General features: G+C 40.9%; 1 protein-coding gene and 1 long non-coding RNA gene across 2 annotated transcripts; both read left to right on the top strand.

Moving 5' to 3' along the window:
- The first annotated feature begins 93,784 nt into the window (after positions 1 to 93,784).
- PAPOLG (poly(A) polymerase gamma) lies at positions 93,785 to 126,416 on the top strand. The gene is made up of 22 exons (XM_070573863.1): positions 93,785 to 94,087; positions 97,019 to 97,180; positions 98,655 to 98,721; positions 102,618 to 102,699; positions 102,934 to 103,043; positions 104,121 to 104,174; positions 106,069 to 106,180; positions 108,357 to 108,446; positions 110,788 to 110,926; positions 111,590 to 111,662; positions 112,419 to 112,539; positions 112,832 to 112,916; positions 113,548 to 113,601; positions 115,498 to 115,617; positions 116,047 to 116,156; positions 118,316 to 118,437; positions 118,681 to 118,856; positions 119,259 to 119,347; positions 119,429 to 119,649; positions 120,193 to 120,258; positions 120,450 to 120,506; positions 122,317 to 126,416. Exons 1-22 carry the CDS (start codon positions 94,071 to 94,073, stop codon positions 122,413 to 122,415), a joined length of 2,226 nt encoding a protein of 741 aa, XP_070429964.1. The 5' UTR covers positions 93,785 to 94,070; the 3' UTR covers positions 122,416 to 126,416.
- Positions 126,417 to 130,842: 4,426 nt separating this feature from the next.
- LOC139075557 (uncharacterized) lies at positions 130,843 to 139,523 on the top strand. The gene is made up of 2 exons (XR_011526068.1): positions 130,843 to 131,030; positions 137,974 to 139,523. It is a non-coding gene; the product is annotated as an uncharacterized lncRNA (long non-coding RNA).
- Positions 139,524 to 144,179: the final 4,656 nt, after the last annotated feature.

Below are 144,179 nucleotides of genomic sequence, written 5' to 3'. Positions count from 1 at the left end.
TAAATCAGAAGGACTTAATTATTTCTTTTGACTGTTGGGTGAAACCCATTCGAAGATACCAAAATGCTGAGTCTGAGCATAGTGAGATTTTTAAGGCAGTGTAATAGTTTCCGAATGGGACCTGGGGAAGGCTTGAGAAGAGGTCAACAGAGCAGGCTTAAAAACTGTCTCCGCCTCACCACGTCCTGGGTGTGGAGCACGTGCTCTGTGAATACTTATTAAATGAAGACTCCTCAAATCTAAGAAAGGTGGGCAAGCCTGCTTTCCGTTGCCCCGAGGGCGGAGCAAGAATAGAGAAAGGAAACTTGTTTTCAGCCTCAGTTTTCTTTTCTCTAAAATGAGACTATTGCCCCAATTTTGAGGATTACATGGGACAATGTGAAAATAGTTTTTAATTAAGAGGACTATACATGTAAAAAATCATTTTTATTAATAGGTTAGATATCTGTTTAAATGTTTCAACTTACTAAGGGTGAGAGTGGAATACTTTAAAAGATGTTCTTTTAAAGATAGATAGATAGATATATTCAAAATTCACCTGACTCTTACTCACCCAGGTATTTAAATGAAGTTTAAGGAGGAGAAAGGCCGGAGAGGTCTTAGGGTCACCGTTCATGCCAGTTTGCCCAAGATTGAGGGGTTTCCCTGGAGGCAGGACTTTCAGTGCTAAAACCAGGGCAGATCCAGGAAAACTGGGGTGAGCTGTTCAGCCCAGGCCTTAATTCCATGACCTCTAATTTTAATCTTCACATTTCTGAAAGCGTTTTAATCAACCTATGAAAATAAGGGCAATATCCTTTAAGTGAGTGGCAGAAAGCTGTCCCTGTGGTTCTCGGTGAGATTTTAGGAGCGCCTGGGAGCAGAAGGGAGAATATTCTGTTTATTCTCCCAGCCTCCTGTTATCCATCTTTGAAAAGCGCTGTGAGTTAAACAATGCACACCCAACACTGCCCACCTGAAATCCGTCACCGTGCGACTGCTGCGCTCCTCCCACCTCAAATACGCAAGAGTAATGTTTCCAGACTGTCAGAGGATAACGTAAGTCCTACTGAGTGCAAACTTAGAAGGCAAGTAATCAAGGTGTCACCTGATGGATGAAGAGAGGGGAGAAGGCAGTATTATTGCAAATATATCTAGCATTTTCCCATTAAGCCACAAAACTTGCAGGTATTAATCACCAAAATAAACACGCCCTGCCCTTAGGTGCATGTAGCCTCACACGAGAGAAACCACCAGCACAGCGCTTCCTTTCAACAAATTACCAAAGATGAAATGAATTTTGAAACAATATCCCAGGTGAATTAGACATTTAGCTACTTTACAAGAGGCTTTGCTAGGACCCTCGTTTATTAGTTTGAGAAGTTAAGCCAGCTCCTGCCAATAATTCAGTACTGTCCTGTTCACATCTCCGTCATTTCACCAGTAGGAGATTCCGTGGCTAATGGTCAGGCGCTATTGTATCTTGAGTTTGGCGTTGGAAATGGTTCTAAGAGCTCCCCACTGAGCCAAGAGTCAAGTTAGAGATCTCCTGTGCAGAAAGGGTGGGCATTCCATTATTCTGCAATAGAGCAGAGTAAAATAAGGAGGATTTCATTGAAGCTGTGTTTCTCTTTTAGATTAAGTTAAATGGCCACGATGCTAAAAGCCTCCTATCTCATACCAATCGAGTGCCTCTGTCTGCTGATTCTGACTATTCTGGCTGCAAGTCATATTCTGAAAAGCTTTTGATAAGCGTCTTAGTGTAAGGAGACATCTCATGTGTCTTGCTAAGAACAGGCACATTTTCATATCGAAAAGGTACTACTGCTTCTCTAAGGGTCTTTCTTCCTTAAGGGGTATTTTAAAGGCAAGATTGAGAGTATTAAACCAAATTGTAAATTTGTGTTTCAAACGTTAGTCCCCAGTTTTGGGGGAAAAGAAAAATATTTAGAGGACAAGTCAGAATATCAATATTTCAGAGTGTACCCCCCTAAAAAGATACTTGTTTAGGAAAGGAGCTTTTGAAAAACAGAGAAAGCTCATTTTCCACTTAAAAAAAAAAAGGCACAATGTGGAAAAAGAAAAAGCAGTATTGGTCTCCTTGCTACCCAATCTCCCTCTACCCGTCTCTGGTCTGACCTCGCCCACCGTGGACTGCCCTCCTCTCTGTTCAAGGCCCTGAGGGAAGGTCCCTCTGGCAGCAGAAAAATCCTCTTCCCCCCACTGTTTGATGCTTAAAATTCTACTATTAGTTTCAGCTTTGATCCCAGTTAAAATGCAAATACCTCTGGGTGGGGTAACACTTTTAAACTGTTATCAGCCCTTTACAGTCCACTGAGAAGGAAAGAGCCAGGCGAATTTCACTGGGTGAGAGGATGAGATCTGGGGGCCAAAGAGGGATGGAGGATGAAGGATGAGTGGAGCAGGAGGGTTCCCAGGGCCAGAAGACAACCCGCCTCTCCCAAACGCCAGCTCAGGACAGCATCTGAAAACAGGAATCTTGTCCTGACCCATCAGGACCCCAGAAACTTATGTTGAAATCCCTCCACCCAAGAATCTGAGAAAAGCTTTAGCTGAACAATGGGACAAGCTACCATTCTACTAAAAGATAATTCAAATGTTGGGGCCCATTCTGCGAGAAAATATAATGGCTAATCCTCAGGGTTCTGCCTTTCTGTTCTAACTTTAACTAAGGAAAAAAGTTTAGCCTTGTTAAAGCTATTATCTGTTCCTAAATTGCATAGTATATAAAATGTAAATGTGATCACACCACTCTTAAATTATTATAACAATACGCCATTCTGTTTTCTTCCCCTTGACATTTACAAAATTCATTTGGAAGAGTGGGATCTACCTCACAGAGATTAGTGATAAATCATGTATTTTTAATGAATATCAATAGGAGAAACCCCATGACATAGCCCACCATCTAATTTGATTAAACTGTGCTTAAGGCAACACTACCTCTCTGGCTAGGGAATAGCTCCATAATGACTTTGTGAGCATTATTGCAGGCTGTTTTAATGATTTAATGAACTGCCTCTATATTTAGTTCAATAGCCTTAAAATGATTAGTGTTTAAGAAAAATTAGCTCACTTTGATTTGATTCTATTTGATGGTAAGTTTAAATAACCTAACCCTTCAAAACACAGTGGAAAAAAAATCCTAGAATCACAGCCAGCTAACTGCTAGAAAACATTATGACCATCATTAATAACCGTTCATTTATGTTTAGCTACAGTATCCAGGCTGACATGCTCATCCGAGGAGCTGGGCTGTAGGAACAAGGGCTAATGCTGCATTTCATCTTCCCTTTCTGCGATTGGAAAGGGGAGGGAGAGGGGAGGAGATGGGAGAAGCAAGAAAGTCTTCGATTTCATATGCTGGGCTATAAGGAATTTTCTCTGGTTCAGGTCCAAAGTGGGTTTCTGTCTACACTTGGGAGAAGTTCCAGGTTTCTAAAGGAGGAGGAGGGGAAAATTGGTGTGAGGTTTGGAGCCAGCCCCTCCTGCTGTGATGTGGGCAGCCATCATGGCTAGGTTCGGAGCAGCGTGGTCAGGAAGCTCCCTGGGACCCCCTGCCAGGAGTCGAGGAGGCTTTCTGCAGAGGACCAAGGCAGATGGCATTTTTTAACAAGGGTAAGTGATCTGAGAGTTGGTGCGACACAGCAGGGACCAGAGCCAGCTCCCTACTCCAAAATAAAGAGGGTCACAGCACACAAATAGAAGTCTGTTCTGTAATATCCCCGTGGGTCACCACTGCATGTCCATACCCCAAAACATGGAAAAAATTGCAGGATTGGGGAACTGAGTATTGCACTTCATCTGAAGCATCTGGTCCAATCGTCTTCTGATTGTGTAGAACATGATGTTAGGAAACTGTCTTAGAGGAAAGTCATAAACTGGAAAGTCCATTTCGCTTTGGGCTTTGGAATAATCATAGGGAACGTTTATTGAGTACTCACTAAATGCCAGGCACTGTTCACTCTTCACATAAACTCTGAGAGGTAGATATGGTTATCCCCACCATCAGCAAAGAGGCCAAAGCTCAGAGATACTAAGCAGCTTGCCTATGGTCACATAGCTAAGGGTTGGGGGAGTGTGGGGCAGACTTGAACCCAGGTCTGTTTGACTGCAGGTCTCAGGTTCTTATCCATTCTGCCACGTTGCCTTTCACTTCCCCATCTGTGCCACGTGATGTGCTAAGCGTCTTTTGAATTAGAAAAAAGGACAGATTTAAAGAAAATGGATGTCAGAGGAGGGTTGGTGAGTGTCCAATGATGCACTAAATGAGGCCACTTGCCCCAGTCTTCATTACTCAGAGCTGTCGCTGTGGCTTCCTGGGCCTTGGGGGCAAGATTGCAATCCACTAACCATCACCACCCCTTGTCCTTGGGAAAGGAGGGGAAATATTTCTAAATGAACCGTTGTCCTCTGATGACAAAGCCCTGTATTTCTTGGCGTGTATTGTATACTCCCAAGATGCTTCTCTTCTCCTCTCTGTCTCTCTGCTAATGTCCACCCTTCATCCACTCCCCTAACCTGCCTCTTCCCACACTCAGATACGTGCATAAATGCACACAACATGCATGCACATGCACACACACATGCACGTGCACATGCACACAAGTTCAAGTACACCTTTCCGTCTCATTTCAAGGCCATTTACTGAGCCCCTAGTATGGACTCTGTGACACAGACATGAACGAAACGGGGCCTCTGCTCATGGCTCTGTACTTGAGAGAAAACACAGTCTCCCGGGGAGAAGGGCCTGGTGCAAATAATCATGCACAATGTCCCATGGCCATAACCTCCTTGTTGGCATAATCCCAGAAAACCCAATACTTTTTTAGAGTTGTCTTTGCAAAGGGGTCAGCCTCCCTTCTGGTAGCACATTCCTGAGGTCTCAGAGCCTCTCTTTACCTTTCCGACCCTTATTCCAGACCTTGATCTTCCTTCCCCATCACCTCACCAAAAAACCTACCCCATAACACATGGCTCATTTTCTCAAGGCCAACTGTTCCGACCCACGCCTTCTAGACCTACATGTAAATAACTGAGGATGACTTGTGTCTTTTCCCCTCCAAAGGAGGCTATGAGTATCTATCTTATGCTGTTGAAGAGCATCAGGCCATTTGTGTAGGATATTGTTTGACGGCGGAGGGGCACATTCTTACATAGAGCAGCAAATAATGAATAAAGTAAGCCATATGGGAACTGGAGAACTGGAGATCCACGTCCGCTCCAAAGAGGGCAGCAGTACTCAGCGACAGCCGGTTGTTAGCCATGTTGCCAGAGTACCCGAGTTTTCAAGAAAAACACAAAATCCTAATTTTTGTATGAAACATTCTAATTTTTTTTAAGTTGGCTCATTAAAAAGAAAAATAGGTGCAGGCTAAACAAGACACACCTGCAGTCCAAACACAGCCCACAGCTACCAGTTTACAACCTTGGCCCACAGTAACACAGCAGCATCGACAGACCCAGCTGTATGAGGACCAACACAGGCAGGAATTGTAACGCGGCGGCCACGGCTCAGCGTGGAGGGGTGCTTCCCCAGAGGTTCACCAACACCACTGGACACTAAAATAAGCACACAGCGTCAGATGAGGCTGACATGTGCCTCTTGAGGTGAACCAAAGACTCTAGATGTTGCTGCTGCTAACTTTTCCTGTAACCCACCCAAATCTCTAACTCGATGGAAAGAAAAAAAAAGCTCCCGGCTGTGCATATGCAATATCCAATCAGAATTTAAAATTGCTTGACCTACATTTAGATCTTCTGACTCTGGTTTTGAGTATTGTGCTCTTGAAACAGCTGCTGTGGAGTTGAGGATTCTAACCTTCCTCGTTATTTGCTTCTGTCTTGCCTCTGAGAGCTTCCTGTAATCATAAATCCAGTTGTTTTAATAGGAAATCTGAAGTTTCATGCAGAAGACAGGTCTTGAAATTTAGAAAGCTGTGTAGGAAAGTGGGAGTCCATGGTTTCCCATAAATTTCCCACTTTAAATTCCATCCTTTTCTGGCAAGTGGAAAACTTACCCTGAAAACTGGAATAAAGGGATGGATCAGTGATTTTGGACCCAAAAGGGAAAATCTCAACAGGTTTCCGGTATGTGCAAAGCCACTTGAAATTGAGTATGTGTCAACACAGATTTAATTAACTCCCAGCCAGGACATATTGGAAATGATCCCAGAAAGTTGGGACAAAGGAGAAGGTGTTAATTTCTCAGCAGGAGAGAAAGTGCCTTTTAACTGCATTGGATTATGGCTCAGGGCTGGGTGAATTTTCAGATGATCCATTTCAGGTGGGTTGAGAACAGGTGCAACAAAAATCAACAAGTCAGTCCCTACCGGTAAGGCTGGAAGGCATAGGACAGGGTCCAGCGATCAACACCACAAACCGTATTCAATTATTTGATGTACAGGTAGTCCCAGAATCCCTGATTCTGGAAGAGATAACAGCGAGGTGTCCTCAAGAACTTAAAGTCAGGTTTCTCAGCAAGAGTTAAACCAGTTAAAACCATGTTTTAAAGTTGCACACATTGGATGTGATTTCTCGTCTGTGGGAGAAAGCCAAGAGACTGAGAAGTTTGGGAGTCTCAAACCCCAATTGATCATGGGAGCCCCTACGTCAGGATCTTCCCTCGCATCCCCCAAAAGCCACAGAGTTCCCCAAGGAGCAGAAATAAAGCACACAGAAGCCCTTCCATCAGCATAACTAGGAGACCAAGAACGCTAGGAATTTCAAATTACCTCTTGATAATGACAGATAGATGACAGATAGATGGATAGATAGAGAGATAGATGGATAGGTAGATAGATGATAGAGAAGCAAGCACCTATTGAGATGATAAAGTAATCAGAGTATAATCTTGGTGCTATGGACTGAATGTGTCCCCCGCTAAATTTTTGTATTGAAGACTTAACTCCCCCATGTGATAGTATTATGAGGTGGGGCCTTTAGGAGGTAATTAGGTTTAAACGAGGTCCTGAGGGTGGAGCCCCCATGATGGGATTCATGTCCTTATAAGAAGAGAAAGAGACCCCAGAGTGCGCACGCTCTCTCTGCACCATATGAGGACACAGCAAGGAGATTGTCTGTAACCCTGGAAGAGAGCTCTCACCAGGAACCAAACTGGCACCTTGATCTTGGCCTCCCCAACCTCCAGAACTATGAGGAATAAATTTCTGTGAAGCCACCCAATCTGTGGTATTTTGTTGAAGCAGCCTGAGCTAAGACACCTAGGGAAGGAGAATTGCATATGATTGTAATTTAATAAGCAGACACACAATCAATTGTATTGTACCCTGTTAGGAGAAAGCCTGGAACGTAGAAGGGGAAGTCTGCAGAGTAGGAAGTTGACCCTGTTTATTCATTGACGTTCAAGTGAGAGAGGTGCTAAGTCCACAGAATGTGAACTTTCTGTTCCCTGGAGAAGTGGGCTGCTGTGGGCCAGAGGTAACTCAAGACACCACATGGTAGAGAAGATTGAATATTCCTCAAAACGGTCCGCTGCTCCACACCATGGTTCCAGGCTCACCAAGCAAGCTTCTCAGTACAAATCTGGCTTCCCAGGCATGCAGGTGCCAGGAAGGGGTTAGGCAGGAAGCATGAGCATTTTAGTGATCAGAAAGTGGTTCCCTACTCTAAACTTACAGGTTATATCTGGCTGCTGTACATCAGTCTTCCATGGGCTTGTCTGATTTGACTCTGCCTCCCCAAGTCCAACCAGCTCTTTACAGCAATACGGCAAAGAGCTAAACCTAAGGCAATAGCACTTTTTTTTCCTTCTCCCCAAAGCCCCAGTACATAATTGTACGTCCTACTAGTTCTTCTGTGTAGGATGCCAACACAGCACGACTTGATGAGCAGTGTGTAGGTCCACACCAAGGATCTGAACCAGCAAACCCCAGGCTGCCAAAGCAGAGTGCTCGAACTTAACCACTATGCCACCGGGCTGGCCCCAAGGCAACAGTACTCTTGCCAACAAATGATCTTTTATTGGATAGCAGCTCTGACTCCCTCTATGCCCCCTTTTATACCTAAAATGCTTTCTCTATGCCCAGCCCTGTTCTCGGTGTTCAGAGGTTATAAAACATGGTCCTTGCCTTCTAGGACCTGCCAATCTACTCAGAAAAATAAAATTTGATGCGCAAAACAAGTAGAGAACAATATACAACAGCAGGTGACTGAGTATCTGTGGGGCTCATCAGATGTCATTTAAGTTAAAAGAGGAGCACAACCCTTGGGGATTAGGGCTGTGAATCTAGTATTCATAATATGTTTAATTTTATCACACTTTGTCATCCGTCAAGGAATTACACATATTTTATCTAATTTAATCCTCTGGCTAACTAGTTGAAGCAAGTGCTATCATCCTCTCATTACAGATAAAAGTCCTGAAGCCCAGGGAGCCTAAGTTACTTGGTCAAAGTCATGTCTAGTTGGAAGTTGAGCCAGGCCAGACTCCAGGAATTCTGCTTCCAAGGCCAGTGCTCCTTCCAATACCCAGCTGAGAACAGAAAAGGAAATGAAGTGAGTCCTAAGGAACTTTCGAGGGGCAGAAAAAGACACAAGCTGGTTCCTGATGCGCAGGGAAGGCTTCCTGAAAGAGACAAGATTTGGGGGAAATCCTGCAGGGTGAATGGGAGTAAGACAGAGGGGACTAGGATGTCTTCAGGCACAAGGTCAGACCCTCCCACCTGAGATGTCCTGAGGTGTCCCTGAGTCATGTCCTTGCAAGTCAAGACAAAAACTGCAGTCTGTGCCATCACTGGATCCAGGATTTGTGGAGTCTAAAGTTTGCAACATTGAAGAAAAAGAATATAAATTACAAATACAAAATGCCCTCAGGCCCCTGGGATAGTTCCCTACAAATCTTTAGCATCACATAAACGCACCTCTGGTCAGTCACTGTGATATTCGTAAGCCCCCAGACTCTATTCAGGACCCAGCTTCAAAGCTGTGAAAGGCCTGCCATTCCCCAGGCCCTGATTAATAGGAAGGATCTGTACTAGTTAGGATTAGGTTCAGCTGCCAGGAGTGGCAACAATAACAGCAACAGCAAAACGGTGGTATAAACGAAAGAGAAGGTTGTTTCTCCCAATATTAGTGTAGACAGTTTGAGGTTTACATGGCAACTTAATGGTCATCAGGGACCCAAGCTCCTTCTATCTTGTTTGTCCACCATCCTTAACACATGGCTTCTACCTCTTGGTCCAAGATGGCAGCTTGAGTCCGGCAATCATCTGTATTTCAGCCAACATAAAGGAGACATTGCTGGAAGACATGCATACTTTTCTCTTTAGAGACACTGCCTGGGAGTTGCACACACCTCTTATACTTGCATCACATTGGTTAGAATTTAGATACATGGCCACACCAAGAAATACAGTCTTTGGGGCCAGCCTGGTGGCGCAACAGTTAAGTTTGCATGTTCCACTTTGGCAGCCTGGGGTTCGCCAGTTTGGATCCCGGGTGCAGACCTACACACCACTTGTCAAGCTATGTTGTGGCAGGCGTCCCACATACAAAGTAGAGGAAGATGGGCACGGATGTTAGCTCAGCACCAGTCTTCCTTAGCAAAAAAAAAAGGAGGATTGGCAGCAGATGTTAGCTCAGGGCTAATCTTCCTCCAAAAAAAAAAGAAAAAAGAAATATGGCCTTCATTCTGGATAACCATGTAAACAGCTAAACATGAAGCATTCTATTACTAAGGAAGAAGGAGAAATGTATATTAAGAAACAACTAGTCACAGAACTCAAGCTCCTTTGAGAAGACTGTGGAGCTCCCAATGAGGTCACTAAAAATGGACAAGATAATGATTACACTACAATTTGAAGCAAGAAGATCACACCCAGGCAAGAAACAGTCCATTTTATGCACCTACTTCTGGCCCTAACGAAAACCACTGGGGAGGAATGCTGAACATGTGCAGCTCTCACGGCCATTAGTATATTCAGGGGCCTTGAAGGACCTCGCTCAGGCTCCTTGGGCAAACCTGGGTTCAACTCCCAGCTCCACCACTTACCAGATATGTGACATCAAGCAGCTTCTTTAATCTCTGCATCATTCAGAACTCTTCTGGTTGCAAGTGATGGCAGCCCAACTCAAATGAGCTTAAATTACAAAGGGAATTTACTGTCCCCTGCCCTAAACCAGAAGTTTAAGATGTCCACCCGCTTCAAGAATGACTGCATGCAACCACATGGCTAGGTCTCAGTCTTGACTCTGCTTCCCTCTGGAGTTGGCATCATTCTCAGGTAGGTTCTCTTGTCAGGTGGCAGCAAGCCCACCAGCAGGGCTTGCAGTCTCCCTTTTTAGCAACTCCAGAAGGAGAGCCTCTTTTCTGATTATCCCAACCGTAGACCCAGAGTTAACTCTGAACAGCTCAATATAGGTGATTTGCACATCTCTGAGCCAATCACGGTGTCTCTAACTGGCTGAGAGCTGGGTAGGTTGTCCTCACCTGGGTTGGCCTCACTCACAAGGGCTGAGAGTGAAGGAGGAGTGGTTTCCCGAAGGAAACTCAGGGTGCTATTAGCAGAAATAGGGGGAATTATGCTGGTTAGGCAGAAGCAACAGAAGCTCATTTTCTTATCTCTTCGGATTACTAACCTCATCAGATCATTATGAGGATTAAATGAGATAACATGTATGAAGGCATGTAGTGTAAGGCCAGGCACATAGCAGAAGCCTTTTTGATACATTTGATCCATTATAAGGAGTTATAACAGAGTTGGGAACCAGGACAGAAATTTCAGAGCAGAGGCCAGGAAAGTAGGTGATGGCCTGGAACAGGCATAACCGGGAGAAGAAGAGACAGATTGAAATGTGTGGCAGGACAGAGGAAAGAAGTCTCCGAACAAGATTGTGGGTGCTCCCCGCGGGGGACCAGCAGCCAGGAGCAAGCTAAGAGCTTCAGCAGATCAGGGTTCTGACCAGGAGGTAACACAGCTGTGGAGGAAGAGGCAAGGATCGAGACCTCAGGCAGGGCCCTGGAGGGAATCAGAACCCCCTAGAAGGGTTTGACGGAAGAGTTTAATGAAGGGGCTATTTACAGAGGTGTCGTTAGGGTTTAGTGATCCCTGGAGGGTGTGGAGGCCCCAGGGAGCAGCAAGAGAGGACAGCAGTTTCACCCCTCAGCTTGAGGGACCAGGGAAGCCAGTGAGAGCTGGAGTTCCCCGTGAGGAGGGCCTGCCCAACAGGAACTGACATCACAGCGGGACACAGCCCCTACCAGAACCAGAGCTCTCTCCCCCTGCCCTCAGACCTCCTGCTGGTGCCTCTTCTTGGCCAACCCAGAGCACAAGGGAGCTGGGGTGATCAGTCTGCCAAGGTCCGCCTCCCAGGACACAGATGAGGGCAGAGATCTGGAGGAACGAAGAGGATATCTAACCCAGCCATATGGATGGCTCCTGGAAGGGACCCTAACTCTATGCCCCGACACAGAGCTGCTGGGAAAAGAGTGATGCTGATTTTTCCTGCTACTCATGATCTCCCAGCAGTGGAAGAATGATATGGCCTCCAGACGCTCAAGAAGGCAGGGAAGCCCAGGAAGTCTGGGCAACGCTAATTTCTCATGGGCAGAAAGCTGTCCCTGTCTTTCCCAGTGTGACCAGCTGACCTTACCAAGACCTTCACCTCACAGGCTCTGCCCCAAGCCCTGAGTTAACGAGACAGTGGTTGGCAGTGGGTGTGGGGGCAGTCCATGCCTTGCTTCTGGAGGGAGCTTCTGAGGACCTACCTGCATGTCCACGGAGCCATGACCTCCCACAACCGTCTCCCATCTCCTAGGCCTAAACCATACGGTTGAGCTTCTGCTTCTACTCTTAGTTTGTCCCCTAGTTCCCGTCTACTGACCTAAACTCCACCTGTTTGGCCTGATACTCTGAAGGCCCTCTTCCCAGCATGGTCCTGGTCCCTGGTACAACGGTGCTTACTGAAGGTTTTTGAGAGAGGCTACAGTGTAGAGGGTTAAAGTCTAAACCCTGAAGCCAGTGGCCCCACCACTTACTGTGTGCCCCTGGGTAAGTTACTTGACCTCTCTTTTCCCTTGTTTTCTTTTCCATAAAATGGGGATGATAATAGTACTTACCTCATAAAGTTGTTGTGAGGATTAAATTAATTAACAGATGTAGAGTGCTTAGAACACACTTGGCACATAGGAACCAATAACTCTTATCTAGTACTACTATGTTTTGAATGAACAAACATTGAGCCAGTTGTGGCAGAAACAAGGGCTGAATTCAAGAAGCTGGTCTAGAATTATTAAGCCCCTCCTCCACAGGTGAGAAAATGACCAATGTGTCTTCTCAATTATATTCTGCATGGGTTTAGGGGGAATCCCCCTGACGCAAATCCATGCTCCACGTGCTTTTGTGATTATGCTCATTAAGAGGATGAGGACTGAAGTTATTTTTGGTGTATTTGGAGACAAGTCAGAAAGTCCATAAAAACTAAAATTAGGGGCTTCACCGTGGCCAAGTGGTTAAGTTCCCATGCTCTGCTTTGGTGGCCCACGGTTTCACCAGTTCAAATCCTGGGCACGGACCTACCACTGCTCATCGAGCCATGCTGAGGCGGCGTCCCACATAGCAGAGCCAGAAGGACCTACAACTAGAATATACAACTATGTACTGGGGGGATTTGGGGAGAAGAAGAAGAAGAAGGAGAAAAAAAGATTGGCAACAGATGTTAGCTCAGGTGCCAATCTAAAAAAAGAAAAAAAAAGAATCTTTCAAAAGTATCCTTTGGCGATTAGTGCGTGTTTACACAAACTCTTTGAGCACAATGAAGGCACAGTATGGGTTGCACGCTCTGCTGGAACCAGCTTTCTGGAGGCTGAGGGATGTGTAGAGAACTTGCCGAAATAGCTATTTTCACCCATACAATAAGCAATGCGCTCCCTGTTCCTCCCTCCATGCTCCACCCTCACTGACGGTACACATGGATGGCTTGGCCCTGAGATTGCAGTCACGGAAGCCAAGGATGGGTGAAATTCAGCCTACTTCATGATGAATGAATATAGAAAGTGAAGAATGAAATCAATCACCTCTCCTTCTGATCATGGTGAAATTCTGTAATGATATTTAATTTATAAAAATAATTCACCCTCTAGAGCCCCACCATCTCTATTTTACTTTAAAAAACAAAGCAACACAGATTCATTTAAAGTTGTGAGTACGCTTCTCCAGTTCCTCTCTTGTTGCTTCCCGCTCCCACGTTTAGGCCTCTTCGCCATCAGAAGTAGTGTAGGGTTTCCCCGCCTTGGGTTTCTTCATAGCCGTGTCAGGTTCTGAGAGTCTCTCCCATGGTTTCCCTCTGTCTCTAGATGTCTAACACCAGAGCTGCAGCCCCAGAGTCCCTCCTCACATTCATCTATCCAACTGGGGGTAAAAGCTGAGTCCTGGAAGTGTTGGATCTAGAAGGAATGTTACGTAACATCTAGAACCATCACTTCAACTTATTCATAAGGAAGCTGTGGTCCAGAGAGGAGACAGGACTTAGATAGGATTATATAGCTAACATCTCAAATCCAAGTTTGTAATTAGGGTCTCAAGACTTTCAGGTATGCATGCATGCATTCATTCTCCAACTGGGGTATCCAACAAATATTTTTTGCATATCTATGATGTGCCAAGCAATAGATAAGTGAGATAGGCAGAATCCTGCCCTCACAGAGCTTTTATTCTCTCAGGGGACATAGGCAGTAAACGGCCCATTTCTGCCTAGATTTATAGCCCAGAGCTCTTTCCCCTAAACCTCACAGCCAATATTTGGACAAAGAATCTGACTCTCCTCATCTATAGAAGATGGTAATCTTCAGTTGAGATACACATCACTGACAGTCATTCTGACAAGAATGCCAATAGCACCACATCACTTACTTTAATCCCTCTGATTGGTGATGACAAAGACAAAAACGAAAATTCACACATCAGAACACCATCCTTCCCCAGAAAGATTGTGTGCATAAAGAAAGAGCATGGAGATAGGAATCAGAAAGACCTGGATTCAAAACTCTGATCTACTGTTAGTATTTACTGGTTGTGTGATGCTGCAAAGTGACTTTGCCTCTCTGGGCCTCAGTCATCTATAAAAGGTTTCCTCATCTATAAAAAGGAGGTGATAATGCTGTTTCATGGGGCTATACAGGATTAAATGAGATAATGGATGCAATGCACTCAACATGGTGCCTGACACATGACAGTGTTCAAAACACACCAGCAACTCTTCTTTCTCTACCACTCCCTCTTCTGTAGTTAGCACTGGCGGTTCCATGGCTGGTACCTTTGAAGAAATCGTGGCATTCGGGAGACTTAGTAAAATGAGGCACCTGAGGGGATGATCTGATCATAAACAAAACCTCCGACCACTTTTCCTTGTATTTCCTGGGATTTTTTTTCCTTAAAAGCTACTTTCTTTGCACATTAATTAATCAGTGTTACAGTCTGGCCCCTAGTGGTCATGACACACAATGCCAGTTTTGCTAATAATTCAGCAGCCAAAACCTTTCCCCCATCTGTGTTTGATGACCCTTCAGTGGTGCCTTTTGGCCTAGTGACAACAGAAAGATTAATCAGGAACAACGGTGACAAAAGTTAATAAGACTGATTTTTTAACATAGAGGTTAATCCTGGCTGCACGTTCAAATCACACACACACAAATACAATATCAATACCTGGGCCCCACCCCAAACCAGTCGAATCTGAACTTCTGGGAAAAGGGTCTGAGCACAGAGAGTCTCTAAAGCTCCCTAGGTGATTCTGAGGAGAAGCCAGAATTCAGAATCAGAACTTTCAAAACTCTATTGGAACTTAACGAATAACCGCAAAGACTGTCGCCTTGAAGGCAGCCCTCCCAGAAGCCTCCTTGCTCTGTGGAGATGCAGTCTGTGCTCAGAATGGTTTCAGTCTCATCTTGGGGAGCTGCTTTCAGATGACATGGTGTATATTTTGGGACAATCTCAATACCAGCAAATTTTTGACAAAATGGCAATCTTTTGACAGTAGATTTCAGTTTGAATAAAAATCCTAAAGTGGTTCTAACATCAAGCCAGCTGAATATGCAGGATAAGCCGGGTAAGACCATTTTTGGTCAAAAACAGCATATGGCCAAGGAGATGGGTTTGTCTCGTGCGCCTCATAATCGACACAAAAAGCAATTCCAAAAGAGGGCCACAAACATTTTTATTAGTAACAGCTGTATCGGAGCCCACATGCTGCTCCCGAAAGTACCGTCTTTAAAAGACGATGTTCATCTGGACGTGTGAGGGCTGATGGGACTATTACAAATCTGCCTCATTACTTAAGGGTCAAACCCACATTTAGAATTGAAAGGGGGAAAACTGGTGGGAAGAGTTAGAACCGGTCTTCTGGAACTCTGTCCATCATCCACCACTGTCAGAATCAAATCTGCCACATCTAAGGGGACCCAGTTCCAGGCTGGCAGAATAATGGCCAAGGGAACTGGCGAGGGTCTCTGTTGAGGAGCACTGGGGCTCTCCTTCTCAGGAACCTCCGCAGCCAGGTGAGACAACTAAATCTTGCATCATGACTTTTGTTTGCCCTCTAAACCCTCACAATGAAACTCTCTAACATGTATCAGATAAATCCTAACTGGGGAGAACACAGATGCTAGTAAGCCCTATGGTAATTGTTAATCATAAATCAACTGGACTTTATTTCCAACTCCAATTTTTGCAGTTATTTTCTTTCCCAGGTGAGATTTTATTCCTCTCATACCTCCTGAATCCAATGTGAACATTAACCACTGGGTCCTCCCGTCTGGAATCTCCTGTCTCTAAGGCAGTGTTTCCCAACGTGTATTCCAAGGAACACTGGTTTCGTAGTCTCCCTTCTTTCTCTCATTTATTCAGTAATGATTTGTGGGATGCCTCGTGTGTTCCAGGCAGGGGCAGATCCAGGTTTTGCGGGGTCTGAAGCTTCTAACAATCATGGAGGTCTTCTTCCAGGGAAAGAACACAAAATCGTGAATAGAAAGCAAGGCACAGGGCCTTGGAAGGTGAACTCAGGAAGCTGGAGCTCCATTTCTTCACGGTGCTTTGTGAACACTTCCAGGCACCATTCAGGCCTGGGGGCTACAGTCAAGAATAAAACAGACGAAGACCTGCCCTTGTGAAGCTGATGTTCTAAAGGGACAGAAATAGGAGCTGGAGCTTAATAGAATTTAGAGGGAAAAAAATCCATGGTTACATGTTTGGGAACTAAGGAGCTAGACAAAATCAAATAGGTTTCTTCATTTAAGGGCCTCTCAGAGCCATGAAAATGACTCTTGACTTTCTCCAAGAGGGGAACCCTGTTTGCATCATCCCGAGCTTTGTTCATCAGAGAATGTTTCTTTGTGAGGTGTCCCTGTAGACCAGGTTCTGCGAAACCCACTTCGGGGAAACCCTGTTCTGTAACGTATGGAAGCTCAGCATGTGACATCATCTGTCTGTCATCTGCCATGAAACTGGGTCGCCTTCTTGTCCCGGAAAGGCATTTGGTTCCTGCACTAATGAAATAATTTAAATCATTTCTCATTCTTGTAGTTTTAGACATTTGGAACACTTATCTCCTCCGCTTCCAACATTTCAGACTATAAATCTCAAAATATACATTTCAAGCCTTTCCAGTCGGGCCTTTGATTTTCCATAGCACGGGTTCCGCTTAAAGTAACGAGCATTCACCTTATGAGGGATTCTCAAATTTAGAAATGCAAAATACCAAGACACCTCGTGGCTTAAAAATCATCTGTTATCCTCAAGAATCACAGAAGAGTCAGCATTTGGGGTCATAAATCTGCCTTCACACCTCCCTTCAACCCCTCCCCCAGGGTGAGAAGGCTCTTGTGTGGGGCCTAGCTTTCCAGTGGTAAGAATTATATTTGTCTCGGGTGCTGGTTCCAGAGACATCTGTGATGGCAGCGTATCCAGCCCTGTTCTCGGGGAGCTAACTTTAGCAGCAGATTCTGCATCTGCTGGCGGAGTTTGACACGGCATATGTTTTCCGAAGCAGCCCTTCCTGATAGCTGACTCCCTGCTCATGTGAGGACATTTAATATATCCTGAGAACTAATCATCTCCCCCTCTTCCCAAACATTTGAGCTATTTTTAATTTCATACAATTTAACAAGCACTCATGTCTGGAGCCCATCTTTTGATTTCAAAATAAATAAAAAAGAATTTCTCTGATTCACAGCAGAATTCACCTCTGGGCTGGCCAGCGAGTTTATCCACACCTTTCTCCAGACAAAGTCCTCCTCTCCTGCGCATCCTGACACTCTTGTTAACCCTTTAACCTCTTGAGGGGATTAAATACAAGTGAACCACCATTGTGGTGGTTTTAAAATATGTCCACAATTTCTTTGACGTTTCTCTCTTCAAAAGGTAGAGCTTAACCTCCCTCCCCTTGAGTGTGGGCTAAAGTTAGACACGCTTCCAACAAAGAGAAAACAGCGAAGTGGCACTGTGTGACTTCCAAGGCTGGGTTATAAAAGGCACTGTGGCCTCTTTGTTTTTTCTTGGATCGCTTGCTCTGGGGAAAACCAGCAGCTACAACACGAAGACATTCAGGCAGGTCTACGGAGAGATCGACATGGTGAGGAACTGAGGCTTCGTGCCAACAGTCAGTCAGGAACTGTGGGTTTTGCCCACAGCCTTGTGAGGAAGCCATCTTGGAAGTGGATCCTCCAGCCCCAGTCAAGCCTTCCAAAGACTGCAGCCTCAGCCGGCTTCTTGACTTGGACCACATGAGAGACTCTGAGACAGAATCACCCCGCTAAGCTGCTCCCAATTCCTGACCTACCGTGTGAGATAATAAATGTTTCTTATTGTTTTAAGCCATTAAGGTTTGGGGTAATTCGTTACATGGTAACAGATAACAAACACAACCATCATATGGGAACTTGTATGTTGTGCCAACTACACTCCCTGTGGTGCTTGTCTCCTCTGTCTGAAACAGTTGGGCTGGATTGGCCAGAAGTGTAATTACTCGAGTAATGGAAAGGATGTCCATGGACTTCACCCCATGGGTAGAGTTAAGTCCTAGTAATATGGCGGAGCCAGCTTCTGTTAGCCCCAAGACCTGCTTTCATAATGCCCAGCCCCTTGATGGAGGGAGGAGTGCCCACAGCACCCCCAGTTTAATCCTGTTTCCCACATGCCATACAGCTGCTACTGCTCATCTCCAAGGCCATCTTCATGCTTCTCCAGGCCACTGCCCAAGCAACTGTCATTGTCCACTTCTTGGTTACTGAGTCACATTCTCTGAGGCCCTGTCCTTGTCCCAGTTCACCGTATGCAGGACTATCTAACAGCTGTCCTTCCCTCTGCTGGTAACTTAGAGGTGTCCCAAAGCAGTGTTAGAGTTCCTTGAACTTTACACACACAGCCTTCCTTCTGCAGGGACGCTGCCACGACGAGGGTGCTGCATGCAGGTAGCAGCCAGCACACCAGAGAAGGACCTCTGCTCCCTTGTGACCCCCAGAGCCCTGTTGTTGAATCTGGCCAATCATGCCTAACATTTTTGTTTTTTAGAGTAGATTCTCTCCCAGACCCAACAGGCCCCTCCTTGCATTTTTTCCTAAGACTTTATTTTTTTAGAGCAGTTTTAGGTTCACAGCAAAATTGAAGGGAAAGTATAGAGATTTCCCACATATCACCTGCCTCATTATTAGCATCCCTCACCAATGGGGTATATTTGTTACAATCAATGAACCTACAGTGACACAGCATTATCACCCAAAGTCCATAGTTTACATTAGGGTTCACTCTGGATGTTGTACACTCTGTTGGTTTGGACAAATGTATAATGACATGTGTCAATCACTATAGTATCATACAGAGTATTTTCACCACCCTAAAAATCTTCTGTGCATCTCCTATTCATCGCTACCCCCATCCCCAACCCCTGGAAACCATTGATCTTTTTACTGCCTCCATAATTCTGCCTTTTTCAGAATGTTATATAGTTGGAATCATACAGTATGTAGCCTTTTCAGATTGGCTTCTTTCACTTAGTAATATGCATTTAAGATTCCTCTATGTCTTTGTTGAAAGGAATCAAAGAAGACACAAAGAAATGGATTCGAAGAAGTAACATAATTAAAATGCCCATATTACCTAAAACAATCTACAGATTCAATGCAATCCCTATCAGAATCCCAATGACATTCTTCATGGAAATAGAACAAAGAATCCTAAAATTTATATGGAACAACAAAAGATGTCGAATAGCCAAAGCAATCCTGAGAAAAAAGAACAAAGCTGGGGGTATCACACTCCCTCATTTCAAAATATACTTCAAACTTTAGTAATCAAAACAGCATAGTACTGGCAGAAAAACAGACCCACAGGTCAAAGGAACAGAACTGAGAGCCCAGAAATAAACCCACACATTTCTGAACAACTAATTTTCAACAAAGGAGCCAAAAACATTCTATAGAGTAGTGGGAGAAAGGAAAATCTCTTCAATAAATGGTGTTGGGAAAAAATAAAAAGTAGACCATTATCTTAAACCACACACTAAAATTAACTCAAAATGGACTAAAGGCTTGAATGTAAGACTTGAAAACACAAAACTCGCAGAAGAAAACTTAGGCACTATGCTCTTTGACATTGGTCTTAGCAGTCTCTTTTTTAATATGTCTCCTCTCAGGCAAGGGAAACAAAAGAAAAAATAAACGAATGAGACTACGTCTAACTAAAAAGCTTCTGCACGGCAAGGGAAACCATAAACAACTTACCAACTGGGAGAAGATATTTGCAAATCATCTACTTGTCAAGGGGTTAATATCAAAATATATAAAGAACTCATGCAATTCAACAATAACAAAAAACTCAATTGAAAAATTGGCAGAGGATCTGAACAGACATTTTTCCAAAGATATACAGATGACCAACAGGCACATGAAAAGATGTTCAGTATCACTAATTACTAGGAAAATGCAAATCAAAACCACAATGAGATATCATCTCACACCCACTAGAACGGCTATTATTAAAAAGACAAGAAATAACAAGTGTTGGAGAGGATGTGGAGAAAAGGGAACACTTGTACACTGCTGATGGGAGTGTAAACTGATGCAGCCACTATGGAAAACAGTATGAAGATTCCTCAAAAAATTAAAAATAGAGCTGCCATATGATCTAGCTATTCCACTTCTGGGTATTTAGCCAAAGAACACGAAACCACTAATTCGAAAAGATATATACACCCATATATTCATTGCAGCATTATTCACAATAGCCAAGACTTGGAAACAACCTAAGTGCTCATCAATGGATGAACGGATAAAGAAGATGTGGTATACATATATATATATATATGGAATACTACTCAGTCATAAAAAAAGATGAAATCTTGCCTTTTGCAACAACGTGGACAAACCTTGAAGTTATTACGCTAAGCAAAATAAGTCAGGCAGAGAAACACAAATACCATACGATTCCACTCATACATGGAAGATAAACAAACAAACAGACAAACACAAGGGTACAGAGAACAGATTGGTGGTTACCAGAGGGGAAGGGGGTGGGGGATAGCGCAAAAAGAATAAAGGGGAGCTTTTGTACAGTGACAGATGGCAACTAGACTTTTGGTGGTGAACACAATATAGCCTATACAGAAGTTAAAACATAATGATGTACACCTGAAGTTTATATAATGTTATAAACCAATATTACCTCAATAAAAAGAATTCCTCTATTTCTTTTCATAGCTTGATAGCTCATTTCATTTTAGCGCTGAATAATATTCCTTTGTCTGGATGTACCACACTTTATTTATCCATTCACCTACTGAAGGACATCTTGGTTGCTTCCAGATTTTGGCAATTATGAATAAAGCTGCTATGAACACCCATGCGCCGGTTTTTGTGTGGACGTAAGTTTTCCACTCTTGGGTAAATATCAATTGCTAGATTATATGGTAAGAGTAGGTTTAGTTTGTAAGAAACTGCCAAACTGTCTTCCAAAGTGGCTGTGCCATTTTGCATTCCCACCAGCAATGAATGAGAGTTCCTGTTGTTCCACATTCCTGCTACCAATTGCTGTTGTCACTGTTCCAGATTTTGGCCATTCTAACAGGTGTACGGTGGTATCTTGTTTTAATTCACATTTCCTTGACGACATATCATGTGGAACATCTTTTCATATGCTTATTTGCCATCTGTATATCTCATTAGTGAGATGTCTCTTAAGGTCTTTGGCCCATTTTTCAATTGAGTTGTGTGTTTTCTTATTGTTGAGCTTTAAGAGTTCTTTGTATATTTTGGATACCAGCCCTTTATACCTTCCTTGCATTTTTAGTAACTCCCACTATCAGCAGACACAAATAAGTCCATCAAACATTCCTGCACAAATAGGAATCCTAGTCATTTATCTCATTTATTTTCCTAAAAAGTTCCTTGGCTCCCAGAACAGTGAAATAACTCTTTCTACACATGGAGAAGCTCTCAATTTTTTATCTTAACAGCCCTATTGAAAAAAAATCATTTCTAAGACAAGTGTATATGTTGGTGAGGGGAGGGGGCTGCTGAGCAATGATTGGCCTCTTAATGGTTTCTTTCTTGAAAGAATGATGGTTATATTTATAAATCACCAAAACCTCAGTTTTTCAAAATTCTCCAAAATACATTGTGCAGCATACTAGCTCTGCAGTGTGTTGGGGTGGGTGGGATTCTGTGATTGCCTTTGGGAAATGCCAGAGTGAAGGTGCTTCTCTGCCATGGGACTCCTTGGAGCCTTTAATATGCTAATATTCATCATGTGTGGCACAAAAATAAGGGTTTCAATCAGGTGTGCAATGTTTCCCAAACTGACTTCTCCACAAAGCATTTCATGGAACTAGTGTTACATGGAACACTCTTTGTAGAATGCTAGCTGAGACCTAGCCCCAGAGAAGATGGGATGTAGCAAAATCAAATATTCTTTAAGGCGCTACCTGTCCTGGATCATTCAGGTCACCCCAGCTTTGATCTGCTCCCAGCAAGTCTTTAGAATGTGTAAGGAAAATCATTCCTTAAAGACATAGATCTGAGGTCCAAAGACTCTTTAAAGCAAAATAAGCTTTTTAGCTTGTTTTCTCCCCAAAGACAGAAACAATACAAGAGTGCTCAGTAGATATTTGCTGGCAAGTCAAACTCAAATTTGCTCTCAGTCATTAAACTGGGACTAAGATCTCCCACCTCATGCCCCAAACTGACAGCCAAGGATCGTAGTCAAAGCCCGTATCCCATCCCTCCCTTTCAAACACCTCCGGAAAGAAGGTGGGAGGTAGGGGAGGGGGAGAGAGAAAAAAACTTTATTCTTTCAACATTGACCCATTTTGTTCAGGTCTAACAACTCAAAAGCAGCAGAGTCATTGAAACACGATTGTAAAACTATAACACTCCTCAATTACTTCTTGTTGGCCAGACAAGCAAACCTATTATTTGACAATGCATCATGCTCCGAGATAGTAAACTTTATCATACAGAGGTCATGAGAAAAAGACCACGGGTACAGTTTGCTAACCTCCACTAGATAATTTTTCACAGTTATCATCCAAGCACTGTAAAAGCACAAAAGATATGTTATCTTCGGGCTCAGTTTATAATAACGTGTGGGTGAAACTCCCCATAAAACCACTTACTAGGTAACTGTTGCACATTCTCCTGCACCGAAAGTCAAATCAGTAAAACATCTTTTTGACAGTGTCTTTTTAAGTGTCAGGAATGAAAGGACATGCTCTTAAAGGAGAGGTAGCACACTGTTTATCATCCCCCTCACTGTCCCCCATGTACACACGCAGATTCCCATCGCCTCTCTGCATGCCAGCGACACTCAAAAGAATCCTTCTCAGTAGTCTCACTTCTTTTACGGCTGAGTATTTCACGGCAGAATTGTTCCTGGAGAAAGCTGCAAGTAACATCAACTCAAAATACTCTAGGTGCCAGCATTTCCAGTACTACTCATGGTATTTTTTTCCCCTAGAGTCGTAATATTGAGTAAGACCCGGGAAATACAAAATAAAAGGATGATGGATTCCTTCAGCAAATGCTCTCAAGAGTCTCAGATTTAATATTAGAGCCTAAGAGAGGTCATCTAACTTTAGCTTGAAACTTGGATTTTTAAAAGAGCTTACCTCTCTCCCACAATAATGTCTTCATGGTCCTGGGGGACACTTTGTGGGGGGAAGGGGGGGACAAGTCTTAGATGATTAAACCCCAGGATGTATAATGACATCCCAGGAAACTCAGGGTTCACAATCCTATCCCCAAAAGGGAAGACAAGTTAAAGAGTGTGAGATGGGGAATTCCTCCCAGAATGCAATTCTCTTTAGAATTCACTTCTTCCAGTGCTCCAAGTCTAAGAGCTTCATCATCCATTCAAGGGAAGAAAGGAGCTTTCTACACTGGTATGCACAAAAACCAAACTGACAGGAAATGTGGGGGATTAGTTATATCTCCCCACAAAAATCTGCTGCATAAATATGGAGGGCTTATATGTTCCCAACACAAATAGGCACTGGGAGAGAATCAAAAGAGAAAGAATATGTAGTCCCATGCTTGAAAAGTTCATAATTTTGTTGAAGAGATAAGCCTTCACACAAAGAACAACTAGCAAAATGCTAAATTGATCGTCTTCTAGTTAAAGCATTGCTTCATTATCAAAATATGCTTGAGGGTCAATGACAGGGTGTGTATAGTATTCCTTTACCTGGAGCCGAGCTCTAAAATCAACTCAAAGAAACTGAAATACAGCTGGGATCTTTAATGGCTAAGCAAAGCCTCACTTCCCAATTCTTTTCCAATATTCAGCCATGTCAAAAGGACTTTGAGATCTTTCTAGCGAGTTCCTCATATATTCACCATTCAGTCATTCAACGAACATTTATGGAGCACTCTTTATGGGCTGGGTGCATGGAATTCAGGAGTAAAAGACCCAGTCCATGCCTTCCCAGGGCCACAGAGGTGGACATGGGGTCTATTCTGAGCCTAGGGTAATCATACATTGGGATGTCTAAGCCAGATCAAGTGGATCACAGAAAATTTATAAAAAGAAAGTGACATCTGAGTTGAGTTATGAAGGTTCATGAGAGTTAGCCAGTTGGGATAGACTGAAGGAAAAACATGCAGCATGCACGAGGGCCAAGAGCTTTGGGAAAGCTTGGTGTGGTCACAGAGCTGCAAATCATTTGGTTTGATTGGAGAAGAAGAGGTAAGAAGAGTTCAGAGAAAAGCAAAGATAATTTTTGGCTAAGGAATCTGGGAAGGCCTCAAGGAGAGGGTGAAGTTTGGAGCTTAGCCTTGGAAAACAGGTAGCATTTCAGTCAGATGAAGTAAGAAGATAGGGAGGGGGTGAAGTTCCAGTATTCCCGAGTTTCCTACACATTGCCTGGCATGAATAGGTGCTCAAAAAACATTATTTAATGTTGAAAAAGTAAACCAAGTTACCAAGGCAGAAAAGAGAGCTCAAGGTGTGTTTGGACCAGTGAATAGTCTTGTTTGTTGGAGGCATAGAATCCTTATGAAGAAGGCACAGGAGACAAGGCAGGAAAGGTAAATTGAGGCCAGATTAAAGGAGTCTTATCTCTCTGTTAAGGCATGTGGGGAAAGGCTTTGAGCAATAGAGAGCCATCAATGAATTTTCAGCAAGATGGTAGCAAGACAAAAATGCACTAAAGAGATCATTTGGTAGGATGGAAGAAGAGGGCACCAAAGTCCAGAGGCCAGTTAAGATGCTAAGGGTGCAATCCGGAGCGAGATATTAGGTACCCAGCTAGGTGGGCGCAGGAGGAAGGTAAGAGACTTGTGCACTAATTGGTTAGAGGTGGAGAAGAGGGCACTGAGGAGAGAGGAGTTACAGTGCTCCGAAGACTCTAGGCTCCATGATATCTAACGCTGTATAAAAAACCACCCCAAAACTTAGTGGCTTAAAACAATAACAATTTATTTTGTTTATAAATATGCAATTTGGGCAGGGCTCAGTGGGGAAGGCTCGTCTGTGCTCCACGCAGCACCGGTTGGGGTGGCTGACTGAGGGATGGAGGACCTTCTTCCCAGATGGCTCCCCCTTCCAGCTGGCAGCTTGGTGCTGGCGGTTGCTGAGACCTCAGCTGAGGCTGACAAGTGGTTTTTCTCCACGTGGTCCCCTCCATGTGCCTGGGCTTCCTCACAGCACAGTGGCTCATTCCAAGGGCGAACATCACAAGAGAAAGAGGCAGGCAGAATCTGTATGTCTTTTATGACGTAGCCTTGGAAGTCACACAGCATCACTTCTGCCGTTCTTTGTTAACCGAAGCCATCACAAAGACCCACCCAGTTCAAGGGCAGGGGGCATAGACTTCACCTCTTAATGGAAGAGTGGCAAGGTTCTGGAAGTGCATATGGGATAGGAAAGACCACTGTAGCCTGTACTGGGTTAAACGGAGCCACCCATCCCCCGCCCCAAAATTCATGTCTCCCCAGGCCTCACAATGTGACCTTATTTGGAAAAAGGGTCTTTGCAGATGTAATTAAGATAAGGCCATATTTAGGGTTGGCCCTAAATCCAACCACTGATGTCCTTTTACAAAAAGAGGAGATGACGCAGAGACACACAGAGAAGAAGGCCATGTAAAGACGGAGGCAGCAACTGGAGTTCTGCAGCCACGAGCCAAGGAATGCCAGGAGCCACCAGAAGCTGGAAGAGACAAGGAAGAATCCTCCCCTAGAGGCTTCAGAGGGAGCACGGCCCTGCGGACACCTTGATTTTGGACTTCTGGCTTCCAGAACTGTGAGAGAATACATTTCTGTAGTTTGAAGTCACCGAGTTTGTGATAATTTGTTAGGGCAGCCCTAGGAAACTAGGCCGGTTTTGGAGAGTACCATGTGCCATGCTCGGTGGCTTGAAGACTGGAGGTACAGTTTTGAAACATAGCATCAGGAGGTAGAGCTGGCCTAGAGGGGTAGGCTCTAGTTCCGGGATTCGCTCGGGGGAGCTTGCCTGGTGCAGCAAATGCCAAGATGGTGCTAGTTTGAAATGTGGGGCCATTGCTTAGAGCACCAGGCTGAGACTAGAGACGCAGTTTTAAAATCCTGGCCATCAGCGAGGAGCTCAGTACAAAGTCAGACGTCCTCCACATGACACTTCCTCATGGGGCTGAATCAGGTGACCGCACAAGTTCCTACATTTTAATTATTTATAGTGCACGGTCTAAAGTGGTGTTCAACCAGCCTAATGACTCGGGGTGATTGAATCAAAGAGGAAGGAGATTCAAGCTCTACATGGAGAGTTTCTAATAGACTTCTCTAGAGTTTACAGCTGAAGGGAAGAGCCGCTCCCTCTGCTTTCTAATAGACTAACAAACCTCTCTAAATCTTCTTCCGAGACCCCAAAGGTACCCGCCAGTTGCTCTTTCATTCGAGAGCCAAAATGAGTACAATAAGTTTTGTGGCTGACATAGATGAAATTAGGAATTTGTTAGTGAAATGTTCTATACGCTGATTTTCCTGACAACTCTCTCATGGTCGTAGATAGCAGTCCCTGATCAACCAGCTGCCAATTAAAAGGAAGCAGCCGTTTCACTCATCCAAATATTTCCACTTTGCTCGAAATGGATTCCAAACAGGCCTGGGGTTCTCAGGGATGCTTTAAATCCTTTTTTCTAGCTAGACGGCATTTTAGGTTTTCTGTTTAAGACTCTCACCCTTCATGGCAAAGCTCAAAAAGAAATTATATCTCAGTTTGGTTGGCCTCCCCGCCCCCACCTCTTGGTAGAGCATTTATTAACGTAGATTACCTGGGAACTCGGGTCCCTCCTGCCTGGGGCTGGTAAGGAAATCCCATTAAAGATAATGAATTTTTTCCCTCAACTTTTTGGGCTGATTGTTTTCCTGAAAGGTGCAGAGGGACAGAATTTTTTTTTGCAAGGCACTAAGCCGAGACCATTGTGGATGAGTCCTGGGAGGACTCTTTGGGGATGAAGAGAAGAAGATAGAGGAACCAGAAGGGGCTCCCTGGGAAGCAAAATGGGAGGTGGGGGCAGCCAAGGATGAGGGAGAGAAAATGATGAAGGGGGGAAGACACGAAGATCCCTTGCTGCCGCAAGACCATTGAAGACCTTTCTACAAGTGTTCCACAGGTTTTGAGAGTAGAGAAGCCAGAAAGCTGCTCACAGTAGGGCACTTGATGGCCGGGGGGCATCCGATTCCAGACACCAGGACAGAAGCAGATCATGGGCCAGCCTCAGCGAGGCTTGCTACAGAACCCCCAGGAACTCCTGTCCTCATCCTCTCAAGTGAGGGCAACCTTCTCACTGGAACTCGGGGTACACGGGGGAAGAAGGGGTTTGCTACCTTTCTTATCAGTCTCTAAACAAACACTAAATATTTTTTGGTGGGGGAAGTGGTTTGCTGGTTATCTTTGTAATAGAAATTTAAGCCCATAGTCTTTCCAAGTTATAGAGAATAATAAAATTAATAATAATACAGTTAATATTTAGTATTTACTGTATACCAAGAATTGTAAGTAGTTTATGCACATTAGGTTATTTAAATCTCGTAAGTTCTCTATGAGATTGGTACTATTATTAGAAGAGAACTAAGGCATAGACAGGTTACAAAATTTGCCCAAGGTTACCTAGAGCCAGGATTTGAACTAGGCAGTCCAAGACCAGAGCCACCCTTTTAACACTGGCTCTCTACCAGACCGTTGTGTGGGCTATTGTAACAAACTTTAGGAGGCTTAATACACTGAATAAAGTGACCTAACTCTGAGATTCTTCACTGAGGGCCTCTGCATGTTGTGGAGCAGAGGTTACAGGATCCTATTAGAAGCTGGAAGGACTTTGGCAATCTTTAGTCTCAGTTGAGGAAACTGAGGCAATAGGGACGACTTGCCCAAGGGCACACAATTACTTTGTGGCCCAGCTGGGTTGGAATCTGAGGCTCCTAACTCCTGGCTTGCTGCAAGCATGACTCATGTGTCAACATTGCTCATCTCCCAGAATTGACCAATGGTCCCATCAACCCAGCAGACGCGTTGGAACCATCCAGGTTGCGGCCCCAGAGGGAGGAGGAGTCCACAAGAAAGAGCTGGTCACAGAGGCCAGCAGAGGAGACACTGGAGAGAGAGAGCGTCTTTGCTTTCCCTCACCTTCTCTGAACATAGACCCAAACCCCAGGTCTGTCACTGGGAACACAGAAGGGAAGGCGGTGTTGATCAACCGACCCTCCAGGGGCTGGAAAGTTTACCTGAACAAATGGTAAAGGAATTAGAGCTGCAAAGACAGCCAAGCTGCAGAAGGGCTTCTTATTTGTGTTAACAAAATAATCAAACCTTTCCTTAGATCCCTTTATGGCAGATTAAGAAGGCTTCAGGGGATCCACATACCTGTCGCAGAGTATTTGCATTTCACACTGCAAAAACCCTTTAGATTAATGACTTCCCTATCTGCAAGATATTCTTGTCTTAATAGTCGAGTTATGGATAATACCAATCCCACCAAGATTAAAGAGGAAAGAATTTCTGGTACGAAACTTTGCTAACGACTGACTAAGACATAAAATCTTGCTGCAATAAATTAACACGTGTCTTCTAATATGGACCTACTGATTTACTTGAGGCAAAATTGCTCCGGAACCACACACCTGGGCATCATCTGGCCCATCCTTAGAAATGGTGGGTTTGATATTTATGCTCAGCTCAGTGAACCCTGAGGACAGCCATCTGGCACTGCAAATACCAATAGCACCGAAGTGGCGAGTGGCAGTTCTGTGACGCCACAGTCAGTAATCCTGCAGGCAGGGTGCGGTGGAGAGAGAAAAGGACACCTCCGTGGGCCCATCACTACCACCCAGGCACCCCACACTCCTCTTTACTGCCCTCCATGTACTAGATGTTTTTACTCAATTTGTGAGTATTACCTGCCTTGAAGAACTGTGCCAGATTCTTTGAGTGCCCTGTCCTGGTTGTGTAAGACAGTGTAGCTTGGCGGGAGGCCAGAATAGCCTGGCCCCTAAGCACGAGGACTCTGACCCTATACTGACTTGGTTCAAATCCCAGTTCTGCCACTTAATCATGTGGCCTCAAACAATTGACTCTCTATGCCTTAGTTTCCCCATCTGTAATAAGGGATAACCACACCCACATGCATCCCTCAGAATAGTTCCTGGTAGATAGCAAGACATTAGAGGACACGCACAGAGCTGGGCTTCTTCTTTCTTCCAATTTTTCAGCCCAGGCCTCCATGCAGAAAAAAAAAGCTGACCCTCCACGCTCACCTATAACAAACGTAGCACTCTCCATGAGTGACTCTGAAGGCCACGAGCTGTGCAAGCCACCACCCTCCGGAGGCATTTATTCAAGTCTTGAGCGCTGCAAGGAGGATGTTCCATGTCACCAAGTGAGCCTTGCCACCTGCCAAGCGTCCAGGTGTCCACAAAACTCAGAGGCTGTCCCCAACAACAGGAATCTCCACTGCGCCACCATTTTGTAAGTTTCCAGGTACAGGTGGTTTAAGTTCCCACGGGCTCCGGGCTTTCAGAATTTTGCTGCTCTTTTGGTTCTATCAAGACCTTTTTCCAATGCTGATGGCATTCAGTAGCTGCAAACGGAAGTCTGTGCATCAGCTTTGTGAACGTGAGTTTAACTGGTTTAATCCACAGCACGGACTGTGGCCGCCAGGAACAGGAGTTTCAGATGCTGGGACCTCAAATGTGCTTAACCAGAAGCCCAAGTCTCTCTATCTGGATTTATCTAGTTGGTCCCAGTGATTACAAGGATTCCTGCTCCCCTCGCCACCCCTCTCCCCTGCTCAAGTCTGGCTGAGCAGGGCATCCCTTCAGAACTGGAAGGCCCCGGACAACCTACTTCCATTTTCCCTTCATTTTGTGGTGATGGGGCATAACTTAGTAGCTTGGGATTTGTGAGATAAAATGCAGTCCTACGTAAGATGGTGACCTACACTCCCGAAGCTTCCACAGCGTCGCTTCACTGATCTATCCAGAAGAACCTCTGGTAGGTAAGAGGGGAGCAGGTCTGGGATAGAGCTGGCTCCCCTATCAGTTTCATATGCAACTTTTCATATGCAACGTGGTGAATGTCAGTCCTTTAAGAGTGAGTGTGGAGATTAAAGGTGGACACCCCTATCTTGAGCAATGAAGGTTAAACTAAACTTTCCCTATATCTGCCCATCACCCTGACTCCTGCACATGTCTGCATGGCCCCAGAAACTACACTCTATCCTGACCATCCTCTGCTGGGAGCTCACCCCTGAAGTACTTCTCAGTGGAGCCCTGGGCATTGCCAGTGGTCTTTGAACTGGATGGTCCCTCAGGACTAATCTGGTAGTCTTAGATAAAGAGCTCGCCGGGCTCCAGCAGAAAGAACCGGAATCCTGTCCCCACCCGAACTCTGCCACACTCCCCTTCCTCTACTGCCCCCTCAACCTGGGACTTTAACTAAGGGGGTGGCCCAGTGATATGGTTCCTGAAGATTCTCATTCTGCTGTTCAAACGTTTGTAATTGCTAGCACCAGAACATTCGCATCAGCATGCATTGTGTTTACTGTATTCTCATTAAAGAACTCAAGTGACTCTAAGGCTCACAATAAACATGCTCTTTCTAGTTGTTTTGGTTTATCTCATCGTGGTAGGCAGAATTCTAAGATTTCTGCCCCCTGGCATACATGTCCCATACACCCCCGCCCCTTGAGTGTCGGCAGGACCTATGAATAGGATGGCGTTTCACTCCTGTGAATATGCTGCATTATATGGCACAAGAGATTTTGCAAGTGTAATTAAGGTCCCTAATCATTTGACTTTGTCTTTGAGTTAATCAAAAGGGAGATTATCTTGGATAGGCCTGACCTAATCAGCTGAGCCCCGGAAAGAGACAGGAAGCAGCAACAGACACTCTCCTGTTGGTCTGGTAGAATGCAAACAGCCATGTTGTGAACTGCCTATGGAGTGGGCCATGTAGCCCACACCTAGAGCAGCCTTAGGAACTGAGAGCAGCCCCTACCAATAGGCAGCAAGAAAACAGGGTTCAGTCCTGCAACCACAAGGAGCTGAATTCTGCCAACAACCTAAATGAGAGTGGAAGAGAACTCGGAGCTCCAGATGAGAATGCAGCCCTGCCAACACCTTGATTTCAGCTTTGAGGGGACCCCGAGCAGAGGACCCAGTTATTCTGTGCCCAGACGTCTAACCTACAGAATCGGTGAGACAATTGTTGGGTGTTGTTTTAAGCCACAAAGTTGTGGGTGATTTGTTATGCAGCAACAAAAAACTGATGCACTCCCTCTGGGGCTTCTTCATATCACCCCAATTTTAAGGTAGGGCCCAATTTAAGCCTGTTTCTCTCTAGCTTGGTCATCTTTAGCCTTTTCCCCAAATACTTCTCACACATCTCTCCATTTTTGGCTTTGAGCTCCCTTTCTCTTTTTACCAATATGTTCTCGAGTCAGCTCATTATCCTGCTTTGAAACAATTGCTAAATACTCAGCCCGTCCAGAAATCCTCAGCATCCCACGCCACTGCAACCCGTGAAGTTCTCTGTCTGAAAGCCAGCATCCGCATCTGCCTCTCCGCACAGCTTTGTTTCTCTCCACTTGTCTTCATCTCCACGATACTCCCCAAGCAGCACTATTCTGGAGTTCTCAAATTTGGAGATTGCAGAGTTCTCTTGGCTACATCCCATGAGGATATCCAGGGGCCAGTGTGCCTCGCAGTCTCGCTCGGGATACAATTGGCAGAAACAGTAACTGGTATTCTCAATTAAAGTGAAGTATTCAAGTGAGCGACCCAAACATGAATAGAGTGAAAGTCCTCTAATAAACGAGTGGAATCAGCATAAAGGAGGTGTTACTGTATTTGATTTCTGTTGCAGAAAGCTTCCCCACAACTGCCACAAGAGAGTGATTAATAGTTTGTAAATGAATGAATGTATGAATGAATGAACGAAACATGTACTCAAGCAGCAATAGGATTAAGGGCCAGTAAGAATCGTACCTAATTAAACATCAGCATTCACAGTTCTTTACCTCTTGACCAAATTGTGTGTCACCCATTTATATACAATTGTCAGTATTATTTGTTACTGTTTATGTTTAGTTGTTTTAATGAAAATTCTCTATTTTTTAATCCCATTTATTTGAAGGGGAGGATATGCTAACTTCTTTCTGCATATGCCTGTAGGGAGAAGAGCTAGCCAGCCCGCAAGATCATAACTACAACCCTGGAGAACAGACACATCCATGGGGAGGGCAAAGCCCCGTAGAGAAAGTAATTGGCTGCCTGGATATTGTTTCTGCAAAATTCCCATCTACAGAGTAATAACAAGCAATTTGAAATTTCTTTATAAATATTTTATCATTCTCAAAAATTGGAAACAATCTAAATATCTACAAATACAGGATGAGTTAAATAAGTTATGGTACATCCAACTGAAGTAGTATGCAGTCATTAAAAATAATGGTGAAATCTATATTTATTGACAGGAAAGGATTTCATGACATATTGTTCAACAAAGGAAAAGCAGGTTAGAAAATCGAAGACTATGTAAAACAAAAGTGCTTACCATGGCCATCTTTTTGTTTTCTTTAAAGATTGGCACCTGAGCTAACAACTGTTGCCAATCTTCTGTTTTTTTCTGCTTTTTCTCCCCAAGGCCCCCCAGTACATAGTTGTATATTTTTCGTTGTGGGTCCTTCTAGTTGTGACATGTGGGACGCCACCTCACTGTGGCCTGATGAGCGGCACGATGTCCGTGCCCAAGAGCCAAACCAGCAAAACCCTGGGCCGCCAAAGTGGAGCGCACAAACTTAACCACTCGGCCGTGGGGCCAGCCCCAACCATGGCCATCTTTGGGGAGGGGAATTTATTGCTGGGGTGACCATATTTCCTGGTTTGTCTGGGACAGCCTAACTATAAGAGCACTTCTGTTCACTCTCAAAAGTGTTCCTGTTTATATGATAAATTATATGGTCACCCAAGCTATTGGTAGTTTTACTTTACTCTTGTATTTTTGCATTTTAGCATGCCTTTCTTCTTATCATTAAGAAAGTAGCTATTTTCATTTTTAGGGGGAAAAAGCATTTTATAATGTTCATTTCTCAGTCATTTAACCTGATCATCCCCAGGTTAATCCAAAGTGCATGTTTTGGCTCGATGCAGTGATGCTCTGAAGCACCAGGCACTGTGATAGGCACAGGCAATCCAAGAATGGATTCAGTGGTCTCTGTTCACCAAGCTGCAGAGCTTGGAGCCATTGACCACTGTTTATGGATCAGGCTAAGCACATTATGTGCATTATCTCCTTGAACCCTCACAACAACCCTATGAGGTAAGCACTGTTGTTAGTGTCCTTGTATAAGTGAGGAAGTATCAGAAAGGTTGAGCCACTTGCTCAAGGTTGCACAGCCAGAATTTAAAGCTGAGCAGTCTGCTCCAGAGCCCATACTCCTAATTACCAGCTGGAGTATTATGGTCTGGGGGCAGGCAGCAGACAGCAATAGGTAAACATAATACCGCGTGAAAAGTCCTATGATAAAGGTATGCAGAGTCCTAACAGCACAGAGGCTGGGCAGATGAGCCAGCCTGGGATGCGGGTATTTAGGGTTTCTGAAAGGATAAGTAGACCGAGGTGGAGAAGGTGTGAGGGGACTTTGCAGGCAGAGGCAATAGAATGAGTATTTGGTACTGTTGGAGCATTAGGAGAGTGACATGTAAAGTGGAGCTGACGGTGTGATGTGAAAGGGGAAGGGGCAGGCCTGGGTCGGCCTGCGGAAGGGCTGCTGTGCCCACTAGCGAGCTTCACCTGCGCCCAGGGGCCAACAGCTGCTTGAGAAGGATGGGGACAGGGCCCTCCTGCAGACTGTGCTGGAGGCCCTCTGGCATGTGAAGTGGAGGGGTGAGGACCCCGGGGGGATCAGTGAGGCCCCACCTCACGCCGGCAGGAGGATTCACTGGGGAGCAATTGGAAGTGAAGCTTCAGGACCCCCTACCCCGGGGCCGAGGCCCCTTCCCAGGCCTGTTTCTAACTTCATATTCATAATTTTGTAGTCTTTCTCCTATAAAGCCCCCTCCCAGTACTGTTTAAGCTTCTGGCCCCCAAAACCTACATCTGCCCCTTATGAATAATAATTGTTTTCTTGTGCCAGCTTCCAATTCCCAGCCCTTTAGTAAAATTCACCTTCTTTAAATTCCTCTTTTGACTTTAGTTTCTCTTCCTCTTTTTTTAAAAAGAAATACCTTGTTTTTCTTAATATCCTAATCTATTCTTATCTTCTTGTTTTCATGTTGCTGCCTAGTTATATTTGTTCCTGTCAAACTTCTGCTGCATTTCATGCCGCTCCTCTCTCTCTCTGCTGTACCTCATAATATTTGAAAGTGTAAACGACAACAGAGTCTGGTGACATGGAAATAGAAGAATGCTGTACAGCCTCATCCATCACGGGGCAGGGCCTTCTGCTGGCCAAGAGCCCCTGCGAGGCGCCCTCTGCCCCTTGTTGCCCAACCTCTGACCAGCTTCTCCTCTCTGGTTTCTCCGTTCCCTTTACCTTCTAGCCCCAAATTTTCTGCTAATTTACTTTCCCTCTAACTCTTGTCTCTATGCCTCTGATAGACCTAAAATCACCACCCCCGTGTCCTGTCTTGCCTCCAAAATCAACCTTTGTCTTCTTCTCAATGAGGCACCCATTATGCAAGTCAGGGATTACTACAGGGTTGCCAAAATACAGGATCCTTTGCGGGTGCCTTAAGACGGGTGGTGGAGAAGGAAGCGGAAAGATGTCCATGTGCGATATGTACACGCATTTTCACTCACATGCGAGTCAATATGCAAATCTCACCCCTAGATTCGGGTGCTCAGGCTTGCTCTGGGTGCTCATCCTCAGTGAGGAAGCACACGAATTTTATCACTATCTGTGTCCTTTCCACCCTCCCCAGACCCATACCTCTGAACTTTCTGGCAGCATCCTGACTTAAATATTTAGCACCAATAACCATGTGTCCAACACTGCAACGAATTAGGTGTCCCCATTAGCAGATTAGTTAATATGGTCACCTTACCCACATGTCAGAATATAAACTCCTTGAGAGAAGGGGCTAGTCTGTCTTCTTTGCTGTCTAGTACTGGAACTAAGTATTTGTTGTATAAATGAAAACCCCCAACGAGACAGTACGACCTCAAAATGTGCCTTTCGTTGTCCTTGCTCACACAAATCAGCCCTCTTCCAGGATGGTCCGCCTATCTCCCTCTCCATCGCTGGCGTGGAGAACATGCCTTCCCGTGTCTGCTGCTCCATGCTCTCAGCAGCCAAAAAAGCAGGGCAGAGAGCACAAGAGACAGGCACAAAATTGCCTTAGTAACAAGTTCTAGGCCATTGAGTCTCCCAGCAGGGTCAAACACTGTTCCATTTCTGAGTGCATTTTTCACCCTCCCAAGTCAAAGCAGCCAAACAAATGACCACAGGTCTACACTCACAATGTCAGATCAGTCAATAGCAATTAAGGGTCTCACTTAAAAACTGGCTGGTGGGTCCACAGAACTGGCAGGATCCTTGCTCGGGCTACTGAAGATCAATGTCCGCACATGTATCATGATGCCACATCAGTTATAGTTAGAAAAATGTGTGAGCAGGAAGGTCATGGGTGTCATCCAGGGAAAGTCAGCTACTGGACCTTCAAGAGACCTCATGGCTCGGATGGTCTTCATGAATATATCACTGTCCAGCATCAGACTCTCAACCTGAAGTATTTGAAAGTGGACTCGATCAACAAACCTAGAGTTGTTCAGGCTTTCAGTGGTAAACTCCACCTAACTAAACTCACAAGAGACTGAAATATAAATCAGAACACCAATTTATTCTTATTACATGGGTTATGTCTTTCCAGAAGCCAGAAAGTTCTAGAGCCCCAACCAAAGGTCCATCCTTTCCCTGTGTCATGCTGAATTAGTAATCTGAGGTTGCTTGGTGAGACAGAAGCAGAGCTGAGTTAAATGGTAACTTTATGTTTGACTTGTTGAGGAACTGCCAGTCTGTCTTCCCAAGTGGCTTCACCATTTTACATTCCCACCAGCAGCGTGTGAGAGTTCCAATTCCTCCGCATCCTTGCCAATACTTGTTATTAGCTGACTTTCCGACTGTAGCCATCCTGCTGAGTAGGAAGCAGAATCTCATGATTTCAGTTTGCATTTGCCTGATATTGTGCATCTTCTCATGCACTTATTGGCTGTTTGCATATCTTCTTTGAAGAAATGTCTATTCAGACTATTTTTTAGTTGGGTCGTGTCTTCCTCACTGAGTTGTAAGAGTTCTTGTTTTCACATGTGTTAATGGCACTGACTAAAGTATTAAGACATTCCGTCTCCCCCCCTTGCACTGTATTTCCTTGGTTCTAAAACTCAAGAATGTTTTCTACTTTAACGTTTCTGACATTGAAGTAATTTTGTAAACCACGTGTGTATGTGTTTCTTTTCTCTCCATACTCAAAAGCTGGAATTAAGGCAATGATGTATCCCATAGTCGATGATGACTTGTTAAAGGGCATCTCGAGGCAGTAACCTGGGTAGTTATGGTTTCGTAGACAGAAGAGGGAAGAACCGACGGGAAGAATAGAAAACTAAAAGAGGTAATCACCATCTTCAGATGTGGACTAGGGACTGTTGGAAGTGGAGTGTGGGAAATATCTTTGTAAATATTTCTTGATGTAGAAAAAATAGTCTAAATGCTTTTCTTTGGCTGGCACAAAGTAGCCCCTAATGAGGTACCCAACCGCCAAGTGTCCACCAAAGACATCAGTGGCCCTTGTAGTCCTAATTGACCAGAACTCAAACCACAAGGTGTTAACGAGAAACTAGAGGCTCTAGGCTTTGTCTCAACAACTTCTTCTGCACCGGAAGAGGACAGAGGAGGTTGCTTGTAAACCAAAATGATGGATTTGCCAAGCCACAGTAAAGAGCGATTTTTATAACACAAGAGGGGCTCTCATCTTGTCAAGGCTCTTCCGGGTGTTAGGAATAGAAACTCCCACCCCTAAGCTGGCTCGGATACAAAACAGTGGGATGGCCGTAACCATACAGAGAAGCTGTGAAACTGCTGACCACCAGCACTCGTGGGGCCTCAGCAGTCCTGGGGTCAAGGGTGACCAGTCTCCATCATATGCTCTTATGAAGCCATGGGTATAAGGCTTGTAATCATCAAAATACAGAGCGTTTATTGGGGGCTGGCTACGTGTAAGGCACTGTTCTAATCACGTTATGTGTAATTAATCCTCACGACAAGCTATGAAGCAGAGACTTTTATGATGTTCCTTTTAGAGATGAGAAAACCAAGGCACTGAGAGGTTAAGTAACTTGCCCCAGGTCACACAGCTGGGAAGCGGTGCAGCAAGGATTCAGACAGAAACAATTTGGTTCCAGAGTCCATGCTCTTAACCACTGGGCTTCGTTTCACTTTATTTCAGGGTCACCAACTGAACCCGAAGTTCCAGACAGCTGCATAAAAGTACACATGAAGAGGGACTGGGGGGAAATGTAAATGAATCTATATTTGTCCTTGTCTTAGAGTCTTAAAGCTGAGCAGGACCTTCAAGATGATCTGGTCCACTGGTTCTCAAAGTGAAGTCCACAGACCCCTGGGTGGGCCCCAAGACCTATTCAGGGGCATCTTAGAGGTCAAAGCTGATTTCAGAATAATACTAGGGTATTATTTGTCTTTTGCACTGTGACAAGATCTGTACTAACAATTCAAAAGCAACGGTGGATAAACCTGCTGGTGCCTTAGCACAAATCAAAGCAGTGGCAGCAAACTGTCCTAGTGGTCAGTGTGACCGCTCTATAGGAACAGTTAAAAAGAAAAGAGCGCTGGCTTAAGAACGTCCCTGAGGAAGCAGTAAAAATTATTAATTTTAGTAAATTTTGAGCCTTGAGGTAATATTCTATGGGACCAAGAGGGAAGCACATCAAGCGTGTCTGTGCCTTCCTGGGACGACGATCCCGAGCAAAAGCGCATGTGCGGTTTTTGAGCTGAAGCTGGACCAGCTGATTTTATCACGCAACATCATTTTTATTTGAAAGAACAACTCACAAACTGTGATTCTTCAGACGGGGATGAGGCAGACATCTTCTCAAAAATAGCTAAGTGAGCCTGTTACTTCAAGGAAAACAATTCACAGGATTTGTTGCCAATGATAAGATTCGAGCTTTCAAATAAAATTTTGAGGTTTGGAAAACTTGTACCCACTCTAGTGAGTTTGACAGCTTCCCAATACTTAAAGACTTTTCCGGTAGATTTGTGGTGATACTAACAAATGCGATTTTTTGATAGGGCACATTTGGTATTGTTTATTTGATATTGTACAATAGAATGTGCCAACAACTGGAAGATCTACATAACTCAGTAAACCAATGTGTTCCAAGTGACAAACACGTGATGTTAGAAAATCACGCGAAAGTAAACAACGCATTCAAAGGATAAGGTAGAACAATGCATCTTACTGGGACCGAGTCTGCCAAGTTCACTGATAGGATTTCATAGTCCACATTTATTAGAATTCTCCTCCCTCTTCTAATTACATATCTCTATCAAGCTGGATTTTCTTCAGAAGCTTCAGCAAAACTACATACCGAGACAGATTGAATGCAGAAGCAGTTACAAGAATCTGGATGCCTTGGACCAAACCAGACACTAAAGATATTTACAAAGATGTACAACAATGCTACTCCTTTCAATATTTTTTGGTTTTGAAAATATAGTTACTTTTTGAAAAAAAGTTATTTCTATTAACATGTAATATGTTTATCACTGTTATTTTTACTGAGCTAATAAATATTTTAATGTATCCTTTTAAATGTCTAATATGATAAATAACAATAGAATAGCTCACATAAATAATAGCTTCTTGGAGTCTTCAACAATTTTTAAGAGCCCTGAGAACAAAAAATTTGAGAACATCTGATCTAGTTCAATATTTACCAGCCATATGCCAGAAGTTAATGTTTTCTTTAGAAAAAAGGATACTATGGCCAAAATAGGTTTGAAAATTCCTGCATTTAACCATTCACGTATATGTAATATATATAAAATATATATTATTAAAAATATATCTATTTATATATTTTTAATATACACACACAAATATATATATATAAACCCATTTCTTTACTGTAGGACTCTTAAGAATCCTGTATATGCTAATGAGCATCACCATGCTGTAGAGGGAGATGACGGTACGCAGAATTCCCTAAATGTACTTTGTCTCCAATTCTTCATTCATGGACTATCAACATTTTGAAGGTCCAGTTTTCCTCGGACCACCTTCTGAGAAATGTTAATCCAGTCCTATCTCCTCATTTTGCACAGAAAACTGAGTCTGGAGAAGTAAAGTGACCTGCCATAAATGACAGGACTAATTAGTGGCAATACTGAGATTAGGGCTCAGGTGTTCAGACTGCTAATCTAGCATTCTTCTGCTCATTATAACCCTGAAGCCTCCCCAGGCCCCATCTTCACTGGAGGGGATTACAGCACAAATTTCAGTTTATTTGCACCAACCAGCGCTTCTAATCTGTTGCCTTTGAGAGATAATCCTACAAAATGCAGCAGAATGTAGATCCCAAAACCTGCAGAGATTACTTTTTATGGGAGAAGGATTATCTCTGTAATCCAATTAACTCAGCAAGTCATAGAAAAACACAGGCTTTAGATTAGCATTGGGGGAGGAGCTGGGAAAAGAAGTTAATTCATATTAAAACAGGTTCGCAAACCTCTGCAGTGCATTTACACTTTCCTAAATCCTAATCATTAATTGGTATGGTGAACCAGTAGCTTTTGGAAAGAATCACACAGCCATGAACCAGATAGTTTTAATGTTTAGAATGCCTCCTTGTGAATGTCCCAGTTTCCTTTGTGAGCTGAGTACATTTCTCCCTCCCAAATGGTAAGTTTGTAACTCACTACATTTCCCTCTTCATCTCGGCTGCCAGGAAGCTTTGAGTCAGATGACATATGCATCCAGATAACCGAATCAACATTATGATCCCACAGATGGTTCCCAAATTCCTGGAGATGGGAGATTATTTATGTCGTATGGCATTAGCTAAATACCCTTTCACCTCTCAGAGGGTCATTTTGGTACCATTTGTTAGGCCAAAATGAACCTACTGGCCACTACCAAATTCCCTGAACAATCTTCCAGGTCTCCAGGCAACTTCCTGTCTAAACTCGTGGTTGTAGTTGCTGAGAATCAACGTGGCCATCAGACTGTTATTCTGACTTTCTTTTCAGTATCTTCTATGCTAATATGATCAATAATTATGCAGAGGGCAATAATATTAAACTGCTTTTATCCCCTGAAGGAAATGCTTATGTGCTCAAGATAGCCTGCATTTTCTGAGTATATTTCAAAATCTCTGAAGATTTTATTCATGCAAGGTAAGTTTGACCTTCAACTAAACTCAAATCTATAATTTAAAGTACCCTCTGACTCGAAATTCTCTCCGTTTCAACGCCAATGATCATCAGCTGCTCTCCAAGTAATATTCACTCCAAAGGAAGGTTCCCGCTACTGATCCACGCACATTTTTGCATTTCTACTCACAGACTTAAGTTCTGCTCTCCAATATGTGACTGTAGCTTAATTGACGGAGGAATGCAAAAAGAGATTCGCAGGCGTCTGACTACTGTCGACTCATTGACTTCCCTCAGAGAATTCTTTCACTTGTCTTTTAAATTTTCCTTTCTTGTCAAAATTGCAGGTGCAGATAAATGCTGGAATCTTATTTCAATCAGAAAGTGCCAAGAACAAGAAAAGATGGAGAATTTTGATTGTCGTTGAGGACAGAGCCTCAAACAGCTGGAGGCCTTCCATTCTCTTTTAGCCTCCATCCATCTAAGAGAAAAATGCACTAAGGATTTCACTCAATTTGTGCGGAAAGATGAGGAAATTCACACTGAAATGAAGAACCACGCTCCCAAAATAGCATTAACCTAGAACAGCACTGCTGGGGGAATAAGAGACCTTGAATGTAGTGGGTCCATCTTTGGTAAAAGGTCAAGGGGCGCTCCCAGGGGATCGCTGGGTGGCGGTTATCTGATGATACACTTGCTGTTCCTTTCAGGGAGCCTTGGAGCCAGCTCAGGGATTTTCACCTCAGCCAGATTTTCTTTCTCCAGACCAAATAAATGTGTCTTCTTCAAATAAACAACTTCTGAGTAAACCTGGAAATGACAGAAGAAAAAACAAAACTAAACTAACTCTGAGTTAGTTGTCACTCGGAGCCTCTCCCCTAGGCTGGGTCCAGCTATTTGTCTCAGGACCCACCCAGCATCTGCTCATAAACCCGCTGCAGCGCGTGATCTGAAAGATTCTGTTTCCAGGCTGCATCTTCACTAGTCTGGACCCGGGTCCTCAGCATCAGGGACTGTGTTTGGGATTTATCTATCTCCAGCCTCTAGCCCAGCTCCTGGCATACGGTGGGTGCTCAATAATGAACCAAAATGTGGCCCCTCACTGAATATTCATGTATGAAAATACCAGGATCTGCTCCTAGGCCAGATTTGTGTCCTTCCCCGGTCTGGTCCTAATCTCCCCCTCACCCCAACCGTACCATTTTCCCTCTGCTCTTCAACTACTCAGACCTGTGCTGTCCAATACAGTAGCCACTACCACGTGTGGCCACTGAGCACTTGAAATGTGGCTGGTCCGAATTGAAATGTACCACAGGGTAAAATACACACTGGATTTCAAAGAGTTAGTACAGATAAAGAACGTAAACTATCTCATTACTAATATTTATATTACTTACATGTTGAAATGATCCTATTTGGATATCTTGAGTTAAATGAAATATACTATTAAAATTAATGTCACTTGCTTTTTATTTTTTTTAATGCAGCGTCTCGAAAAGTTAAAATAATCTGTGTGGCTCACATTCCACTCAACAGCACTGGCTCAGACCTTACCTGGCTTCCATCAGACCTGGCCAGAGTCTACCGAGACCCCATTGACTTGACCAACATAGCGTCAGTCCAGCAAGACCTGAGGTTCACCAACAGCTCCAGAAAGTCCCAGAAGCAAGTAGCAGGTGGCCACTTCCCCTGTCTCTCCTCCTGGTCGAGCCACACCACACACGCAGAGGTCTCCACAGCAGGGCGTGCTTTGCTGCCCTCTGCTGACAGCATCCCAGCTCCCGCAGAGTCACCGGCGCCCAGAGCCTCTCCCTCTGGCCTCTCCTGCTTCACCGGCAGGCAGCCATTCTGGCTCTTCTCTGCTTCCCACTTTCCCATCCTTAGCATGCTGTTTTCAAGAGTAGGGGTGGGACAGAAAAGAGACTGCACCTTCTCAAAAGAAAGATGTGTTCTGGAGAAAGCAGTTTCTTTTTAAGACCATTATGTATTTCCTTCAAAAATACAAACCTATCTTGTAGTGTTCCTCACACTCACTCGTGACTAGTATCATGTAGGACATTTGTTAAATATACAGATTATCAGGCCTCACTGCTGGACATTCTGGATCAGGAGTTTAGAGTTGGAAGCCCAGGAATCAGTTTTTAACAAGGACCCCAGGTGATTCTTGTTCCCCAGGAAATTTGAGAAATATGGCTATGGAGCAGAGCCTCTCAAACCCAAAGGGGCTCCCTAATCACCTGGGACCTGGTGAAACGCAGGTTCTGATCCAGTAGGTCTGGGCTGGAGCCTGAGATCTCACACATGTAAAGCTTCCCCTGTGATGTCCGTGCTGCTGGCCCATGGCCACGCTTTCAGGAGCGAGGTTGGAGACACTCAGGGTCCCCCCCCCCAGGTGTATCCTTAACAGCGCACCTGTTCTATTTAGAATCACTACGAGCTCCTCCGCCGCTTACCACTCCCATCGAAGCTTTTCTAAAAAGCAAGCTCAAATTGTTCTTTCTTTCGTCTGGAAAAGCAAGGATGCCCCCTTTTGACAGCTCAGAATATTTTCTTTAAAATGCCAGAAGAGGAACAGCAGGTGTATTTTCTTCCAAAACATCTTTTTTCAATTCGTATTGGTTAGAAAGAATTCCTTTCCTAGACTAATTCCTTCCATAGACTAACTATGAAGCCCGGTGCATTGAAACCTTGTGGGAACCCTGGCCATTTAAGCCGAAGGTATGATGGGAGTGATGCTCTGAGACTGTGCCCTCTTGAAAGTTTGCCCTCAGAAGGAACCAGGCAGGGGGAGCTGGGGCTTGAGAAGTGAATGGTCGCCTTTGAGGACTGTCCGTGGTCTCCAATCTTTAAACTCGGTTTCTGCCCTTATCTTTTAACCCTTTTCTCCCTGGCACACAGCCAGCATGTTTAGTGCTCTCAGATCCGGCACTCATCCCGGTCAGGCTGTTACTGCTCCTAGCAGTTCCCAGTGATTCTCTAGAAGTTTTGGGCGGGGGGAGTGGATGGGGAGTGCCTCTATTATATAGACTTTGGTTAAGCTATGTGTTTAACCCTTCTCTTCCTAATGGTGAACTTTGGATTTACCCAAGGTTACGCCTTATTTCCTGAGACATCACAAGACTGCATCATAAACTGTGGAATTTCCAGACACCGATGAAATTTCATTTATTAAGCAGAAGCCCTTCTGGATGGGGACCTTAAATGACGAGACATGATATACACATCAGGGGATGAAAATTAGCCCACCATTCTGTTCCTGGCTTAATTTCCAAGGCTCAGAATGAGTCTAGCATCTATCCACATAGCTTATATGCTGGGCGCTTGGTAGTGGTGAGGTTGTTTGTTTTTGTTTTGTTTTGTTGTTTCAAGGCCAAGGAAATAATCCGTCTTAACAGTTAATACCTTCCCTTCCTCACCCCTGCATTTTCAGAGGACTCCTTCCATAGTTAGCCACATAACTCCCATTAAAGTCACATTTCCTTAGATGAGGAAGTCACTGAATGCCTAATTACACATGCAATGCTGGAAAAAAAATATTAAGACTGCATTTACATTGCCAGCTTTCTTTTCCCATTACACAACAGAAGATTTATTCTTTCATCTAGTGCGTGAGCATTGCTTTTGCAAGCTTGTGGTTCCATGTAACATATATTAGTATATCATTCACTCTTAGCACCAACCTTGACAATCCAGAAGTTATGCCTCTCTCAATGTTATATATAGTCTTTCTTCTGAGCTAGAAACAAACCGAACCAAAAATAATCACCAAATCCCACATCCTGGCTGTCACTTACCCAGACAGAGTGACATTGCAACACCCCAGGGCCCCACAGATCTCCTGTGAGCTATGTGGATTCCTGCCATGGGCTGCACCCACGCAACTATCAAATGCAATTCACTGGCAGAAAGCCCATTTAAACCTTTATCCAGTAGCATGTTTGGGGTTTTTTCTGGACAGGTTGCTTCTGCCTGTGGAAATAAGTGAGTGCTCAGTGATCAGTCATGATCCAGGGATCAATCTTAGGTTGTATAGAAAGTGACCCAACAAAACATGTAACACACATGTATGCACATTCACCTCCGTTAATTTCCAAATTCTTAGACCTTGGAATATTCATGCAGTTTGATCAGAAGCAAAGCCCAGTACCCACACTCTCAAACTCCAAGGTCAGAAAGTAACTAAAGAAAAACGGCAACCTTTAATTGGGCTGCTGCCGAGGCCTCAGGTGTGTGGGTGTCACCTAGTTTTTCCAGATGTCAGCAGAGAGACAGGAGTTGATAGATAGATAACTTAGCCCTCATCTCTTGGGAACTGCTACTTCAATGCCTGGATCACCTACCGAGTCACATTGCTAGCGGGTTCCCAATAAACGCAGCTGACAGACAGTCTAGCTGAGGCAGCTCCGCGGGGGGATCAGTTTGCTGAGTGGCCTGGCAGATGTCACATGTCACGCAGAGCCTCAGTAACTCACTGAGGGATCCAGCTTCCTGGGCTCTTTGCCCTGTGCCTCCCGAGACTCTGCTAGGATAAGCCAAGTCATAGCAATTCAGCGCCCCAGACATTGGCATGTGGAGACTGGAGCTGGACACTGAGCACTGGGGTTTTCTGCTTCTCATAGCTGCTGTCGCAATGGTCCCAACTCTGACTTCTCAGGCTCTTATGTGAGCCTTATGTTTGTAAGGGTGGGAGTAAGAGATGAAACCCCCAGAAGAGTCTACCTGGGGTTCAAAGAACAGGAAGAAACCTTCTGCTGATTGGTGGCACTGGCCAAGACTGCCACCTTAGAGCCTTGGCATTAGCTTGTAGCCCCGTTACACAAAGGAGATGCCCTGGGACTGAATTCCCAAAGTCCCTAGGGTTCTTCTCAGGTCCAGGTCTTATGGCTCCCTGGAATGAACAGTCATGACCACTGCCCAGTGAGCCAGCCCCCACCCCAGTACCACAGGCACATCCAATTGAATAGCACTGATTATTTTTGTACAGATCTCGTAATATACAAATTCCTCTACCACCCTAGTCTCTGTCTAGCACAGTGGTTCTCAAAATATTTGGTCTCAAGACCCCTTTGCACTCTTAAAACTTATTGAGGACCTCAAAGAGCTTTTGTTTATGTGCATTATATTAATCAATATTTACTATATTACACACATTCCATTACCTATCAGAGCAACATCGTCACATGTCATGTAGCCTCTGGAAAACGCCACTGTATACTCATGAGAGAATGAGAGTGGCAAAGGCAAATAACATCTTAATATTTTTGTGAAAATAGTTTTGACTTCCCAACCTCCTGTAAATGTCCCCCAGAAATCCATGGATCGCACTTAGACAACCATTGACCTCTGTATTTATTATCTTGTCTGATATCAGATTTAATCATCTATTCATTTGTTTACTGGGTCTCCTCCTCCTGAATGTAAGCTCACTGAAAGCAATGACTTGGTCTTCTTCACCCCATAACCATAGTTTCTCGAACAATGCCTGGGATACACTGTGTGCACAATAAATGTTTGTTACAACAATGAATAAATGACAGAGGTAATGCAGCAAGATAGACCCCCCCCAGGACAAGTGCTAGAATGTTTGACATAATACAGTAAAGCGTGTTACACAGAGCCTAGCACATGGTCTGCACTCCATTCCCTCACTCTCCATCATGGCAGAGAGGGTGTCTAGCAGCAAGCTAAATCCTCCAGGGTCCTGACAGCCTTCACAGGCCAGGTTACGGTCGGGATTCGGGATTGCTAACAGCCCTCCCTCAAGGCAAAATCCTAGAGAAATTCTGGCTGTTCCTCAGGCACAGATAATGATCCTAAACAAGAGCATGGTAGAAACCAGGGTCCAAGTCCTTCAGTGCTGACCAGAGTTGACTAGAGCCAAGCACTGCTTAATCTCAACCCCAGTGTGAAACCAAGAAGAGAATTACTAGAGCCAGAAGATGAAGTCACTAACCTCTGTTCTTAAACTTTTTTAAAAGTCAGCTTTAGGAGCTATTTTCTGCTTGGTGTATCCTTCCCACCCTACACACATTCCTCCCTCCAGAACCTCCCTCTGGACTCCCTAGATCTACAATACAGGCAAATCGCCCTGCCTCCATCTGTCTCTCTCTGGTCAATCAACACCAAAAAATGTTTAAAATTAAAAAGAAAATACAAGAAGGATGTATACTCTCACCACAGTGCTCCATTAATCAGCAGATGTGAGTTTTGCTCCATAAACTCCGGACGCAAGAAATGCCACATTGATTTTCTAGCCACTCTCCCTCCCGTCTGGTGGGATATTCAGTGCCAGGTGTTATGGCCACTCCCTTCTGCATGGCAAACCCACCAGTGGTCACCACAGAGAATAGCTGCCTCCAGGGGCTTTCTAAGGGGATGGAGACTGATGGGGAAGAGGATTATCTTAGACAGATAGTCAGAGAAGGCCAGTGAGGCCAGAGCAGAGTGAGAGTGAGGTCGAAAGGGAGGTGGAGGTCAGTTCCTGTCAGCCTTGTAGGCCTTAGTAAGGAGGGGGCTTCATTCAAGGTGTGATGGATGCCACTGGATGGTTGTGAGTAGGGATGACATCACTGACCTGCTCTTGATATAGAGCACTCTTGCTACTTTGCAGAAAGTAGACTGTAGATGTGGGAGGAAAGCAAGAATGATGGCAGAAAGACCAGAAGATAGGGACCTATTATAGGGACCCAAATGAGAGATGGGGATGACTCGGGTGAGCAAACAGAAGGGAAGAGAATTTGTCTGACGTGAAGATGGAATCGCTGTAACTCACAGTTAGATTGACGTGGATATAAGGGAAATAGAATAACCAACGATGACTCCTGGGTATTCAACTTGAGCAAAATCTAGGCAAATATACTGAGATGGAGAAGATGGAGATAGGAGCAGGTTTGAGGGATAAAATCAAGTTCTATACTGAAGAGATTCAATTTGAGATGTCTATTGGATTTCCAACTTGAAATGTCAGATAGACAGATGGACTTCTGCAAGGATGGAGCTCCAGGGTGTTGCAGAGATTGAAGCTGAAGATATATCCTTGGAAGATATTGGTGTGTAGATGATATTTAAACCCAATGGACTGCATGTCACCCAAGAGAATACAACAGAGAAGAGGAGAGAAGGGGTAGAGGACTGAGCCCTGGGGCACTGCAACATTTAGAGGTGAGAAAGAGGAGAAGCCAGGAAAGGAGACTGAGGGGAAACAGGAAAGACAGGAAGGTGTGCTGCAAGAAGGAGAGGTGATTAATTGTATCAAATCCTATTGAGAATGCAAGTGAGATAAAGACTAGGAATTGGCCACCAGATTAGGCAAGGTTTTGACCTTGATAAGAACAGTCTCAGCAAAATGATGGGGATGAAAGACTGAGTAGAGTGGGTTGAGAGAATGGAGACTTCTAGGCTCAATAAGGGACTGAATAGCTGCTTTTACTTCTGTTCCCTCTTGAACCCCCAATAAAATGACAATAAAAAGTTTTAAATACCTAAACCCATGGAACAGAGAACATAGGAGAGGTGATGTGATGAGAGCATTTGAGAGATGTCAGTAAAATTTTGGAATCTAGAAAGCAGATGGTTGAGTGGTAACTGACCTAGCAGCCTGAAGAAAATTGAAAGCTAGGTACCTATAGTCTGGAGGAACAAGAAATGGTCTCATTCATGCCAAAGAACCTCAGGAAGTCTCAGGAATCGAAGGTACCAGGTATTTATGAAGGTAGGGGTGCTAGAAGGGGCTGAAAGCAGGAATGAGTGAAGGTCTCCATGAGAAAAAGTCTCCTAGACGCCCTCTTCCACTCCTGCATGGCTGAGTGGCTGCCCCTCCACTTCCCAATCAAAAGACTAGAAGCCTAGAGAGGATGAACCATAGGGACTCTGGACTGGGAGAACCAAATCACACATGACAGTAAAATAAAGATTATTTCCGGGGCTGGCCCCACGGCCAAGCAGTTAAGTTCACGTGCTCCACTTCTGTGGACTAGGGTTTTACTGGTTCAGATGCTAGGTGCAGACATGGCGCCACTCATCAAGCCATGCTGAGGCAGCGTCCCACATAGCACAACCAGAGGCACTCACAACTAGAATGTACAACTATGTACTGGGGAGCTTTGGGGAGAAAAAGAAGAAGATTGGTAACAGATGTTAGCTCAGGTGCCAATCTTTAAAAAAAAAAAAAAAAAGATCACTTCCAATGTACAAAGTCTCATTTACCACCTACGGATTCTTTCTTAGAAAGGTCCTGGAGGATGTACTCCATCAAAACAAGAGGGTAAGCCAAGAGAGAGAAAACCAAGAGTCAAGAGGCCCAACATAGGAAGTGGTAAAGGGAATTCCCAGGAGAAAAGCAAAGGGACATCCCAGGATGACACCCATGCAGTAGGCCTAGAGAGCAAAAATTTCAGATTGGAGTTGAGGATGGAGGACTCCAAGAAGGATGTCTCCAAGAAAAAGAAATGAAAAGAAATATATATTAGCTGCTTTATACTTCTAGCAGAAAGTTTGGGGATAAATTGTTATTAAGTACAGAGAAAAGCAAGTAAAGGAGAAAATGAGGAAATAACTCCAAAGAAACAAATTGTAGAAGAAAGGAAATACAACAATAGCATATTAAAAGTCTCAATTATGGGGTATAGCTCAGTGGTAGAGCATTTGACTGCAATCATAGTAAATTAAAAGGTTCACTTATGACTATTTACTAGTCATAGTAACAATGAATATTGGTGTAACCAAAACTATAACAGAAATATGTTGGAAGGATGGTAGGAAGAGAAAGGGCAAAAAGACTAATTCTTCATCTTCCATAATAGGAAGTCAATAGATAATATATAAAACTGAAAAGTCAAGAAGTATATATATAAAAGTTTTTAAAAATTGAAGTTTTACAAGGTTTATTATAAAGAAATTATCCAATTTCTTCCCATCAGAGGCAACTGCTTTCAAATTTTACTGTTTTTTGAGGCTTTCTTTATCTACATCTTTTCTAAAATAAATAAATGTATATATAATTTTATATATATTTTACTATTTATATATTATTATACATAATCTATATTATTTTCCTATAGATATATGATTTTCAATCATTTCCCAGTTGAATTTTATCTTCCCATTACTTAATGAAAGGTTGAGCAGATTTCATAACTTTCTGGTTACTTTCAGTCACTAAGTCTATCCAATCTAAAACGCCAAGCTCACCAGTGATTTAAATCTCATTTCCACCCACCCCCAAACGGTGACCAGATTCAGGGGTTTGGAGTATAGACTCGGAGGGGTCTGTTCTTTTCCCACCTCCTCCCACTCAGAGCAGAAATGGGCTAGTAGAGTTGGGGGCTCTTTTTCTGGCCTCCTCCTCCCTGTCCCCCATGTCAGGAGTGGGAGAGGGATGGAGAGGAAGCGCTCTTCCTCCCTCTGGTGGTTGTCTCTGCCTCTCTAGCTGCCTCCTCTTGGCCACAGATGTCCTCTGTGTGGCTGGCATCCACGTGGTAGCTCTCTCTGGAGCATGTGTATGAGTTCCTTGGGGGATCCCAAATGGAGCCTCCCTACTGGTTTTCCTGAGGTGGGAGATATGAGCCCACCTGAGACCCCTTCCACCCCCTACAATTCTGGTGGGTGGTCTCAAAACCTTCCCCTGATTTTCCTTGACCGATGGAAATCTGACACTTCCAACAGGGGAGAGCAGGCTGTCCCACTGCAGCCTTGTCTCTGCCCTGACCTCCCTCCAGTCCCCATTTTCCCCTCTCAAATCAGCAGAGGGAGACAGACGCCCAGCTAGAGAATGGATGCCAATCTCTCCAACTTATATTCACAAGTGAATTTCTGGGACCCCTCTCACTTGCCTTAGAGGAGGGGAGGGAAAGGCACAGATCTCCCCACCAGGCTGATAACTCAACCAGTGTGATCGTGTCTTTTTTTTTTAATAGGCTAAGAATTGTTAGGAAAAGTGACGTGATAGTTGAGACAACAGAGACAGTTAAACCTTCTCTTAATACACACCCTTTTGTCCCCATCTCTGGCCCTAATCATAAGTTCCAGGACCACAGGAAAAGTTCCAATCAATATGGTACTTCAAAGATATCCCTTTCTGGAGTGTTGCTGTTCAGGGAAGCAGAGAAACAGAGCCATTGCTGGAGGAGGATGTGGGATCCAGGAGGTATTTTCTTAGCTGGGAAATGTTACCGAATGCTTGTATGCTGACAGGAATGACCCAGTAGAGAGGGGACAGAAATGATACAGAGGAAGGGGATGGTTGCAGGAAGAAGACCTTGAGCAGGCAGGAAGGGAGGGACCACTACACAAGTGGTGCCTGTGGTCGGACAGGGTGAGACATTCATCGTAACCATCAGGAAGCACAGCACGCGTGGCCACCAACACAGTTATGTGTGAAGATTCTCAGGTCGTTTCTGCTTTTATTTATTTTATTTCTGTTTTCATTTTATTTATTTTGTTTCTGTTTTTATTTATTCAGCGAAAAAAGGAGCCAAGCCAACAGCTAAGAGTGAGAAGCAGAGAGGTGACATTGACAGTTTGATGAGAGAAGAAAAGGTATAAAATAGTCATTTCGGAAGAAGAGACTAACGTGACCATGGCAGTGTACAGGACAGCTGGGCAAGGCTGCTGGCTCTTGAGATTCAGCAGAGTCGGCTCCATTGTGGGCTTTTCTCCAGCCACATCCAGCTGCTCAGGGGCAGACAGGGAGTAGGGGAAGGTTGGGTTTAATCAGAGTTGAGGTTTTGCCAGAGAAATATGGAGGGAGACAGGGGCAGGTAAACCGAGTATTATCTAAGGGTGGGATTTTAGGGATGGACCATGGAATCTAACCTGAGCAAGTGTGGAAGGAAGGACACAAGGAGTCATAGGCAAGCCAGAAAGCGAGGTGAGGTTGGTGGGTAAGTGCCCGTGGAGTTGAAGAATGCAGGACCTTATAGACAGACTAACTGTGTGGGCGCTTTCACTGAGATTTCCTCCTGCTGTTCTTGCTGTAACTCCCTAGCCTTGCTCTACTTCCTACCTTTCTGTTAGGTCACCAGTCTCTGCCACCTCAGAGGTACGCCTGCCTCAATTCCTCTGATACGTGAGATCCATAGGTCCCCAGACCCGCCCCACTTTCTCTAGAGAGAGGGAAACATGTTTCCTTTTGCTGATGGGTTTTCTTGCCCTCCCTCGGTTACCTTCCTCGATTACAGCCACCCCTCTCTCTATGGGCCACCTTGATGCCCAGTAGGAACTTTTTCTCTCCAACAGACCCACTGACTCCTTTCCCTCCAGTGCCCCCGGCACCGTGGTTGTATCCTAGTTTTTCTTTTGACTACTTTTCTGTGCATCAAATTAGACTGGTGAGTAGGTACAGATAAAGTTTACAGAGGAAGGATGTGGCTGCCATCCTGTTTACAGGAAACGACTGGCAGTAGTAGAGAAGTAATCCAGTCTGCAATAGCACATGCAATCAGAGGGAGAGCCTTGTTCTGGATGTGTCTCCTATGATAGTATATATTTGGGAGCCTGTCCTGCTCAGGACGATGGCTAATACAGGGCAATTGCTGGCTCTGGCCATGCACTTAAAAGCCACAAAACTCACATGGAAAAGTGAATTACCAATCTGTCAAGAGGATGGAAGGGATTTGTTTCTGCACAAACCCAAGATCTCCTCTGGCTCCAAATTTTTCAAATTTGCTTTAAAGTAATTGTTCTATTTTCTATAATAGCAACATTTTCATTGTAGCAAAGACTATTCATTATATCTTAAAATCTATTCTTTCCTTTTTAAATAATAGTTCCGCTAATTTTTAGCTGGATACATGGCCATCAGAATAAAAACTATATTTCCCAGACTCCCTTGCAGAGAGGTGTGGCCATGTCTAAATCCTGGGAAAAATGGGGAGTGACTTCTGGTCACACTCTTAAAGGTAAGGATGTGCCACCCCTTCACCCCTTCCCCTGCTTCCATCCTGCTGGTTGGAATGGCAAAGAAACAGGAGAGAAGGAGCCAGGGACCCTGAATGATGCTCTGAAGAAGAGCCAGTCTACCTGCCCGGGACCATCCACACTACAGAGAAATAAACTTCTCCCTTGTTCAATACAGTGGAAGCTGAGGCTCTGTTACAAGTGTCTGAAACTGTTCCCTATTACCCTCATCCTTCTCTTTCTTTAGCTATGTATCTGTCAGACAAGTACAAAATGCCTAATTCATGCTTTGATCTTGCCATTTTTCATTCCATTCTTGAATCTATCATTGATAAGATTGTCACCTTGGTGATTTTCTCCTTAATAATGAAAATTTAAAATTTGTATCTAAGATAGGGGTGAATCTTCTTTCTGAATGCCTATTGTGTATAAATGCAATGACTAGATCCTATTCTCAAACTTCTGGTGATAGATGAATGTCTTCAGGTAAGTCAAATAGCAAATACTGGAGTAATTGAGCAATAATCTTTGAATAGTAATCTTTAAACAGAACTAGTTGTGTTTAGTTCTGAATATTCTAATAGAAATGATTTCCTTTTCAAGATACCATCTTGCCCCTTCCCCATTTGTATTGTTATTGCTAAACCACCCAACTTTAATTATCATTTAATTATCTTTATCTACAGTTGAGTGCCCCCCTTCTGTTGGAAAGCCTATTTTATACAAACCGAACCATGGGTAATTACCTATCAAAAGCAGATTTATCTAAATTCCCACTGAAACTAGATGAGGCAGTTCCTTTAAGTCATAAAATCATTCAAAATTAGATCCAGGAAAAAAGGACAGCATTGCATTTGAATTTATAGAAGACCAACATTACAGCTACCGTAGGGAATCAATTCTCATCCATATTGCCTCCTGTGGGAGTACGAAATCTCAGTTCTAGATTCATCTTCTAGGTTGTATATTGTGACAGATACTATAGGTGGATTCACTTACCACTTTTTCCAGACCACATTTTCTTGCCTTCCTCTACTACAGAGGTTGGGGAAAAAATTAAAACCTCATGTTCTCAGCCCTATTTTAACCCCTTGCAGTAAGGAGACACCATGTGACCCAGTTCTGGTCAATGAGATGTATATAGACATCTCCTATTTAAAAACGTGAATTACCAGTATTTCCACTCCCAGATGTATGTCCAAAAGAATTGAAAGCAGGCACTCAAACAGATACCTGTATACCCATGTTCATAGCGTCATTATTCACAATAACCAAAAGGAGGAAACAATCCAAGTATCCATCAACAAATGAGTAGATCAACAAAATGTGGTGTGTAAACACACAATGGAATATTATTGAACCATAAAAAGGAATGAAATTCTGATACATGCTACAACAGAGATGAACCTTGGAAACATTATGCTAAGTGAAATAAGCCAGACACAAAAGGACAAATATTACTTGATTCCATTTACATGAGGTACCAAAATAAGCAAGTTCATAGAGATAGAAAGCAGAACAGAGGTTACCGGGGGCTGGAGGGAGGAGGAATGGGGGTTATATAACGGACACACAGAGTTTCTGTTGGGGATGCGGAACAAGTTCTGGAGATGAATAGTGGTGACAGTCATACAACATTGTGAATGCACTTAATGTTGTTGCATAGCACAGTTAAAAATGTTTAAGGTGTTAAATTTATGTTATGCATATTTTACCACAATGAAAAAATACGAATTAAAAATTTTTGTGCCTATTTTTTACTTAGCAAATTGCAATTCTGGATCTCTTAATTCTATATTTTGCTTAAAGATTCAACATGCTACTGACTTTAAATAGACTTCTAACTCATCACTCAAGGTGCTTTTAAGGTAGCTCATTTTACCCCAAGGCTAACCAGAGATAGAACCAATAAAAAACAAAGGCAGAGGGTTGTGGCTCCCTAAATATCTATTTTGCTTCTCCACCTTGAGGAATTGGAGGACAGAAGGCATTTGAGAGGAAAAAGGAAGAAAGACGTACAACTTGCCACTTGGTGCTGATAAAGAAAGCAGTCCCCGCAGGAGGCAAGACATGCCCACGGCAGATGAGCAGGAAGGAGGGAAATTCTTTGCAGAAGTTTGAGGTGCTCCTCCATTTTGAGGTGTCTTGCCACAAGATTTTATCCACCCAGTGGGAAAGCGTGTCAATGAGGAGAGGTGTTAACCGCAAGATTGAGCAGCCATCATGGCCTGAGTCTCTATGCACAGAGGCTTTCTCCTCATCTCTTTCCCTGCTTGACACATGGTTCTTACTTGCTAATAATAAGGTAACATTTGTTGAGTGCATACTGTCGAGTGCTTACGTTGCCAGGCACTGCTGGAAGCATTTTACACATATTAGCTTATTTAAATCTTACAAGATCCCTGTGAGGTAGATACATACTCTTATTATCATTTCTACTTTACAGATGAGAAAGTTGGGCCAAAAGAATTTGCATAATCTGTCCAAGTTCACACAGATAACAAGTGGCAGAGCCAGGATTGGAACCCAGACAATCTGGTCTCAGATCCCTCATGCTTACCCGCTGCTTTATGCCGCTTCTCAGATCCTATAGGTAATTGTTTCCTCTGGGTAGCAACTCAGTCCCCAATGGTGCTTAACTTCAAAATATTCTAGGCTAGTAACCTCTCTGCCATCATCATGGCTTGTTTATAGAGGGACAAAAATAACGTGTGTCTCTGTGTGTGTGATTATACAAGTCAAATAACTTTCTATTTCATAATTATATTAATTAGGGTAACCTGAGCAGCTGTTATGGACACAACCCGAAAGTCTCATTTGCCTAACACAATTGTCTAATTCGTACTAAAGTAAGTACAAAATAGCTGATTCTAATCAGATGGTGACTCTCAGAAACAGGCTTCCATCTCATGGCTCCACCATCTTGGAAATTCAAGGTTTCTGAGTTTGTCATGCTCTTCTGGGTCAAGTAGGAAAGAGAAAGAGCATGGAGGCTCATCTGTTAGGTTATCATTGGCCAGGCCTAGAAATCGCACACATTCAATGGGCTCAAACACCACTGGCTAGAACTCAGTCACATAGCCTGAGAAGGAAGCTGAGAAATGTCAACCAGCTATGTGCTCAGAAAAATGAGAAAACAAGTTTTGGGTGAACACATGGCAGTCTCTGCCATAATAGCCTTCCCACCCACTAATGCATTTGCATTGTCAATGTTTTCACAACTCTCCTGAGCCAGAGATTTGAGTCACTGCAAAGTGTCATGAGTAGATAGGATGGACCACCAAGTGAAGAGTTTTCCCAATCTCCTGTCGATTACATCTCTTATTACCTACCCTTATGCCTTTTTTAGCCTTATAGATTAAAAAACCACAAGTAACATAGGACAATTTGAAGCTTTCACTGATTGCTCCTAGAGAGAAGCATCAGCTAAGGTCTGATGTTATAACCAAACATAGATTCGCCAGTTATCAACACTTTTGTGACTTGCATTTTAATAACACTGTGGGCAAACCTTATCCTCCAACAGATCAGATCACAGTCTCAAGCAGCAGGAAATGGGACTACGGTTTTAGCCCCTTTTCTGTTTAATTTATACTTTAATAGTCTGATACAACTTTGAGGTTAACTGGATGCATGTTTACATGTCAGACCAGATAAAAAGGGGTCGGTAATGGAGTCACTCCATCAAAACCAGGAAGAACCCAAAATGCAATAGGTCTGAGTGTCTAGAGTCAGAAGAAAGTGTATTTATTCCCTCTAGTGAAATAAGATAATAGTTAAGCTGTAAGATAAATTAAGGTGTGGCTTTTAAAACACGTTAGCAGCTTATGATGATTTTTAAAGAAAAATCCCATTCCTTAAACATCTAGCATGATATATTCGAAAATATGTATGTATTTAAATAAGGATCAACAGGTAACTTTCAAAAATGAGGAGAGTAACTGCCATGTACAGGCAATATGATTATGAGTGACTTATTTTCTCTAATATTTTTACATCATATTATCAATAATTTTTCTTATAATTTATTGCTAAATATGAAGACAAAAAAGAATCCTTTCCTGTCCTTAATACAACAGTAACAAGCCTTCCATTCTTCAGTGAAGGACAATTACTGTTTCTATCCAGTTTGGTAGAATGAGTAGTTCTAAAGTGAAGTGTAGGATTTTAAAAAATTATAGTTCCCTGACAAGGACTGAGGGAAATTAATTTTTTAAAGAGGGTGAAAAGAACGCTTTCCAGAAGATACGCACGCACTGGTCAGTCTTTTCCTAACACAGAGGATGCCCGAAGCCTGCTACCCTGACCAGCATTTTCATTATTAAGAAGCTGAGAGGTGAAGGTACTCTTTGACTTAGAGAATATTTTATCAGCAGAAGCTCCGAAGAGATCCTTTCTTTAAATATTCACAGTGTTCAGTGTTCCCTAACGCCTCAGGGATTTACTGAGAACTCCACAAACGTCTGTTTTGCGTCCTTAGGCAAAGGTTAGCCATTTCAGGTGTATGGTGTATGTGATGTGTTTTCTTATGGACAACATAATTCTGTCCCTGAAAATCACTTTTTTTCTGCAAGGTCTTTCAAACCACCTGAATGTCTTTGAGATTCTTATCACTGAGTATCAAAAAGTGCCACTTGTACCAAGCTCACAATTTCCCAGTTCATTAAAACATCTGTCTTCACGGCCATCTTAGGTTCCAGAGAGTCCTTGCCTCACCTACTTGGATGTAACTTAACACCCAAGAAGACTTAGGGGCATTTGAAGTTTCCCCAAGAGGCCAAGTCAAGCATTTAGAGCTCTCTCCCTCATTTTATTCTGATAATTTGAACGGATATTTATTCAGAGAACTGTTATAGTTCTCCATATTCTATGTTCATGATCCAGTATCTTTCCCAACCAATTCTTTACACGTGTGGAACTTACACACCAGCAGGAGGTGATACTTAAGACAGAGAACTATGTCTTGGTTATAGAAAACATAACGCAGAAGAAAAAATAGGAATTCAGATCTGATAATGGGTCTGGAAATTGCCCTATTTCTTGTTGGCAGACAATTCTCCACGAGTCCTTTGTGTTTCTGCTCATCTTGTGACAGCTTTTATTCTGGATTATCTGTTCAAATGAACAGTCCTAAAAGATAGAGATAGTGTCTCCCTCTAGTACAGAGGATTTGTTTGCTGTCGAGGATAATAAAGACAATGTTTCTTTCCAGGGAAAAGTTTCAGCAGGTTTGCAAGCAATCCCCTTGTAAGATTGTTGGTTTTGTAAGCTCATTATCCCTCAGCTATGGCACAAACTCACTGGATGCACAGCATTCCCTTAGGCTTGCCTCCACATTGGCCCTGTGGGAGTCAAGGGCCAAGCGAATTCATGAGAACGTGAAGATCATGGTGCCTACTGGGCCATGAGTAATGAAGTCCTTGGTTTTTGGCCCAAGAAGCTCATGTCTTCTTCCAACATCCAGGAAACTAGAAGACTAACTTGTTAGCTTGAAAGTAGGGTAAAATCTCAAACCCTTCACAATTCTTGATTCTTCTAACAAGAGATAGCCCACTGTTAGGATGAGGACTCTCGTTAACCACAGTAAAAGGGAATTTTTATTTCACAGGCAAAACAAATAGGTGTGCGTGATGGCTAAGTATTAACGTGTGCCTTCCACTCATATGTACTTATCTCTGATGACTTGCTATCATAAAACATCCCCTACACTTACCAGAGGACATAATTAATATCAACTTCACACAGACTCATTAATAGCGTTCCCCGAACGTCTTTAACAAATGTAACACCATGACAAACAGCAGCGATATGCATTGGCTACATACTTGCTTTTGAAAGGAGCTTTCCCAGGAGGGAGCTGAGCACGTTCTCACGGAATAGATCAGAGTTCCTCCAGGAAAAGATGGTACTTGAGAGAATGAAAGCTGAGATGTTGAAAGAGTCTTACTAAATCAAATAATCTTCAACTAGGAAACAATAAAATACCTAAAAGCCATATCCAGAAATCTGAGTTATAAAATGGACCATTAATTCCATGCCAGCCATACCTAACGACATCTTGTAATTTTTTAAAAAATCAATTACTTTCCATGTAAATTGTTAATCTTTTTCTAAGAATGAAAGAACTAAGAAAAAAAAAAAGGTAGAATTCAGCCATCTCCAAAAGTAACAGATTTATGATACTGACTCACAAACTGGTGTTAGATAACTTTGATCTGCACAGAACACCTGGGATGTAGAACACCTTTAATATTTTGCTATTAATGACCATCCAGGGATAGTTTAGGAAAGAAGTTTGTTTCCAGTATCTGTGCCTTGTTTTTCAGATTAACGCACCCAAGATTGTTCTGAAGATGTATAATTACATTCAATCCAATATTTATAAGACGTCATTCTCATTTAATCCTATGTATATTATGTTTCTGCTGTAAGCTAAGAAAAAAGCAGGTTTAGCAACTTCTAGGTTGTATTTTACTCCCTTGCTTTCTGCTAAAATGATGGAGCCTTATAGTACAGTTGTACACTCTTTCTCATCAGTATTATCACTTGTTACCAGTGAGAGATTCTTTAACATCCAATGTGTTTTGGAAGAGGAGAGGCCAGTACTTTAAAAAGAACTTTTAAAATGAACATTGAATTCAACTCGAATTGGAATTTCTAAACTTTTTATTTCCTTTTCCTTTCCAGAAATAGCCCCAAGGGATCAAACCCGTTCAAAATAATGAAAGTGCAAATTACAATCATACTGCCATGCTGAAATATATTTTTTACCTATAATATTTGCAAAGACAAACAGATTTGAAAAGACATTGTGTTACAAGAGTAGGAGAAACAGGTACTGTCATATTTTGCTTAACAGGAGAGAAAATTGACACAACCTCTATACAGAGCAATTAGGCAATATATCAGAATTTTAAATCAGAAACCCTTTGGCCTAGAAGTTGAACTTCTAGGAACTTAGCATACAAATATGCTTGCACATATGCAAAATGACATGTGCACAAGGTTATTTATTTCAACATTCTTCGAAATAGCAAAGGATTGGAACAATCCAAACACAGTGCAATATTGTGCCACCATTAAAAGGAATGGCACAAATCTATATATGATATAGTAGGACATCTAAGCAAGGTACAAAGGAGTGTACGTAGTATGGTAGCATTTTTGTAGGAATAAAAAAATGGTACCTATATATAGTACCTTCGTAATGTGTTGATTTAACTAGCCTGAACTACGTTTCCCAAAATTCCTCTCTCTGCATGTTTCCGGTTAGGGTAGGCCTCAAGAGACATTTTTGCATGAGATTTGGAAGGTAGAAGTAAAGTAGCAGCCATTTTTATTTGTATGCTTATAAGGTAGAAGCAGGCACTTCTGTAGTTCACATACACTGTCTTTTATCTGTTTGCTCACCTCTTTGGAAAAGGGTAGCAGGTGGGCCTGCAACTACTTCACCTTCCCCTGGATTCTCCATCAGCTTCTCCAACTCTAGGCCCAGGTGTGTGTTTGTTTACCTCTGTGAAAGGTACCAGCTTCTTCTGCAGGACACCCGCACCAAGGCAGAGGCAATGAGAATTGACAGAAGTTCCAATCCATCCCCGTGGATTCCAGCCCATGCTCATGGTTCCAGCTTGCTCCTTCCTATTTTATATCCACCCTCCCTCCTCAACTGCATGTCCTGCAGATTTTAAGCTCTAGCATCAGGTATGAAAACAAGAGCCTTACAAAGACTATTTAGCCAACTTCTGCAATTCCATAAGATTAAATCCCTATAACAAATCCGTGTGTGTGTATGTGAGTGTACATACACACGTACATATATATATACACACATACTCATATGTAAGATCTAGAACAATTGAGAAATTGGGTACAGTCATTGGATCTAGAGAAGAATAGAAGTAAGGTGACCAGAAAAGGGAAGGAAGGCATACCATTTGTGCTTTTAAGTGTTGTACCATGTGAATCTATTACCCGCTTAAAAAAATAAACATTTGAAATGTTTAAAAATTCCTTAAATTATCTTTCTCATATTTGCATGTGGAGATACAAAAATATTTACCCTTTATTTCTATTTCTTTAAATAGGTTCATATTTGTTTTCTATATTTATAAAATTTTGCATGTCACAGGGGACTTAAAGTTAGAGGAAAAGGGAACTTGCATAGTTTCTCTCTCTAGAATCAGCCCTGGGCATAAAGAGAATGTAGCTAGTATATTGTCCTCATGTGCCCTTAGTCTCTCGCTCTTTCTAATATCCTCAGTCAAAGGATCCCATTTGTGGGGACACTGAAGACTCGCAGTACTGTAAGTCGGTTAGAACGCCCTAAGAGAACTAGCCACTCTTAAGCCCCGTATGTAATCCGCATAGATAATCGGTGATATAACCAGCATCAAGTAGACTGTAGACTCCATCAGAGAAGCCCATGTCTAAAAGGTTTGTTCTGTCCACCTCAGATCAACCACACTGCATATAGGTGCAGTTCCTGGAGGGGTTCTTTCACTCAGGACTTTGGAAATAATAGAGAGAAGCAGTTTAAAGAACCAAAATAAGACATGATACAGGCAATACTTGCTAACTCATTATAATTTTCAAAATGTTTCTACCTACATTGACTTATTTCTCAATTATACAGTAATAGCAAATATGAATTACCATATTTAGAGCATTGTGTAAAAATTTCAGTATACTCTGGTGAATCCTGAGGGTACCATCATTAACTCCATTTTACCAATGAACACAGTAAGGCTGAAAGATATTGAGACTTACCCAATATATCCAGGTAAGTATCACAAGTAAGATTTGAACCCAGGCCCACCTGACTCTGGAGCCCATGCTCTCCACTAGGTCACGGTCCTGTTTCTCACTGCAGCCCTGTGAAGAAGGTAGGGTAAGTTGTTATTATTACTATTTCCGTTTTACAAAAACCAAGGACCAGAGGGGATGTGATTTGCCTAGGCCACATAGATAGGACAAAGTAGAAATCAAAATAAGAATATCTGACTCCACATATCACACTCTGGGTTTCTTAAGCCCAGCTGATTATGATATGTACTCACGAGTGTGTTCTTGTTTGACCGCGTATTCCTTACAGAGGATTAAAAATTCTTCTAACTGGGGATAACTGGAAATACAGTCAATCAGCTGTCATGATTCTGGATAACTCCTTTCTTTTTTTTTCTGTCCTGAACCTGTGTTATTTGTTTCTTGGACATCTCAGTGAACTTTAAGGTTGGCGCAGAAGTTCTCCAACTTCTGCAATTTCCTTGAGTCTGATTATTGTGGCAGTCCTCTGCTCCTACAGCTGCATCTATAGACTGAATCCTTATAGCAGAGTCTTCTCCCCTTCTCCCTACCTCTAGACCTTATCATCTTTGGCAAGGTTTGCTTTTGTTTGAGTGTCCCTCTTAATGCTACTTCTGCATTTATTTTACCCTTTAAGATGTATTTCAAGCTTCTGTATTTTAAGCAGTAATTCTCAGATGTGTTCACAAGCAGAACACTTGAAAATCTTACTGTTAAAAAAGTAAACTAGGGAATCAATGGCAAGCCAGGAATTCATGCACGAGGAGCAACCTCTAAGCAAACAAGTGGCAGTAGGGTCTATGTGAATACCTGAGGCAGGACCGGTCATTTTGCTTTTAAAATATTTTTTGAAATACTTGTAACAAATGGTAAAGCACATAGAATAACATACTGAATACCTGGGTGCCCACCTTGCAGAATTTTTCATGAGCAATGAAAAGCATCAATTAATAGATTTGAGAACTATTACAAAGTCCAAATAGAATAAACATAAATACTAAAACATACACTTAGACACATCAGAGTAAAACAGCTGAAAACTATAGAAAAAGAATCATTTCTAACTCAAAGCAAAAAGAGAGAGAGAGAAGACTCTCAGAGAGGAAAGAAACATTACCTTCCAAGTTGCAGCAACAATACTGGCAGTTGACTTCTCAACAGAAACAATGGAAACCAGATGACAATAGAAAGATACCTTTATAAGTACTGACAGAAAATACCTGCTAACCCAGAAATCTGTATCCAGGAAAAATACTTTTCAAAAATGAAAGCAAAATAAAGCCATTTTGTGGGAAAAACAAGAATGGAGAGATTTGTCACCAGAATACCTACTCTTAAAAAAGGAAAAATATCCTTGATGGATGCACAAAGATGCAGAAAGGAACAAAGTGCACTAGAAAGGGTAAGTATATGAGTGCGTGTATACAAATATTAGCTGTATCAAACAATATCCTATGAGGTTTGAAATATATAAAGAATTAAAATACAGAACAACAATAGTACAAGAGGCAGGAGGAGGAGCTAAAAGGAATTTAAGCATTTTAATCAAAGTGAATGAATTAATACATCAAGGAATATTAGAAAATAAATTATTTTTATCAAAAATAAATTATCGAACACATCTTTAAGATAATGAACGAAGTCAAGATAGAAATCACGTAGATCTAATATAATTAATCTAGCTTATAATTATTTAAAACGAGTAAAACTATATGCTGTTTCTCATTGCTTAATTGGTAAAAATGTAACGTAAGATGTAGCTAAAATAATGGAGCTTTTGAAAGCAAGAAGTAGGGTAAAAAGTGTGATTTTCTTTCAGTAAATATGTGCATATATATGTACTCTAGTGCTTGGCTTTTGGAAATATTATTTAAATCATGTATAAAATTCAAAAATAATTCCATATACATGATGGTGCAACTCTGTGTATTTAGTAGAAATGAAAAACACCTTTGAGTAACCGAAGCAGTTTAGGCTGATGACATGATCCCTGCCGTTGTCATGGAAAGAAGAAGTGTGACTTGATTTTCTTTTTGAAGAGTGGCAGAAGGGCAATTATGAAAGAGGAGGTGAGACAGCAGCACACAGGGAAAAGTATACACGGAAGTTGAAGGTTTTCTTCAAGTACAACAACTTCAGGTACCCTAGAACCCGGGCAAAATCTTCATATAACCACAAGGACATGCATACCTCACATTGAAGACCATTGCTCCAGGGGAGACATTAAGAGAGGAATTACTGAGTCACAAAATGTGGGTATTTTCAGCTTTACTAGATTTTGGCAAACTGCTTCTAAAGCAGTCGAATCAGTTTATATGCCCACAGCAGTCGGTTTGATAGAGCATCTCAACGTTATTTTTATTTTTCACTGGGATTGTATTTTTGTTTGTTTTGTCTCTCCCTGATTATTAAAGCGGTTGAGTGTCTTTTCATATGTTTATTGGCCATTTAGGTTTCCTATGGGAATCTGCTCTTTTTCATTAAGTTATTTGCCTTTTTATTATCAATGAGACATATTTGCACATTCTGGATAGTCACGCTTTTCCCTTATGTGCGCTGCAGATAGCTTCTCCCAGGCCATAGGAAGAGTACTTAAAACTTTCGAGGTCTCAGTTTCCTTATATGAAGAAATGAGCATAATAACACCTCCTCAAAAGGTGGTAAGTCACTTAATCCTCAAAACAAGTCTATGAGGTAGATATCATAGTAAGTCCGTTTTTCAGAGGAGAAAACTTCTCTAGGTTCTGCCAAATTGTTGACCCTACATAGAGGTTTTACCAATTTTTATCCTATCATCAGAATATACATGTCATATTGCTCCACTCGAAATGATCAGAATTTTTAGTTTTTGCCAATATGGAAGTGTGAAATGGAATCTCTGGTTTTTATCTGGCATTTTACTGGTAGCTAATGAGGTTGAACATCTTCTCATATATATCTTCACTCTTCCACTTCTCTAAAATGCTTCTACATGCCTTTTGTCCATCTTTACACTGGGCTACTTGTTTTCCCTCCCTAGAATATTCTTCTGCCTCTTCTCATCTTAACTATTGCCTCTTCCGAGAAGTCTTCCCTGATCACCCTATCTGAAGCAGCTCACCCTCTTTAGTCCCCGTCACAGCATTCTGATTATCTCCTGCATGGTACTAATCAGAGGCTGCAACTTTCTTGTGTACTGCTTATTGATAGTCTGTTTCCCCATTCTAGAATGTAAGTCTTATGAAGGTAGGAATCTAAATTGTCTTATGCTCCATCCCTAGACATTATATGCCTGGCGTAGAAGTGTACTAGCCAATGGCATCTTCCTGATGCAGCCGTCTCAGATTTAGAAAAATCATCGATGTCATCCAAACAATAAATGCCCAAATGCCCGTCTGTATTTCATGCAGAATTCACCATAAAAGTGAATTTAGGATATTCTGAGAGTCACAAACCCCAGCCTTTGGGTTTAAGATTTTTCAATTTATTTTTGTTAATTCTGCACAATGGCCACTAGAGGGAGACATAGCCAAATACTATACTCAAATTCTAAGATTTATTTTTACGTTAGAATTTTAAAAATCTTCCAGCCCAACCCTCCTTTCATTTTCCCTGAAAGATGTCCATCTAACTTCTTTGAAAACAAATTGAAAACAATTACAATGGAGAATTCACTACCCCCGGGACAGACTATTCTACAGCTGGGCACCACTCTTCCTGAGAAAGTCCCCTTTCTTGTTGATCTATCTGTAACTGCCTCTCCTTGCCTAAATCATTAATAAACTGACACCACCTTGGGCCTTAGTCTGAGCTTCATTGTCTAGAATATTATTTGGAACCTTGAGTCCAATCCCAGCATTCGTCACACCTTTCTCATCCTTGGCCATTGCTTCAGGTGGAAAGTCCTTGTGTTTTTTCTCCTTTAACCCACAAGCCCACTGCTCCCTCCCCCAAGCTTTACTCTACTAACACAGTGTGATGCCACTGCCTGGATTCATGCTAGGGCACCAGCAGTTTTACCCACTGCCAGTACAAATAGCAACACAGTGAAAAGGCAAATAATGTCCCAGTATTGTTATGAAAATAGGTTTTTGGTTGTTTGGGGGTTTTTTACTGAGGAAGATTTGCCCTGAGCTAACACCTATTGCCAATCTTCCTTTTTTGTTGTTGTTGTTTTTTTAATGTGACCCACCACCACAGCATAGCTGCTAACAGCCAAAGGCTGTAGGTCTGCACCCAGGAACTAAACCCTGGCCACCAAAGTGGAGTGAGCCAAACTTAACCTGTAGGCCACCAGGGCTGGCCCTGAAAATACTTTTGACTTCATAGAGCTCCTAAAATGGTCTTGGGAATCCCCGGGGGTATGCAGACTACACTTTGAGAACTGTTGGACTCAGCTATAAAGCAAATCTCAGCAAACTGAAGAGACTAGGTATCAATCAAAGAGACCACAATCTTTACCCACAATGCAGTTAAATTAAGACCCAATTACAAAAAAGATAAATGTCTCCTTGCATTTGGAAATTTTAGAACTTTTTTTAGACAATCCATTGGTCAAAGGAGAAATCATATCAGAAACAAGAAACATACTTAGAACTGAATAATGATAAAAGTACAATATGACAGAAATTTGTGAGATGTAGCAAAAGTGATACTTAAGGGAAATTTGTAGTCTTAAATGCTCATATGAGGAAAGAAAAAGACTAAAAATTAATGACCAAAATACTCAATTTAACAAGTTGAAAACAGCAACAGATGGGCCCAAAGAACATAGAAAGAAGATGATAATAATGATAAAGGAAGAAATTAAAGAAATATAGGGGAAAAAAAAGAAATGATACAAAGGATCAATAAACCCAAAAGTTGATTATTTGAAAAGATACAAACCTCCAACAAAATAAACAGCAGAATGGAAGAGACAGAGCAAATAAGCATTGAACTGACAGAACAATAGAAATTATTCCCAACTCTGAACAGAGAGAAAATGCAATGAAAAAAATGAACAGAGCCTCAGAGACCATGGGACTATCACAAAGAATGTAACATTTGTGTCACTGGAGTCCCAGAAAGAGACCAGAAAGAGGGTAGTGTTGAAAAAGTAATAGAAAAAAATAATGGCCGAAAGCTTCTCAAATTTGGCAAGAGAGGCAAACCTAGAGATTTAAGAAGCTCAGCAAATCCCAAACAGGATAAACTCAAAGTGATCCACACCAAGACACATCATGATTAAAATTCTGAAAACTAAAGACAAAGAAAAAAATCTTGAAAGCATTCAGAGAAAAATGACACCAATAGAGGAGAAACCATTAGAATGACAGTGGATTTATCATCAGAAACCATGGAGGACAGGAGGAGGTAATATAATATTTTCCAGGTGCTGAAAGAAGAGAACTTCTCAACCCAAAATCCTATACCCAGTGAAAATATCCCTCAGGCATGAAGGGGGAATCAAGACATTCTCAGACAAAGGGAAACAAAGGGATTTGTTGCCAGCAGACCTATCCTGAAAGAATGGCTGAAGGAAGTTCTATAAACAGAAAGGAAATGATAAAAGAAGAAAACCTGGAATATCAGAAAAGAAGAAAGAACACAGTATACAAATATATGGGTAAATACAATAGGATTTCCTTCTGAGTTTTCTAAATTAGGTTTGATGGTTGAAGCAAAAATTATAATGCTCATGTGGTTCTAAATGTATGTAGAAGAAACACTTCACATAATTATATTATAAAGGAGAGAGGATAAAGGAAATAAAAAGAGGTAAAGTTTCACTGAAACTGATAAAATAACTAGTATACTGTGATATGTATATATCATGTAATACTTTGAACAACCATTTTTTTAAAATATACAAAGAGATATGCTCAAAAACACTATGTATGAATCAAAATGGAATCCTTAAAATGTTCAAGTAACCCACAGGAAGGCAGGAAAAAGTGAACAGAAAAACAAAAACCACTTGAATAGAAAACAAACAATAAAATGGCGGACTTAAGCCCTAGCGTATCAACAGTTGATAGAACAGCTAGACAGAAAATCAGCAACGGCATAGAAGAACTCAACAAGATCATCAACCAACAGGATCTAATCAACATGTATAGAACACTCCACCCAACAACACTAGAATACATGTTTTACCCAAGTGTCCACAGAGTACACCAAGATAGACCACATCCTGAGCCATAAAACAAACTTCAACACATATAAAAGAATTTAAATCATACAAAGTGTGTTCTCCGACCACAGTGGAATCAAACTAGAAATGAATAGCAGAAAGATAACAGGAAAATCTCCAAACACTTAGAAATTAAACAACACACTTCTAAATAATACATGAGTCAAAGAGGAATTCTCAAGGGAAAAAAAAATACATTGAATTGAATGGAAATGAAAATAAAACATAACAAAATTTGTGGGACACATTTAAAGCAGTTCTGAGAGGGCAATTTATAGCACTAAATACATACATTAGAAAAGAGGACAAATCTCACATCAATAATCTAAGCTCCCACCTCAAGAACCTAGAAAAAGAAGAGTGAAATAAACCTACAACAAGCAGAAAAAACTAAATAATGACGATAAGAGCAGAAATCAGTGAAACTGAAAACAGAAAAACAATAGAGAAAATCAATGAAACAAGGAGTTGGTTCTTTGAGAAGATCAATAAATTATATTTTAGCAAGAATGACAAAAAAAGAGAGAAGACACATATTACAAATATCAAGAATGAAACAGGGCTTAAATGTAAGACCTGAAACTGTAAAATTCCTGTAAGAAAACGTAGGGGGAAAGCTCTTTGATGTTGGTCTTGATGATGATTTCTTGGATATGACGCCAAAAGCATAGGCAACAAAAGCAAAAACAGGGGCTGGCCCAGTGGCACAGTGGTTAAGTTTGCACGTTCCGCTTCTCGGCAACCCGGGGTTCACCGGTTCAGATCCCGGGTGCAGACATGGCACCGCTTGACAAGCCACGCTGTGGTAGGCATCCCATGTATAAAGTAGAGGAAGATGGTCACCGATCTTAGCTCAGGGCCACCACTCTTCCTCAGCAAAGAGAGGAAGATTGGCAGTAGTTAGCTCAGGGCTAATCTTTCTCAAAAAAAGCAAAAATAGACAAGTGGAACTACATCAAAATAAAAACCTTCTGCACAGCAAGGGAAATAGTCAACAGAGTGAAGAGGCAAACAATGGAAGGAGAAAATATTTGCAAATTACATATCTGGTAAAGGATTAATATCCAAAATATATAAGGAGTTTCTACAACTCGGTGGCCAAAACAAATAACTAGATTGTACAAGGAGAAATTGGAACGCTTGTACACTGTTAGTGGGAATGAAAAATGGTGTGGCCTCTATGGAAAACAGTATGAATCTTCCTCAAAAAATTAAAAATAGAATTGCTATATGATCCAGAAATCCCACTTCTGGGTATCTATCCAAAAGAATTCAAATTAGGATCTCAAAGATCTATCTGCACTCCTGTGTTCGTTGTAGCATCATTCACAATAGCAAAGATATGGAAACAACCTAAAAATCCGTTGGCAGATGAATGGATGAAGAAAATGTGGTATATACATTCAATGGAATATTATTCAGCCTTAAAAAAGAAGGAAATTCCGCCATATGAGCCAACATGGATGAACCTGGAGGATGTTATGCTAAGTGAAATAAGACAGTCACAAAAGGACAAATACTGCATTATTCCACTTACATGAAGTATCTAAAATAGTCAGACTCATAGAAGCAGAGAGTAGAAAGGTGGTTGCCAGGGGCCAGGGAGAGAAGGAAACGGGGAGTTGTTGTTCAACAGGTAGAAAGTTTCAGTTATGCAAAAAAGAATAAATTCTAGAGATTTGCTGTGTAACATAGTGCCTATACTTAACAATACTGTATTGAGCACTTAAAAAATTTATTGAGGATAGATGTCACATTACATGTTCTTACCACAAAAAAGAGGGGACAGGAGGACACAAGAAAACTTTTGTACATGATGGACATGTTTATTATCCTGATTGTGGTGATGGTTTCATGGATGTATGCATGTCCAAACTCATCAAATTGTATACCTTAAATATGTGCATTTTTTGTGTTTCAATTATACCTCAATAAAGCTGTTAATAAAAAATAAAAGAATGAAACAGAGGATATCACTACAGACCCTGCAGACATCAAAAGGATAATAAGGGAATACTAAAAAAAAAAAAACAAAACCCTCTGTGGCCAGCCTTGTGGTGCAGCAGTTAAGTGCACACGTTCCGCTTCAGCGGCCCAGGGTTCGCCAGTTCAAGTCCCAGGTGCGGCACTACGCACCGCTTGTCAAGCCATGCTGTGGCAGGCATCCCACATATAAAAGTAGAGGAAGATGGGCACAGATGTTAGTTCTGGGCCAGTCTTCCTCAGCAAAAAGAGGAGGACTGGCAGCAGATGTTGGCTCAGGACTAATCTTCCTCAAAAAAAAAAAAAAAACAAAACACAAAAACCTCTACACACCATTTAGTGACAACTTAGATGAAATGAACAAATACCTTGAAAAACATAAACTACCACAACTCACCCAATATGAAAGTTCATTTGAATAGCCCTATAATTATTAAGGAAATTGAATTCATAATTTTAAAACTCCCGAAAAAGAAATCTCCAGGCCAAGATGGTTTCACTGAAGAATTCTACCAAACAATTAAACAAAAGTTAACACCAGCTCTACACAATCTCTTCTAGAAAACAGAAGAGAACATTTCCTAGTTCATTTCATGAAGTCAGTGTTATCCTGATACCAAAACCAGACAAAGATAGTACAAATAAAGAGAACTACAGACCAACATCTCTCACAAACTTAGATGCAAAAGTTCTCAACAAAATGTTAATAAATCTGATCCAGCAATGTATAAAAGGAATTATATACCATGACCAAGTGGGATTTATTCCAGGTATGCAAGGCTGGTTTAACATTTTAAAAATAATCAGTGTAATCCATCATATTAACAAGAATAAAAGTTACATGGTCAAATTAATTGATGCAGAAAAATATTTGACAAAATTCAACATTCATTTATGATACAAATAAGGAGAGAGGGGAATTTCCTCAACTTTATGCAGAGCCTCTACAAAGCAACCTACAGCTAACATTATTCTTCATAGTGAAAGAGTAAATACTTTCCCTCTGGGATGAGGAACAAGGCAAGACGTCCTTTCTCTTCACTCTTATTCAGCATAGTGCTAGAAGTTTTCAAATAATGTTTTTTCTTATGCTAATGTATCTTGGATCTGACTAAATACCCATTGTTGAGATCAAACACTCATAAGTTGTTAAATACAGAGGAGATGCAGGTGGTGAGTTAAGGCAGCCAAGGAGGAAGAACCTTCCAGAAAGCCTCTCCCCACCGTTTGTCTGTTCCAAGGGAATGTGCCCGGAATGCAGGGTGCACATGTAGCACCTGGAAGCCCCCAGGCCCCAAGAGGCCCAGGCAGGTGTCCTAACAAGTGAAGAGAGGGTTACTGTGACTTCCTGCCCCAGGAGGTTAATGCAGCCGTGGCTGTGGCCACACAACTATCCAGCCCCTTTAAAGGTAAGCTTTATGATTTGCCAGTTTTACTATTTACTTAATGATATAATTTGTAATATATTTCAAAGGTGAAATATTCTAGACACTTCCAATTATTTCTTAAACCAAGACAGATTCAAATAAAATTCAAAAATTAATAAATAATCCCCTTGGCTCTTGCCAGCTAGACTATCCTGCCTGAAATGCACTGCCGAAGAGATGTAGCGGGTGACCTGATCCTTCCTTAACATCCCTGTGCCTCAGTTTCCTCACCTGTAAAGCAGGGATCATAACTCTTATCTTGTAGGGACCTGGAAGGTGTTAAAGGAGCTAATTCTGGTGAAGTACTTAGAACGGTGCTTACACATAGTGGGCCCCCGGAAGTGCTCCTCGACTCCTGCCCACAGTTACTAGGGGAATCAGTCTTTCTAAACGGCATGCAAGAGACTGCTTTATATCAATCCCACTCTGCACCAGAGATGATTAGCCAACACTGTGGTTGCTCATCACTGTTAACTAAAGGCTGACGAAAGGCGATATCATTAGGAGAGCAAGCCAGAGATCACCCACTGGTTGCCTGCAACTGCATCCATCACTGTTTTATTTGGTCTGATTTTCATCACCAGACTGGCCCCCTGAGGCATTTGAGTTTGTGATGTCTGATATTTTGCTAATCTTCTACATTACAGAATTCCCCACCACTTCAGCCAACAGCCATGGTTAAATGACTGAGAGAGAGCAGTCCTCTCAGAGGAAGAGGAATAATGGAAAGATTTTAGCATTTGCTATCACTATGATAAGTCACTTATATAAAGGTTTCCTATGTGCAACCTCAAGACTGAGTGGAGGAGGGGCTGGGGTGGGTTTTAGGGATTGTCGAGGGTACTTTGGGTTATCTGCTGTGCTGGATGTCTTCTGTTTGCCCTCCTCATCCTCTCTCCACCTTCCCCAGCATGCGCTGTGCCAGGGACTACGTTAATATGCTGCTTTGCCCTCTAGCTTCCAGTTGACTTCAGCCAAAGGTGGGGGGCACTGGCAGGAGATGGAGGGGCAGGAGAGCAAGATCAAGGTGTTTATTTCCCAGGAGGGTCACTTCAAAGGTCTCTGCTCTTGTCAGGTGACCTTGTCTATACAGCTTTCTCTGTCTCAGGGTTCCTGTAACCACTCCCTCCCACGGCCGCTGTAGGCCTAGGAGTGGAAACAGAATCTGCTGTTACAAGCCCTGGGTGCTGCACAGTCCTTCATGGTTTACCTATACACAGCCAATAGCTCCATTAGTAGTCTCTGTGAAATAATAAGAAATAGATACATACTGGTCTCTGGGCCCAGTTCCTGATACAGAGCTCCTAAAACCCTTATAAATAGAGTGCTAGGAAAATCTTTTATTCTGACATCTAGTCTTTGACCTCAGCTCCTGATGCAGAATTCCCAACACCTTTGTAATGTCCTGAGTGACAGGAGTGTCCAACACAGATTCCTAAATCCCTTGGAATTTCCTAGGGCATGGAAATGTCTTTTGTTCTAATGAGGCAATGCTTGGTGGGTTCCTGCATGGCAGCTGGTCACCAAAAAGACCAAGACACGATTAGAAGCTTGGGACTTTTGGTGCCACCCCCATTCTCTAGAGAGAGGAGAGGGGCTAGAAGTAGACTTGATAATCAGTCACGACTGTGTGATGACGCCTCCAGAAAAATCCCCAAAGGACGGGGTCCAGAGAGCCTCTAGGTTGGCGAAGACATCCACATGCCGGGAGGGTGGCGCACCCCAGCTCCACAGGGACTGAAGTTTCTGCACTCAGGACCCTTCCAGACCTTGCCCTATGTATCTCTTCATCTGGCTGTTCACTTGTAGCCTTTAAAATACCCTTTGTAATAAATCGGCAATAGTAAGTACACTCTTTTCCTGGGTTCTGTGAGTGGCTTCAGCAAATTATTAAACCTCAGAAGGGGGTCATGGAAACCTCCAACTTATAGTCAAGTCAGAGAAAAGTTGTGGGTCTCCTGGGTACTCACTACTTGTGATTGGTGTCAGAAGTGGAGGGCGGTCTTGTGGGTCTGAGCCCTTAATCTGTGGGGTCTGCGCTCACTCCAGTTGTGTCAGAATTGAATTGAACTGCAGGACACCCAGGCAGTGTCAGAGAATCGGTCAGTGTGGGGAAGAAACCTCATACACCTGTTACGTGTGAGAGTAAAGGAAACCACAGAGAGTTTTTCCTAGACATTCTCTTATTAAAATCTCCTCAGATATCTTCATTTGACAGTGCCAGCCATTTCCTGGCACTCTACCTGACAAATATATGTGCATTCTTCTCATTTGAACTGCACGCCTGGGTAAGGTATGGTTCCTTGTACCAAAGGCCAGGGTAGGTAAGGGTAGTAGGTTCAGATCTCAGTCGGAAAACTCTCACATGTACAGAAAAGACAACTTTTTCCACTTTTCTATAACCCAACTTAATTTCTATTCTGGCCCCAATCCTCCGGGGTGGCGGAAACAAGCGAAATCAGTTCAGGGTGCCCCCTGACAATCAAAATACAATTAATAAGCGTAAGAATAGAACTGCACACTAGGAATTTGGGAACCAAGCAGAGGGACACCTACCGCAGCCGTGAAGGAGGGAAACAGGAGCGTCAGGGAAGCGCCTGGAGATGGGATGTGTGACAGGAGACAAAAGGGTGAATGTAAGGGGAAACTCACATCAGATTAAGGAGCTTGAGCTTTATCTTATAGGTCAGTGGTCCCCAAAGGGGAGGTACACACACTCCAGGATGTGCAAAAGGACATTCACTGGAATACAGGAAGAAGAAAATGTTAGAACTGCTCTCTTATGCTTCAAATATTTTATTTTTGAGTATGTTTTATAATGTACCTAGTACATTAGTGCCATGGGACATGTTACATAATAAATAAATATTAGGCATACACTAAAGTTTGGGATCAACCTCAGAACTCAAGCAGAATCTGCCAATTAACTTTGGCTTTGACCAAATGGTTATTTTAACATCATTTCTGACATCCCTGAACCTCTGGGTAATCAGTGATCCTGTGAAAGCAAAGATCACCATCCTGTCTAATCAGCATTAACAGCAACAGTCACATAAACAAGGCATGTGATTTGGTTTCACTGTTACTATTAGAATATTTGTTTTCTAAAATAAGTGAGCATTCTAGATGTAATTGTGAGCAAATTTTCTTCTGTGTTTTATTAGTGGAAATTCTAGCTGTTGGCTGAAATATATATAAATGTATATTCATTATTGCAAGAGTACAATGCTGCATTAATCAGTGGTGACTATGAAGCTAATAATTTTACATATGAAACCAGTTTAAAATTTTCAAATTGTTAAATAAATAGGGAAATAGATTGGCATTTAATATGAAGATTTAAACAGAGTGCAGGGTCAGCTCCAGTGGCCTAGTGGTTAAATTTGGCACACTCCACTTTGGCGGCCTGGGTTCGGTTCCTGGGCACGGACCTACACCACTCATCTGTCAGTGGCCTTGCTGTGGTGGAGGCTCACATATAAAAAGAGGAAGATTGGCAGCAGATGTAAGCTCCGGGTGAATCTTCCTCAGGGAAAAAAAAAAAGAGTGTGATAGCTGAATAACTTTATGAAGAATCTTATATTCTTTTTGAGCCAATATGTTTATAAAATTTAAAGAATAATACAATGCAGAATAAAAGGGATTCTATCATATTATAATTCTAATATTGGCAGAAATACTTGGTGTACTAGCCTGCATTCATAACAAAAATCACTTGTAAGAACTGTATTAAAGTTTTGATTATTTAATTCCATTTTGGCCATGAGACTTTCAAGAAAAGAATACTTATTTGGGTGTTCATCATATCTCCTCAACATGAAATCACAGCATAATGTCAACTTTGCCACTTCAAAATTTCATTCCTAATCAAGTACCACAACATCCATGGTAACTTTCTTCAATTCAGACATAACAAAGAATATAAACAGCATTTTTAAAAGAGGAAAATTTGAGAGAAAAATGAAGTACCCAAACCATAATTTAATTTGACCAACCAAACTTCTACCATTTTCTGTATGTGAAGTAAAAAGATCTTTTGAGATTTCTCAAGCTATGAATCTTAGGTACAAAATTCCTTCAAGGACACAGGTACTGGAAAATCTTTTCCAGAATGTCATTGCTGTCTTGCTGTGCACAAGAAGGGTAGTGCATTTATTGAACGTGGCGCTTTGGTGTTGTATATGTAGACATTTGGGCATGCAGAGAAAGTCTAACATCTTTAAGTTTGGTAGTTATGTGGAATAATGACTAAATCAACTCTCCTTCTACTCTCCTTGGTGGCTGAGAGGTTTCTGGATCTCCCTAAAACTAATAGCATAGTGAATCTGATTGATGAAATAGTAATAGAGTGGAAACTCATTTAAGTGTCATGCAATTTTCACTGCATGGAACTAACAAGGTAAAGGTTAAGAATGATTCAGGAATCACAACCATTCAATGTTTTGTTCATGTCGTTTAGTTATATATCCAAAGAGGTAATTACAGTACAGAATAATATAACAGGATTACTGGCCGTGGCTTAAAGAATGGTGGGCCCTTCTCATCATTCTTCAGCTAAAAGCAAGCTATTGAACATATAAGAGATTTGGGAGCTCTCTTATCTTTTACTTATTATAAAAGATGCTCAAATAAGATGGAACAGTAGCTATTACATGTTTTAAAGGCACTTGAACGAAAGAAAGCCTTAATAATGTACTCCACAGAAGACAATACCAATGTAGCAAGCTTAGTGGCAGGTCAATAGTTGCTTACAGAGAAAGTGAATCATTGGCAGGAACCTGATGAAGAAATAACCAAATTGATGTGCCTTGTAAGTTCAAGTATGGCCTTTCTTGCATGATCCCTGCTATAGAGACCCTCCTATCATTCTGTTCCAGGAAAGATGCTGAAATTAGCATCCATGCAATCACAAGTGAAATATAGACAGAAATTCAAATACTGTTTGATTATCACAAAAGCCAATTACATTCCTCCCTTGCCTTATTCCTGGCTCCAAGGTTCAAAAATTTTTTTCAAGTGCTTGCGTGAAACAGTCAGTTAGAATCAAGAAATATAAGGAGGGCAAGAATCTTGAGTCTATTTCTGAAAATATTCAGAGAGCATCCTCTTTAATAAGATCTGCATAAAGCATCAGATTTGTGGGATTGCTTCAGTGAAATGGCATCATCCCAAGTGCTCCAATCTTCAATCCAGGAGTAGAAGAGAGGATTTGTGTGTACAGTAGTCAGCTGCTATTAGAAATGAAGGAAAAAAGGATTAATAATGTCAATACCAGTAGACTTTGATAAGTTATGCACGTATGTTAGAATACTCAGAGCAACCACTAAGAAAACTATACAAAGCAATATACCCAAAAACATATTAAATAAACCAAGAAGGAATACTTAAAAACATTCAAGTAAAAGAGAAACAGAGGAATGAGAAAGAGAAAGCAAGGAGAAAATAACTCATAAAAAGCCAGAAATATACCAATAATACCTTAAATGCAAATAGTCTAAACACACCCATTAAAAGTGATTGGTAGAGCTGATTAAAAAATAATCTAACAGGGGCCGGCTCCATGGCCAAGTGGTTAAGTTCGCATGCTCTGCTGCGGTGGCCCAGGGTTCAGATCCTGGGCGCGGACATGGCACCGCTCGTCAGACCACGTTGAGGCGGTGTCCCACATCCCACAACTAGAGCGACCTGCAACTAAGATATACAACTATGTATCAGGGGGGTTGGGGAAATAAAGCAGAAAAAAAAAAAAAGATTGGCAACAGTTGTTAGCCCAGGTGCCAATCCTTAATAAAAAATTTAAAAAAAAGAAGATTGGCAACAGTTGTTAGCCTAGGTGCCAATCTTTAAAAAAAAAAAAATTAATAATAATAATCTAACAATACACTGTTTACAAGAAACTCACTTCAAGTACAATGACATAGGTAGGTTGAAAGTGAAAGAATGGAAAAACATTATGCAAAACATTAATGCAAATATTAATCCAAAAAAAAAAAAAAGACCATGAGTGGCTATACCAATGCCAGATAAAGTAAACATCAGAACAAAGAAAGTTACTAGAGACCAAATGAGATGTTACAAAATGATAAAAGTAAAAATGATAAATGTGAATCCACCAAGAAAATATTACAATCCCAAATGTGAATCCACCAAGCACATGAAACACATGAGCCATGAAAGACGTAAAGCAGACCCAGTGAGAGCTGAAAGGAGAAATAGACAAATATGCAGTTACAGCTGGGGAACTCAACACTGCCTTCTCAACAACTGATAGAGCTACTTAAACAGAAAATCAGCAAGGATACAGAAGATCTCAACAACACAATCCACCAACAGAATCTAATTAATATAGAACACCCAACAACAGCAGAAAACACATTTTTGTCTAGTACCCATGGAACATTCACCATATCCTTGGCCAGAAAACAAATCTCAACAAATTCAAAAGAGTTTAAGTCATATAAAGCGTGTTCTCTGACCACAATGAAATCAAACTAGAAATCAATAACAGAAAGATAACAGAAAAATCTCCAAACACTTAGAAATTAAACAAGACATTTCTAAATAATGCATGAGTGAAATAGGAAGTCTCAAGAGAAATGAAAAATACATACAACTGAATGAAAATGAAAATATAACATATCAAAATAGGTGGAATTTAGCTAAAGCAGTGCTGAAATCAGGAGATTTATAATACTAAATGCTATATTAGAAAAAAGAAAAGGCCTCAAATCAGTCATCTAAGTTCCTAACTCAAGAAACTAGATAAAGAAGAGAAAAAAAAAAACTAAAGCACAAAGAAGAAAGAAAATAACAAAGATTACAGAAACTAATGAAATTTAAAACAGGAAAAGAGTGGAGAAAACCAGTGAAACAAAAAGCTGGAGCTTTGAAAAAAATCAATAAAATTGGTAAGTCTTTAGGAAGACTAACAAAGATAAAAGAGAGAAAACACAATTTACCTATATCAGGAATGAAACAGGGAGTGTCACTATAGATTCTGCAGCTACTAAAAGGATAATAAGGAAATACTACAAAATTTACATTCATAAATTTTACAACTTAGAAAAAAGGGATCAATTGCTTAAAAACCACAAACTACCAAAACTGAACCAAGATGAAATAGACAACTTGAGTAGTCCTATAGCCATTAAAGAAATTCAATTTGTAATTAAAAAGCTCCCAAAAAAGAAATCATCAGTTTAGATGGTTCCACTGGAGAATTCAATTGACCATTTAAAGAATTAACACCAATTTTACACAATCTCTTCCAGAAAATAGAAGAGGGAACAAGTCCCTAATCATTTTATGAGGCTGGTATTACCCTGATACCAAAATCAAAGACAGTACAAAAAAAGAAAACTGGAGATCAATATCTCACAATATCTCATTTAGACACCAAAATTCCCAACAAAATATTAACAAACCTAACCTAGCAATGTATAAAAAGAATAATACACCATAACCAAGTGTGATTTATTTCAGGGATACAAAGCTGGTTCAACATGTTTTAAACCAACCACTGTAACCCACCACCCACCATATCCATAAACTAAAGAACAACCATATGATCATACCAATTGATGGAGAAAAAGCATTTAACAAAATCTAACACTCATTCAAAATAAAAACTCTCAGCAAACTAGGAAGAGAAGAATCTTCCCCAAGCTGAAAAAAAGTATTTACAAAAAAAGCCCTACAGCTAACATCATACTTAATTGTAAAAGACTCAATATTTTCCCTCTAAGATCAAGGGGTCTCCTCACTACTCTCACTCAACACAGTAAGGAAAGTTCTAGCTGGTGCAATAAAGGGGGAAAAATAAAGGAAGGAAGAGAGGGGAACAAAAGGCATACAGATTGGAAAGGAAAAAAATAAAACTCTACCCATTTGCAGACATGATTGTCTACATAGAAAATCCCAAAGAATCTACCAAAAACCTCCTAGAATTAATAAGTAAGTTCATCAAGGTCACAGGATACAAGATCAACACACAAAGGTCGGACTGCCATTTCGTTATACTAACAATGAACATGTGGAAACTGAAATTTAAAACACAATACTATTTACAATCACTCCAAAGAAAATGGAATATGTCAGTATAAACTTACAAAATGTGTAGAATCTGTATGCTAAAAATTACAAAATGCTAATGAAAAAAAATTAAAAATGACCCAAATAAACAGAGAAACATACTGTGTTCATGCACTGGAAGACTCAGCATAGCAAACATGTCAATTCTTCCCAAATTTACCTACAGGTTTCACATAATTTCTATGAGAATCTTGGCAAAGTTTTTTGTAGACATCGGCAAGCTGATTCTAAAATTTATATGGAAAGGTATAGGCCCCAGAACAGCTCAAACAATCTTGAAAAATAAGAATAAACCGGGAAGACTCACCCTACCCAACATTAAGCATTACTATTTAGCTTCAGTGATCAAGAGAGTGTGATATTGGTGAAGGGATAGACACACTGATCAATGGAACAGAATAAAGAACCCAGAAAGAGACCCACACAAATATGACCAACTGATTTTTGATAAAGGTGTAAAAGCGATTCAATGGAAGAAGGATAGTATTTTCAACAAATGATGCTGGAACAATTAGACATCCATAGGCAAAAAAAAAAAAAAAAAAAAAATGAAGCCAAACCTAAACCTCACACCTTCTACAAAATTTAACACAAAATGTATCACGGCTTAAATATAAAATGTGAAACTATAAAACTTTTAGGAATAAACAAATGGGAGAAAGTCTTTGGGATCTCAGGCCATGCAAAGAGTTCTTAGACTTGACACCAAAAGCCTGATCTACAGAAGGAAAAATTGGTAAATTAGACCTCATCAAAATAAAAATTTTTGCTCTGCAAAAGACTCTAAGAGGATGAAAAGACAAGCTACAGACTGGGGAAAAATATTTGCAACCTTGAATCTAACAAAGGACTAGTACACAGAATATATAAAGAACTCAAAACTCAATGGTAAAAATATAAACAATCCAATTAGAACGTGAGACAGAGGAGTGAGACACGACACATGAGACCCGAGAGAGGCAACAGTCAAGACTGACTCCCAAGTTTCTGGCTTAGGTGAATTGTGGTTACCAGCTGGGACTGAGAATATAAGATTTTATATCTTAGGTAAATGTTAAATGTGATTTCCTAAATTTAATGTAAAAGAGGATTGCATAGATCAGAACGCGGGCACAAGAGAAGACCAGACATTTCACCAAAGAAAATATTCAGAAAGCAAATAAGCACATGATGTTCAACATCATTGGCCGTTATAGAAATGCAGATTAAAACCACAATGAAATATCACTCAATGCCTATCCGAATAGCCAAAATAAAATATAGTGACAGCACCAAATGCTAGCGAGGATGTGGAGAAACCAGATCACTCACACATTGCTGGTGGGAATGTAAAATGATACCGCCACTCTGGAAAACAGTTTGGCCATTTCTTATAAAATTAAACATGCAAGTACCATGTAACCCAGCCACTGCCCTCCTGGGCTTTTATCCCAGAGAAATGAAAACTAATGTTCACACAAAAACCTGTACATGCATGCTGTCACAGCTTTATTGTAATAGCCAAAACCTCGAAGCGACCCAGATGTCTTTCAACAGTTAAAAGGTTAAACAAACTATGGTACCACAGACTTCTGCTCAGGAAAAAGAAAGAGTGAACTATTGATACCCACAACAAAGTGGAGAAATCTCCAGAGATTTCGTGGGGTGTTAGAGCACCATGTCAGCAATGTATACTCAAGTGGTTCAAGGAAAAATGATTTTTGCACTATTCTTGCAAGCTTGAAATTATTTCAAAAGGAAAAAGAAAAAGTAACTGGCAGAGCTTAAAGTTTAATTGGAGATGAGTCAGGAGTCAAGAATGACTCCCAGGTTTCTAGCATGAGTGACTGGGGTAACCAGCTCAGACTGAAATAGAAGGTTTCACATCTTAGTTACAGTATCCCTTAAATGCGATTTCATAAATTTAATGTGAAAGAAGATTGCATAGATTAAATATTCCCTTTTACTATTGCACATTAATTTATTAAGGTTATCTTGACAAATTCCTTTATTCCCGGCTGAATTCTAAAAGTTGCCTGTGGTCAGAGGATTTGGTACAAGAACAAGAACCAGAAATCCTGAGTCTCATTCCGGCCTCTAATTTTACACAGAGCACTTAATTTCTTCAATGCTTGCTTTTTCATTTACAAAGTGGGACTAATAATTCTAGTCTGCAAAGTACTTTCCTCAGGAGAGAGTCATAATTTGATGCAATTAACTGCTTCTAATTTTTCAAACATAAAATTCCATTTGATGTTCACCTAATAGTAGAAACACGATGTCCCAAACTAATTGTTTCCTAGAAGTGATTATTTTTTTAAAGCCATCAATTCATTTTGAGGTAATTTTATTAAATGGAGATTAAATTGGAACTAGCTCAGATAAAAATAATATCCTTTAACATTAGCCATAACAATAGCTCAACATTATCTTAATAGGAAGCCTGCGCAACATGAGGAGGGTGAGGGAAGAGATAAAAACAACAAAAAGTCAATTCCTACATAAAAGTCCACAGTTTCAATAATTATTGGTATTCACTCCTCCTATAAGATTTTTCAGAAAGCAGCAGACAGAATTTTACATAGTCCCAGCATGAAGCTAATGAACTCATAACACAGAATACCACTAGACATAATAAGAGATTCTACGTTGAGGTATTAGTGTCAGACTTTAATGTTGAAGACCAGACTTGGGACCATACCTTAATTTAAATGGAACTGACAAGGAGGCAGAGCATTCAGGTAATACCTGGTTCAAACAATATGCTTTTGTTTGCTGTGTGATAAGTCCCTTCCCACACCTCTTCAGTGTCTTTGGAGTTGTTCTTTAGAAGACAAGGGAAGCCGAGAAAACGTAGTTCATGTATTCATTCTCTCTCCTCACAGAGAAACAATGACTTTTATAGTACAGTAATTTTTTAAATGTTATTCCTCCTTCCTATTTTAATGTGAGTCTTTAGTTTAAATAGACAGACTCATAAAACGATAACAGTCATAAAATCATGAAATATGCTCGTAGTAGCAAAATGGAAGAAGCTGATACTTAGAACACGCCTGAATAAAATCCTGTAATCCCTGTGCAGGGTTTGAGGGGCCATAGGATCATTAGATTTTTAAAAATTTTTTTACTGAAGTATAACATACATACAGAAAAGTGCACAAATCCTAAGTGTACAGGTGGATAAATAATAAAAAGTGACCACATCTATGTAACCAACAATCAGGTCAAGAAATAGTAACCTATGAAAAAAACTAATTCATGGTAAAAATAAATCAGAATAATGGTTAACATTGGGAGTTATCATATGGGACAGGGACATGTCTGCTGGAATGTTGAAAATGTTCCCTATTTTGATCTGAGTGATAGTTATTAAGAGTATTGACATATTTAAAAATTATCTTGCACATTTACAATCTGTGAATTTTCTCTAAAGTTATAATTCAATAAAAAGTAAAATTTTTAAAGGATTGATTTTGCCTGTTTTTGAACTATACGTAAATGGAATTATACCACGTGTTCTTTTGTATCTTGCTCGACATTGTGTTTGAGAAATTCACCTATGTGCTTGAACATAGTTGTATTTCCTTCATTTTTATCACCAGTAATGTTCAATTATATGAATATGTCAGTTTTTGGGGGTTGTATCCAGTTTGTAACTACTATGAATAGTATTCCTGCACTTGTCTTTTTTTTAATATATGTACATATTTCTGCACAGTATATATTTAGGAATAATTTTCTATACATACAAGTATGTCAGTTGCACATATGACAGTTTTTTTCTTCTGTTCTTAGCCTTATACATTTTGTTTCTTAGCTTTTGTACTAGCTAGGACAATATTAAATAGAAATAGTGATAGTGGACATCCTTGTCTTGTTCTCAACTTCAGGGGGAAAGATTTTCATATTTTGATATTTATTTGATTAATACAATATTTCCTATAGATCAGATTAGGGAAGATCCTTTCTGTCCATTGGCACTAGACTTTTTTTTCAATCATGAATATATGTAGAATTTTACCAAATGTCTTTTTGTCTTTATTAAATTGATAATATTTCCTTTATTCTGTAAGTATAGTTAATTACACTGATTAACTTTTTAATATTAAATCAACCTTGCATTTCCAGAATAAACCCAACCCAGTCATATACAATTGCTGTGGTCTTTCCTAGGTTCTTATTTTTAAGACTAAATTGCAGTTACTCCCAAATGGTTTAAAAAAAAGAATCCCAAATACAATTTGGCTTAATTTATGCCCAGGTTATGGTCAATTTTGGTGAATGTTTCAAGCTTTCTTTTCCAGACACCACAGCTATGTAACAAATCACTAAAACTTAATGGCTTAGGACCACAATAATTATCTTTATCTCTCACTGTGTCTATGTGTCAAGAATTCCAGAGCAGTTCAGCTGGGCAATTCTGCTCAAGGTCTCTCATGAGGTTGCAAGTCAGACTGGGTGGAGTTGGAGTTATTTCAAAGGTTTCCTCACTCACATCCTTGGTGCCTAGGCTGGGGAGACTCCAACAGCTGGCTGTTGGAACACCTTGTGGATGCTTGACAAACATCCCTCTCTAACTTTGTGTGATATCTCCACATGGCAGCTTCACATGTTCCAAAGGCATGTGTCCCAAGAGAGAGGCAGGGGGAAGCTGAATTACCTTTTATGACCCAGCCTTAGAAGTCACACAGCGTCATTCTACCATACTGTTGGTTGAGGCAGTTACAAAAGCCCATTCAGGTTCAAGGGTTGGGAGCATAGACCCATCTCTCAATGGAGGATTGTCAAGTCACACTGTAAGGAGAACATGTGGATCAGGTATATATCAGTGAGGCTACCTTCAGAACCTGCAACCTGCCACAGCAGCATCCCACAAGTCCCATAGCCAGCTTTACACAGTCAACTCTACCATTCCACCCAGCTGCAGCCTGTCTACATTAGGTCCCACACCTCCTTCCTTATCTCTACTGTCAGTAGCATAGTGCCCATCTTTACTTCATTGTTCTTCATACATAGCTACACACTCAAGTCCCACAAACTCTCTCTTAAGGCCAATCTCTCAGTATCTTCACTAGAGTTTTGGAGGGTAAGGAAGAGGCCCATTGGGCTTGAGAAATGGATATCACATGTCACCCAGGGTAGAGGTCCTGAGAAATGCCATCACGCACTTGGGTCAACTGGACAGATCCCTGAATGCATCTTCATGCCAATGTGCCAAGACGAAACTCTTTCCTCAATGCCTCAGACACCTTCTCAGTGAGGGCCTCCTCCTGACCAGGATTGTGTTAGAAGCTGGTAGCACAATGACAAAGAAAGAAGGAACTCACAGTGGAGAGATGCGACAAGAGAAACTTGTCGGAGCATGAGCCAGAGGATATAGGGAACATTAAAGGACATCAAGCCAAGAAGTATCACAATCGGGTTTGCACCTTAGAAAGATCATCACTATGTTAAAGCAAAGCTATCCTTGTCCCTTACTGCCAGGAACAATGCATAATCAGTGGCACTGTTTGTACAAAATCTCCATTACAATGTATTCAACCTGAGGGGAATTTCTTTGATATGAAGCCTCTTTGAGAGAGAATCATCAAGGGCTACCTTGTTTATGTACATGCCAGGAAGCACACACTGAGGAAACCCTGCAGTGGAGCGGAGTTTGTTTTCCTCAGTTCAGAAGACAGAATTAGGCGGTGGACTAGCAGCAACCTCACCTTCTAAAGAATTGACTCCAAATTTTGCATTAATTTTCACCATCCCAACAGATCTAGCCTAATTTGATTCCCTAGCTATGAAACACGGGCATAGCCACATCCTTTGTGAAATACTTTGGAAATGTCTCTGATTTATTAAAAATGCCAGGGACGCATTCAGCAACGAAATCCTATAAAAAGTCAGTACAAATGTGCTAACGTATTTTCACAATAGCCTTTCGTGGAGCGGCAGCAGCAATTCCTGGCAGGACGGTCTTTTCCTGCAGGTAACCGACATGGGACAAGGAAACTATGTACCTGATTGATTCAGGAAATCAAAGTAATAAAACTGCCAGCAACAATGCGGCCAGGTGATTCGAAGAAGGCTGGTTGAAAATTTAAACACCCTTTTTACTCATTAATCTCCAACTGCTAAAGACAAACAAAAAGCAAAATTAACATGATTGTAAACCAAGCACTTGTGTCCTGTGGCTACCGTGTTGGCCTGCTGGGAGGGAATGAGTTGATCAAAGCCAGGGAGTCCGCCGAGAACGGTGGGATTAGTGCTGCTTCAGGGAGCGCACAGCCAGGATCCATTACCCGGCCCGTTTCAGGAACAGGTGAATACCGTAATTAATCTTGGCTTCAATTTGGAGGGAAGCGGGGAACCTGTCTGCCCTGTCCACTGAGTTTATATGTTAATCCCCCAAGCTCTGGGAAAAAGTTTTTAAATTGGTGTAAAGACTTTTTCTGCCCTTCCGAAAGTGTAGAGAAGAAACAGTTGGTAGGGGTTGCTGAGTTCCCTAACTTCAGGCAGTTAAGACGCCTCCCAGAAAGCTGTTGATTGCTACCTTGCTTGGTTTGACGCATCTGAGAGCACGGAGCAAAGGCTCTTTCAATGAAGCTAGCAGGTTTTTTAATGCAGGAAAATACTTAGAGATGTTGGGGGCCTCACCCCACAAACATAAACCATGAAAATCCAGACACTTGGAATTGGAGTTGCTGTCAGGGGCAGACTCATCTAATCAATGGGCTCTCGAATTGCTTAAAGCATGTCCAGGACTTTATATATTAAACTAGGAACAGAAAAATGAATACACACTTGTCTTGCCCCTCCTTTGCACCAAATTCATATTTTTAAAAAAAGCAATGAATTGTACAAACAAAATATCTGTGTCAGCAATCAAAATTTCACATTAGAAACACTGAGAATTTACGCTTAAATTCAATGCTGAATGAACTGGGTAGCAAAATAAAACCAAACCACAGAAAGCAATCCTTCTTCTGAGAGGAGACAATGAATTATGGGTGTAAGCAGGAAATGCTGGAAGGCGCCTTCTGACACCCCTAACATGAAGCGGCAGTGGTCACTTGGTCACAGAGGGCCGAAGGAAAAGCAGGTCTGTTAGGAACTGTTGAACACTTGGGTGCCCCTCCCTCTTCAACAACTTCAGCCATGGGCTGAGACACCAGTACGGCACAAACTAGTCACCCAAGCATAAAACCTTAAAGAGTAAGGTCCTTTTCCCAGAGACACACCCCCCCCACATTGATAGAGATGTGGCTTCACATGACTATCTCCCCCATTTCACTCGGGTCCTCCCCCACAATTCTGTAACAAAATATTACTCCAGTTCTGAAATATCATTTTTGCCAGCTTTTTTCCTCTTTATTTCATTTGGATCTGATGTCCTACTATTAAAAATTGGGTGGGGCCAGTCTTAGTCAGTTTGGGCTGCTATAACAAGAAACCATAGACTGGGTGGCTTAAATCACCGAAATTTATGTCTCACGGTTCTGGAGGCTAAGAAATCCAAGATCAGGGTGCCAGTAGATTCCGTGTCTGGTGAGAACCCTCTTCCTAGTGTGCAGAAGGCAGTTTTTTCATTGTATTCTCACATGGCAGAGAGCAAAGAAAAAAAACAAGCTCTCTCCGATCTCTTCTTTTTTTTAATCTAATCTTCGCAGTAGGAAACTACTTTTTTTTTTTTTTTGAGGCAGATTAGCCCTGAGCTAACATCTGCTGCTAATCCTCCTCTTTTTTTGCTGAGGAAGACTGGCCCTGAGCTAACATCCGTGCCCATCTTCCTCTACTTTATATGTGGGACACCTACCACAGCACGGCTTGCCAAGTGGTGCCATGTCCGCACCTGGGATCCGGACCAGCAAACCCTGGGCCACCAAAGCAGAACATGCACACTTAACTGCTGTGCCATTGGGCTGCCCTGATCTCTTCTCATAAGGGCACTAATCCCATCATGAGGACTCCACCCTCATGACCTAACAACCTCCTGAAGGCCCCATCTCCAGATATGGTCACAATGGGGATTAAAGTTCTAACATGAATTGGAGGTGGGGAGGGACACAAACACCACGCAGTCCATAACAGGACCCATATCAATTTCTGACAACATCCAACTCCTATTTGTTCAAAATCAACTGAGCAAGACTGGACATGAATACATTAAAAGCAAATCCAACCATATATTTTACTTTACTTTATTTTTATGATTCAAATTGAGTAGGGAGATCCTGCATAGTCACCACCTATCATGCAACAGGGTTTGGGATGAATTCATGGTCATTCAGCTTGAGTTAAGGAACAGGCTTTAACGGGGAAACTTAGAAGCCAAGGGTCCCAAAAGAAGATAACATGGTCTCAAGTCTTCCCATCAGCCCAGAGAGAGGGATGCTATGGCTAGGTGCTATGTGTGTTCCAGTGGAGAGACATGTACCTCCAAGATGATATTTTCTTAGAGCAAAATTGTGAGAAAGCAGCCTTGTCAGAATGTGGACAAAGAGACTATTTAGAGCCAGGGTGACTGAGATTAGGTACCAGCTGCCCAACACCTAGAGATCTCAGGGACCCTTAGGAAGTTGTAGCCCCTTTTGCTAGGGGTAGAAAGCCATTCTGTAGGTTGCAGCCCCTTTTGCTAGGGGTGGAAAGTCATCCTTGGAAGCTAAGTTTGGGCAGAGCCCCACCTGATGGCAGAATGGAAGACCTTAGACCCTCCTGGCACAATATGTGGGCAACCCCAGCCTTAGCTCCCAAGATCATTATTGGATGATCCTATGTGAGGCACCACACTCTTCCACTCATTCTTTTAAAAATGTTAGTCATAACCTGCTAGTGACCAGTGTGAACAATACCAGGCCATAATAATCTGCCAGGTAAAGGAAATGCGTTGAGTTAATGAAAGGTTGTTCAGAGATGAAAAGGTTTCACTGGAATACTTGTCTAACAGTCAGACACATCAGAATATTAAGTTAGAGGGAGAAGGCAAAATGGAGATAGTCCATCAATTGGGGGGAAAAGATGAAGAGATGATGAGATGAAAAATATAAGAGAATAATATTTGAAATAAACTCATTCAACAAATATTTATTGAACATCTGTGCTAAGTTCTGAGGATGAGCTGGCGAGTAAGACAGATATGGTCCCTTCTTGTCCTACAGACAAAGAGACAGCCCCGTAGATCTTGAAAAGCTAAAATAATCACTTTTAAAGATTTTTTTTCCTGAATTACTTGCACCAACATTTTAACACTCCTCTAAGTTGCAATTTTGTTTACCTAAATGAAAAAAAAAAAAGAACTGACGGATGAAACAGAAGCAATAGTTTTTAAAGTAGAAAAAGAAAAAGACTTACCTAATCTTTAAAAAAACTACTCAGAAAAAAATTTGAATGTTTTGTTCTGGACACATTTCAGGAAAAGACTGTCAAACATAGGTTTATTGGGGGAGAATTTTTAAACTTCAAAAGTAAGAATCCTACAAATGTCTGAGACTCATCAAGTAACAATAAAGCAACATCTGCCAAGCTTTGAAGGAAATATTACAATTTAGTAGAAGGGCATTTTCAAATATGCCAGAACTAAGAAAATGTATCCCCTCTCTGAATAAGCTATTTCAAGACATTCTAGAGCAAGAGATGATCAAAAGAAAAAATTCAAGCATAGAGAAGTTGCAGCTGGAAGAGACTGGCAGTGAGCACTGAAAACACTTCATTTGTATGGATAAGTCTTGATAGTTAGTTGGTGTACATACAGTTATACCAAAAGGTACATGGACAAAAATACGAATAGGCAATCCACAGAGTAAAATATAAATGGCTGGTAAAACACGAAGGATGATCCCTTCCACCACTGATCAGAGATATGAGAGTTGAAATCACAAAGAAATACAACTTTCCAACCTATCATATTGATCAAAAAAATTTTTTTAATACTAACAGAGGAACCAGCTTGACAGAGGAAGCCACTGGCAAGGTTGGGACAATTTTAGCATCAGAAGAACAATGACTGTAATTAATTGAAACATGCTGACTATATTTTAAAAAAAAAAAACCCATGAGTCCATATGATACTCAAAAAAAAAAAAAGTAAGAGGAATAAAACAAGCAAGCAAATAAAATCTTCTTTGCAGGTGGCCATTACACCAAGTTCTCGTTCTGAAAGGGAAAGGAATATTTTTCCTTCACAACAGGAATTGCATTGCATGGTAAGGTAATAGTCCTACTCAATGAGGAAGAGCCCTTCTTTCCAGAAAAATGCCAGGTATAAATGCAGACAGAAGTGGCAAATCACAATTTGCAACCCCTAAGGAAATAATGAGTTAAGCCAAGAATTACCAATGGAGGCTGAAACCATTAGGTGAAAGGTTGACTGATGGAGAGCTGGCTATTTCTCTGGTGCCAAAGTTATCACATCACAGATGAGTAGCTAGTTCCAAGATGACCATCACGACATAAACCCAGTAGTCAATCTTAATATCCCCAATAGTGGGATAACCAGAGCTTCCTTATGTGACTCCTGGCGTGATGCCCGAATCTAATCAAGACTTTAGATCCCATTTCCAATAATAGAAAATATGAGGGTTGTTGTTAAATGATACCATAAGGAAGCAATCAGATAAATCCAGAAATTGGGACATTCGAGAGAACAACTATCCTGGTCTTTCCAAGCCAATGGCATAGGAAAAATAAAAACCTAGGAGTGTAAGAGGCAGATGAAGAGGGACAGGAAAGTGGCTGTCTGTTCTAGACTAAAACACACTTCAGAGACCCAAACAAACAAATGTAATCATGGCTCTTGATTGGATCCTAATGTGAACAAACTTGCTGGAAAAGACATTTTGGGGACAAGTCGGGGAAACTTGAGTGTGTTAATATTATTGTGGTTATATAAGAAAGTGTTCTTATTTAGATATGCATATTAAAATATTTAGGAGTGAAATGTCATGATATCTGTATTTACTTTAAAACACTTCAACCAAGGGGCTGGCCCCGTGGCCGAGTGGTTAAGTTCGCGCGTTCCGCTGCAGGCGGCCCAGTGCTTTGTTGGTTCGAATCCTGGGCGCGGACATGACACTGCTCATCAAACCACGCTGAGGCGGCGTCCCACATACCACAACTAGAAGGACCCACAACCAAGAATATACAACTATGTACTGGGGGGGGCTTTGGGGAGAAAAAGGAAAAAATAAGATCTTTAAAAAAAAAACAAAAACAAAAACAAAAAACACTTCAACCAAAAAATAGGCGAAACATGACGAAATGTTAAAATAATCATTAAATCTAGATGATAGGTATAGTGGATTTATTATACTATTCTCTCTACTTCTCTGCACGTTTATAATCTTTATAATAAGCATCAAAAGGATTTTTAATATCTAGCATTCGTGAGGGTTCAAGGAAACAGACCATCTCATATATATTGTTGGCTGGAGTGTAAATTGGTATAACCTTCTTAGAGGATAATTTGGAATAAATATATACATACTCTTTGACAGAGTAATCCCATCATTAAGAATCTGTTCAATGACTAGCAACACAAGTAGAGAGGATATGTGTATAAGGATGTTTATTATAGCATTATTTATAACATAAGCAAATTTGAGACAATAAGGGAAATGGTTGAATATATTTTGATGATATACTTTAGATTACCTATAACAAAGAAAACCATATTACTGTTAAAAAGAACAAAGTAGGTGCACACTTCTTGTATTGGTCTGCTAGGGCTGCCATAAGAAAGCACCACAGACTGTGCGGGGGCCCTAAACAACAGAAATGTATTCTCTCTCAGTTCTGGAGGCGAGAAGTCTGAAACGAAGAGTCAGCTGGGCTGGCTTCTTCTGAGGCCTCTCCTCTTGGCTTGTAGATGGCTGTCTTCTCCCAGTGCCTTCACATGGTCTTCCCTCTGTACCCATCTGCGTCCAAATATCCTCTTCTTAAAAGGACACCAGTCATTTTGGAGTAGGGGCCACACTAACTACCTCAATTAAACTTAATTATGTCTTTAAAGACCCTATCTCCAAATGCAGTCGCATTCTGAGGTACTGGGAGTTAGAACTTCAACAGATGAAATCTGGGGGACACAATTCAGTCCATAACATTTACTGATATGGAAGGACGCTCATGATGTTTAGGTTAAAAAAAACAAAAGAGCAGTGGGGCCTGCCTGGTGGAGCAGCAGTTAAGTTCACACGTTCTGCTTCAGTAGCCTGGGGTTCGCCAGTTTGGATCCCAGGTGTGGACCTAAGCACCGCTTGTGAAGCCATGCTGTGGCAGTCATCCCACATATAAAGTAGAGGAAGATGGGCACGGATGTTAGCTCAGGGCCAGTCTTCCTCAGCAAAAAGAGGAGGATTGGTGGCAGACGTTAGCTCAGGGCTAATTTTCCTCAAAAAAAAAAAAAAAGAGCAGAGCAAATGTACAGTATGATCCCTTTTCAAAATTAAAAAACAATACCTCTGGTACATGTGTATATGTGGTTTGGGGTACATTGAAAAAATCCTGGAAGGATAGATACCCAACTGTTAATAATGGTTCCCTGGGGAACAGAACTGGAGTTAGGAATAGAAGAGAGGGACAGATTTCCACTCTTTGTTTACAAGTGTGGGTTACTTTTTTTGCTGAGGAAGATTTGCCCTGAGCTAACATCCATGCCAATCTTCCTCTATTTTTTAGTATGTGGGCTGCCAGCACAGCATGGCTGCTAAGAGAGCAGTGTAGGTTCACACCAGGGAACCAAACCCAGGCCACCGAAGCAGAGCACACTGAACTTAACCACTAGGCCACCAGGGCTGGCCCCATGGGTTATTTTTATAATTGGAAAATTTTAGCTTAAAAAACACAGCTACAATGTAGACCCTCAAAAGGGGAAAATATACTCTCCCTTGAAAGAAAGTGTCCTTATTGAAATGGGGGTTGGGGAATGGCCTTCAACCCCAGGTAGATTAACAAAGAGAGGAAAATGGGAAGAAAAACAACTAAAACTGAGCCAACTACAAATAACATAAAAAGGAATAAAAAAGTATTGTTCTGATATTGACTTTGACAATTTGTTGAATATAGGTTTAAAGCTGCCTTTGAAACACTTTAAGATCCCACTGAACTAGTAGAATTAAAAGCGGAGTTCACTTCCCTTCCAAATTACTGCAGCAGGTAAGAGCAAACGAAGCACTCTAAACAGTTAAATGAAGAGGGGGGAAAAGGTAGGAAGGAAAAGAAATATTTCAAAATTAAATACATAAACAGAGAGAAAAAGCTAAGAGAAGACTTCCGGTAATCAATGTAAATAAGACTTAAATTCACTGAGTCCTATGTGCCTGCCACCGTGCTAAGTGCCCTACACTATGAAGATATCAGAATCAGCCCGCAACTCTTTATGGCTTTTGGGCCCGAAACAAGACTAAACTCTGAAAAGACTCTCTACAGTTAGCAACAAATGTCTTGGTTAGAAACCTTGAGGAAAGAAGACTTTCTGCCTCCCAGACTGGCAAGATTCCCTAAGCTGTAAGGGAGAGGGGGAGAGGCGGGAAGAACTAGATCTATGGTCCATACGGCCTGAGAAGACCACGGCCCTTACGATGAGCCCCAGACAAGACCTGGAGGCAGAGACCCTCCAGGCCCATGTGCCAAGAGGACAGGGAGGTGGACTTACCAAGGCCCAGGACCAGATGTACACCATCTGCCCTACCTCCCCCAATACTTTGGCACCATCTCAAGAACTGGGGAGGGAGGATACCCAGGATAACCAAGATTGTCTTAGTCTGACAGCTCAAAAGAATGAGGAGCTCAGGGTCAAAAATTAAGTTTTAGAAAATAAAGTGATATTTCTTGCATGGCTGAATTTTTGGACTGAGATTCATATAGGCTATACACACTCATTTTATTCTCTTACAATCCTATTATTTTCATTTTTACAGATGACAAAAGGGCTTTTTAAGGTTAATTTTACTGAGGTCATAAAACTAGCAAGTAGCTAAACTAGAACTCAAATTTGGGTCTCCCTCACCCTGAAGCCCATGCTAGCTATGAGTCTGTGCTGCCTGGAACCGAGTTTGCCTTCTCCCTACCACGTGCACCCAATCCCTACTCCCAAATCTTGCTAATTTAGGCAGCATCCCCTCTTCCAGGAAGCCACTCTTACGCATCCCCCCAAGTTTAGGTGGCCCTCTTTAAGCCTCCCTAAAGCCCCTGATCCCGTCTATATCACAGATGATACTGTGTTTTAATACCTCTGTACATTTTTCCTCCTCCACCAGAAACTCCTCCAAGTTTCTGAACTTCCTAAAGTTAAAGAGCACATCTGGCTTCACGCACCATTAAATCACTGGAACCTAACAGCGCTTGGCACAGATTAGGTTTTCAATAAATATTTTTGAATGAATGAATGAATAATTCTATAAGTAATCTCCTCTATTTACTGTGACTCTGGGTCACATTTCGAGAAAAAGCAGCTTCTTGACATTGTCTTCCTTGTAATAATTTAGTATTGTAAATAATTTCTACCTTTTAATATTTTTAAATTCATCAGTATTTTCCCACTTTCATCCTCACACTCACATGGAACATGATCTCCACTATTGGAAAGTGTGATATTTTGATTCTGCCTTGGATTTTTCCTCCTATTGCAAACTGCTATGACTACTTTCAACCTCCCTCACTTAATTGCCAGCATGTCATGAATCAGGGGGCGGTACTTAGAGGTGAAGTGAACAGTTAGCCTCCAATTTACAAGTTTTCTTTTCCCTAGGATAATTGCAAAGTCACACGTTCCCGAGTGTGACCCTCTCGCGACATAATCTCCTTAACCAGTGGATTGACTACGTATGACTGGCTAATTAAAGATGTGGGATAATCTCAGAGTTAAAATAGTATTTGCTAGGCAAGCTTGTGATCTTTTAAAAAATATATGATATAGGCTCTCATTAGAGAAAAAAGAAAAACATGTTCTAAATTACCTTCCAAGTGGTTTGCCTGGATTGATACTTCCAGGGACAAAGGAGGGGACCAAAAGCTCCCTCGCACCCGCGTTTGCAGCCACAGCCGGCGTCCCTGTGGGCGGGGCGCCCGGAGCCTCCCAGGACCCAAAGAAGAAGGGGGCGGGGCCGAGGGTGGGTCCAGGCCTCCAGGGGCGGGGCCGCGGCGGGCGAGAGGCAGGCTGGGAAGGGGCGCCATATTGGCGTCGGCCGCGCTGTATTGTCATAAATAGAGCCGGTTTTGTGGTGTTTTCACTATTCGGTTGGATGCCTCGGCCGTAGTGAGTGAGAAAGTGAGCGAGCAAGCGAGCTGCAAGCGACCGGAGGAAAGTGGACAGCGGGGGAGAAGGGGAGAGCAAGAACAGGACTGCAGAGCGAAAGACACTCGCCGGGGAGGCAGCCGCGACGCAGGAAGCGATGAAAGAGATGTCTGCGTAAGTGGTGGGGGGCGGCGGCTGGGGGCGAGGCGGAGAGGGGTGGGCTGGGGTGGTCGGCCCAGGACCCCGTTTCCGTTTCCTGCCCCCCGGACCCTGCCCAGAGCTCTCTCGGGTGGTCTCCTTCCCTTCTCCTGGCCACTCGGCAAGGGCACCTCCCCTACACAGGGCAACACACCTGGCCCTACACAGACTCAGGGGCTCCAGGAGTCCCTCTCTGTCCCCGGCTGTCCCGCCTCCGAGGACGCCCCCAGACAAGGATGCGGCGGGAGAGAGGCGCATGTGTCCGTGGGGAGAAATTGTCGGTCACTCTCCTGCCCCCAGCGCTGTCTGAGCCCGTCCCTGCTCCTGTCTGCATTGGCGCAAATACCATCCCCCTACCCCCCCCCCCCCCCCCCCCTTCGCGACCGGCTGTCTCCAGGTCTTCAGGAGAGAATGACCTATCCCAGCCCGTGGGTTTCTCTTTAATAAAGGCTATGGTCTTTTCGCCTTCCCCCGGCCTCCCCACGTACGCGCAATATATCTTCTACCCGTCTTTACCTCCTGCTCACATTTTGATAAGTCAGAAACGGTTTCCGTGCTTGGCAAGATTTTGTTGTAGCTTCTTACATTTTGGTTTATTAGGAAATAACTTGAACACACAGAAAATGCAGATCATAACATAAGCCTCGTTTGTGTAGCCACCACCCATCTCTCCCAAAGCATAACATTCTGTATGTCTGTGTGTACACATGCTTAATTATAAAAAAATCAAGCATTTCAAATACATGAAGGAGTCTCCTACCTCTTCTCTGGTCCCATTCACCTCCCTCCGCAGAGTTCCCCATAGTCGTGAATTTGATGTTACTGCTGCATGGTTTTTAATGCTATTACTACATATGTATCTGTCCATAATAATTGGCATAGTTTTACTTGTTTTTAGGCTTTATGTAACTGGTATCACACTTATCATTCTGCAACTTTAGTGCAACATAGTATCTTTGATCTTTGTCCATGTTAATATTTTCAGCTCTGATTAATTCAAATTAGCTACTGTATTGTATTCCATTGTAGGGATACACCCTAATTGAGTTATTTTCCTATTAGTGACTGTTTTAGGTTGTTTCTAAGTTTTTAATGTTACAGTGTGGCAGTGAATATTCTTGTACCTGTCTCCTTGTACACTTGTACTAGAATTTCTCTAGAGTGTTTACCTATAAGTGAGACTGATGGATTGAAAGGATGTGGGATTCTGTTGTTTGCCCTTTTTTCCCCCCTATCTAGATGAGGGAGGGTTCAGAAACACAGATTTGGAATTTTGGTCTTTGTAGGGACCTTGACTGCTAACTTTTTCAGCATACAGAGAAGAAAGTGGGAGCCAAGATCATAATTAGTGTCAGAACTGAAGTAGTTATGGAAGGGAGAATGGTGTGGTGGAAAGATCTTGGGTTTCGGAGTTCAGATTCTGACTCTTCCTCCTCCTATCCCTTTGAGTCTTGGGTATTGAACAGTAAAATGGCACTTATTCATTACCTGCCTCTCAGGGTTATTGTTGAGATTAATTTAATGATTATATTTAATCAGTCTGTCCTGTCCATTTATCATCACATGTAAACACACACAAACAATACCAAACACCTCTCTAGGTCTCTTAGAGTTCGTAAAAAGCTAAATCTTTAAAAAGAAGTTACAACTTGAAATAACTAGTTGAAATTTTGTTCTGCAGTAAAATAAATACTGGAAGGAAATTAAAGTCACTAGTATTGATATTTCCGTTTTGTTTCTCTGAGTCATTGAGTCATTTTGGAAGGTATATATGCTATTTTATCTTCCATTTGATTCTCCTTCCCTACCTAATGAAATATTTAGCCAAAGAGCATGCCGTACTGTATGAAGTCAGTAGTGATAGGCCAGTGTTTTGACAGTTAAAATTCAAAAGTAATCACTCTTCTATTTTTGTGTGTTATTGTTTACAGGGCTAATTTATTCATTTAAAAGACTGCTCTTTATTTTGAAGTTAAATTCTTATTATTGGTGTTAGTGGTTCTTCATGAAAGGATGGTAAAGATAGATGGTAGGATTAGTTGGTTAGTGTGTATGTTTGTTTTTACTTTCTTTTCTTCCAAAATAAAATGTTTTACCGACTCATGTTGGTTCCAAAATTTATTTTGAAAATATTGGTCTCTGTACATCCAAAATCTCAGAAATTCTGTTGCGCTTTGTTCAAGACTATCATTTCCTGATGGCTAGGATCTTTTGGATGGTGCCTTGTATTTATTTTATCCTATAAAAGATTGCCATTTAGTGTAAAGAATTGATAATTATTCATTGTGAAAGTAGTCTGGGTACCAGTCTAAATGAAGAGAACAATTAACTGAGTCACAAAATGTTAGGACTGTAAACTCTGATTCAAGGAAGGGATGTTAGTGTAGGTTTCTCAAGGACAAATTTAGTTGTGATTTCTTTTTAAAAACCAGAATATTTCAGAAGGACATTCTAATGGGATGTTTTTGTTTCTTTCCTGAGGGGGGGAAAAACCATTGTTTTTACTTAGAGCTTTCTTTCAAGTGGCTGCCTGCTTTTCAGCGATTGAATCTAGATGATACTTGACTTAAGTCTGCAGGGTATAGTGGAGGTGGCCCTGGCCCAGCTCCCATTCAGGCTCTTTGCATTTGAGTTGAGTGCTGTTGGCACACTTGTCCTGATGCCAACAAATGCTGCTTTGGGCTTGAAAAGACATCCTAACCATGAAAGCTAGAGGCAGTATGAATAGCCCTTCATCAACATAAACACAAAATACCCTTTTTTCCTTAAAAAAAAAGTGCCTACCCCTACTGTTGGTACTAAGTAAACTTTTAAGGTAGCTAAATTAATCAGTGGTTTGAGAGATTCAGTATATCAGTATGATATGATACTTTACATGTTTTCTGCTGTTTCCTTTTTCTTGAACAGAAATACCATGCTGGACAGCCAGCGTCAACAAAAGCATTATGGAATCACCTCTCCAATTAGCTTGGCATGTCCAAAAGAAATTGATCATATTTACACACAGAAATTAATTGATGCCATGAAACCGTTTGGAGTGTTTGAAGATGAGGAAGAATTGAACCACAGGTGTGTCATTTAAAAGTGCAAAATATTTTACAGTATATTATTTAATCATCCATTCTACAGACATATTTCAAGTATTTACTATGTCTAGGGATACAAAAATGACAAAATGAAGAGAAATCTTGGTCCTCCGGGAGCTTACATTTTGGGTGGAGGTTAGGGAAGGAGACTAACTGTTAGCCAAATAAGTAAAATAAATACAATGTTACACTTGACAAGTGCTGCTGAGAAAAGTAAAGCTGAGAGGGGAAATTGTCAGGGAAGGCCTCATTGACATTTGAGGGAAAATTTCGAAGGTTAGGGAGAAACCTATGTGGATATTTGAGGGAAGCACATTCTAGCTGGAAGGCTTGAGATGGGAGTGTACCTGGTATATTTAAGGACTACGTAGCAAGGTAGCCTGAGTGTCTGAATCAGAGTAAGTAAGCAGGGGAATGTGGGCTTAAAGAAATTGAGGTGGGAAGGAGCTTGGAGGGCAAGGTCACTTAGGACCTTGTAAGCCGTTATAAAGGTTTTGGCGTTTATTCTGAGTGTAATGGGAAGCTGTTAGGGTTTTGAGCAGAAAACTGACATGATTTGGTCGTGTTTTAACGCACTCTGGCTGCTGTATTGAGAATAGTCTGAAGAGAGGTCAGGAACAGAAGTGGGGAGACTAGCAAGGAGGCTGTTACAGTAACATGCTGGTGGCTGGAACTAGGCGGGTGGCAGTGGAGGTGATAAGAAGCAGTAGAATTCTGGATGTATTTTAAAGGTAGGATTGTTTAATGACTGGAATGTGTGAGAGAGAAAGGGAGGGGGACAGTCAAGGATGATTCCAAGGTTTTTGGTCTCAGCGCCTAGAAGGATGGAATTCCATTACCTGGGGATGGCTGAGGAGAAGCAAGTTTGGACAGATCAAGAATTAAGTTTTTCTTATGTTATCTTTGAGATGCCTAAACTCTGCTTTTCGTCTCTCTTTTTTTTTAATGTGGATTTGGATATACCATTGGTTGCAAGTTTTGTTTATTTTATATCAAATTGCTTTTAAGAAATATTATTTTGTAAAAAATTAGCAAATAATTAATTTACCCATTTTAATTATCCAAAAACCTATGACTCTCAATGAGAGAATGCTAACCTCTATTATTACTACACTGAATTGATTTTATTCCATAGTAAGGCCAAGAAAGTTGACAGTTCAGTTGGCTTCTGCAGCCTTATTGAAGGTAATTTTGATTTTTTAATAGGCTTTTTGAATTTTGAAAACAGCTCAAAGACCAAAATACTATCATTACATTTATCGTCTCTTTGGAACTCTTAGGGACCTAAAGAATGCCAAAGAGATGTGCCATGTATCAACAGATGTGATAGCACTAGCACGTGTATAATATGCTTTTATTCTAGCACCAACACAAAGGTACTGCCTATATGTTTAATTATTTTTTTGAATAGTTTGTATTTTTAGTTTTAATCTAAAGCATGTTATTTTTTATTATAGGCTGGTTGTTCTTGGTAAATTGAACAATTTAGTAAAAGAATGGATTTCCGATGTCAGTGAGAGTAAGGTAAGACTCTAAACTACATTAAATTCATAGTTTCATTATGTTCTGGTCATTAGTCCTGGTAATAAGATGCAGGAGTGGAGAATAATCTAAACTACATTAAAACTTGCCTTTTTGGTGTACTTGGTAATGAATTGGTCTTGAGGGTTGAGTCTCTGAATGAGGATTTCCCTCAGAGGTCGCCAATATCTATCTACAATTCTGCATAAATGTCTTGTTTAACTCATACGTAGTGGACAAAAATTTAAATATCAAGAGATTTTACTTAAAAAGCCAGATTTCAGACTTCTTGTGAAATGCAGAATCTGGCAACACTGGGCCTGCCTTTGTGCTAAGCAGGAAGAAGCTTGAATGGAATTGGGCTCTTGCCCTCCAGTGCCTCATGGCCCTTACATCTCTCTTCTCTCTCTAGCACAGCAACTGTCATTTATCAGTCAGTTTCTGTGTTTCTTATGTGTACTTCCCTCATTTCCCTGGCCCCTGAGACATAGGAGTTTACAAACCCTGATTTATAGTTATACAACGGTTTTCTCTTCCAGTAGCTTAACTATTTTTCTTCTAAAATCAAGTACTTTTTTTTTTTGCTTTCTTAGAATATTTTGAATATAATTGAATTTTCATTTGAGAATCATCACTATGATTATTATTTTACTGTACTAAAATGAGGTAGGTCATGTTCAACTGGGTGATACCATTTGCCTCTTCACTAAGTGGCCCAAATTTGTTGTATTTTAAGTTTTTTGTTTGTTTGTTACAGTTTTCCCATCTTTCCCTTAACAACAATTAGCTGAAGGTTAATGTCTCACAGTAGTCAGTGTCTCTGTAAACTCCTTTCTGCCCCTTATCTGCAGGGGTTTAGACATTAGATAAACACCTGTTAGAATTCTTTCTTATACAATTTTTATTATTTTTCTGTACCTGAGATACATATTTAAAATTGGCTCTTTTAAACAGTGGACTCTGAATAAGGTTATGAAGAACTCTACTAAGTCTACAGTCATTGTGTTTAAATAAATGGTCTTTATCTGTTTACTTTTGCTGCCAAACAGCTATCTGGTATATTTCTGACCTCTTTTATCAATAATTGAAGTTTTCATGTAAGTTGAATTCTGAGCAGGTGAAATACTAGTCATGAGTAATTAAAAAAAAAAGTTCATGTTTGTTTCTCTCCTACTACTTAAGCAAAAAACCTATCTTGTTCACCTGCACAGCCTCAGGAGAGAGCTCTCACACATTGAATAAATGTTAGGAAAACTGTTGTCCCTCTCTAATCAGCCCATAATTGCTCTGGGTCTGCGAACCAAATACTCAGCCTGCTAGAATTGTTTTAAAATCAGAGTAAGGAGCTTTATGACTTCTTGTGCATGGTCTGTATATCAACTATTGTGATTGTGCCAAGGTCTTTGCTTCCAACCCCATTCTGGGATGCATTCAAAATAAGTCAAGTGTTATTATTTGCAAAATAAGCTAGATTAATTTTTGAGATGCTCCTACTAATTTTCTTACTGCATAGTTTCTTTGTGCTTAAAAATCTAGTAGAATTCTGTTCTGTGATCAAAGATGTTTTTTAAAAAACTTTAGTTGCTTTCTCTCCCATTTTACTCACATCACTGCTTTAATCTGCAAAAACCAGTAGCTGGTTTCCGTTTAATTTTTAGGCATGAAACCATTTAAAAATTTGAGACTGCCACAATTTTTTTAAAAAGCAAAGTAAATAAAATAATTATTAAAAAAATTAAATTGGTTTTAACATCTTCCATTGCATAGATAAGGTGATTGGTCATTTTCTGTATCAATTATAATTCCCTTTCATTTATGCATATTTTAGTTTGGAAAATATCTGAAGGATTTGAGTTAGACCAAAAATCACTTGAATATTCTACACACAATTGGGATATTTAAACTTTAAACAATCTAGAACTCCAAATCAAATAATTTTGGTTTAAATACTTTGGTTGTGGCAAAAATATTTTGCTCTGTGATTCAGTGTATCACTTTCTTATAAATCATGCAAGAATCATGCCTTTGCAAGTAGGAAGGGAAACTAGAAGGTTCTGGCTTCTCTATCCTTTTGCTTCTTCTTGGTCATCAATAAGTTTACTGACTCTTTTTTAGCTATAAAATTATTTGTGATACTCTTGAAGCATTAATATCCATTAAACAGAGAAAGTAACAAACATAATATCCTGTTATACAGATACTTTTATTCAAGTTAATCAGCAGATATTATTCTTTGCAACCTGCGTTGGGCGTTATGGAGAAATAAGAGAAGTAGTAGACACTGTTCTCACCTTCAAGGAATTTAAATGTAGTTGAAGACATGGGACTTACCTGCTCGCCCTAGACAAAGTTAATACATATAGTATAAAAGAGGTTAAAGATAATAATAGTAGAGGAGCACAGAGAGGGAAAAGAGCTTGTTATGGAGGTGAGGATAATCAGAGAAGGCTTCATGAAAGAGGTGGAACTTGAAGTGTGAACTTTGAAAAATAGATGGTATTGAGATACTCAGAATGGGCCAGCATTCAAGGCAGGGAAGATGGCAAATGAAACGGAAAGGAGACCAGATTATGTAACATGCTGGCAGTTAAAGCTTCAGAAGGGGAAATCAGGAGACAAGGCAAAAAAGATCCATATCAGCATATTGCAGATATCCTTAGGACCCAAGGATCCTTAACCTCAAGAGTCAGAGAAGAATGCCATGGCAAGTTTTGAGCAGAAGAGTTATATAATAGAGTAATTTAAGAACATCGGCCAGTGAATTTTATACAAAGTGGAGTAACAGAAAATAAAGACTAAGGGCAAGAGGGTAGCTTATGATACTATTAAATAACCCAGAATTGGGGTGGTAGTTAAATAGAAAGGAGGCGGCATGTGAGGGATATAAACTAAGAATCGATACACCAAGAACAATAATAATGACTGTAGGTGTGTGCAGTAAGGAAAATGAGGAACAGAAAGAGAAATCAGGAAGGACACCTGGTTTATCATAGGAAGAATTTTTTGCTTGTTTCAGGCATGAATATTGAAGTGAATCAGAATGTTTGAGTGAAAATATATGATGGACAGTTAGAATTGGCTCTAGAGAGAGGTGAAAAGTAGCATTATAATTCTGGTACAATCAAAAACACGTTAATTAAAGTTGTTAGATTAGCTCTCATAAGGAGATCATGTCAAGAATGATTCCACTTTCTTGCAGAAAAGTTACAGAGCTAGAATCAAGAAATTAAGCACGTCTGTCACAAAAACTAAAGAGGTCAGTCCGGCCTGGTGGTATAGTGGTTAGGTTTACAAGCTCAGCTTCAGTGGACTGGGGTTCACGGGTTCAGATCCTGGGAGCGGACCTACACACCACTCATCAGCAGTCATGCTGTGGCAGCATCCCACATACAACATAGAGGAAGATTGGCAGATGTTAGCTCAGCAACAATCTTCCTCAAGCAAAAAGAGGAAGATTGGCAACAGATGTTAGCTCAGGGGAAATCTTCCTCACCGAAAAAAAAAAAAACGAAAAATCCCTAAAACTAAAGAGGAGATGAGACTAGTCGAGAGTATGGTATTGTAGAGAGCTGAAATTTTAATGTGGTAGTTAAGAGTTCTTTGGTGACTATTGAGAGTCATGGAGCCAAAGACAGGCAATTGGAGGGGACAAGTAGGGTCAAGTGATAAAAAATGTTTTTCTTAAGATAGAGGAGATGTGTGCGTGTATTTGTTTTGTCTTCCCTCTAACCCTAACCCTCATTACTTCAAGCTGCACCCAAAAAAACTCTGAAGTACTTTTACAAATCTCATGTTATCAAAGTTGACAAATGTAGTATATATGAGTAGCATTTAGGCAATTTTTATGCTAAATAATTTGAACAATTGAATGCCTTTTGTTTAACTTTATTTTATTTTAGAATCTCCCACCATCTGTTGTGGCTACTGTTGGTGGTAAAATTTTCACGTTTGGCTCCTATAGGCTTGGAGTACACACGAAAGGTAACTGCTTTTCTATGTTCTACTGATAAGAACTTTCAATAGCAAACTCTTATTTGTTGTCCATAATTAGAAAATATAAAAGAAAAAATTCCTAGCTCACTACTCAGAATTAATCATTAACATTTTTCTGTACTCATCTTACGTACTTCTGTACGTATGTTTGTGTATACTTTAAGAAAAATACAATACATACTTAATATACTCTTCTTGATAAGAAAACTTGCTGATTTGCAGGAGCTGACATTGATGCACTTTGTGTAGCTCCAAGACATGTGGAGAGATCTGATTTTTTTCAATCTTTTTTTGAAAAATTGAAACATCAAGATGGCATTAGAAACTTAAGAGTAAGTATTCTCTGGTAGTTAATATTTTGAACTCGTTAACAAATAGCTGTAAAAGCTAGGGCTTATGACTGTTGAAATATTTCTTAAGAAATTGTTACATTGTTAAACTAATGGATAATGATTAAGAACAGGGGCTTTATAATTACATAGACCTGGGTTTGAATCTAGAATCTACCACATATTAGGTTAGATTTTGGTCAAGTTACCTCTTCTCCCTGAGCCTCAGTTTCCTCAGCTGTAAAGTGGAGATGTAGGAATTACTTTTTTATAAGGTTTTTCTGAGACTGGATGAGATAATTTACATAAACCATTTTATCTGATAAATGGTTGATGGATATCAAATGGTAGCTGCTATTAGGTATAAGGTTCAATTAGTAGTAGCTCTTTATATGTGTATATCTAGCCATTCATTCAACAAATAAAATTTTAGCACCAATGATTTGTCAGATAGTAGCCATAGTCCCCAGAAATAAAATAGTGAACTACACGTAGTTTATGAAAGGGAGGGATTGGGGGAACTAAACAAACAGGTAGTTTTAATGCAATCTGAAGTGCTAGGATAAGGTGAAGTTTAAAGGATCTGCATTATTTGGGTGTCTGGAAATGGAGGAGGCTGAAAATTTGTTAGGTTGGGGGATTAATTAAGGAAGGCTCAGAAAGACCTCATTTCTCCTAAATCCAAACTATATTAACTATATTTTTTTGATAGATTACTCATGAGCTCTGATTACATTTTAATTTCTAACACTAGTGCTCTTTGTAAATAATGAGTTTTCAGTTTAAGCTTAACAGATAGTAAGTACCCAGATGATAGCAGTTCTGCCTGCCAGTTTCTGCTGAATATTTTTAGGAGGTTAACAAGTTAGATAACTGCTCTCATATACATTTTGTGTATCTTAAGTAACAGTCACAGAGTACAAGTGCTGACTTACCTAAAATGTGAGACCAAGAACATTTTCATTTTTTCTGTTGAGTTAAAATACAAGTCAGGAGCAAATGTATTCACTTTATTGGCAGTTAGGAACGATAGAGAAAAGATTACACCTTGTGTATCGTTATTGTTTTCCTCTTTTATAGGCTGTAGAAGATGCTTTTGTACCTGTTATAAAATTTGAATTTGATGGAATTGAAGTAAGTGTTTAATATTTTTATGACTTTCCAATTGAACTGTCTAACTCATAGGGCTTTTTTAGTTGTCGTGGGTTTTTCTGTTTAGTTTTGTTTTTTTAACATCAGACTTATACAGGCACGTATTTTAAAGAATCAAATAGTCTAAATGTCCCTCACCTGCCTCCCTCCTATATCTACTGACTTCTCACCATGGGAAATGAACCAACCTTCATTCCTACCTCCATGATTTTTATACACACCCTTCTCGTTCCCATAATCTCCTAAAATACTTATATTGTTATAAGTTTGGTTGATGCAGTATTCAGTGTTTACATTATTATAATCTTATATATAATATTCAAAGCTAAGCACAAAGTATACTAGATTACCATTCTTTTCTGTGTGGCATTTTGCTTCCTTGGGAGTTAATATTTGTTTTGCATTTTGTTTGTTTGGTTTCTATACTTGTGACTGATTGAAACCCAGTCACCCCTAGTTGCCTAAATCTTTTCTAAATAGATTTGGATTTCTCAGATGTTCTGTCCTTATCATCTTGGAAAAAATGTCTCACTGAGTCTTCTCACCTGTTCTATTTCACCCTCCTTGTTCTCCAATACTGATAGACAGCTGTCATCTCGACATCTTTCTTTACTATCATCCTGGGATTTCCTTTTGCTTCTCTCTAGAGTTTTCTTCTTTCTTAACTTATTCTCATTTTAGTGGCTCTCTTCCACTAGCTTCTTGAGAAAGAGCACGTATTTTTGAGATCTTGCATGTTTAAAAATGTCTTTATTCTGTTCTCACACTAAATTGATAGTTTGCCTGAGTATAAAGTTCTAGGTAGGAAATAATGTTTCTCAGAATTTTGAAGGCCTTGCTTCGTTGTCTTCTAGCTTCCATACTGTGTTAAGAAGTATGATGCCATTTTGATTCCTCATCCTCATCATTTGTAGGTGTGATCTGTTTTGTCTCTTTAGATACTTGTATGATTTTTTTTTCCTGGTCTTCACAGTTGTAAAATTCGTGGTAATATACTTGGTATGTGTCCTTTCAACCAAATACGCTGGGCATTCAGAAGTCTCTTTCAATTTGGAAACTCCTGTCCTTCAGTTCTGGAAATTGTATTGAATTCGATTGGATTTCCTGCCTTTGTTTTCTCTCTTTCTGGAACTCCTAACATTTGTATGTTGGACCTCTAGGACTGCCTTCTTTTTTTTTTTAACTCTCTTTCCCACTTATTAACCACATTTTCATATTTTATACTTTTCTGCTTTTTGGGGTTTTCTCATCTTCCAAACTTTCCATTGTTTTCCATTTCTGCTGTCATATTTTTAATTTCTAAGAATACTTTTTTCTCTAAATATTTCTTTTTATTTATGTATTTACAGCCTCTTGTCCTTATTTCCAAGGTACAGTATTTTTCCTCTCTGCTTTCTTAGATCTGCCAAGTTTGTTACCGCTTATCCATCTGCTTTCCAGCTTTCATAGTTTTTGATGTTGTCTCCTTCTGTTCTCTGTCCTAGTGGGTTATACTTTTAAAAACAAAGTAAAACTAAACAAAAAGCAAAACAAGATTTTGCTAGTATTTTAGTGAGGTTTCAAGAGGGAATGAATGTAAATGTGTGTTGGATCTGCCATCTTTATCTAGAAATTCACTCATAAGGTTTTGATTTTTTTTTTAATGCTTGGCATATATGGTAAAATTAAAATGCTCTTCCTTAATTTGAAGTTTTAATTTGTCTCGCAAAACTTTGCACTGATTTTCCCATGTGAGATTGCCTACATAGGCCTTTTGAAGTTTTGGTAGAACTTCCCAAACTAATTAAAATTTTTACATTTTTGAGGTGGGGAGGGGGAAGAATGGACTAGAAGGAGAAAACGTAATATTTTTCTCTTTTTTTGCATTTTTCCAAAGATTGATCTAGTCTTTGCGAGACTGGCAATACAAACCATATCAGATAATTTAGATCTAAGAGACGACTCTCGACTGAGAAGCCTTGATATAAGGTGTATTCGCAGCCTAAATGGTAAGCTTCTGAAAAGAAATCTCAGAAACCTGCTTGAAAATGATTAGGCAAATAGAGATCCTTTTGCAGAACTATTAATCGACTCTTTAAGGGATTGGACTAACTCAGTTAAAAATGATGTTGTAATTTTCTTTATACAGATAATCTGACCACATTTAAGCATCTTAAAAAACACAAATGTGTTTGAAATGTTTGTAGTAGTGGTTCTCAAACTTATTGGTCTCAGGACCCCTTTACACTCTAAAAAATTATTGAGGACCCCAAAGACCTTGTGTTTATGTGGGTTGTATCTGTCAATAATTACCATATTAGAAATAAAATCAGAAAATTTTAAGTATTTATTAGTTCATTCTAAAATAAAAATAAACCCATTGTAAGTGAATATAAATACATTTTTGTGTGAGAATAGCATTTTTTGCATTTTTGCAAATCTGTTTAGTATTTGACTTAACAGAAGAAAGCTAGATTCTCATATCACCTTTTACAGTCAAGCTCTTGTAATACTTTGTTTTGATTGACACATAGGAAGAAAATCTGGCCTCTTAAAGATATATAATTGGAAAAGGGAGGAGTATTTTAATAGCCTTTTCAGATACTTGTGGATATTCTTTGATACTACACCAAAACTTGACCGGTGACAATTTCTTTTTTCTTTCAACAGCTTTGTTTGAGGTATAATTACATACCATAAAATTCACCTTTTTTTAGGTGTACAATTCTGTTGTCTTTCCTATATTCACAGAGTTGTGCACCAAATCCAATTTCAGAACATTTTCATCATCCTCAAAAGATCCCTCATACCCATTTACAGTCATTTCCCTTTCCACCCCTCCAGTCCCAGGCAACCACTAATCTACGTTCTGTCTCTGTAGGTTTGCCTTTTCTGGACATTTCATATAAATGGGATCATGCAATATGTGGTCTTTTGTGTCTGGCTTCTATCACTTAGCATAAAGTTTGTGAGGTCCATCTACGTTTGTAGCATATATAGGTAGTTTATTTTTATTTCTGAATAAAAGTGATCATTTTAAAAAGGTTAATTAGAATATAGAATCTAAAACCATATCAATTAACTTTTAGTACTCTGTTACATTAAAATCCATTTGTCTGTCTTGTTCTTTGACTGGATCTTTTACCCAGGTGTGATTTTGTACTGTCATGCCGTGATGATTTGGAAAATACTGATTCTCAAAGTTATTTGGATCTTCTAAATGTTAACACACATCTCATTATAAAATATCTGCAAAAAATCACATTTAATTCATTAATATCACCACCAATCTCGTCAGAAAAGTCTTTAAGTATTGGAAAACTGTCGAGCTCACAGAAGCAGATACTAGTTGTCCAAAATTCTGATTTCTACTTGAAAGCTTGAATTTTATTATTGGCAACAAATTTTGTCATTTGTTTTCCTTGAAGTGAAGGGCTCACTTTGTTCATTTTTTAGGAGGTGTCTGCTAAATATTCAAGTATGAATAACCATAGTTTGTCATTCTTTCCAGTAAAACTAGTGTTCCTAGAAAAAAGCAGATAGTTCAGCTTACCTTGAACATGTTCAAACATCACATAACATTCCTTTCCTGTTTTCTAACTGCAAACATTTGACGGTGAAGATATATTGTCTACTAGTACAGTTTGTTGGCTGTGGCTTTGATTTATTACAAAGGTACCAGCAGTTTTACCCATCACTGCTTTTGCACCATCAGTGCGAATATTAACACAGTGAAACAGGCAAAGAAAGCCTTGGTGTTATTATTAAAATAGGTTTGACCTAACAATTCCCAGGGGTCCACAGACCTCACTTTGAAAACCACTGGTTTCCAAAGTGCAACAGTACATCACAGTATTTGTGGATGAGGTTAGCATTGAAGTAATAACAGTTTATAACTGGGAGACGTTTGACTAACAATGAAGTCAGATGTGGAAGAAAGCTAAAAAGATATTCAGACCCATATCTTATTTTAATGTTGGATTGCATTACCCATGTGCTTTTTAATTCTTTAAAATTGAAGTGATTTCTCATATATAAGTGCTGAATTTCAAACCCATAGAAAATAAACCCTCACATTTTATCGTCTTTGGTATTTTTAGCATTTGAGAGTATGGAAGTTAGAAGAGGATTTGAGTTAACTGGGTTTTGTTGCATAATGAAAAATGAATGCTTTATCTTTTTCAGGATGTAGAGTTACTGATGAAATATTGCATTTAGTGCCAAACAAAGAAACTTTTAGACTCACTCTAAGAGCAGTCAAATTATGGGCAAAACGTAAGTATCCCAAGTCTTTTATTTTGTGTTTGCATTATAAAATTATAATTTTCAGTTGCTAATGATAGAAGCACATATGGAAACTCCTGAACCTATTGATACTGTCAAGGATTGAGGTCCAATGAGTTTTGGAGAAGTTGTTTCTTTTTCAGGTGCAATGGTTATGCTGCTCTGATGTGTGACTTCTACCTCCTTCTCCCTTGGGTGAAAACTAAAAGCTCCTGCCTTTCCATCTCAGGTTTCAGCCAGGCAATCAGAATGAGTTAGAACTTGAAGAGGTAAAACCCTCTCTGGTCTTTGAGCTCTTTGTGGGCGGAACCGTCTTACTCATCTTTGTCTCCCCATCACCAGCAAAGAGTCTAGTTGATAGTAGTTATTCAGTAAATCTATTAAATGAAGAGCCTCCGGTGACAGTTTTAACTTGTGGTGGTGGTGGTGTTTTTTTTAAACCTTATAACACTCTTCTAATAAAGCCTGGGACGGCACTAATTTATATATGTATATAAATAGGATATGGTTCAGAAAAGGCCCAGTCCTGAGCTGGCACAGCACATTTTGTATTATTTGTAACTACAGTTAAGAAGTGCTGCACTTCTGGCACCACGTTTTACATAGTCTAAAACAGTGCTCTTCAATAAAACCTTCTGTGACAATGGAAATATTTCATATCTGCTGTTCAATACAGTAACCATGTGGCTGTTGAGGTGAGGAACTGAGTTTTTTAATTTTTTAAAATTTTAATTTAAATTTAAAATTAAACAGTATTTAAGAGAAGTGAAAATATATCCATACAAAAACTTGTACACAAACATTCATAGCTGCATTATTCATAATAGTCAAAAAGTGGAAACGACCACATGTCCATAAACTGAGGAATGGATAAACAAAAAGTGGTGTATCCATAATGTGGAATATTACTTTGCAATAAAAAGGAATGGAGTATTGATACATCTTACAACATGTTTGAACATTGAAACCATTATGTTAAGTGAAAGAAGCCAGTGACGGAAGACCACATATTGTACAATTCCACTTTTATGAAATGTCCAGAATAGGCAAATCAGTAGAGAATAAAATAGATTAGTGGTTGCCTAGGTGTGACTGTTACTTTGTGGTGAAAAAAATGTTCCAGGGGGCTGGCCCCGTGGCCGAGTGGTTAAGTTCATGCGCTCCGCTGCAGGCGGCCCAGTGTTTCGTTGGTTCGAATCCTGGGCGCGGACATGGCACTGCTCATCAAACCACGCTGAGGCAGCGTCCCACATGCCACAACTAGAAGGACCCACAACGAAGAATATACAACTATGTACTGGGGGGATTTGGGGAGAAAAAGGAAAAAAATAAAAAATCTTTTAAAAAAAAAAAAAAAAAAGTTCCAGATTATGGTGATGGTTACACGATTGTGAGTATACTAAAAACCATCGAATTTTATTCTTTAAATGGATGAGTCTTATGGTATGGAATGCTTTTCCCAATAAAGCTGTTACAAAAAGAGAAAAAAAATAGCCACATGTGACTTGTGGCTACCATATTGGACACTACACATCTAAGAAGACTTTAAGCAAGTAGAATTTGTCGTTTGGCTCAGTTATCTTGTATAGTCAGGATAAAGTAATTTGCAAGGAAGGGATATCACAAACAATTTGTCTTTCCTTACAGATTAAATTAAATACCATGTTTTGTCAGTTATTAGGTGCATATTTTTTACATTTAACATAACAAATTGATATTTTGTATTTCTCTTGCTTAGACATAAAGTAATGCTATATTATATAATTGAGATATCTTAGGTTTGATGAAATATGGTAATACTTTTTAATGGATTGCTATAGGAAACAATCATACAAGGAATGAGTAATATCAATGGTATATTGTACTTTATGGAGAGTATCCAAATTCTGCAAAATATTGACTCCTCAACTTTACATTTGACTTTAAAATGCCCATGAATATGATTACTAATGAAATGTTTATTCTTCCCTACTTCTAGACCCTCCAAATCTCTTTGCTCCTTCCTTTTGTTTCTCTCTCAACTGTAGACATTGAAAGATCAGAAATTCCAGTAATCAGAAAGATCAGAAATATCAGTAGAGCCCAGCTGGGCACTCAGAACTGAGGCAGGGAACTGAGGTGTCTGTAGTGGAAGGCAAAGTAGGGGGTAAGATGAGCAGCTTATGGTTTACTAATAAGACTAGCATGAAAGTCTGCTTGTTGATTTTAATGTTTCTTTAGGGGAAAAGAGTTCTAAGGAACAGTCTTGGGAAGGAGGTTATCCTGTTCCTCATAGTTGAATGTCATGGATAGTGGGTCCTAAGAATAATTAAGAAATATGTTAATTTTCTAGGACGTGGTATCTATTCCAACATGCTGGGATTCCTTGGTGGTGTCTCCTGGGCAATGCTAGTTGCAAGAACTTGCCAACTATATCCAAATGCAGCAGCTTCTACTTTAGTTCATAAGTTCTTTTTAGTTTTTTCCAAGTGGTAAGTAATTATGTGTATTTTCACTATTTACTGACCTCTGCCTATATGTAAATTTGTTTGGAAATTTGAGAGCTGTGTATAGACTTTTTCTGTTGTCTTACTTTCCTTTTTTAAGTTAAAAGTTTAAAAACATCAAATTTGAGGCAGTGATGGAACACCAGATGGCACTTTCTTCTAGGGTGGTCTGTAAATGTGGACCTTTAGCTTGAGAGAGTGGTCACAAAAGATTTGGCTCTGCCAATTACTAGCTATATAGAGGTTGTTTAAGATCTCATCTGTAAAATGGAGGTGATAATCAGAGCTACTGCATGGATTTGTTAGGACTATTTTCAGTAAATATTAGCTGTTGCTGTTCTTAAATTATCAGAGTTAAATCCACGAAAGCAAATGAGAAGAAAGGGAAAAATTCAGGTTTAAATCAGTTACGGCTAATGGCCAAAGCAGTATTTGCCCTTTCAGAGAACACTGCTTTAAAATAAGCAGCTTTTTCCTTTGTATGCTTCCTTCCCTTGGCCATTTCTTTTTTTTTTTTTTTTTGGTCTCCAGTATCAAATACCCAAAATACTAGCCATATGAAAGTTGGAACAGAGTCTGATGATTTTAATGTTTCATATAGTTCCTGAAGTGAGGTCCTGTGTGAGTAATTTGCCTTGTTCATATTAGGGAATGGCCAAATCCTGTGCTGCTGAAGCAACCTGAAGAAAGCAATTTGAATTTGCCTGTTTGGGATCCTCGGGTATGTGACTTAGGGAATTTCATTAAACCTTTTAGGAAAAGGATGATTCTCTAAATTATAGGCTAAAGATAATTCTTCTTATCCCTGCTCATCTTCCTTCCATATAACTATAGTTCTTTCCCTTCTTCTGCTGTGTTTGGTGCAAATGATTTGTATCTCCAATGCTGATCCAAATGTTATGTCATTAAAAATCACCCATGTAAGACTAGATGAGTGGTTGTATCAACCAAAATGTCATAATCCATTGTTAAAAGCTCTCTTACAAGTAGTTTCTAGTAATAGTTAAAGTACTGAAATATATAAAAAATTTACTTTGCAGTGCAATTTAAAGCAGATTCATTGTTCCAAGATAGCATAACTCTCACTCACCTTGCGTTTTAATTTGCTTTTAAAGTGAGTGCTCCTTCCTCTGAGTAACCTAGGGGAAGTCATCCAGTGAGTAGATGTGGAAAGAGGATTGAGAACCATTGGACCAGATAATGCTTTTTGCAGCTATGATACTGTGTTTCCATTGTTTATAAATGTACCATCAGTTTAACAGCTTTTCTTGGGTAAAATAAACTTCTACAGAGTTTCCTTTGATCAGACACATCTGACTTCAGAAATAAATGTAGTTGGGGAGGGGAAATGTACTTCTTAGCATTGAGGAAATGTAGTATTAAATTTATATTTCATATTCTTCAGACTTTTGGGGAAATGAAGTGAGGACAACTGAAATAGGAGAATAGATCAAATATTCTGCTTCTAATTTCACAGGTAAATCCATCAGATAGGTATCATCTCATGCCCATAATCACCCCTGCCTACCCACAACAGAATTCTACGTATAATGTGTCCACATCAACTCGAACAGTAATGGTAGAAGAATTTAAACAAGGTAAACCTGTTGGCCCTATTGTCCTTTACATATTCCCACAAGTTTTTGGTTGACAACAGTTTTGTTCTCTATTGAAGTTATGCCTATTCTAAAAATTCTTTCAAATGTGTATTTTTTTCAGTAGTTAGTTTTCAAAAATGTATGATAATATTTTAAGGCCAAAAATGGAGCCAGCCCAGTGTGGTTGAAATTGATTTTTCACTCAAGAATTTGTTGGGGTTAGAGGTTTTGGGGTTGTGTGATAATACAATTGTCAGTTTTCAAAATCAGTCTCTCTCTTTTTTTAATTTAGGTCTCGCAGTTACAGATGAAATTCTTCAAGGGAAATCAGATTGGTCCAAACTACTTGAGCCACCAAATTTTTTTCAAAAGTATAGGTATTTGAAATTTTGCATTTTGTGTATGTGTATGTTTAAAAAAGAAGAATGTTAAACCTACAGAGTTTATATATGATAGGTGACAATTGTCACTTATATTTCGAATGAAGTAGAGAATAGCTTAGCAGAAATCCTAAGTAATGCAAGAGTTCCTATGTTCTAGTAGTATCTGACCCAAGAAAAAACAATTAGTGACTTGTTTTGGTGAGGAAGATTGGCCCTGAGCTAACATCCTTGCCAGTCCTCTTTTTGCTTGAGGAAGAGTTTCATCAAGCTAACATCTATACTGATCTTTATTTTGTATATGGGACACCTCCACAGCATGGGTTTTAATAAGTAGTGTGTAGGTCCACGCCCAGGATCCGAACCTGCGAACCCTGGGCCACCAAAGCAGAGCTCACGAACTTAACCACTATGCCACTGGGCCAGCCCCATGAATTGTTTTATAATTGCATGTCTAGAATTAATTTTTTGAAAATTAGAGCGTGTTTTAATTTTTATAAATTGTGTGCCTATATTAACTCTTTTATTCGTTGGGAGAGAGAAAGAAAAAATAATAATGGAAAAACAGACCCTAACAGTATGTCTCGCTTTTTTTTTTTTCCTGAATCTTGCTGAAAATTCTTCATAGACATTATATAGTATTAACTGCCAGTGCATCAACAGAAGAAAACCATCTGGAGTGGTAAGACTTATATCTCATCTTCTCTACCTGCTGTGTGGTGATAACATATTTATGTAGTGCTTTACCATTTACAAAATACTTTCTCTATTTTCAAAATCATTAAATCTTATTGGAGACTATTTTACATGACCATGGAGCATCAGTGTTTAAGAAATGCCATCAAATTAATGTTTCAGAATCAGAAGTGACACAAGATAAGGATATACGTATGGGTCTTTGCCTTTTGTTACTTCTAAGCATTGGATTTAAGCAAAATTGTGAGGTATTGAATGATTCTGATACCTAGGCTCTTACTGAGTTTTCCATCCTTGCCATCATGTTTTCTCCATCAAAACTAGAAGGAAAAGACACTTACATATTCTTTTAATTAGGAGATGGTGGCATGAAAGGTTTCAGATTTTAAGCTTCTGTCAACAGATAGGAGATATTTTTGGTCAAGGAGCAGTGCATTCTTTCTAGTGCATCTAAGTTCATTCCCTTTGCCTCCAGTGTCTTGACATCCCAAGCTCCATCAGGCAGAAGCTTCTAGGCCACCAGAGATGGTTGTCACTTCTGACTCCTAGAAAAGGAAAACAGAACAATACTGTCTTATTTTGCATCAAGGCTTTAACATATATTTCAGATAGTTAAAGGGACCCTGAAAAGAATCTGTTCACTAAAACAGAGTATTTCGTTTGTCTAGATCAGGGTCAGGAAACTATGTTCTGGGCCATATCCAGTCTGCCACTTGTCTTAATAAATAAAGTTTTATTGGAACACAGTCATGCTCACTCATTTATATATTGTCTGTGACTGCCTTCCTGCTATACAGCAGAGCTGAATAGTTGTAATAGGAAGTATATGGCCCACAAAGCCTAAAATATTTACTATCTGGCCCTTTATAGAAAAAGTTTGCCAACCTCTCACTTAGATAACACTGAGGAATAATTCAGTGTTTTGCATATCTGCTGTTGAAGCACACACAATTATAATGTGTAAGCTTTTTCAAGTGTTTGGAAAATGTAAAATATTCTTGTTCTAACTCATAAAGTCATTAAGAAGTTAACATGATAGCTGACAGCAATCACGTTTCATAAGTGAGATAAAGTTGTAGAAATCTGATGAAACTTTCTATATTTTAGTAATATCTGGTCTAATATTAGTGAATTCTTTTTTTTTTTTTTTTTTTTTTTTTGGTGAGGAAGGTTCATCCTGAGCTGACGTCTATTTGCCAATCTTCCTCTTTTTGCTTGGGGAAGAAAGATTAGCCCTGAGCTAACATCTATGCCAGTCTTCCTCTATTTTGTATGTGGATCGTCACCACAGCATGGCTGACGAGTGGCGTAGGTCTGCACCCAGGATCCAAACCTGTGAACCCTGGCCACCAAAGCAGAGCATGCTGAACTTAACCACCATGCCACAGGGCCTGCCCTATGAATTTTTTTTAAATGCAATATCTTGTATCAGTTTTGTGAGAACAAAATTGAAATGAAACAGAGCATATTTATTTCATGAATTAAGCGCGAATTATTAGCTTTTTTTGTTCACATTATTTAAACATATCTTAGCTTTAGGGTTTAGACATAAGATTTGAAAGTGGAAAAAGATTTTGAATCAGATTAACCAAGAGTTTTTGTTCATGCTCAAATCATGACTATTTTATGGTCTTAACAGGCAGGGTATTTTAGATTGGGAATGCATTAAATAGATCAGTTCTTTAAAAAAGGAGATGGGGACACACACAGATTCTCTAAGTAACTTGTCACTTACTGGAATGGTATTTTAAACAGTCGCTAATATAGTGGACTGGATTTTTTAAATGAACTTGTAAAGCATGATAGCTAATATGCTGTTTGGTTTACTTGGATGTAGCTTCCCAATTTAATGTGAAAAATCTTGTCCATTGTTTTATTTTAGGGTTGGATTAGTAGAATCCAAAATCCGTGTACTTGTTGGGAACTTGGAACGGAATGAATTTATTACTCTTGCCCATGTAAATCCTCAGTCATTCCCAGGAAATAAAGAACATCATAAAGAGTAAGTTATTTTTTAATATTATATTTCTTAAATGATGCTATTTGACATATGCATTATTTAAGATCAATTGTGAGATTGTTATTTATTAGGCATTGATGAGGGATGATACATTAGTATATTTGAGCATGAGTGGTCATGCATTAAAACTAAGTACATGCTATGTTGGTAGCTCACACACTCTGGCAAAAATTCCAACACAATATTTGGAGCATCTTTAAGTATATATTTAGTAAGTCATTTTCAAAGCCATTTAATCCTCTCTATGACAACACAGGATAACTCACCTGTGTTCTTAGTGTCAGTGTTAAGAATTTGGCCAGACCATTGTAATTTGTATTTACGTGTCCACAGATACCAAGTTTTAATTGCAAAATAGCATCTATAAAATTGTAGAAAATTAATGGAAATTCTTAAAATTTTTTTTTATAGCAACAATTACGTATCAATGTGGTTCCTTGGAATAATTTTTCGGAGAGTAGAGAATGCAGAAAGTGTTAACATAGACTTGACGTACGATATACAGTCATTTACTGATACAGGTAAGATTTTGTCATCATAAAGCTGTGGTTGTCAACCTTGGCTGTATGTAACGCAGTATCATCTGCCTGGGATCCGGCTGGCTGTATTTTTTAAAGTTCTGCAATTGGTTAAATGAATGTGGTACATCCATATTATGAAAATCTATGCTGCTATTAAAAAAAGTAAAGGCATGGTGAAACAATTTCCAAGACATTAAGTTGTGGGTGGGGGATAGATTGCAGACCAGTGTCTATAGTGTGCTACCATTTATATAAATAAGTAAAGAATATATGCATGTTTGCTTGTAAATACATAGAGTATTTCTGGAAGGATATATAGTTTTAAAAAAGGAAACTGGCAGAACTGGTTGCTTCTAGAACGAGGAACCAGGTGTATCTAGGGGACAGTGGTGAAGAGACTTCACTGAATATTCTTGAACCCTTTAAGTTTTGTATCTGTTTTAAAACAAAAAGAAAGACTAAAGAAACTACAGGTGAGGGGCTGGCCCCGTGGCCAAGTGGTTAAGTTCACGTGCTCCGCTGCAGGCGGCCCAGTGTTTTGTTGGTTCGAATGCTGGGTGCGGACATGGCACTGCTCATCAGGCCACGCTGAGGCAGCGTCCCACATGCCACAACTAGAAGGACCCACAACGAAGAATATACAACTATGTACCGGGGGGCTTTGGGGAGAAAAAGGAAAAAAATAAAATCTTTAAAAAAAAATTTTTTAAAAAAAGAAACTACAGGTGATTCTTAGTGTGCACAGGCAGGGTTTGTAATCACTGTCATAAAGATGACTTGATTTTTACGTTTTTATATGAAGTAAATATCAGTCAGTATAGGCTTGCTGAATATGTTTCAGAATCAGTGAAAAGAGTGTTTTTCAGAACACCCAGCTCCCTAATAACGCCTTTCTGGATTATCTTAATATATCTGTTATAAATTTGGAGTTGTCTTAATAATCTGGAATAATGTACATTCATTACTATTAATATTCTTGGTTTGGCTCATCTGGGTTTTCTAAATTCTATTCAACTAGCTGTCATATTTGTCATGAAAATGCGGATTCCTGCATTGCCTTAGAACTACTGAATCACACTCTCTGGGAGTGGAGCCAGAGAATCTGCAAGTTGAACAAGCACTCCTGCTGATTCTTCTATAAGCAATCTGGAAAGAAAACATAGATATAAATTTTTCCATTCTAATTTGGGCTCATTTTTCAAAAGGGGGAGGTTTGGAAGCTCTGTTTATTATAGATTGATAAAATGTTCTCCTCCATAGAGATACTGAGGTCCCAAGAGATTAATTAACCACATTTCACAGTAGTTACTGTGCAAAAGAAGCCTCCCGTCCATGTCTTCAGTAAGCTTATAATCTGATTGAATATTCACAGTTAATATAGTCATGTTCCGCATAATGACCTGTCAGTCAGCAATGAACCCCATATACCACAGTGGTTCCCATAAGATTAGTAGCACATAGCCTAGGCATGTAGTAGGCTGTACCATCTTGGTTTGTTTAAGTACACTTGATGTTGACACAATGATGAAATCACCTAACGACGCATTTCTCAAAGTATTTCCATTGTTAAGCGATACATGACTATACATTAAATAATTTATGTGGTAGTTAATAAAACTGATTTTCTCCTAAGGTGTGAAAAGCACTAGAATGGGAATCTAGGCCAATCCCAGCCAGGCATTCAGGGCTGTTGAGCCTCATTTCCTCACCTGTACAGTAACAATGTATTTCTAGATGGCTTCTGACATCTGACGTTCTATAATTAGTGCAGTAAAAGAAGCTTCATGGGAGAGGAGAGCTTGAATTACATGTTGGGTATTTGGTATAAGGATTAGCTTAGACTTGGGCAAATAATTATGAAAAGAGATTGCCTTTTGGGAAGACAGCTGACAAAATTTGGAAAAACCTTTTTTTCATACATTCATTTTGTTAATGAGATTTGACTATGGGGAACTCTTAGAAGCTGGACATGAGAAAACTAGTGGTACTTGAGTAGGATTGTGACATGGTGAAAATGTTTTAGAAATAATTTGTTCTGTAAGAGGAATGTGTGTTTATGTAGTCGTAGGGAGATATAACAGGTACGCGTTTCAGAAAAAGAAAGAGTCCTTGGTTCAGAAAGAAGTTTCCCATTTAGTAACGTATTGACATTGTTACAGTGTACAGACAGGCAAACAATATAAACATGCTAAAGGAAGGAATGAAAATTGAAGCAACTCATGTTAAAAAAAAACAACTTCATCACTACCTTCCAGCAGAGATTCTTCAAAAGAAGAAAAAGGTGAGTTTGTAATCTTAACTTTCCAGTGTGTTGCACTCACACAAATGATCCTGGGACCCAGTTTGCGTTCTTACAGCTCCCATTCCTATTGGGATTCAGAGGGAAGGTACAGGGGGTTCAATTTGGGACTAAAAACTCACCTTCATGAATCACAAAGATAGTGTTTTATATGTACTTCAGAATTGAAACCAGTCATTATTCTCATTTGCTTTTTGAAATCCTAAAAGCTTTCTACTCTTTCAGCAAAGTCTTTCTGATGTCAGTCGAAGTTCAAGTGGACTTCAATCCAAAAGATCATCTCTGGATGGCAGTTGTTTGGATAGCTCCAGAGACACTGACAATGGAACACCTTTTAATTCCCCAGTGTCTACAAACAAACCTTCCAAGCCTGATGTTCCTCCTGCAGGAGAAACTGAAAGGTCTGTGTTTCAAAATTGTCCTTTCAGTCTTCAGTTTGTTTGAGGATAATGTGAACTTTTCTTTACCTTTGCTGTACCTTTTTTAATTGTTAAAAGATTTTCTTTTTACCAGCTGCTAGTCAGTTTTTTCTTTAGAAATACTTGACAATTCGTGGTAATCCTGTGGGACATGGTATACGTTTATGAGTAATGTGGGACTAGATAAGTACCCAGAAACACACAGGTTTTCTATTTAATTTTTTGTCTTAATTCTCACTGGGTCCTCTGCCTTTTTCTCCCCTTATCTCTTCCTTCAGTGAAATGTTAAAGTAGGAGAACTTGAAAGAAGTAATCCTAAATGTTGAGTGTTTTAAATAAGTAATACTTAAATATTTAATGATGATAATTTAACACTTTTAATAGGAATAATGCTGAGCCTGCTGCCGTAATTGTGGAAAAGCCACTGAGTATTCCACCAGCTCAAGGACTGTCTATTCCAGTCATTGGTGCAAGTAGGTATCTACACTCGTGTTGATAATGATTCTACTACATATATATTTAATTACTAAAATCTTTCTTTTTCTCCCTTTCAGAAGTTGACTCTGCAGTAAAAGCTGTATCACCCCCAGCTGTGTGCACCATTCCTACTGTAGTAGGACGAAATGTCATTCCTAGAATCACAACACCCCACAACCCTGCCCCGGCACAACCACATCTAAATGGAATGTCAAGTATAGCTAAGAACGTTACGCCCAAAAGATCCCATTCCCCATCCGTAGATGGGTCTTCCAAGAGGTTGAAAGACATAGAAAAGGTAAAGTTAAAACTTGAGTGGTGATTCAGCACTTGATTTTTTAAAAGTTAATTTAAAATAGTATTTGAACTCACAATTCTCTGTAGCTTTCTTAATGTTCTGTTACGATTTGACTGTTTAAAAAGAATATTTACCCAAACCCTAAAGGAATAATACTAATTGTTCATCCTAAATTCAAATTACTAATGTGTCAGAAAAATTGAATGATTGGTCTTAGTTTCTCCTTGACATACACAGAAGTCTTTACTGGTGACTAAATAATCATTTATTGTGTGTCATAATGTTGATCTCCTCTTTCTCCAGTAGGTGGTGGTAAAACTATTTTATTTGTTATAATCTGAATCGATTTAACCAAAAAGCTAACGCAAACTGTAGAAATTAAGGATGGATGCAGTTGAATTCAATCTAATTTAAATTTCCTTCCCTCACCAACCCATTTTTGTAGTTTTGATGATAGCCTTAATCACTAGTTTCTCACTTTATATAGATTTGTATGGTTTTTGTAGGTAATAATAGCAACTCATTTTAATGTTTATATTTTAGTTTATTCGACTGGAATCAACGTTTAAGGAATCTCGTGCTGCTGAGGACAGAAAAAGAAAATCAGTGGTAAATATATTAATAATGTACTTCAAACTATTTACTTTTAAAGAGCCATGTATCAGAGAAAGTAGTATATTCAAAAGAAGATCAGATTAGATCTGTCTTGCAAGTTTTGCTTATGTTTTATTTCATGTAGAAATAAGCTTTTACATATAGGAAAGAAAGTTTTCACTTGTATATAATTGTTCTGTTTTTAGGATACCATTGGAGGAGAATGTATGCCTATTCCAACTATTGATACATCACGCAAAAAGGTAACAAATAGTCTTATTCATAGGTAGGATACGTAGGTAAAAATTCATAGATAATCTACAGATACAAAAAGCTTATTAAGAGCCTAACTGGGTGAAGGAAAGGTTACTCCTTTGTCCCTGTCCTCAAAGACCAGCAGTGTAGTTGGGAGTTGGGGCTGGAAATAGCAAAGTGTGAAGTCCTAAATGTATGTACCTCAGAAGTCTAGAGAAGACAGAGTAGTTTAAGACTTCATAATTTATTCAGATTATCTTCAACCTTTGTTTTTTATTTATTTTTAAAGAAGCAGTTTAGTGCTCAGCACAATAATTTCTTACCAACATTTGATAAGATATCTTTTGTACCACTGCTTACTGTCAAAATTTAGGTTTGCTAATTAGGAACTATACTTAATAATATTTTGGAGGAACCAAATGTACCAGTGTTTAGTAAGTACTTTTAAAACATGAACTAAAGAGTCTCCTAAATCTCAATTTAAAAATTTATTTTTCAAAGAATTACCATTGAAACTGATAATAAAGTAGTATTAAGCATGGTAAGCTAATAAGCAGGTGCTCGAAAAATCAGTGTCGTGTAAACAGAGAAAGCCCTTCCCTGAGTGTTTACAGTGAACAAAATGGCGTATTTTCACCCTCATTAAAGAATAAAGTGCTTCTCATCACAAGCAGCTGCCACCCTGCCAGGTTCCCCAGGATTTATTGGCCATTCTAAAGCAAAATAGAAAGTGTCCTCATACTTTCTATTAGTGGTAGAATTTGTGAAATTTCTTTTAACATAAGAATGGGTTGCAAAAAATATGGGTGTTTAGTTATTTTATGTGTGATAATGGAAGAAAAAAATTTGACATGGAGACTCAAGTGTGAAAGCATGAAATAACATATCTGGGTTTTGTTTTAAAATATTTCAAGTATAAAGAGTAAGAGCATAAACCAAACAAATGTAGCAAAATTTTAATAATGTCTGAGTCTTAGTTGTAGCACCTAAGTCTTCATTGTCCTATTCTTTACTTTTATGTATGTCTGAAATTTTTCTTGTTTTTCTGAATGGATGTGCCTGTGATATAGATACTTTTAGCCAAGGTAACCTGAGAGGAGAATTAACTCCTGTAGTTATCTCTTGACAAGAAGCTAACGTACTGTTTCAATCACACAACTATCTGTATTTTGGGGGTCAAGGTCTGTCTATGTTTCTCAATTTGTTGGACTTTGCCTTCATTATATAATAATCTTTAGTGTCCACAAAAGCCTTCATATAGACTTCCCTGAATTTCACCATCACTGAAGTTACCCAGCCTGAGTGCAGTCAGTTTTCCTGAGAACTTAAGTGCCTCACAGGTTGGGTTATAGTGTTCTTCTGCGTGAATGTATTATAGAAACTGATTGAGGATATAATTGGTTATCAAATTTTCCTCTGTAACACACACTCGTTTTTCAGCTTACACTCCAAGAGATTCCTGTTTAGTGACCATATACTTCCTATTTCTCTTTACCATTGCCTGACTTTTAGGAAGACTCTGTTCTTTATGCATTTCTCAGTTTGGAAGTGGCAGTTGATTTAACAAAGTCCTCTTTCCTATACCTATGCTCCTCCCACTTCTGCCCTTTCCCTATCCCTCTGCTTTTCACCTCTGACTGTAAAAAAAAAAAAAAAAAAAACTCCCCCCAACAAGAAATGCGTATGAAACATTGGGAGAAAATATTCAACACAGACTTGAGTGTTTAGGAGCTTAAAGGATTTCGAGAAAAATTCAGTTTTGTGACTGATCTACTAGTTGGGCCTTTGTAACATACAGTTTCTATTTCTTTCTGATAGAGACTACCCAGTAAAGAACTACCAGATTCATCATCTCCAGTTCCAGCAAATAACATCCGTGTCATCAAAAATTCCATTCGACTGACCCTCAATCGGTAAAAGCAGTGCCTCCTTACTTAAGTGAATATGCAATCATTTAGTGGCGTAGATGCAGCCACTCTTTTTAAAAGAGAAGTGGCTGTCATGCATAAAATAAGGTGAAAGTTACAGTCATCAGCCTAACGACCTTGAAGTGGTTTTTGAACTCTCACACTTTGACCTGCAGATGCTGTAGCATTCTCTCACTGATTGCTACATACACTTCTCTGAGGATCACCTGCTATCAAATTGTCATCTACAATAGTATGGCTTTGCGTTGGAGGTTTTACTGCCTTAACTTTCGATGCTTGTTTCTCTGTTATGGGAACCAGTTCTTGGCTCTTTGGACACTGATAAAACAAGTCCTGAACTCTTTTTTTTTTTCCTTTTTTTAAGTCTTATGTTGTAATCATTGTATAGAACTGAAAAAGTTGAAAACAAAAAAAAAAATTGTCTTGTAATTTTCCAAATGTTAACACATATTTACTTTAGCATTGAAGCCACTTTGTGAATCCTGAGATAAATGAATGTGAGGTATCTTTTCAGCTTTCTTCATTTGTGTAGATGTACTTATTGTCTGTTCTGTTGATTTAAATTATTTTTTCTCCAGATTGGCACTTGGAATATTTAATTTTTTATTTTTTTGTGCCTTTCTGTCCAAATGTTGCATAGTTAGCAGGGAGGATTAGTCCAGTGATTACATAAGAGTTGGGCACCATAAATTCTCAATATTTTGCCTCCTGTGGAGGCCTTCAAAATGCATCTTTATTAAGAATCAAAATATAACCAGGATACTGAAAGTCAGTATATGAATGGTGAAATTGTTACGTATTGTGTCTCATGCCATCCTTGTTAGTTGACTGGTATTTTTTACTGAGGAGCATCTCATTCCAGCATCAAAATAAGATACCTTTAAGTATGGCAAACTTGTATTTTTGAGGTGTAAAATTAACTTGGCATGATAATTCCTGACCATTACTTACCCCACAACTTCAGACAGTTTCTTCATGGACTAGGCATGCAGAAATAAGCAGTGGATTTTATTGAAACCTGAAGGCATTTTTGAATGACATTGTTACCAACCATTAATTGGCTCAGGACCTTTGTAATTTTTATTTAACTACATAAGTTGTCTTTTTTTACACTGCTTTTTTCAATGCATTTCTTAATATTTTTTAAGTTTCATGAACGCATGCTCAGTTTATTAAAATCCATAACCATGTAATTCTTGTAATATGTTGATTCAGTGTTTTGTAAATGAAGTCGTATGTATTTTCAGAGTATTTTTGTATGTACTGTAAGATACCATCTTTTCAAAGAGAAAACTTTAAAACCTTTACTGTCTCTCTTTAATTTTTTAAATATGGATTATGCTTGAATTATTCTTAAAATGAAAATGTATAGATTGCACAGCCAGGAATGCTGGTATATATTACCTTCTTCCGCTTTCACTCATCATTTAGTAGGTCCAGTAGGAAAACACAAAATGGTACATTTGAATGGTGCAGGGAAAATACTTGGCTGTGTATTGTATAGGATTCATGGGATGCCATTTAGCCAGTGGAGTAAGAGCAGTCCATTTTCTCTCGCAAGCTCTTCACCCTTGAGTTGAATACTTGAATCCTGATTGAGAGCAGTATCCTCGTTCTCCCACTCCTGTTCCCTGCCCCAGGTCTCTGAAATGGAAATTCTAGTGTTTCACTTTCACAGAAAGACTTCTTAGAAGTAAAGAAGAACAAGGAAATAATAATGGTTATGCCATTGTTCATTTTTTACATAGCAAAAGACAAGAACGAAATCCCATAACCAAGTTGTAGCTTCCTTGGTAAAGCTGTTCTGTTAGCTGACCCTTTTCCTTTGATCAAATATTTTAAGGTTTGTTCTACAAATACGCTATTTGAACAAAAGGGAATGATTATGAAAGGACCAAAAAATTGTCACCTGACTACAAACTTTGAAAAATTCTTTAGTAAGGGATTTGGTTAAATTTTATATATGTGATGTGTTTACATTTCTGTATTTAATATGCAGCTATTATCCCCTTCTATTATCAGTCTTCACAGTCTCTTTAAGAATTACCTATGTTTACCCTATTATATAAACAGATTCTTTGGAGTGACTAGTGGAGTTTTTTTTTTTTATAATAAGAAAGCAACTATAGTATAGTCATTTCTCTTGTTTTAAGGATCCATTCAGCATGGGGTTAAGACATAGCCACTGGTGCAACATTAGGCTCCTCAAAGACAGCAGTCTTCAACCTGTGTGGTAACTGGGGAGTTACCAAGCATCAGGAGCAGATGTTCTTGAGATGGTGGGTTTGGTCAGAAATGAAGTGTTTTCTATCCTGTACCATAGGTGGAAAGTTCAGTACATTCTGCTCCCATAGTAGGAGACCTCCACTGTACTGGTTCCAAGTAAGTAAAAGGGGAAGGGATGGTCTGGGATCATTTGTTATGATGTCCAGAGATAAGAAGTAGAAGTGTTTGATTTCAAGTCTGAAACTAAACCTAGAAGTGGTTTATAAAGTCAAATAACCTGTTCTTCAATATGTAGACACATGTTCATTTTCACAAGGGTTTTAAATTTTAATCTCATTTTTCAGTGACTGACTTAAGAATAGTATATATCAAAGGAAAACAGTTATCTGCTAGTTTAAACCTTAGGGACTTAACTTATTTAAGAGACAGGGTACATGGCTTAAAACCTTATAAAGGAGCGGGAGAATGAATTTTAAGATTATGTTGGTGCTTACAATAAGAGTAACTTTGTCTTAAGGCAACAGTTTAGTAACGTTAAAATGTTTACTATAGTAGCAAGGAAGTGAGGATGGGCAGTGTTGAAATGGGCTAAATTTATTTGCGCTGTGTCCCACAGCTTTGACATAGGAATTCCTAACATGGGGATCCTGGACTTTAGGGAATCCTTTGCAAATGTATGTAAGAAGTTTTTGTTTATATGCATTTTTCTGGGGGAAATTTCATAGTTTTCGTCAGCCTCTCAAAGTGGTTCATGACCCTAAAAAAAAAAGGGGGCCGGAGGAGTTAGAAACCACAGCTTTCCAGGACTGAATAATACCAGAGTCTGGAATTTTTTCCATAAGGTTTTTCTGTGGTATATTTCTGAAAGTGTATGGTGGCTCTTAACTGGTAAAGTAGGCTGACGGAGGACTCTGGAACACCAAATTTCTCTATATTTCAGATAAAACTTCATCAGTATTCAGAAAAATGCTTACTATTGGATTTATAAATGTCCTCATGTTAACTTAGATTCATTAACAGGGTCAAACTTTGTTCAACAAATTTCAACCTAAGATTGATCAGAGTAGAATAGCTTAGAATGATCATTAGAAATGATTTTAAAAAAAATTATTATTTAAGATCCTAATCCTTTGATTTCAGTATTATTAAAGTTCTCTCTTGTTCATCCATGTTTGTGGTTCAGACCAGAACAGACCAATAAATAGAACTTTGGTTTAAGAAAAAAAATTTTGCAAATAAAATTGTGTGTGTGTTTAAATAAGTAACTACCTATTATATTTTCCAAAGCTTAGAATTTAGGTCATGATGATAGTGATACATCATGCAGATGATGGAAGAAAACCAGTCTCAATAATGGTAACTGTTTCCTTAGGATTTTTAAAAAAGAATTATGCAAGGTCAGATGCTTCCCAAATTCCCTATTTTCTCTGAAATAATTTTTCTGATATAATTTTATATTTGAAGTTAGTTGAACATAAGATTATCCTCAGGCTTGCTATAATTTTTAAGCTATTGCTGCATTTTAGCAGAGACCCACATAATTACCTTATAAAGTACTTAGGATATCTTTGAGGTCAATGGTGCTACGTCACTCCACAGTGTTATGTACAATGAATGCAGCTCCTGTTCCTTTCTAGATAGCTGTTGTGTAGTTCATAGTAATTTTTCCTGCTTTTTATTTGGATTGTCTTATTTCTTAGTTGTACACACAAGCCTCGTTATTTGTCTGGAATAAGTAATCAAATAAACTTGCTTTAATAACTAGGTGTTGATGATTGACTGATATTATTTGGGAGTAACTCAAAAGTACCAGGCAGCTTTACTTAGTTATTTTTCAAACTGACAGCCAATTTGGTCACTTACCACTCAGACTCTTTGGCAGATAATGGTATCTACTACCTACTTAATATGAAAGCCCAGCTCATACTCAATTTGCCTCACACAGAATTGCTTATTAAACATTTATTAGCAAGCAGTAGCACAACAGTAGAGTCTGCCTCAAGTATTGAGGGCAAAATTCTGTCACCCTTGTGATCAACATCAGGTGACCAGAATCCTCTACTAATGGCTGGACAGTAATCAGGCCTTGGGTACTGTCTACAGAAGTGCACATTACAGAGCTTGTTCCATTGTTGTTAAGGAACAGTGACTTGTTTTGAACCAATCCACATATCTTGAATACTAGTACTGAATTCATGGATAACCACGTGTGTCTACATCATTAAGATTATTAGCAAGCCACTCATGGCCCCCTGGAAGCACATTTGACGTTCATTAAGCTAATTAATAAAGCCCCCTATGTTGGTTGAGTATGGATAACAGAAGAGCTTCTAGTAGTCACTTGTGGGCTTCCCTATTGGATTGCCAGCTGACTGTCCCTGGAGTGTGAATTTCTGATTAGGTCAACTCAGTGCTCCTAGGATATAACTTAAACACAATTATCACACTATGCTGAAATGTTTTAAAGTAAATCATCGCCATGACAGGTTCTTCGTGGATCTGGATGCATTAAGGTATTAAGGGCAAATGGGAATGTATGCTCTTACAGCACATGTTAAAACCGGCCTTGCCAGTCTCTGATTATTGACATTTTAGACCTAATGGCTGCATAAAGCTTTCCATGATAACCTGGCCAGAGTGAATCATCCCCCCTTCCTAACGTTCCTTGGAGCTTTTAGCATTAATTATTCCAATTTTCCTAACATTCAGTTTACCTATTTGTTTCCCCTGATGAGGTTGTAGGTTTGAGAGTGGAAGTAATCTTTATCCAAGAACCTTCACATAGTGGGTGCCTAGAAAATGCCGAAGGGTGAAATGCACGAGTCCTGTTTGGCTAGTTGTTTTTGATTCTTTCTTTGACTAGGATTATCTAGAAGAGGGGCCTGATAAAGGAACTAAGACTCAGAGGCAAAAAAAACTTAGTGAAAATGATTGACATATTTTTCAAACTTTCAACCTGGAGATCATTAAGACATGTTTTTTCAAACTTTTTCACCTGTAACAGAAATACATTTTATATTGCAAGGCAGCATATGTATACATACATACATGTATGTATGTGTGTATATATAAATATACATATATACATATACAAATATTTTTATATATATAAATAAAACAAGTCTCACAAAACAATGCTTTCCTTACTGTGTGTAATAGAGGTTGATATTTTCTTTTTGTTTTAAGTGCTAGTTGTGATTTCGCTAAGGTGATTTCATAACCTCTCCTGAGTCAAGTCCTACAGTTTGAAATACACATTAGAAAAAGTTAATCTCAAACTTGGATCTTCTTTCTTTATTCGGTCTGCTTGTTCTAGAATGCAGCCGTTACAGCAAGCAGTACTGGAAGGGACAGCAGTGTGAAGCATGTGGGAGAAGGAGATGAAGTATAGATGCTCCTTTCTCTCAAGAAAAAATCTTACCCCAAAAACTTAACATCTTTGCATTGATCAACAATAAAGAAAAAAAGTAAAAGCCAGACATTAGCAAAGAGTAAGAATTTTGAGTCATTTGGATGGTATTTATTTTGGTATTAGTCAGTTGACCTTGGCTGGCAAAGGGATGTCATCAATCTCCGGAGGATAACCTGGGGGTAAACTGAAGAATGACAGACACATCTTATTAACCAAGAGTCGCTCGAGTGGCGTGCATAAATTACTCATTTAGAAAATTCTAATGTACACAGCTCTTATCTAATCTCCCAACGTGGTCCAGGAACTCAAGAATACTAGAGAATTGAGGCCCGTAGTAAAAGTATTACTATCTCCTGAGAAATTTCAGACCATAATTATAAGTGTTTAACATTTACTAAGCATGTAGGATGTACCTTTTAAAACATGGCATTTGATCTTTACAATGATCCTATGAGGTAGCACTATAATTATTTTACCAATGAGGAAATTGAGGCTTAGAGAGATTATGTGACCAGCTCCAAATTGCATAACTATGAATAGGCAGACTCAGGAAGTATGACTCTAAGTCTAGCACTCAAGCATATCTCCCATTGAGGAAAGAAGTTAGATGGAGGCGTGTGGATCAAAATGCCGCCACCCTGCATTCTTCTGTGGAGTCTGGAACTTCTGAGGTTTCCCTGGCCAGCAGCAACAATGGTCATTTATGCCAGGCTGCAGGGAGCACTGTGGCCTCCTGCAGAGAGCCCAAGGCTGAGAGTCGGGAAAGCCCAGTTCCAGCCTGGCTCTGCCACTTACATTTGTGTAACTTTAACTGACACCCAACCCTCCTGTGCTTTGTTTTCTCGCATGTGAAACACTTGCTCTTCAAGTCTCATAGGGGAGCTGTGACATGAAAGTATTCCAAAAGATTGGCAGAGTTCTACAAATAGGATGGACAGTTCATCTCCCAGAATAACAGCTATGTAGCATTTCTTAGCTGTCAGTCTAGGTTGGAGCAGGAAGAAAAGGGATCCAGGAGAAATAGTGTCAAGAAAATAACAATGAAAAAAACGTTTACCTGATAGGCTCGATCATAGTGAGAGGATAGAAACATTTCTGTCAGAGTTCAAGAATAACCAAGTAAATTTTTTTAACTTTACATATTAATTTTAGGGAGATCAAAAAGCTAAATAAAAAGGAAATATAATTACAGTATATCACATGGCTCAGATGTGAATCTTCATATAGTCTTAATAATGTAAATAGAGAATGTTGAACTAGCCCCAAATTGTAACAGTACTGAGAAGGTGGTTGGGGAAGGGGGGACAGAGTGTAAGAAGATGAAATCCTTATCTTTAGTAGTAATAACCAGAAAATATCTAAAAGTCTAGAAGAGTGTAAGCATGTTATTTAGAAATAACCAGAGAAAAATAGTAACTAAGAGTAAATAATAGGAGACAAGTTTCAAAAAGTTGAAAATAATTGCCTCTAGGGAGCAGAAATCAGGAATGGGGAAAAGGAAGGGAGGAGATGGCTTTTTTTCTTTTTAAAGAAGATTTGTAGAACTTTTTCACTTTTAAACCAGTATATCCCCTATCTAGCCAGTCGGCAGTAAAAGAATGTTGTAGACTTTGAAACAGACAGACCTCAGCTACATCTCTTACTGCTTGTGGGACCTTGGGCAAGTGGCTTCTCCTCTTTGAGTTCCAGTTTGCTAATCTGTAAAGTGGGACTGTCACTACCTATGTCAGAAGAGAAGCATGGGAAATGGTTGAGAGGCTCTGCAGGTGGACTGTCTAAGCTCAGATTCCAGATCTTACTGACTGAAAGCCTGTGAGAAATTGTGGAAATTAGTTCATTTCTCTGTGCCTCAGTCTTTTCTTCTGAAAAATGGTGATTATAATAACAGAACCTACCTGGGAGAGTTGCTAAATGGATTAAAAGAGACAATCCAGAAGCTCCTGACACACAGTGGGTTTCAGTAAATAACTTTCAGGCATTATGAGGGTTACACAAAATAGCACATCATGCAGGATGCATGGCGCTTGACCCATAGCAGGCATCCCTTTCTCCCAAAAACACATCAGAAGAATCAGAGAAGAAGTCTCCCCAGCCAGACTAATAGGATAGATGGCTACCTCCCATGCAACAATATGGAGATAAGTGGTCCTTGCCCTGCCACGAAGCCCCTCTCCAAACATACTTCTCAGAAGAGTTGTTTTATTTCTAGAAAGTGTATAAGACTCATTTAATTCTTATAGAACTTCACTGGCTTGTTCTTCAGTCTCCTTAAAGTTTACAGGTTAGGCTGAGATGAGAAAGCCTATCAAGGCCATCTCTGCCAGGCCGGGACTCAGAGTACCTAGCGGAGCAGGTGCACCACACCAGTGTGCGACAGATGCTCTGCAGCTGAAACAGGTATCCTCTGAGTTCATGTCAGGCTACATCGTAAAACTGGCCGCAGGAATGCATGTAAAGCCACGCTCACACCCAAATGCACCTGTACCTCGTTACTCCCACCTCTCCTGGGAGTGAGAGAAGACTATCTAACCCAGATCCCAAGTCATTTCCTGCCAGGGCTTCACAGCAATTCAAAGAACTTCTAAGTGCAGGTTCTTTCCAAATAGATTGGTTTCTTGAAACTCACAAGAAGTCAAACACCAGAAAAAGAGGGGATTTTTGAAAGCCACCCACTAGGATGGCAACTGGTACTTGGTAGTTTCAAATATTAAGAAAAAAAAAAAATCAGCGTTGATGAGGCAGTGTCTAATCTCCCTGTGCACAGGAAGTGAAGGCGATGGAGTCTGATTTGCAGGAGGCCCTGAGGTTGCACAAAGCAGCCACTCCTCCAGCGAGGCCCACTTACTGCCTGCCGAGACGCCTGCTGAGACGCCTGCTTTGCCTGCCTCCAGCTGAGCACACCGGAGGGAAAGCACCATTAAATTCCCTGTGAGCTCTGAGCCAATGAGCTGCACCAAGGTCACCAGGTGAAGGGGATGCGGAAGGAGGGAAGAAAGGATGAGATGGGTTTGACAAGGCTAAGTTGATGGGGCCAGTGGGAGACAGTAGCCTTGAGGCCATTCATTCCAGAAATGTTTATTGAGCCCCTAACATTCACCAGGCATTGAGTTAGGCACCCAGGACACAAGCAAGAATTAAAGTTGTCCCTACACTGATGGACTCCTCAGACTGGTGGGAAGTTGGCTGTCATCTTGGTTGTGCTGTACTGTGGGAGCACAGCAGAGGGATCCCTTGCTTCTGCCTTGGGCATGGATGGTGTTAGGGAAGAATAACCTTGGAGTTGAATGTAGGACAATTAGGAGTTTTCCAGGCAGACCAACAGTTGCGAGAGGTGGGAGGGTGGAAAGCAATGCAGAGGAAACCACCTGTGCAAAGGATGGAGGTTCTGAAAATTAGATGTCATAGTAGGACCATGCGAAAGGATTGGATGCATTTGAGCAAAAGTTATAAGAGGCTAGAAATGCAGACCGAGTCCTACACCTGTGGATGGGAGAAGCGGAGCAGGGAGATGGTGAGGTTCCTGCTCATAGTCAAGAAATGGGGAGAGAGGAAACCGAGCGGCAGAGGGGACATGTTTAGAGAGGTTCTGAGGAAGGATGGATGGGATCTGCTGCCAAACTGGATTAGGGGAAGAGTAGAGGACAGTTCCCACTCTCCTTGGGTTGGAAGACAGATTGTCTTGTCGTTAATCAATTCTGAGGATACTAGGGGAGGGTTGCAGTGAGAGAGTCATGAATTCGGTTTTGGCAAGGTTGAATGTGAGCTGCCTCAAGTTCATCCACGTGGAGATGTGCAGCAGACAGTGGGAAATACTGGTCTGGAGCCCAGGAGAGAGGCCTTAGCTGGATGTCTAGATTTCACAGCATGGCAGGGTTATCTTTATAGATATTTCTTAGGGGGGAATTAGCCTCACGAGAGGGTTCTCCTACTAGAGAAAGAGAGAGAAAGTGGCTTATCTGATTGGTTGGCTTGGGGAAAGAACTGGGCATGCGCAGCCCAGCCCCTGGGGGTTCACCTCCTCTTGATCTGTCTCCCCACGTGCTGAATGGCTCCCCTGGGATTGCAGTGGGTTGGTCTGTAGAGTGAGCCACTTGGAACAGACCCAAAGTCATAGTCTCAAATCAGCTTTATCAGTAATAAAGCAAATGTTTTGATCTCCATGTCTCCTACAAACTCAGGAGGGAAAAAGTGTTGTTTATCAAAACCACTGCCAAACTCCAAAGAATATTACTGTAAGTTTTTGGGGTTTTTTTTTTTTTTAAATCGGCACCTGAGCTAAGATCTGTTGCCAGTCTTCTTTTTTTTCTTCTTCTTCTTCTCCTCAAAGCCTCCCCAGCACATAGTTGTATATATAGTTGTATATTCTAGTTGTACGTCCTTCTGGTTGTGGTATGTGGGACACTGCCTCAGCAGGGCTTGATGAGCGGTGCCATGTCGGTGCCCAGGATCCGAACCAGCGAAACCCCGGGCCACTGAAGTGGAGCATGTGAACTTAACCACTCGGCCATGGGGCCGGCCCCTTAATGTAAGTTTTGTTTGCTGTACTTTTCCTTCCACTGCATTCCAAGTAGGTGGTCAGGCCTGTAGTAGTTCCTTTCCTGAGATGTTTTTGCAGGGTGAAAAAGCAATCACTGGTTGTCTGTTCTCGGTGTTCTTGTGGCAGGGGCTTTGAATGCTGCAATAGGAGAGAGAAGAAATTTGACCCAGGGACTGGGAAGAGGGGAAATAGCAGCAGGTCCCCAAGGACTGCTCTGTGTCAACCCATGGGGAGGTGATAAATCCTCAAAGAGGGCAGTTGATCAGTGTAGTTAAGAAGCAGGACCCTGGGTCCAGGAGCAGTCATTTTACCAAAGATTCCTTTGCTCCAAGTAGCAAGGCTACTGGACATGAAGGGACCATGTGGCAGACGAGGAAACATCTCAGCAATTATCAGCCAGAACCAAAGACCAATGGCTTTGCCTGTGGGGGCCTCCCAAGAGGAGCCGACCTTGGCACAACCCTGGGTGGAAGGTGAGATAGTCAACAATTGCTGAGATTAATTTCCTGCCAGCTCAGTAGAATGGGGGCTCAACATCAGATTGAAGTTGATTTAAATGAAGTCAAGAAATGTGTCATTTCCTTCACCCCAGAGATGGGAGACTAAGATTCACGGCTCCGACAATAGAGAACAGAGAATAGAGTCGTCAGAACATAGAGGTGCTGGGAGTCCTGGATGTGGGAATTTAGAGGGAGTGAAGCCAAGGAATGTGGGCAAAGCCTTACAAATTTCAGATTTAGGGGTAAGTGAAGAAAGAGGGGGCTGAAAAAGTGAAGTTAGCAAAGCAAGAGACACTAGAGAGGGGAGTAAATACTGCAGAGGTCAACTAAGATAAAGATTAAAAGGTAGCCATGTGATCTGGCATTTAGGATGACCTTAGCAGAGCAGTGCTGTGGAGGTGGAAGTGAATGCAAGGAATAAAGGTCACATTCTCAAGAAGAGTAGCAGGGGAAGGAGGGAGAGATCAGGGGTCATAGATCGAGGTGGAGGGAAGGTTTATTTTTAACTTGGGAGATTTCTGAATGTGCCTTAAGGTTGAGGAGAAGGAGCCAATGGAACAATGGTAGATACTTTATAGAACTAGATCCAAAGGACAGGAAGAGTTGCACATGTTGAAGAACTAGCGCAGGCCCAGAACAGGAATATGGAAAAGAGGGGAGAAGTGGTGATAGGGAGCTTCTAAGATGGTCCCCAGTGATCTCTGCCTTCTGGTATTCATGCCCTCGTGTGATCTCCTCCCCTTAAGTGGGGGCTGGCCTTACTGACTCACTTCTAACAAAGAGAATGCTGTAGAAGTGATGGTATGCCACTTCTGATATTAGGTTGTAGGAGCACTGTGGCCTCTATCTTGGGCATTCTTGTCTTCTCTCCCTTGGATCACTCCCACTGAGGGAAATCAGCTGCCATGTTGCTTAGGCAACGCTATGTAAAGGCCCACATGAGTGACCTTAGAAGAGGACCCTTCAGCCCCAGTCAAGCCTTGAGACGACCGCAGACAACTCAAGCCTTGAGACAGCAATCTTAAGGAGAGACCTCGAAGGAGAGGCACCCAATTAACAGCCAGAGTCCACAAACTGTAAGACAATAAATGTTTGTCATTTTAAGCCACTGAGTTTTGAATTCAGCAATAGATCACTAATAAGAAGCAGATAAGTTTGCCTGCAGGGAAGGCAAACAGCCTTCCATTTTCTGTGCTGAGAACAAGTAAAAAGAGGAGCAAAGTTTTGGCATGGCCACAGTGGAAGGTAAGAAATTTATCTGGCTAAGGATGCATGACAGGAGGGACGAATACTCTTAGGGCCCAACTGAGATCGGTGACAACAAAGTCAAAGCCACTGCAACATGCAGTCAAGGAATCGTTATCCAGCTATCCCGACGCCCTGAAATAGAAGAGAAAGAAGTTGTTGAACTAACAGGATTGGGAGTTTATAAGGTGATGGAATAGAAAGCCAAAGAGGTAAATCAGTTGAGGATGCTAGCGAGAGATGGGCTACACTGACGGAACCACAGGAAGGAAGCAAGAGGTGGTTAGAAGGTCATGGTTAGATGGGTAGAAAATGGCAGTCTCAATGAAGCTGATGAGCTGATGTGATGGGTTTAAAAGTGAGAGGAGCCAAAAGACCCCAGGCATGTATTCAGAGGGGAGCAGTTCTGGGTAGCCACATGACTCAAGGTGTGCCCATGGGCACGGGTTTCCTGAATGGAGTGCCCTCTGCCAACTCCTCCAGTCTGACCTAAACCAGTCTGAGCCCCTCTACCCCGTCACCACGAATCCATGCCTCAGCTGCAAAGAACTCCTATGGCTTATGGTCCTGCTCTTGTCACGTCTGCCTGGGGAGCCCTCCCTTCCACCCGTATCTTTCCCCAACATATTCCTTTTTGACTTTCAAGCTGCAGCTCATGTTCTGCTTCCTTAATGAGGTCCTCACAAATGTCTCCAGTCTGACTTAATGTCTGCCCATCCCCAGCCCACTGTTGCACTATAGTTTGCTATCCATTATCATTAGGTTTATGGAGTTTTCTGTTCTCTCCTTTGGAAGGTACATCCTTGGAGGGTAGAAAGTATGAGCCAGGATCTTTAGGTAGCTGATGTTCCCAGCAGAGTGGCTGATTCGCAGTCAGTCCTCATTACTGAACTGGATAAAGTGGTTAAATAAGGCTGAAGACCCTGAGCAGACAATAAATCTGCCTGAGGAACTCCGAGATTAAAAAGGCAGTGGGAGGGCCAGCCCAGTGATGCAGTGGTTAAGTTCGCAGGTTCTGCTTAGGCGGCCCAGGGTTCATCATTTCGGATCCCAGGTGCGGACCTAAGCACCACTCATCAAGCCATGCTGTGGCAGGTGTCCCACATATAAAGTGGAGGAAGAAGGGCACAGATGTTGGATCAGGGCTAGTCTTCCTCAGCAAAAAGAGGAGGATTGGTGGCAGATGTTAGCTCAGGGCTAATCTTCCTCAAAAAAGAAAAGGCAGTGGGAGAGAGTTACTATCCCCTGAGCACTTCGTCCGCTGTGCATCTGTCAACACTCACGACAACTGTGCAAGGTAGATCTTCCACAGTTTGAGAAACTAAGGCTCAAAGCTTCAGACACTTGGCTAGGACTGGTCTCTTTAGTCCTCCCTAGGTTTCATCCAGTCTCAAGACTAAATTCCATGAATATGCTGATAACACTCAGATTTCCTCTCCAGCCCAGCCTGCCCTTGTGCTGAACTCTAGACACAACTCCCAGCTGCCTATGCGGCACTTCTGAGATAGACTCTCAAATTCACCTAGTCAAACATGAACTCCTGATTCCTCCCCAAAATGTGCTGCTCCCACAGTTGTCTTCATCCTAGTAAACGGCGACTCTACTCCACCAGTTAGGACTCAAGAACTTTGCCTCCTCTCTTTCACACATCCACACCCTGTGATCCTCTAGGCACCTCTCGTCAGCTCCACCATCCAAAGATGTCTAAACTTAGTCACCTCCTCTCCTGCTTCCCACACCTGCCAGGAGCCGCCAGCCCCTCTCACCTGGGTTATCGCAAGAAACTCCTTCCCCTCCATCTCCCTGCCCCCCGCAGCCTCTTCTCAACACAGCGGCAGAGGGTGCTTTTCAAATACAAATCCAATCATTTCACTCTTCTGCTTAAAATCTTCGAGTGGCCCTGATCTCAGAGTAAAAGCACAAATCCTCACCACGGCCCACCAGGGCCTGCATGACCCAGGCCCTGCTCTGATTTTTAAAATAGCTTCTTCAGATATAATGCACATACAATACAGTTGACCCACTTGAAGTGTACAAATGCGTCGCTTTCAGCTTATTCACAGAGTTGTGCAGCCATAATCTCAGTGAATTTTAGGACTCTTCCATCATTTCAAAAAGACACCCTTCACCCCTAGCCATCACTCCCCAGTCTTTCCCTCGCTCCCAGCCCTAGGCAACCTGCTGTCTCCATAGCTTTGCTTGTTGTGGGTATTTCCTATAAACCTCTCTGGTTTTATCTCCTACTCCTTCTCCACACCTTCCTCCCTCTCCTTCCCCGCCCCCTGCCCCCAATACCATGGCCTCCTGGTGCTCCCTGAACACTCCCGGCACCTCCCTTCTCAGGGCCTTTGCAGCACAGTTCCCTCCATCTGAAACCCACTCTCCCCAGACCTCTGCACAGCCACACCTTCCCCTCTTCATGTCTGTTCAAATGCCACCTTCCCAGGGAAGCCTTCCCTGACTGCCACACAGAACTGCACTCCCACCATTCCCTTACCCCACACCCTACTGAACTGTTGCCATGTCACTAATCATTACATAGAATTTATATACCACAAATAGTATCTCTCATAATTACATATATTATATATATGATGCTAAATATATGTATTTCTTTTTTAATTGTCTGTGTCCCCCTGCCATCCATGGAATATAAGCTCCAGAGGCAGGGGCGTTATCACTTTTGTATCCTTAGTTCCTTGAACACCACCTGAAATATGCTCTATAAATATTGTCAAATGAATGGCAGAAATAGGATTTGAACATGAGTGTTTCAGACTCCAAAACCTATACCCTTAATCATTATGCTCTGTGGATCTCAGAGAACAGGGAAGATTTGAACAGGTGATAAAAGGCAGAACAATGATCTAATGCCCATGCTCAGTGTGGTGGATGATGCGGGCTCAATAAGCCAAGGAGTCGAAAGAAAGATTTCTTGGACTCTCAAGGTCTGGTAGTAGTGCTCAGAGAATAGCATGGGGACAGGACCCATGGGCAGTGAAGAGCTGCAGTATGTTGAGGGTTAGGACTAAATTTATAAGGCATGGGTATGTAACTTATTTTTAGTAGACAAAGAAAAGATGATATAAATAGTCATTAAATGGTATCAGTGCAGGTGGGGTCTGGTTATTGTGTGGTCGTATAACTTTAGATATGAATCGGGTCATATAGATCGGCATGTAGGCCAGGATGCCTTGGGCTTCTCTCCCTGGGGCAGCCTTGATCCACATCAGTGGATGCTGGATCTCCCCTCAACCCACGGTGTTCGTTACCCCAGCTACTGGGAGTGTTGGCAGCCAGCAGCTCACAGCTGCATCTTCATGGCTTGCCCTGGCCTAAAGAGAGTTGCCTCACCCAAGGCCATTGCCCTTTTCCAGAGCAGCCTGTAACCAACGGTCAGCGGGGGGCGTGGGGGGCGCAGGTATAAAGACTGCCCTGGGCTCCGATTTTAAAGGGCCATCCTATCCTAGCTCCAGAGTTCCTTGTGGCATTAGCTGAAGCCTTAGCTGTGACAGCACCTGAAGTTCAACTTTTCCCTCTGTCCCTCCTGCTTCCTTCCCTCCCCAAGAGGCATTGATCTTGAGAGCACTCCCCAATAAACTTTGTGTACACAAATCTCTGTTGCAGAGCCTGCTTCCTGGGGAGCTCAGCCCGAGATGCTCAGAATCAATCATCCAGTGGCTTTCGGGAAAGGTCGAAGGATCTTTGGAAAATTGGACACAGAACAAATAAGCTAGACCTCTGAAAGCCACAACCACCACCAGATGAACCAATCCTACCTGTGTTTGCATGAGCCCAGCTCATCATATCCCTTTTAACAAAATAACTTGGAAAGGAAGAGAATGTGGTGTGCATGGCCCATGATCGTGTCCATGGCTCTGGAGCATCCCTCACGTGAAAGCAGCTTCATTTCTTGGCCAAGCAGACCTGAGCTTGGGCTCCCTGTCTGTGCTGTGACCTCACCCTGCTGAGCCAAATGTACAGTGACTCATGAGTCATCGGGCTCAATCAAAATTTCCTCTTCGCTACGTACCCCGCCCCCACCTCAGGACAGTGGTTATCTCCGCCTCCCCCTTGTGGAGCATGGCTGCTGAGTGGGAGAAAGGAGGGAAGGAGAAAACGAGTCAATCAAGAAACGACAACCCCAAGGGGGCAGCAATATCCCTGCCTGAAGTCTAGAGAGGAACAGGCAAAAATTATTAAAATCATACTTACCTGTCAACCTTTTGATTCAGAAATTAGAAGGTAGCCCCCTCCCTCTTGTGGGAGCAGGGTGAGGGCAGCTATCAGTTATCATCAATAATAGTCGAGAGTAATGCTCATATAGAGTAGACTGTGCCAAGCTCTGTTCTGAACACTTTACATATATTTGCTAGTTTCATCCTATTCTCTAGTTTCATAACAACGCTATGAGGTAGGTACCATTATGATCACCCCATTTTGCAGATGAGGAGACTGAGGCACAGAAAGCTTAAGAAAGAGTACAAAACTTACTAAGGTCACACAGGTTATAAGTGGATTTGGTCACTGTACCATATGTTGGTCTGTGTAATTCAGGGTTGAAGGCAGTGCCTGGGGCTTAGTAGGGTACACTGCCCCCGTGGCCCTTCTCACAGCTGACCACAAGCCCCGCAGGAGCAAGCAGAGATGAGTGGCCCACCAGAAACCTGGGTTAAAGAGAACACGGAGAACTGCAGGGGCTTCTCTCAAAGCCCCCCTTCTGCCTGCCTAGTGTCCAGAGACCACATGTGTCTCCCTCTGGCTTGATTCACGGTGTCTGCTTTCTCTTTGATGCATTCATTCTTTCCAGATTTTTTCTTTTCTTTCCATTTGCTCACAAGTGAAGGCCTGCTGGGGCGGAAACATCACGCATGAGTTAAAGGAGATTGGGCGCCGAGGTGCCGAGGAAGCCTTGAGTGTGGTGGCTGTCTTGTGGTTCCTGAGCTTCCTCCATGCAAGATCTGATCTCACATGACGCCCAGGGCTGATGGAGACATTCATCACTTCCTCCCTCAGCAAAAGGTGCTAATAAAAGAAACTTTTCCTCTCATGGGCCAGCTGGCCGCTGTGTTGACTAGAGCAAGATTTCTAAGGACTCTGGTTACTTACTTGTCCTTTCAAAGAATTATTGTGTCTGTGTACCTACAAGCCCCAGCGTCTCCCAACACACACACAGGGACTTAGCTGTATTTTTCTTGGGCATCTCTGGGGAGTGTTGCCTGTTCCCAGGTTACCCTCCTTGACCCAAAAGCAAGGTGATCCCCTTATGTTTCAGATTTTGGAGATACGAGAATGTGTAGGTTTAGCCAGACCAACATTTCTCAAGCACCTGCTCAGGAGTCTTGTCAGATATTTTTTTCCTAGTTCCCCTTCTCCCCATGACATTACTATATATCAGCATATTTCAGGGCCACAAACCATTTTAATAGCTAAGATTTTTTTCACATACCTCTGTCCTTCCAAGCAACAATTTTCACCTCCTTGGGGGCAGTATCACCTGTCGAGAATCCATGAGTTAGAATCAGCAACTGAGTTCCCCGCCCTAGCACTTTCTTCCTTTTGGGCGGTGACGGTTGACATCCTGCCCCAACATTGCGTTTCTGGCTCAGGGTTGTATATAAACTCCCATCGGCCTCTCACAGTCAAACCTTAAGGCTGCAGCAATTTTACTCTTAAGTAGTTACCCAAGGAGACTGAGCACCTATGTCGACCGAAAGACCAGTACGAGAATGTTCATAGCAGCTTTGTTCATAATAGTCCAAAACTGGAAACGGTCTAAGTGATCTTCAATAAGGGAATAAATAAGGATAGTCATACAATAGAATATTACCAGCGATAAAAAGAATACTGCTACACATAACAATGTGGATAAATTGCAAAAACATAATGTGAGTGGAAGAAAACAGACACAGAAGAGCATAGACTGTGTGATTCCTTACCTATGAGGTTCAAAAACAGGCAAAACCAGCCCATGGTGATAGTCAGAATAGTAGTTACCTCTGGGAAGACTTAGAAGGAAATATTCTCTATCTTCATCTGAGTGATTGTTACGCAGATGTACTCAGGTTAAATGTGTGTACTTATATAAAAATTCTAGCTATATAATTGAGATTTGTGTACTTGCCTTTTGTAAATTATACCTTAAACAGGTCCTTGAAACCTCGTTTAAAAAACATTCAGCCAGGGGTTCCTGGTCAACATGAAGATTTCAGGGCCACTCCAGAGACCTACTCTATGGAGTGGGGTTGAGAAACTGAGTCTTATCCAGCCCCCAGGGGATTCTGATGCAGGTTGTCCTGGAACAGCGCTCTACTATGCACTGGTCAAGAGTTGCAGCAGAAGGTATGTACTGGCCCATTAGCTGCTTCACACACATTCCTATTCCATAAGCCTAGAGCACTTGGAGTGAATGGAACAAATGTAGCAAAATGTTCCCTGAAAAGCTGTAACAAGTGCAACAGAAATAGACCCAGATGTCCTATACACTTAAATTGAATCACTGCACCAACTGGCCCCTAGGAGTGAAGTCTATGATGTTGGAGGAAAGAAAAAAAGGCAAAGAAAGGGACCCTAAAACTAAACAGTTTTTAATTGCTGCACTTGATTTCTCTGGTTCCAGCCCACCCTAAATCACTGTGTAGTAGAAGGCAGAGAATCATACTGAAACCCTAATACTAGCTCCTCCTGTTGTGAACTGTGTGACTTTGGGTAAATTACTTGACAGCTCTGATCGTCAGTTCCTTCTCTGTAAAATGGGAATTATAGAATTTATTTCATGGTGTTGTTGTAAGGATGAAAAGAGAGAAAGAATGTAAGGACATTGTACCATATGTAAGGGAGGAAAAAAACCTTTTTCCCTCCACCCTCTTAGGTTCTCTTCAGGTGATCCTGTAAATTAAACTGACAAAAGACAGATTAACAAGAGGAAAACAAACAAGAATTAACACGTGCATCACACATACACATGCGAGTACCCAGTGATGAGTAACTCAAAGGATTGGTTAGAGCTTGGGCTTATACAGCATCTTAACAAAAGAGCAATACACTTTTAGAGAAGTAACAAGAAAAGGAAAAGGACCTTGAGTTTCTGGGGCAGCAAACTGTGGGAAGGCAAATGTATGGAGGAACTGATGAAAGTAAAGCCCATTAGGTTCACAAGGTTTGTGAAGTCGGTTCCTCCAGTGCTGTTTCCGGGCTGATAAGGGTTTAGAGTTTTCTCCAATGATTAACTTCTGTCCTTCTTGGTGGAGAGGGGAGGGGGACACCTTTAAGAATTCCTGTCCTACTTTTAGGAAAATAGGGGGAGAGCAGAGAGCTTTTATTGTAGCTGCTTCTCAATTTTTCTTCAGCTCAAAGCAATATCCTTATGCCAAAGTGACGTATTTTGGGGTGCCCTATTCTGCTACCCTTCATACATCTGGCATGTGAAGGAACTTGTTAAGTGTGACTTTCTTCAATCTTTCCTGAAATTTAAGTTCCTATGTGCACTAGCTTCAGCCCCTCATTCACACATTAAATATTTATTGGGCACCTATTTTGTGCCAAGCATTGTGTGAGGGGCCAGGGCTGGAGGGATGGATGCGATGGCGACACTCACAGTAGATGGGGTGGGTAGAGTACCTGAGAGGACAGGTACCGGGGATAGCCTGCACGGTGTAGGCCTCCCACCCACCCCCCCCACCCCACCCCCACTATCCAGGGACTAGGGAAGGCTTCTCAGAATTCCCCTGAGTTTAGCAGGATAAATAGAAGTTGCCAGAAAGGCAAGTCATAAGGACAAACAACGGCCTGGGTGAGGAGGGGATCTAGCTACGTAAACTTTCTGGGTTCTCTTTCACTAGGTACATTCATTCGAAAGCCCACATTTAATGAGAGATTGTCTGTGTGCCAGCTACTGTGAGAAACACGAAGATGACTAAGACATCCTCTTAGTCAGATGGACTCATGCTCTCAGGAGACTCATCATCTGAATCAAGCCTTGCCAAAACCACTAGGGTGGTAGAAAGCAGGGGACAGGAGTTACACACATAATTTGTATTTGTTCTATGTTGCTCACCAACTGCTTGTCCTCAGAGGGGAAAGATGAGGTCTTGGGTGCCTTTTACTATTTGTTCCCAAGACCTGTAACAGTTTCTCTGAGCACAGAGGGAGTCAGCAAGCCATGCTGACCGTCCAGGTCCAACCACTTCTATCATGCTCAAATAACAGCATTTACGAGGTTCTGCTTCTTGAAAATCAATTCCCAGGAAGCATTCATGAGTGACAGAAACCACATTTCATCTCAGCTGGGTCAGCAGCATCTTTTTCCAGCTATCTCAGGCAGAATCCCAAATCCACCATGTTGCTTTGTCATAAATCCAACTTTTCAAGAAAACTTGTGATGCTCTGTGAAACTGGGTAACTTCTCTAGGGCTGTCAGAGATGGTTCATGCTCAGTGGCATGCTAGTAAATGTTTCACATTGACTTTCCAAGAAAAAAAAAAAGCCCTGATTTGTTTGCCAATTTCTCTGGTGTAAATACTCTCACCATGACCAATTTCAAGCTACCAATGTGATGTCATTGAATGTGGAGTTGGGAAGAGATGTGTGCAAGCCGCTGTTGCAAGCAGAAAGGAGCCTGCTCCAGTACACCACTCAGTCAGGCTCTACTTGGACACTGAACGATGACTTACCAGAATGATCTGCAAGTGTTACTTCAGTGATGAATAACAGCACATTCTTAAAAGCCAAACAGAATTGTTCAAAACACCTTTGGGCATTAGAGTGACCTGCACTCAGAGCTGGGCCCAGGCCTCAGGAACCAGGGCTCTGTTCTTCTCTGGACCAGGCTACCTTCCATATGAGGTCCCATCTTTTCTCTGCCCATTCCCTCCTACCCATCCTTCCATTTTCAGCTTGAGTCACTTCCTCAAGGCAGTCTTCCCAACACCCCATCCCCCAACGAGGTCACATCTTCCTACCACCAGCTCTCAAGGCCCCACCCGCCTCTCCTTCCTGTGGGGGCTCATCACAGTTCAATGTGAAATCCTGTTGGTGTGATTATTTGATTTGTATCTCTCTACCTCTGGACTAATCTCCTAGAGGGCAGAGGCTAGTCGCCTTTAATCCCTCCCTAGCATGTGATGGAGCTCACAATATACTTGTGGGACAATGGAGGGCATGGTTTGAAGAAGTGACTAGACCAAAAGAGTGTGGACACAAGGCAGAAGCAGACCTAACTTTCAGGATCTCCCCGTGGAGCGCTCTCTCCTTCACCTTCAGTCAGTTTCAAGGTTTTCAGCTCCAGTGTCAGTCTAGCCACAGGGCATCATCCAGTAGAGGAGAAAATTTTCCAGCTCTGATGAGGAGGCCCTCTAGCCTTGGGCCACCACTAGCCTTACGTGGCTTGTGTACAAATAGACAAAGATCTCCCCTCTGGCCAGATGCAGCTCCAATGACCCTAGGATTTGCTACAGGATGCGCTTTGGTGAAGAAAAATGCACCTCTTCCTCAGAGCACGGAGCTTGGTGGGCAGCATAGGAACTGAATTTCAGGCCTTAGTTCAGCATCTCTGTGCAGTGTACAAACGGCAGAAGTGTTCATAGCAGCACTGCTGGCTTGGCCTCCGGAGCCAGCCTTGCCAAGATCTAGGAGCAGAGAGTTCCAGGCAGAGGGAGCAGCAGTGCAAAGTCCTTGAGGCAGGACAGAGCTCAGGCATTGAGAAATAAGGGGCCAGAATGGCTGGAACCCAATGAAGGCAGGAAGGGATGTGTAGGGAGAGAGAAGGAAGTCAGAGAAGGCAGGAAGAGATGTGTAGGGAGAGAGAAGGAAGTCAGAGAAGGCAGCAGGGCCAG

The sequence above is a fragment of the Equus przewalskii genome, chromosome 14 (genome assembly GCF_037783145.1).
Source record: "Equus przewalskii isolate Varuska chromosome 14, EquPr2, whole genome shotgun sequence".
NCBI lineage: Eukaryota > Metazoa > Chordata > Mammalia > Perissodactyla > Equidae > Equus > Equus przewalskii.
The sequence above is the reverse complement of the archived record's forward strand: the minus strand, read 5'-3'. Positions and strand labels throughout refer to the sequence as shown.

Excerpts from the sequence above, each read along its gene's own strand:
- PAPOLG (XM_070573863.1), top strand. Across the intron at positions 110,927-111,589 it reads TTTTTAGTTTTTTCCAAGTG|GGAATGGCCAAATCCTGTGC; the intron begins GTAAGTAATTAT and ends TGTTCATATTAG. Across the intron at positions 115,618-116,046 it reads AATAAAGAACATCATAAAGA|CAACAATTACGTATCAATGT; the intron begins GTAAGTTATTTT and ends TTTTTTTTATAG.